This window comes from Phaseolus vulgaris, chromosome 11, assembly GCF_051622355.1.
Source record: "Phaseolus vulgaris cultivar YP4 chromosome 11, ASM5162235v1, whole genome shotgun sequence".
Lineage (NCBI taxonomy): Eukaryota > Viridiplantae > Streptophyta > Magnoliopsida > Fabales > Fabaceae > Phaseolus > Phaseolus vulgaris.
Genome location: NC_143508.1, coordinates 49,662,163 through 49,802,056, shown reverse-complemented (window position 1 = coordinate 49,802,056; position 139,894 = coordinate 49,662,163). Strand labels below are relative to the sequence as shown.

General features: G+C 31.2%; 15 protein-coding genes, 1 non-coding gene and 1 pseudogene across 18 annotated transcripts; 3 read left to right on the top strand and 14 right to left on the bottom strand.

The window, feature by feature from the left end:
• Nucleotides 1-2,907: 2,907 nt before the first annotated feature.
• On the top strand, nt 2,908-9,200 carry POP1 (ribonuclease Ps). Of its 3 annotated transcripts, none has more exons than XR_016517597.1 (12): nt 2,908-3,143; nt 3,602-3,689; nt 4,111-4,568; nt 4,770-4,866; nt 5,062-5,172; nt 5,249-5,533; nt 6,279-6,397; nt 6,480-6,939; nt 7,266-7,374; nt 7,464-8,047; nt 8,506-8,673; nt 8,790-9,200. XR_016517597.1 is itself a non-coding variant. In XM_068632078.2 (12 exons), exons 3-12 carry the CDS (start codon nt 4,120-4,122, stop codon nt 8,986-8,988), a joined length of 2,646 nt encoding a protein of 881 aa, XP_068488179.1. In that variant the 5' UTR covers nt 2,909-3,143; nt 3,602-3,689; nt 4,111-4,119; the 3' UTR covers nt 8,989-9,200. The 3 variants fall into 3 exon arrangements, 2 of the variants coding, with proteins under 2 accessions (XP_068488179.1, XP_090153683.1); XM_068632078.2 differs by having other exon boundaries at nt 2,909-3,143; nt 6,480-7,004; XM_090297557.1 differs by lacking the exons at nt 2,908-3,143; nt 3,602-3,689; nt 4,111-4,568; nt 4,770-4,866 and having other exon boundaries at nt 6,488-7,004.
• A 1,707-nt stretch (nt 9,201-10,907) lies between these two features.
• Nucleotides 10,908-20,355, bottom strand: LOC137823877 (UDP-glycosyltransferase 74F2). Its single transcript, XM_068629190.2, has 4 exons — nt 20,249-20,355; nt 19,334-20,049; nt 12,515-13,228; nt 10,908-11,726 (listed from the first exon to the last, which is right to left on the bottom strand). The coding sequence occupies exons 1-4, from the start codon at nt 20,343-20,345 to the stop codon at nt 11,010-11,012; spliced, it is 2,244 nt and encodes a 747-aa protein (XP_068485291.2). The 5' UTR covers nt 20,346-20,355; the 3' UTR covers nt 10,908-11,009.
• LOC137824250 (protein RBL) lies at nt 15,269-18,275 on the top strand. The gene is made up of 5 exons (XM_068629809.2): nt 15,269-15,379; nt 15,516-15,587; nt 16,299-17,332; nt 17,417-17,636; nt 18,006-18,275. The coding sequence occupies exons 1-5, from the start codon at nt 15,361-15,363 to the stop codon at nt 18,050-18,052; spliced, it is 1,392 nt and encodes a 463-aa protein (XP_068485910.1). The 5' UTR covers nt 15,269-15,360; the 3' UTR covers nt 18,053-18,275.
• Nucleotides 20,356-26,757: 6,402 nt separating the features above from the next.
• LOC137812520 (uncharacterized) lies at nt 26,758-31,319 on the bottom strand. The gene is made up of 2 exons (XM_068614960.2): nt 31,100-31,319; nt 26,758-28,493 (listed from the first exon to the last, which is right to left on the bottom strand). The coding sequence occupies exons 1-2, from the start codon at nt 31,227-31,229 to the stop codon at nt 26,872-26,874; spliced, it is 1,752 nt and encodes a 583-aa protein (XP_068471061.2). The 5' UTR covers nt 31,230-31,319; the 3' UTR covers nt 26,758-26,871.
• A 5,308-nt stretch (nt 31,320-36,627) lies between these two features.
• LOC137811651 (MLP-like protein 43) lies at nt 36,628-38,194 on the bottom strand. Its single transcript, XM_068613807.2, has 2 exons — nt 37,799-38,194; nt 36,628-37,084 (listed from the first exon to the last, which is right to left on the bottom strand). The coding sequence occupies exons 1-2, from the start codon at nt 37,983-37,985 to the stop codon at nt 36,795-36,797; spliced, it is 477 nt and encodes a 158-aa protein (XP_068469908.2). The 5' UTR covers nt 37,986-38,194; the 3' UTR covers nt 36,628-36,794.
• Nucleotides 38,195-47,870: 9,676 nt separating this feature from the next.
• Nucleotides 47,871-49,886, bottom strand: LOC150023337 (uncharacterized; annotated as a pseudogene).
• Nucleotides 49,887-49,998: 112 nt separating this feature from the next.
• LOC137825961 (uncharacterized) lies at nt 49,999-56,777 on the bottom strand. The gene is made up of 4 exons (XR_016517723.1): nt 56,680-56,777; nt 56,361-56,476; nt 55,241; nt 49,999-50,902 (listed from the first exon to the last, which is right to left on the bottom strand). It is a non-coding gene; the product is annotated as an uncharacterized LOC137825961 (transcript).
• Nucleotides 56,778-57,256: 479 nt separating this feature from the next.
• On the bottom strand, nt 57,257-58,724 carry LOC137825953 (MLP-like protein 43). Its single transcript, XM_068631774.2, has 2 exons — nt 58,405-58,724; nt 57,257-57,692 (listed from the first exon to the last, which is right to left on the bottom strand). The coding sequence occupies exons 1-2, from the start codon at nt 58,592-58,594 to the stop codon at nt 57,403-57,405; spliced, it is 480 nt and encodes a 159-aa protein (XP_068487875.2). The 5' UTR covers nt 58,595-58,724; the 3' UTR covers nt 57,257-57,402.
• Nucleotides 58,725-70,580: 11,856 nt separating this feature from the next.
• On the bottom strand, nt 70,581-71,410 carry LOC137831584 (MLP-like protein 43). The gene is made up of 2 exons (XM_068639322.2): nt 71,177-71,410; nt 70,581-71,031 (listed from the first exon to the last, which is right to left on the bottom strand). Exons 1-2 carry the CDS (start codon nt 71,367-71,369, stop codon nt 70,736-70,738), a joined length of 489 nt encoding a protein of 162 aa, XP_068495423.2. The 5' UTR covers nt 71,370-71,410; the 3' UTR covers nt 70,581-70,735.
• Nucleotides 71,411-72,481: 1,071 nt separating this feature from the next.
• Nucleotides 72,482-75,161, top strand: LOC137809424 (uncharacterized). Its single transcript, XM_068610539.2, has 2 exons — nt 72,482-73,329; nt 74,885-75,161. Exons 1-2 carry the CDS (start codon nt 72,482-72,484, stop codon nt 75,159-75,161), a joined length of 1,125 nt encoding a protein of 374 aa, XP_068466640.2.
• Nucleotides 75,162-83,611: 8,450 nt separating this feature from the next.
• LOC137831391 (MLP-like protein 43) lies at nt 83,612-84,301 on the bottom strand. The gene is made up of 2 exons (XM_068639059.2): nt 84,066-84,301; nt 83,612-83,932 (listed from the first exon to the last, which is right to left on the bottom strand). Exons 1-2 carry the CDS (start codon nt 84,250-84,252, stop codon nt 83,637-83,639), a joined length of 483 nt encoding a protein of 160 aa, XP_068495160.2. The 5' UTR covers nt 84,253-84,301; the 3' UTR covers nt 83,612-83,636.
• A 5,450-nt stretch (nt 84,302-89,751) lies between these two features.
• Nucleotides 89,752-90,691, bottom strand: LOC137819600 (MLP-like protein 43). Its single transcript, XM_068623497.2, has 2 exons — nt 90,356-90,691; nt 89,752-90,210 (listed from the first exon to the last, which is right to left on the bottom strand). Exons 1-2 carry the CDS (start codon nt 90,540-90,542, stop codon nt 89,915-89,917), a joined length of 483 nt encoding a protein of 160 aa, XP_068479598.2. The 5' UTR covers nt 90,543-90,691; the 3' UTR covers nt 89,752-89,914.
• A 6,785-nt stretch (nt 90,692-97,476) lies between these two features.
• On the bottom strand, nt 97,477-99,102 carry LOC137819591 (uncharacterized). The gene is made up of 6 exons (XM_090297813.1): nt 99,095-99,102; nt 98,866-98,992; nt 98,501-98,779; nt 98,319-98,420; nt 97,811-98,242; nt 97,477-97,722 (listed from the first exon to the last, which is right to left on the bottom strand). The coding sequence occupies exons 1-5, from the start codon at nt 99,100-99,102 to the stop codon at nt 97,826-97,828; spliced, it is 933 nt and encodes a 310-aa protein (XP_090153939.1). The 3' UTR covers nt 97,477-97,722; nt 97,811-97,825.
• Nucleotides 99,103-104,830: 5,728 nt separating this feature from the next.
• Nucleotides 104,831-106,460, bottom strand: LOC137819583 (MLP-like protein 43). The gene is made up of 2 exons (XM_068623480.2): nt 106,167-106,460; nt 104,831-105,255 (listed from the first exon to the last, which is right to left on the bottom strand). The coding sequence occupies exons 1-2, from the start codon at nt 106,351-106,353 to the stop codon at nt 104,960-104,962; spliced, it is 483 nt and encodes a 160-aa protein (XP_068479581.1). The 5' UTR covers nt 106,354-106,460; the 3' UTR covers nt 104,831-104,959.
• A 5,514-nt stretch (nt 106,461-111,974) lies between these two features.
• Nucleotides 111,975-113,490, bottom strand: LOC137811463 (MLP-like protein 31). Its single transcript, XM_068613235.2, has 2 exons — nt 113,232-113,490; nt 111,975-112,389 (listed from the first exon to the last, which is right to left on the bottom strand). The coding sequence occupies exons 1-2, from the start codon at nt 113,416-113,418 to the stop codon at nt 112,121-112,123; spliced, it is 456 nt and encodes a 151-aa protein (XP_068469336.2). The 5' UTR covers nt 113,419-113,490; the 3' UTR covers nt 111,975-112,120.
• A 6,845-nt stretch (nt 113,491-120,335) lies between these two features.
• On the bottom strand, nt 120,336-121,804 carry LOC137829102 (MLP-like protein 43). Its single transcript, XM_068635900.2, has 2 exons — nt 121,525-121,804; nt 120,336-120,849 (listed from the first exon to the last, which is right to left on the bottom strand). Exons 1-2 carry the CDS (start codon nt 121,709-121,711, stop codon nt 120,578-120,580), a joined length of 459 nt encoding a protein of 152 aa, XP_068492001.2. The 5' UTR covers nt 121,712-121,804; the 3' UTR covers nt 120,336-120,577.
• A 2,137-nt stretch (nt 121,805-123,941) lies between these two features.
• LOC137830807 (MLP-like protein 43) lies at nt 123,942-125,409 on the bottom strand. The gene is made up of 2 exons (XM_068638287.2): nt 125,176-125,409; nt 123,942-124,395 (listed from the first exon to the last, which is right to left on the bottom strand). Exons 1-2 carry the CDS (start codon nt 125,360-125,362, stop codon nt 124,124-124,126), a joined length of 459 nt encoding a protein of 152 aa, XP_068494388.2. The 5' UTR covers nt 125,363-125,409; the 3' UTR covers nt 123,942-124,123.
• Between the last annotated feature and the right edge of the window lie 14,485 nt (nt 125,410-139,894).

The window sequence follows — 139,894 nt, the reverse complement described above, 5'->3', positions numbered from 1 at the left end:
CGAAAAAATATTTACTCTTTAATTTTTATATTGGTTTGTTTCATAGTGTATATTATGTTGGGTTCTTAATCGACTGAGTAAGTTTCACTCTTTAAAGTACTACGCTAAGTTATAATATTATTAAAAAGCAACTATTTCTAGTTAAAAACTTGAGTATTATTTGAACACTTGTTCATTTTTTTGTTAAAAACTCATGTATTGTTTGGAACACAATTATTCCTAACTAAAAACTGAATATTGTTCAGACATTGGTCACTCTTGGCTAACCCAATGAATATTATCTAGATCGCAGCCACTTATAGCTAAAATAGAGTATTCTTTGGACGACAGACACTCTTAACTAAGACGTTGAGTATTTTTTTGGAACATAGACATTCATTGTTAAACAAATTGGTTTGTATAAGAATGTGATCACAAAGATCAAAATGGTTTGTTTACTATAAAGTGTTAGTGTCTTACCGCATATACAAATATATGAACTTTTTCTAGTTTGTTATATGAACACTGCAATGTTCATTATAAAGTTTTTAGGGTTACAAAAAGATTTTGACAGTGTTTTGGCACTTAACAATTGATCACTTCTTTATCTTCTTCAAAAGATAGCCTTATACGAAGCTTGAAATAAAGAGTCATAAATCTCTTTCTGATTGTTGAGAGTTTCTAAACTTGGATAACTTCATATTCTTCCTCTAGTGTACTCCATGAAGCATTCAATGTCAATATCCACTTCAAGCAACATCCTAAGTAACTGACAATACTTATTAGCACTAGGTCTTCTCTGGAGTTTTGGTTGCTTAAGTGACAAGTGAATGCTCGAGCTAGAGATACATGGTAAAAATTCTCTCTCTTTAGAGTTTCGTCGATCAAGTGAAAATATACTAATGTTGAAGTGATATTTGAATATTTGGTTGAGAAAGAAGTTAAGATAATTTTCCTTCCTTTAGAAAGATGGGGCTCAAGCAAGAATATCTCACTCAAGTGACCATTCTCGTTTATAAGATTCAAAGTTTACTTAATTTCTTTAATTTATAGGAAAGTATACGAAAACTATTATGTTTGGATATTGAAAATAATATGAATGAATGGAATTGGTTAAGAAATTACTTGATTGGATGACAAAAAGATATTTTCAACAAGATGTAGTTTGTAATGTTAAGTATAAAAATTCATTCATGCAAATGAGATATTGGCTTCATCGATAGTCTAAATCATATATATTAAGATATCAAATTGTGAGAAACTGAAAAAAGTTCCTACACTACATTTATAAGATTTTGAAACTGAAGGAAGTTCTTGCACTATATTTATAAGATTTTGTGCAAAGAACTACCCAACTTATGAGACTAAGACTTAAGATTAAAATTGGATTTTTAAATTTTTGTATTGAGTCTTGTATTTGTTTCTATAACTTTTATCATTACTTTTATGGACATTATTTTCTATTAGTTAATTTATGATCTATTGGAAGGACTTGATTAGTGGACAAACCTAGTAATCTAAGTCCATCTTATAAATAAGTTTATGTTGAATTTTGTAATAAGTTTAAAACTCATTTTCAACAAAATCTTATGCTCGTGAGAGAAAATTCTTTAGGTTATATAGTATAACATTTTGATTTTTTTTAATCTTTACATTGTTAATTTAAGGAGACAAATATTCCTCGACTTATCAATCATTTATAATTGTGGTTTCTTCTTCATTTTGTAATTTCATTTCATATTTTTTATTTTTTAATTTTCGGTGAAAATTGTCATAAATGATTCATTCTCTCTTATACTTTATTAGGCTATAAAAATTGTTCGGATGAATTAGGAGTTAGTCTTTGATAAGACATGCTTAATTATGCACATTTGTGAGTATTCCATGAAGTCTCAAATTATTTTGATGTCATAGAAGATGAAATTGAGAATTTATCGTAATAGTGAGTCATAAGTCAAGCGTAATTTATAGTGTTATTAGTTTGTTTGGATTGAGAATGATTAATGATGTAAAATGTGATTATTGATGCACAATTATATATAATATATTACCCATACTTCCTTCTTATCATTTTAGTAAATTTTTAACAAAATATTTTTTTATTAAATATATTAGATTATTAATGATATTTATATGAAGCAGTAGGACAAAATTAAAATAAAGGTTTCATTTAATAAGAAAATTTCCTTTGATATATATTTATCAAGATTATATTCAATAATGTATATTAAATATATAAATAACATTCCTCTTACTAATTATATATGATATACAGTTTGTTAATAACGAAAAGTTGAAAACTTTAAACAGAAAGTAATATTTTTTATTGAATGTATACCTTTTTAATAGTAATATTGTTTTATTATTAATTCTTGAAATTCTTCTGTATACTTATTAATATCGTCTCACCTAATAAAAAATAATTTATATATTTGTGTCCTGAAGACACTTTTTAATAATAAAATTATGATGAAACATTATTTTTCAACATGTCTAATATAATCTCGCATCATTATTTTTTTTTTTTAAAGTTTTTAATCATACATAATCTAAATTAAATCTTTTTAAAAAGATTACTTTGATTTGGATTTGATTTTTATTTTTATAAATTTAAACCAATCAAAATCAACGACAGTTAATTCGTTTTTATTTTCTCTCACATTCAATTTAAAATTTCCCAGTGGATACTCTAATAAGTTATCATTTAATTATACATTATCATATATAATAAATAATTATGATTTAAATATTTTTAGTTGCTTCAAATATGATTCCACATACTTTTAGGTCTTGTAAAAATATTTGTTAATTTTATATTTAAAATTTTTCTGATTATCATATTATAGATTTAAATCATTGTAAAAAATCTTAATTTTTATAGATTACCGTTTAATTTGTAATTTATCTTTATTCAAATTAAACTAAAAAAGCACACAAAAATAACATCTTCACTCTGAGTCTGATTTTCACTCTCCCGCGTAGCCAGTGCTGTCGCCAAACCCCGCCGCCGCCGCCGCCGCTTCGCTCCGCCACCTACGATTCCGCCGCTTTGCTCCGCTGCCTCTTTCTTGGCTTAACTGTGAAACAGAAACGACGCGCTCAGAAGAACTCTTCGAATCGGAAGCTTTTCTCTGCGGCAAAGTGGTCACAACTCACGTTTCAGGGTAAAATTTCTTTCACCTATCCCAACTCACTTTTCCACAACCATGACAATGGTGCTTGTCATATTTGGATAAACTTGTAAATACTTTTAGGAAAAAGAAATTCGAAGAAAAAGATGAAATATATCTCTCCAAAAACTAATATCAGCTTATAGATGAGTTAACTATTATCTTTTGAAAAGATAATGCGAAAAAAATTCCATGAATTGATTAATTTATGCAGTTTTAAATTTCCAGAAAGTTACATATTGACACTCCCTTCCCTTGTCATGATCGCCTTAATCGAGAAAAGTTGTATCAATTTAAAAAAAGTAGTGAAGGTTTATGATTTGTAGTTTCAGAAGTTTTAGAACTTTCTTTTTTATAGAAATTGTAAGAAAACTGTCGGGATATTTTTTAATTCTAGTAGTTTGGTTGAATAAAATGGTTAAATTATTGTGTTCCATGATTTATCTTTGCAGGTCCTTCTTTTGCGTACTGGTGACAAAGAATTTGTTCACCTGAGTTGCATAGCTCTACAAGCATCATCAGGTTCTACTTAGCTGGAAGGTATGCATTTGTCCCTTTTATTTTTATTATTGGTTGTGACAGGTGACTTGGTTATCTCTATTTATGGTTAGTTAGACAATGTGGGGAATCTGTGAATTGGGGATTGAGAAAATCCCTATGATATATACACATAAAAGAAAGGATACTATAAAATTTGCTAGTTTTGGTTTGCCTGTACTGTTTCCTATGGACAAATGAGAATATTAGTTATTAAACCAAGCTGATAGGAGTGTTTAAGTATATTTTGTTTACACTATTTCTACATGCCCTGTTTCTAGTTCCTTTTGGACTATGGCAGTGTTAGTTCAATTCTGATAGGAACCTTTAATTATGCTAAAGGTTTCTTTATTTATGCTTCACAGCATAATTTTGTGTCTATACAATGTAACATTGTAAACTAACGTTTTTTTAATTTGCTTAGTTCGTCACCATGGTTGCTGAAGGAACCAAAAGGCCTCAAATACTACCACCACCTCGTACAATCAACGTGCATAAATATGCTGAATCCCGTGCTGTTGAGCTCGAGAGTCTTCAATCTATCATAAAAAACAGAGTAAACAATGATTATACGGCTCGAAGGAACAAGAGGAGAAGAACAACTGCATTTGACAACCAAATTGCAAGGAAAGGGTGCAGAAGAAAGAGACAGAAACTGGGTATAGTTGGCAGCGCTCTTGCTAAATCAGGTGTGGATGAGGATCAATTAAAGAAGCTTCCTCGGCGTGTTCGTCGGAGATATGAACTTAAGAACAACCCAGAGAATGGCTTTTGCACTTCTGGGGATGGAACCAAGAGGCTGAGAACTCATGTTTGGCATGCAAAGCGGTTTGCTATGACCAAGATTTGGGGTTACCATCTTCCTTTGTGTCTCCAAGGAAGGTAGGTTTTTGGGTTAAAAGGAAACGTATGAAAGAGTCAACAGGGAACTTGAAGCTAATTAATTTCATGGTGTAGGGTTGTTTGAGACTTTGATTTTGTTGGGATTTGCTTGAATTTATTATGGAAACCTGATGCAACAAGCACGAATGTTTTATCATTTCCTTGGAAACGTTAACAAGAATTTTGTTTGTGGTTATGCAGAGGGAAAGGTTCAAGGGCACTCTTGAAAAGGCTCAAACAAGGGGTGCTTGTACATGATGCAAGCTATTGCACTGCTATCCAATTGGAGGGTCCGGAGGTAGTTTGTTTTAGTATTTTTGTTGGAAATTTCTTCCTTTTCTTTGTTATGCATCCGAGTCTAAGACTTTCTAATGCGTTGTTCTCTGATTGAAACATATTGAAATGCTTGCTCGAAACAATTATTGTTGGCTCTCAGCCCCAAAAAGTGATGGCTTAATTTTCTGTTTTATTTAAGGTTGACTATTGTATACAGGATTCATTAATGTCGGTATTAAGATTGGTACTAGAACCTTCTCCAGCAACAACACATCCTGAAAATCATGATGACTCTGTTCTCTCCGGTGCAACCTATGGAATTGCAATGGTTGGTAATCTATTTCTGACTCCAGTAACTGCCAGTTTGGTTTAGTTAAACTAAAAAAAATTTCGTTTCTTTACAGTTGCATCAAGTTGGAGGTCCCATTTCTCCTCCAATTGCTCCTGTGACCTATATATGGCAACCAACTTCCCAACAAAATATAAGTACACAGCTAGATGAACGAAATCATTATACTTCTTTTGGACAAAATGGTATCAGTAATGATTCAAACAAACATGATGTTGAATTATGTGAAAAATCAGACAAAATGGAGCATGGTTCTTCATATAGACACCTTTGGGTGTGGATACATGCTTCTGCCTTTGAAGAAGGATTTGATAATCTAAAAATTGCCTGTCGGAAAGAGGTTCACTTTCTTTCTCAGCTTACATGGTCCTTCCTGTTGTACTTTTTTCTTCGTAGTGTGTTATATAAAGCCAAAATCAGAGTCTGATATTTCATAAAGAAAGGATTGGGAAAACAGTTGTTTCAATGATTAAAGTACAAACAAGAGTATTTTCCTTCCAAACAAAGCTAATGTTCTTTTCTGAATTGCTAAAATGCTGAATGGGGGATCCTACTTCCCTTCTACTATTTAAACTAGCTCCCTACCTGCTGTTAATCAATTCTAACGAATTCTATAACTACACTATTTACTCTGCCATATTTTCCTTTATTTTTTCTGTCGGTCTTCACAAGTTTGTCTATCAATGTGTTATAAATAATCTGAATTTACACTGCTATTGTCCATTTGAAAGGCTTTCATGTCATGTCAGTGCTGCATTTCATTAACCCAGTGAATGGGCATGGTTGGGTCATGGAACATAATTTGCATTTACATCTCAGCTTGATAACGTGTCATTATTTCTTTAATGCTGTAACTTCATATGAAAAGGTTTTTGTTTAAAATCACAATCTTATTAATCATCCTAGGAAACTGTTTAAATGTAGAGATTGGAAAAAATGTTATGTTTCAGATTAAAATTCTATGAAGATGAATCACTAATTTGGTTGGTGTTGCTTGGTTAAGGTTTAATTTTCCTGATGAAGTTGAAAAATTAAAAATTGTAAACTGTATATAAACTCACTCGCAATATATTTATTTTATTCAGATGGAGAAGAGGGGCATATTAATTAATTGCTTTTCCCTTGAGGGTCAGCTTGCAAAATTAGAATTAATTGGATCAGGGACATTTCAACTTCTTCAAAAGATACTGCATCCAGTTGGAGGGTTCGTTGTTTAATTTAGGCAAAACATTTCCTTTTTTTAACATCAGTGATCAAAGATGGCTTATTTTTCTTCTTGGCTTTAGTATTTCAGAGAATCATTGGCAATTAAAGAAACACATGGCTATTGAAGAAGAGTGTATTTCTCAGAATAGAAATTCAACCATACTGAAAAATGGAGAACATTTTTCTTCTTGTGCTATATTACCTCTTAATGTTAAGGATCCTCGAGAATTGCCATGGAAGAGGAGTGTTGTTCCAGTGGAGCCCATTTCAACTAAGACTTCGAGTGATTCATCTGAAACAAAATGCAAAGAGCTTGCTGAACTGGGAGGAATTTTGGAAGAGAATAAAGACTTATCTCCATTATCATCGTCAAAACTTGAAGATAGCCAGTCTAATATTGATGATCTATGGTATGCTACCACCAGAGGGCTGAGGCCCCCAGTAGAAGACAGTGTCCTTTCCAAGGAGAAACACCATGAACGAATGGTTAATTTCTGCATTGATGATATAGATTCTGGAGAGGCCAATTCTTCAACCAAGGTGCAGTGCTCGAGATCTTGCCCTATTCTTCTTTTAAAAAATGATATGAAGGAATTGAGCATAGGGTAACTTCTTTAATCTATTTTTCCTTTTAATTTTTTGAATTTACTGATATCTAGTACTGTTACTGTTGAAAACAAACAATAGGTATTTGTGATCACCTGCTTAAGATTATAATACAAGAACAATAATATGACAAACATATTTCAATTTAAATTTTAATGCCCTGCTGAGATTGGACATGATTCCTTACAATGCATTGAATATTTATGTCAAAACCTTCCTTTATGTACTATACAATGAATGCTTCTGTGATTTGCTTATAGATGGTCCGTTATACTTCCCTTAAGTTGGGTCAAAGCTTTCTGGATTCCGCTCATCTCCAATGGGGCACATGCAATAGGTTTGCAAGAGAAGCACTGGATTACATGTGAAGTGAGTATTTGCATTGCATCCCCTACTGCATAAAAATGCAAATTTTCTGCCTTTTGTTGTAACTAATAAGTATTTTTCTCTTTATCCAGATGGGGCTACCACTTTTCCCTTCAGATTTCCCAGATTGTAAGGCATACTCTTGCCTAATGGAATATAAAGATGCTGCCTTTAATAAAAAGGAAGAACTTCGTCCTCCATCCATAAGGCATTTGAGAGTTCCCATCCAACCTCCATGGGGTATTGTTTGCATTACTTTTGAAAAAATGATTAGTGCAATGGAGACTCCTAATCTTTCAACCAGGGAAGATTTGACCAACACTAATTCATTACCAAACCCTTGTCCCGGTAGCTTTAAAATCTCAAACTCTGATTCTTGGGGTAATTCGTTTGATGGAGCTGTAGTTAGGACTGGTTCTATGCTGACCACTTTCCTCCATGAAACCAAAGTTGGTCAGTTGTTATTGTTTCCTTATGCAGCAGATGGAGAGGCTGGAATCTCCAAGTTTATTAATGGAGAACTAAAGCTTGATCCAAGGTATAAAAGCTCTGACATATATGACCATAAGCCATGTTTTGTAAGAGTTCATCTTCATCCATTCAAGGAAGGATGTTTTGAAGAGGGTGCAGTTATTTGTGCACCACATACTTCTGATATATTTTTATGGACTAAAAGGTAATTAATATTGAAATTATGAATTCCTATTTTATTATTCAGAATAATATTTTCTTTTGGTTGGATATGATCCATTATTCTAGTAAATTTTGCTGTTGATTTAGCCAAAACCTATGTTTTGTCATGGTCAAGGTAATAGAATATGATGTGCCAGTGTTATTTCAAAGGAGTTATTTTTCTTTTGCGACTTTCTCAATTAATTATAGGCTGTGATTCGGTAAAAAATAGCAACTAACAAAGCAACATTATTTTTATGGTTCATGCAATTCAGATGGAATCTTACAAATGGTTCTATACATTGTATAGTGTCTGTGGTTTTACCGACTCCTTCAAGTACAAGATAAAGATGAAATGATTCATTCTTCTCCTTGCTTGGAAAAGATATTAAAATTTAAACTTTAGTGCAGACTAATATAAATCTTTTAAATATAAGTATATATGTTGTGTATATTTTGCAGTTCAGAGAGAAGTGAAGAGGGACTTCAAATGTCTCAGTCTGCAATGCGATTATACTTCAAAGAGCATTCCTCTGGTAGATGGGAAATGCAGATACCAGATGATGCAATTTCTAGAAAATCTCATCGGTGGCCTATTGGCTTTGTCACAACAGCTTCTGTTCAAGGAAGGTTGTAAAATCTTATCCATTTTTTACTTTAATCATTTACTAGTGTGTGCAAAATATGTACAAGAACATTTAAGTGTCTCATTGTAGAGAATCTTACCGAGTGCAATGTCATTGCAGCAAGAGTCTTGTTGCTGAGGGCTTTTGTGAGGCTGTTTTACTATCTCATTTAAGAGAAGAGCAGTGGAAGGAGATGCCTATGAAACAGAGAAGGAGGGAAATATACGTACTTGTCAGGAATTTGAGATCTACAGCATATAGACTTGCTCTGGCCTCTATCGTTCTTGAGTATAAGGAAAATGACATTGGATTCTTGTAAAATGTTTTTATGCTGGACTGAACCGTGCTACTTACATTTCTAGAGCGACGAATAGGCAAAATTTTCCTTACCAGAAAAGAGGAAAGCGAAGAAGATTTCTTGAACTTTTATGTATCTTATGTATAATCTAGACATTTGAAATTCCTGTAAGTACTGCACTTTGGCCCTGCAACTTGTTCATTAATTTTAGTAAATGTTACTAATGTTATGTAGTTGTTTTGTTGCTGTGATTCTATATCGCATTTGACTTTTGAAAGGCTCATGAGTTAAGGGATCAATCAGAAGGAGGGCCTGTTTCATGCTCTTAAAACATTTAATCTGAACTCACAAGAGGAATTTCATTCTATATTCAAAATTGATTTATAAGAGGAGTTGACTTTCTTTATAGGGAGCATGTCATGATTTTGAAGAGGAAAAAACGTGTTAAACTAAAGTTAACTCAACTAAATTTATATTTAATACTTAATTAATTCCTAATTAATTGTGATTTCTTGAAAAAACATATAATAATTTCTATAATTAAAGAAAAATGTATCATTATACTTTCAAGAAGTACATATGACAGAGTTACTTGAAACATATAAAATAGTTACAATCATCATTGCATTTATGAAAGTAACTCTTCTTCATGTGATTTTCCAACAAACATAATTTCATCCAAACATGTCTTTTAGTGACCCTTGGATGGTAAAATATTTAATATCTAAGAATTTATGAAAATTGAGAGCCTTTTTATATTTTTTTTTCTTCTTTTAGTCCAGATTTTGTCCTCCTTATAATCTCCATTGAAAACTTTCTTAGAATCTTCTTTTTTATTGTTCTTTGTCATACTTCTTATATTTATTCCTTTTTACTTCTTTTCTCTATCTTTAACAAGCCATTCCTCATCTTATTTCTCTTATCTTGTTTTTTAGTGTATTATGGACTCCAATATATTTTATTGTCATTATTATAATTTATTGCCTCATACTTTTTTTTTTCCACCACTCTAATTGATGCCAAACACGAGTATCATATGCTTATTTCAGTGTAGAGTATCTTTTGTCTACCCAATCAAGTTGAAATCACTAATTAGACTCCACGTATAAGAGTCATGAAATTCTGTCTTATAAAGAGAAGATAATACTAATTTGATCCTAATTGAATGTGTTGAAGACCTAATTATTGGATTTGACGAGTCATTAATTATATATTAAGAGAGAATCAAAGAAAAATACAACAAACATGACATGTTACAAAGAGGACACTAAGTAAACTAAAATGTTGATAGAACAAACTTCACTTTGCAATTCAAAAATATAATCCATGTTACAAACAATTAGTCAATCAAAGAATGATCGATTGAGTTGACAAAGATTTTATACTATTCTCGCAAATAGAATTTTTTTTTATGAAAGATTCAAATGAGAAAATAATTGAATTTGAAAATGTTTGGTTATTGTTAAGAGATGAACCAAAATGATATTCAACATTTGTGAATAATTCTTCAAAATGATCTAAGATTTATTCTTTCAGATGCGTAGTCATCATCTTCAACCTTGAGACATCCACCAAAGTTATTGAATATGACACAATCATCAGTATCTTGCCCCATAAGACAAAAAACTAATAAAAGAAAAGTAAAACAAATACAAACACTAATCATCATATTGGTTATCTAACACAGAAAATAAATCTAAACACCAAATTGATGACCACAAGTAAAAATATATTCGAAATTTTGCCCCAAATTATTAATCTTGCATTTTTTTTTCTCTATTTTAATTTTAAAAACTATCAAGAATAATGCGTTTTATCTAGGATTTTTTTTTAAATTAAATAAAAAATTGTATAATTAAAATTTCTTTGGTAAAGATGTGTAAATGTTTTAAAAATTATTTTATGATGTTAGAGGATTGCTAATTCATTACCATGGGATATGACTCAAGAGAGAAGAAATTTTGGTTCAAACTAATAGTTCAACTAAATGATACACAAACAATTATCCAAAGAGTAGTTGCACCACATTCTTACTAGATTCATTATGAATGAACCAAGCTATCTATGAACTCTCTAATATTCATATGTGAACTTCCACCCTCATCAACTGACTTTGCTGCCAAATTCTTCCATTGTATGGCTTTTTTCTTGATCTCTTTTCCTATCTCAGTCTCCATAATTTCCTTTATAGCATGCTTCAAAGCTTCCCCTCTGAAAACCCCTTTGTCATCAGGTGAAACTCTTAGGCCTATTTTCCAAATATCTTCAATAAGCTTTGCATTTGTGGTTTGGTCTGTCCATTGTGGCATGGCAATCATTGGAACTCCTAAGCTCAAAGCTTCCAATGTGGAGTTCCATCCACAATGTGTCACAAAACATCCTACTGCCTCATGTTCCAACACTTTCAATTGAGAGCACCATGTTACCACTAAACCATTCTCTGAGTTTCTCTCAAACCCTTTTGGAATCTTTCCCATTTCAGTAGCCCTAACCACCCACAAGAAGTTGCAGCCACTCTCTTGCAATCCAAAAGCTACTTCCTCCATTTGCTCCTCACTTAGGGTTGAAAAGCTCCCAAATGAAACATAAACTATGGACCCCTTTGGCTTCTCATCCATCCATTTCACACATTCTTCACTCTTGAAGAGGCTGAAGCCATACTCATCATCATCTTTATCTCTTTTGTCCAGAAACATAGATGGTATAGTTGGCCCAATTGTCTTCAACTTTGGCCAGATCTTCATCAACCAATCTGCTACCTGCAGAATATTTTGCAGTCTTGTAGGTGAAGGTGTAATATCAAAAAAGTGCATCATTAACTGGTATATTGAAACTATTTTGATTCAGTTTGGGAAAAAAGAATCATTATAATGCAACTAGTTACACTACCATTTCAATGTTTGACTTGAATATGAATCTATATCCCTAGTCGAAATGCAATTTCTCACAAATATGTATAACTTTTTATGAATATTTTATGATATACTCGTGGGATGAAGAAATCTGATATCAGTGAACCATAGGATTTATTGGAAATAAGCAATTTGGAAACTTTAAACATTGGTTTGTAAATTGATTTCATTGCAACTTTCATTTGTTTAAAAAAGTTCCACTTTTTAAATCTATTTAAACAATTTAAGTCTGATCTCTCAATTTTTCCACTGATTTTATTCTTGGTAAACTTTTAATTTTTTTTTAGTAGTTTGTCATTTCTAAGCAATAACATGATGTGAAGTAAATTATATATGTTTGATGCTTTCAACGAAATTAATATTCTTCTCAACTATGAATAAATAATACTTGTGTGGATCTAGATGCCTATATTAAAATAATGCAGCATCAAACCATTGCAGCTAACTGCACACCATTACAGCATTAAACTATTTTTGGCCTGAGTTCATGTATTTTGTGATTTTCTTTGTGTACATAAACATGAAAAGGGTTGGAATATCATATATAATCTTTTCTATTACTGATAAAAAAAACACTATTTATATCTTATAAAAACAATGGTCTAGACTTTTTGTAATGAACACTGATAATTTACCTGTTTTTCCAGATCATAGAAAGTATTGCAAAGGACCCAATCAGCCTCTTCAATGTTGGAAAGCTGGTTTAGAACAAGCTCAAAAGATGCAGAATATGTACCATAGCTGTATATAAAAGATGGCAAATCAAAAGGTTGAAGAAGTGGCAACCCTGGCAAGGAAATAACATTGCTGTTTTCCAAGGGAACTTTCAAATTCCCCTTTTGAACATGGTGATAGACACAGTTAACAAAGAGAGGTTGTGTGAGAAAAACAGCACAAGTTAGGCCATGTTTCTTGGCAATATCAAGAGTCCAAGGTAGGAAGGAATCATAGACAAGACAGTGAATTGGGTTGTCACAAGTAATGAGTCTTTGAAGTAGTTCTGATAATGTTTGTGGCCCAACTTTCCAAAACCTGTCTAAGTAGGCCTTAATGCTCTCTGCTTCTGCAATCCCACCATCATCAAAACCATCAGAAAAGCCCTCAAGAGTGATGGAAGCAGGTAACTTGGGAATGGTCTTGCAGTAGAAATGGGTGGTGACTAGTGTTACTCTCACCCCATCATGCTGCAAATGCTTGGAGAACTGAAGCAAGGGGTTTATGTGTCCTTGGTGTGGATATGCCAACACCAAACACTGCATTCTCTTTGTCTTTGTCTTCTGTTCCTTCTCCATTTCTGCTTCTGAATGAAGCTTCTTGTTTATGATCCGTCTCCTTTGACTTGTGTTCATCTTTCATCAATAATGAGGCCAATAAATACTCAGTCTCATCTTTCAATAAAAATTATTGTATTTGTTTCACCAAACACTAGTAGAAAAAGGGGCAACAACGTCATAGATTTTATGCCTGACATAAATACACTTAATGTAAAAACAAGGGATCATATTTTTAATGCAAAAATAGGGGATCATATTTTGGAAGATAAGAAGATGCACATTACAATAAATTGTAAATTTACCTACCACTACCAATTATTATATGATACAAATCTTGTATCATATAATACACAGAACTTAAATTTTGATTATGATGAAACACAGGTTAGTTGAAATCTTGTTTAATAACTACTTTTAGTGCTAAGTTTGAGTCAATTCTGGGTACTTTTTGTGCTGTTTTTGGTTCTGTAGCTGTAGTATGATGCAGGTGTTGAAGCACTGCAGCAATAGTTAGGGAAGTGATACTTGTGTTGTGTGACTGCTCTAGCATTGCAGCTGCTTGTGTAGTTCATGCTGTAATCTTGATATGGTTTTGTGTTTGAAACCTTAGCCTATAGTGTAGAGTTGAGGTGCAATTCATTGAAGTATCTCCTTTTTTATTATTATTTTTTTTAAAAAATAGAATAAAATTAATATTGTATGAGGATTATTATATATAACTATAAACTTATAAAAAGATTTAAATTCGTAAATAAATTTAACATTATTTACAAATAATTAACAATAAATTATTTATTAATAATAATAACAACACTAATATTATTACTTAAATTAATAATAATAATAATATTTTATTAAAAATAATAAAATTATTATTATTATATTAAAAATATTAATATAAGAATATTACTACTATTAATATGGGTTGTTGGATTTAAGAGGTTGACCCACTTGTATAAATGATGACGGATTAACGGGTCATCAGATCTGATCCACTTTATCATCTCTACTTAATAATATAATTTTTTTTTATATAATATAAATACTTTATAATTAATACTTTTGAAAGTGTTTTAACTTTTTAAAAAAAGGAAAAAAATTAGATCTTCCTATTACTTCAACAAGAAAATTATAGAACAAATATCAGTTAATCCATGGTTAATATAAGAAAATTATTAAATAAAAAATAATTTTAAAAAATAAAATAATTAGTTATTATTTCATTAAATTAAAGATAATTTTATAAATTAAAAAAATATTAGTGTTTAAAGTAATTTTTATTATTAATAAATTTTTATAAAATACTTTTCAAATTAATATTTAACTATTAATTATTAAGTTTTAGTTAGTTATCATTTTACATTTTAAATTGATCCAATTGATTGTTATTGTTGTAACGAGAATTAAAAAAAATTCTTATTATTGCTTATAAAAAAAAATTCTTATTTTTCATATGACCCAACATATTTGCTTTATAGTCTAAACAAAAGTGCAAACATTAAAAAAGTTAACATCATGATTTATCAATATATATAACAATAAGTTGATTTCCTTTAAAATAAGAAATTAAAATTCAACCCAAGAAAATTGATGAGTTACATTATATAACCATCACAGTTACCAAAATTATAAAAATTATGAACAAAATATTAACTTAATTGCACTTTTTTATCCATCAAGTATCACCATCTTCGACTCCCATAATTTTAACTCAATTTAACCAATATAAATAAAAGCAGAATTAACTTTTAAGAATATTATAAATTTAAATATTTTAATTTATCTGTTCTTAAAATTTTGTATTATATCAATTATTTAAATTTTTTATTTTTTTATTTTTATATAAGTATTTGATGTTTATTTTTGCTGTCAATAAGATGACGTCAATCATTTTTAACTTCTCAGTTAACTAACTAATGACAGTTATGTCATCTTCTTCACAGCAAAATTTGACTAAAAAATATTTTAAATATTAAATATAACAAACAAACTTTTTAATATGACTTCAAATATTCAAAAAAATATGAAATAATTAAAATTCAATCAAACCATGTAAAAAATGATTTCAATCTTCAGAAGTCTTATATATTCAATCTATTTTGTTTCCTTTTTCAGTTCTTCGTTTACTTCTGCATAATCAAAGCATTCAATTTTCCAGTTCTTCATCTCTCTCTCTGTCTCTCTTCAGCTTCAGGTTTCTTGCAACAATGGCCGCATCTAGCTCTGGTTCGTTTTCTTCTTCCCAACACAGTTTCTTTTAAACCTTTGCTTAAAAAGGTGCATTTTTTATTTTTCATTTTATATTTTCTTTAGCCAACTCTTGAAATTACTAAAATTGTAATTGTTTTGTGCCACATTGAAGTTGTGGACGACTATTTGGACTATGGGCATGCCAAATGCATTGCCTTCAATCGTCGTGGTACACTTCTTGCTGGTAAATTTTCTTACTTACCCTTCTGTCTTTTTCATTTCTTTCAGGTTTGAGTTCTTTATTTCCAATTCTTGAGCATTAAAATTGCTTTCAAAAGCAAAAAAAAAGTAATTCTTGAAGGGTGTTTTAACGAATAATATTTTCTTCTTCTGTTTTTTAATTTTTTACTTTCCATTTTCTCATTCTGTTATCTTCTCTTTCAAGAAACTGTCACACTTTTGACTCAGTCCAATGCTTTTCAACCATGTAACAATTAAAAGATTGTATTTTCAGTTCTCACATTTTTCTTAAAACATCTTGTATGAGTCTAAAGTTTTTGTGAGGTTTGTTTTCTCAGAACTTATTTGAATATTAAAAGGTATGCTTACTGGAATTCTATTGAGAGTGTGTTATTATACGAGAACTGTAAAAATGATGTTTTTTGAGTGTGAATATATAAATCTTGATTCTCCATTTTTATTTTTGTAATGGTATCATGTAAAAGTGGAGTATGATTTAGTATCGGTAAAAAAGCTATTTACTGGGTATCTTTTGTGATTTATGCAGCAGCTATTTGTGTTGAAGCATAGCATAGCATGTGCCCATTATTTACTTGATTGAATGTGTGTTATATGAACATAATAGTAAATGTAAAGTAAAACTTGTATAAATCATTGTTGGTGGTATTGTATACATTATCATCTCTCTAACTCTTGCTTTGATAAATTGTTTCAGTTGGGTGCAAAGATGGAAGGTGCGTTATCTGGGATTTTGAAACCCGTTGCATTGTTAAAGAGCTAAAAGATGAAGAATGTTCATCTCCAATAAACAGTGTCTGTTGGTCGAGGTCTTGTAATCATCTTCTTGTGTCTTCTGCTGACCAGTCATTGACACTATGGGATGTGAAGAATGATAATAGGATAACAAGAATAGTTTTACAGAAAAACCCTCTACAAGCTCGTCTTCATCCACGTTCCTCTAAACCACCACTTTGCTTGGCATGCCCTCTCTCAGTTCCTCCCCTGATTGTTGACTTGAACACAGAAAAAACAACTTCGCTTCATATTTGTGTCTTACATAGCAGGTGTGACTGTAGTGATGCAACTACTTTCTGTTCACCAACTCCTGCGTGTTTTAACAAGTATGGAAACCTGGTTTATGTGGGAACCTCAAAGGGGAAAATTCTTTTAATTGACTATATAGAAAATGAGGTGCATGCCATGATTCTTATCCCTGGTGATTGTGAAGTGAAGAACATTGTGTTCAGCAGAAATGGACGGTACCTTCTAGCAAACTCAAGTGATCGAATAATCCGGATCTATGAAAATCTTCTACCTCTGAAAGATGAAGTTAAAGCACTTGATGCTCTGAAAGGGAACTTCAGTGGCCTAAAGGGTACTGATAAGTTGCAGGCTGTAGGATCAAATTGCTTGACTTTGATCCGGGAGATGCAAGATTTAACCATGATTTCTCACTGGAAATCACCCTGCTTCAGTGACAATGGGGAGTGGGTTGTTGCTGGTTCTGCTAGTAAAGGAGGACACAAGATTTACATATGGGATAAAGCTATACAGGTGAAAATCCTTGAAGGGCCTAAGGAAAGCATTGTTGATTTAGCATGGCATCCTGCACGTCCTATTGTTGTATCCGTTTGTTTGGCTGGCAAAATTCATGTCTGGGCCAAAGATGTCTCAGAGAACTGCAGTGTATTTGTTCCTTTTGTAGAGCGAGAAGATGAATTTGACTTGAAATCTCCTGAGACTGAGAAGGTAAGGTAGAGTGACATGATCATACTGGTCTTCTTTTTCTTTCTTGATCAACTTTTAGTTCGTCCTAAGTTCACATCATTTCAGGAGGTGAAAAGATCTAAAGGTGATGAAGTTGAAGAAGGTGAAATTGTGGAGAATGTGGAGAATGTGGAGAAAGGTCTTGATTTCAGTGACTCTGACATGTCTCAAGAAGAGTTATGTTTCCTGCCAGCAAGTCCCACCTATAATGTTCCTGAACTGACAGACAAGTTAATAAGAAGTTCTCCTGAGTCGGTGGACAGCAATAACTCAAGTCCATCTGGAGGTAATGTCAACCATTGAACCTGCTTTTGAGAATGAGGAAAATTAACTATTGAACAACCAATTTGTAACTCTTGCATTTGAGTTTTGATCTTCCTAATTTTGTGGATTCGAATTGGACCTCTCAACTGTTTTATATTTTGTTTTATTACAAAAGAAAACTGATTTTTTTTTTGGTTTTCAATGGTTTTTTGTTGGTAAATTGAGTTTCCTCTCAATTTTGCATTGAAAAAACTAGTTCGAGTTTGAATAAAGGAGATTTATTTTTGCAAACTTAGTTTACAGAATGAAGTTCATTCAAACTTAGTCTTCAAACTTGAATCCAAACATGTCTCTTTCAGTTAATATTACAATCTTCAAAATTTCTGTGCAGATACTTCGGGAGAAGGAACTAACAGAAGGAGGACTCCTTCACAGTAGATGAAGGAGTCACAATCTAGCAAACCATCAAAATCCGAAGAGTAAATCTTTGGTTGAATAAATGGACTATTGTAAATTCTTGTAAATTTTTCTTTGTCTTTTACTTTAGAAATGGAAAAAACAGAAGTGTAGATATGATAGATGACATGAAATGACAAAAGGGAGATAGAGAAAAATGAAAAGTTTCAATTAGGAGTATAAAGTGTGTACATGTCTCCTATTTCTTGTCTTTGCCTCACATTTTGCATTAATTTTGGAAAGTGAAGTTTGGTATGTCCTTTGCTATGTATGGTTTTTTGCTACCCTACCCAGAAAGAATTTTTCATCAGATAGAAAACATTTTTTATAAGAGAAGAAAATGGAAAAGAAAAAATTGGATAACCATTTTAGAAGTTAATTAATTTATGAATAATTATTATTTTTTTCACCAATTTATGATTTTAATTTTCAGAAAAGTTTAACTTTTTTTTCTTTTCTATAAGCATTTAAGAGAAATTTATCCAAATATAAAATGTAGGTTGAGTTGTTATTGTCAATTCATGCCTGCTTATCTTTTAAGTACGTTCACTCGAAATTACTCAGTGTGGTTGCAGACATCAGATACTTGAGTAACTAAGCAATTTAGTTTTTGAATTTTTATCTTTCTAACATGCTAGTTTATATACAAATTTAAAACAAGTTAATTGTAAGAGATCCTACTTTGATTATACAAACTCTACCTTATAAACAGTTTTTTAAAGACTAAAATGAAAAAAAATAGGAAACTAATTGAAATCTTTAAAAAAATCAGGCATTTATTTGAATTTTTCTGAGATTTAAAAGACTAATTAAGTATGCATCAGTTGATTGACCTCATTCTAGATTGATATCCAGTAGATGAATAAACATTTTCTAGATATAAGTTAATTTCAGGATCTTTTCCTTCTTTATTGCAAATTCTAAAATCCAAGAATTCATATTCAATAGTGAAACTAATAACTTAAAGTAATTTTTAAGCTAAAAAACTGTGAAGTAATCAAATGAGTTTACTTAACTTTAATCTTTTTTCTCAAGGCTTTAACTTTAATGATGTTTTTAAGACTAAAAAAATTGGCCTGGAACTATTGACCTGCCTCAATCTTATGATTATAAAACTTGTCATGCTTGTTTTACAATTAGTTTAGTAACTATGTATTATTATTAGTGCAGAAAAAATAGACAGATATGATCATAAAATGTGACTTTAAATATATGTTTATATGCCGAAATCATATGAAAAAGATGGATTCTTTATGTTGTAGCTAGAGAATGAAGCTTTTTGTAAGAAGCATAAACACCTAGTCCCAACACCAGAACCGTTGCACTAGTATACAGTAGCACATGCTCATCTTCATTGAACCCTTTCAGCAAACTTGTCACAGCTTGTGAAGCAGAAGCAGCCACCTCCTTTATCCCAATCCATTCTGATGATCCAATATCACCAAGTTTACCATTCATTTCCACTTTTTCTTTGCCCTTTCTCTCACCAATTTTACATCCAATAGTCTCATCCATGATACCTTCCTTTTTTCCTTTCTGGGGTGGTTTTCCTGATGCAGAAGCATTCTTCCTTTCTTTCCCATTAACCCTTTTCCTTTCACTACTTTCAAAATTTACTTCTCTTTGATTCTTGGCATTTTGTGAAATTCCTTCTTCACCCTTTTGAGGCACAGAATCACTTGTAGCTTTTGGTGAGGTTAAAGCCTCATTAGCTTGCATTTGACTCTCAATTATTGATTTTGGTTCCTCACAAGTTTCCATTTCACCATTCTCACTTGATATGGTTACCTTTGGCATTATGATACTGTAAATTTCTCCTTGGAACACACCTTTCAGCTTGTTCACATCACAATTCATAGGAACTGCATATACAATGTTGAAGCGGATTGATCTGTTATCTCCAAGTGATCGTCCACCAAAAACTCTAACTCTTCTATAATCATACTCAAATTGAGCACCTATATCATCTTCTGCATAACCTACACCAAAGCCAAGAAATTAATAAGCACATCATGGGAAAAATAATGATTTTAAAATAATTTATTTTTTACCAATAAACTTAATCAAGCACGCATGTATATATATTTGTAATATGATTGAAGGTTTGAAAGGGTATAAAAAAAAAGGAAAAACAAGAACATGGTTTTGGTGGATGATGAGGTAATTAGCCATACAAACCAGGAAGGTGAACAAGCAGGGAGTGTGATTCTGGGGTCTCCTTTGTTTCTAATTTTGGCTGGCAAATTCTCATTGTTATGTTTGATTGCATTTCCATCTATTTGATTGGAACTTCTTAATTATTATATATATATATATATATGTTTATATATAGATAACTGAGTAATCAAGATTTGATGAGAAATGCTTGCTGAAGAAACAATTCATTCCTTTTTGTTGCTCAATGTTTTGAGATGATGAATTAACTTTGAATTTCCCTCTAGCTCTTGGTATAACTTCTGGGATAAATAAAGTTCATATTCTTTGTTTGGCTGATGCACTTTAAAAGTCTAGCAATGTGTTGATATTTCAGAACGTATGAAACATCTCAACATAATTTTGAATGTTCAAATTACTAGTGTGGCATTCGTGTTGATGCATGGGTTATATAACACTAGTATAAAAAGTCATAATTATTCTCTTGTAATACACATATATACATATATATCTATATATATATTATGTACTAGCATTCATATATTTTCTATACATTAAAATATTGAACATTGTTAATAAATATTCACATAGTTACTTACAAAAAAAAAATTAATAAAAGAATATAAATATATTAAGATTTCCTTAAATCACATTTTCACCCACATTTAGGTTTAAACTCTTAATCTTTCCGTAAGCATTTCAACTTTTTTTTTTCTTTTATTATCCAAGAAATTTACATGTGGACCAAAAGATGGATCAAACTTAGACAATGAGATAACATAACCAAGTTATATAACATTGTAATTGCTTATATATTTTGGGGATCTGGACGAATCCATATATGTTCAACACTTTCAACAGTCCCAATCGATATACAACTATATTTGAATTGTGCTAGTAGAGGAGTCTCAACAGATGCATGATAAAGGTAAATTATTGTAAAATTCATAGCAAACTAGGCATGCATAAGTAGAATACATGGAAAAACAACCCGAAAAACATGCAATTCTCAAAAAAGCAAAGCTTAACTCAATAGAAGAAGAGAAGAATATGATGAATCTTGCAGAAAAAGAAGGAAATACGACAAACAAAAAGACCAAAAATGACCAATTTGCCCAACACATTGAAAGGGGATAAGTAGATTGACTTTAGAGAATAAGTATTGAAAAACTTCTAAAACACTAAGTGTTAAAGGCATACCCTGCGAATTGAGGCCAGAGAAGGATCAGGATTTACATAGTTTAGAAGGCTAATCGAATTCAAAATGGCTGAGTGAAAATAGTTTCATGCTAAAAAAAGCTCAAATTCGCTTGGAAAGGACTTGGAGCTAATCTGAACAAAAGAAGAGAGGTTCAAATTCACTTAGGCTTGACTTGGAGTGAAACCCAAGCCTAAGAACTTTTCATGATTAAGAAAGAATTATGCCGGGGTTGACTTGTATCTATTAATAGCGCAATTAGGCCATTTATCGATGTTTCTAGTAGGACCTCTGCCAAGCTTCTAAACAAGCCCTTTGCGATCATACTTTTAGATCAAATGCCTACATTTTATAAAATTTCATAAAATTGTCGTTGAGTCAAATTATACACAATGAAGGAACAAAATAATAGTAATTGCACTTACATATGATTTAAACCAAGTCTGAAAAGTATTCAAAATTTGAGCATATAATGTTGTGGGATATAATTATAATAAGAATGTTGAGTACGTACCTCATGCTCATAGTCAATCATTAGACCAAATGAATGACATCATAATGATGCTTGTCATAATTACTTACAACTTCCAAAACTTACTTAAAGTAAGGGACGACTCCGAATAGTTTAACAGGACATATAAATGTGCAATGTTCTTATCTCTTTCATCTAATGTAGAAGTTGTGCATTTACCAAAGTCACAACCTGGATAATTGAAAATTTGATAATGAAACTTTAGGCAATGAACTTTGTCCTCCATCTTTGTTTCAAGGAACTCTTGTCCACCTTGATAGAATCTCATTTAGATAATAATTTGAAGCAAAAATTAACATTTTCTAGTAAATATGTTTGAAAAAAATTGAGCCTTCAACACATGATTTGTTTGTAACCTTTTGCTTAATTGTAAGAATAAACCCAACCACCAAAATAGGGTGTCAAATGTATATGAAGCTTATAACATTTTTAGGGTATGTTCATGACATATGAAAACATGGTTTAATATACATTCAAAAAGATACATCAATCTATATTGTAATAGTCCTCCCACCTATGCTTCATATGCTAAATGAATGATAAGATGTTCCATGGAGTAAAACAAACTAGGAGGAAATATTTGCTCAAGTTTACACAATATCATTGGGACATTGTCATCTCAACCACATAGATAAACTTCATTCAACATTCAGGAACAAATTTTCCTAAAGAACTGATTAAACTCAGTTAACACATTAGATATAAGTTTAGGCAACACTTTAAGCGCAATGGAAGTAGCCATTGCAAGAAAACATGACAGTCATGACACTCTTCATTCCAAATAAATTTCCTTCCCTCATGTCAAAACATCTACTTAAATTTGAAGCATTACCATTTGATAGCTTAAGTGACATGATCAACTAACAAATAACCAATCTTTGTTCTTTATTCAATGCATATTGCTCATTTGGCTTGACAACATTGTCATTCCTACTAGGTTTCAACTCCAAACCCTTGCTTTTGCAATATATTACCAGATCCTTTCTAAATTTCAATGTATTCTTTTCTTTCCTTTAGTGTCCATTACTGTGTATAAAATATTTAGAAACATATTTATTTTAATGTCCATGACATCCAAAATATATGATAGACGATGAATCATCCAATTGGACAACTAAAAATAACGATCAAATATCGTTATAATTCATTATTTTTAATGACACCCGCAATAACGACGGTTCAGGAACCATCGTTATATGTCTATTTTAACCGTCGTTATTGACTCTGCCATGTTGAATCAACAAAAAAGAAGAATGAGAAGCAATTAGAAGTGAAATGAAGGAGAGAGTAACCTTTTTTCGTTTTGCTTTCTGGCACGCACGGTGGAGTTGAGGAAAGGGGAAGTTTTCCAGAGCGGGCATTGGATGCGATGGCGACTAGGGCAACACATGGTGGAGGGCGCGGAACGTGGCGACAGCTAGGGCAACACGCGACATGGATGGTGCAGTACGCAGAGGAGTCTGGCGAGACGCGGCTGGTGAACTAGTTCGTGACGCGGTGGGAGCTGGTTCGTGGCGCCGCGGCGGCAGCTAGGGCAACACGCGACGTGGCTAGTGTGGCACGCGGAGGAGGTTGGCGGCACGCGACGTTGGTGAACTGGTTCGTGATGCAGTGACAACTGGTTCGTGGCGCCGGCTAGGGCAACACGCGACGTCACTTGTGCAGCACGCGGAGTTGGTGAGTTAGTTGGTGGCGCGGTGGCAACTGGTTCGTGGTGCGGGCGCGATGAGCGTAGCAAAGTGAAGATGGGAGTTGGTTGGTGGTGCTGGGTCGCAGCGCTGGGTTTACGGTGACGAACAGAATCCACGACACAATGAGTGAGGAGCACAGGCGCTATTGTAGTGGCAAAGAGTGAAGACGGAAAAAAAGTGAAGTGTGTAAGAGTGAAGTAGGAGTGAAAATGAAGTCTGTTGCCAAATGAGTGTGCGGAATTTTGAAACCCTAAAAAATGAGTGTGTGAAATTTTTAAAACCCTAAAAAGTAACGACGGTTCCTTTCCAGAACCGTCCTTATTTTTGCTGAACCTTAAAGTAACGACGGGTCCTCCCAAAACCGTTGTTATAAATGCTTCCGTTTGTTTTATAATTACAAGTTTGCCACCGTTTTTTTTAACGATGGTTTTAACTAAACCGTCTTTATATAGCGTCATTATAGTGATATTTTGTACTAGTGTTAACTTTTTAAAAACTCAAACTTATTGTATAAATTTTTATTATGATTATAAAAATAAGAAACAAATCATTTTGAACCAGTCATGAAAAAACATTTATTTACTCCAAAAAAATTCTGAAACATACTTGTGCACATAAATCTTTATTATCAATTTATATAATTCATAATTATATAATATATAGATTCATGTTCCCATGTCCTACATTTTATAAATTATACGTATCTCCGTATCCGTGTTGTATCAGTGAGTATCTGTGCTACATAGTTGAAAAATCATTATTTGGCCACTTTTAAATTGCCTTCATCACAAAATTTTGCTTTCTCCAAAACATCATACATTACTGCTCCATCTTCCCTTAACATTTTCAATTCATCTATGAGAGGACATAGATAAACATCAATTTTCTTCTTTGGATTTGATGGGCCAGGAATTATAACGATTATGAACACAAATTCCATTCTCATGCACATATGTGGTGAAAAAATACATGGAGTAAGGATAACAAATCAAGAAGAACAAGCCTTACATGTTATGTTAAACGGTGCAAAGCTATCCGGACACAACCCTAATCGAACATTACATGCCTTTTAAGCAAAACTAGGACACAAATTGTTACAGTTGTTTCCATGTTTCAGCATTAAATAGATGGGATATACAACCTTCCTCCCTTTCATGAGCGTGATGCCATTTCATGTTAGCAATTGATTGCATGGATGAATATAATCGTTGCAATTGAGGAACCAGTGGAAAGTACCACATAGTTTACATTGGAACCATTTTCTCCTTACCTTGTCTACTAACATGTATATATATCATTACACTCTAATACTCGACAACTTTGGAGCACTTCATTTTACATATAATACAACATGCATCCATTTGACAACACTCGAATCCCAATTCAGAAACTATTTTTTTGAATTCACAGAGATTGACAAAAAATTATTCCCACTATACATTGTATCTCCTTTGAATTACATCCACTCATTATAGCAACATTAAGATAAACTACTCTTCAAATATCATGCTGGCTTAAGTAAGTATTATTACACGTAAGCGAACATCATGCTTGCTTAAGCAAGTATTATTACACGGAAAAATTATAATCAAAAGATAAGTTTTTTGCTCTGTTCTCTCTCCTCCGAAGGGTTTTGGTGCGGCTAGGGTTTGTGTGTGTGGCCGTTCATTTTTCTGCTTGGTGGTGACGCATGGGTCATGGGTGCTGGTCAGTGGCGGCACGGCGATCTGCAGAGACGTTGGTGGTGGCGCGGCGACTCTCTACGTCAGCATACAAGGTGTATTCTTTCCTTAAATCTTTTTCTTTGTAATTTGTCACATTTTTCATGTAGCATGTTCTATTTTGTGGTAAAGTCAAGGCTTTTTATCAAAATTTGTGGTAAAGTCAAGATTTTTATCAAGGAACGTGTGCGGGTGCTGTTGGTGGGGGTGTCAAGACATTACATACAAAAAAAAGTTGCCCCCTTTTTCATGTAGCCAGATCTACATTGTGGTAAAGTCAAGAATTTTATCAAGGAACGTGTGCGGGTGCTGTTGGTAGGGGTGTCAAGACATTACATACAAAAAAAAGTTGCCCCTTTTTTATGTAGCCAGATCTACATTGTGGTAAAGTTAAGATTTTTATAAAGAAACGTGTGCGAGTGCTGCTGTAGGGTCAAGGGTGTCTCTTCTTGGAGTTTTGTGGAACTTCAAGAATGACAGGGCCTTTGTCGGTTTCTTGATACCTTGGGGTTGTTTGAAAGAGAATGGAGTGGTTCCAATTAAGAAGGCGGTTGTTACGCACGAACATAGGAAAACCTTTGCTTAGGCCTTGGGCAATACTTGACATCCCTTTGTCCCAACTACCTACACCTTGTATCAAAGGGGGACATGGTTGTTGTCTGGGTTGAAGAGGAAGATTACTTGGTTGGTCTAGAGGATTGCAAGACCCATCTACATGGTCAGATTATTTTATCTAAGGGGGATAAACCTCTCACACACCTTGATTTAACTAAAAATTTGCAACTTGTGTGGAAGACTATTGGACCATGGAAAGAAATCCCTCTTGAAAAGAATTTTTATAAATTTGAGTTTTCTTCTTTAAAGACATACGGTGGATTCTCGGGATGGGTTCATGGCAATTATTTCCTGATTTCTTGAGATTGTTTGCCTGAACAAAAGACTTTGTTCTTTGCATCTAATATGAAGAGTCCTAAAACCCAATCCTGGTTACAATCTACAATTTCCCCAATTAATATACCAAGCATACAATTAGTCTACACTATCAATTAGATCCCTAAAACCCACGCAAACACCAATAATTTCTTTTTCTTGCGTTCTCTGTGCTGGCAGAGACACAAAATATGTTTTTCTTACGTTCTCTGTGCAGGCATAAAAGGTTGTTCATTTTAATTATTTTTTTTTTATAAAATAAACACACTTCTCATGATTTTCACTAACTGGACCTGATTCAAACGATGAAATAGTGAAGTATTAATAAAATAGTGAGTTAAAATATGTCGTGTACAAGTATCCCACGTTTGAGATTATATATATAGTTTAAAATTCACAATAATATATAATCAAATTCGATTATATATATCACTTGGTTTCCGTTCATATAGAACATGAAATAAGTATCAAAGATGCATAAACTCTTTATTCCACCATGGTTTGAGTTACAGTTTATTGTTCATGTACAACTGTGAGAAAATATTCATTGAGTAGAACATATTTTAGGGTATCCCTCAAAAGGAAAACCTATACGATACGTAATATCCCAATGCAGCAATGACAAGAACAGCAGCACCAATATTTGCTGCTAATTTTTTCTCTTCCTCATTAAGTGTCCCTTCTGAAAATTTTGTGAAAATGTGGGAGACAGAACCAACCCTTTCCATTGCATTCTCTTCACTCTTCAGTTCCTTTTTTAGAGAAGTTCTGTTGTTAGATTGCTTTTCCTTTTCCTTGGCTAACATTTTTTCTGTATTGGTTTCTTTCTCTCCAAAATCAGCCTGCTCCTTATCTTTCACAGACTTTCTTGACTTAGAAGGTTCCTCTTTAACTTCCTTTGTGATCCTCTCCTTCTCTTCATCTTCATCACTTGTTTCCTTTTCATCTTCATCACTTGTTTCTTCTGAATCTTCATCACTTGTTTCCTCTGTCTTCTCTTCCTCCAATTGCTCTTTAACTGTTGGCTTTCTGGTAACATTTGTTATATCAGGTTTTGGCTTGTCTTCCTCTTGACCCTTTGGAGGTTGCTCTTCTGTTTTGATGTTTGGTGCCATTGTTGATGTTGCTTTAGGTTCAAATTCCTCTTGACCCTTTTGAGCCTTTTCATCTGTTTTATCCTTGTTTAGCATTGTTGGTGTTGGTTTTGGTTCAAAATCCTCCTGATCCTTCCGGGACTTTTCAGCAGTTTTTACTTTGGGTAGCATTACTGGTGCCGGTCTTGGTTCTAAATCCTCTTGACCCTTCCGGTACTTTTCAGCCGTTCTGACTTTAGTTAGCGTTGTTCTTGGTTCAAAATCCTCTTGACCCTTCTGGTATTTTTCAGCCGTTCTGACTTTAGTTAGCGTTGTTCTTGGTTCAAAATCCTCTTGACCCTTCTGGTACTTTTCAGGCGTTCTGACTTTAGTTAGCGTTGTTCTTGGTTCAAAATCCTCTTGACCCTTTTGAGGCTTTTCATCTCTTTCCATTTTGGTTGGCACTGGTGTTGGTTTTGACTCAATCTCTTGACCCTTTTGAATCTTTTCATCTCTTTGCATTGTGGTTGTCCTTGTTGGTGTTGGTTTTGACTCAATCTCTTCTTGACCCTTTTGAATCTTTTCATCTCCATGCAACGAGGCTGCCCTTGTTGGTGTTGGTTTTGCCTCCAACTCCTTCCCACCCATTTGATTCTCACCAGAAAGACCAACTCTTTCTACAGCTTCTTCTTGACCCTTTCGACCCTTAATTGGTTCTGAAGGGGTCTCAGATGGTGTGCCTTCAAGAGTAGTTGTAGGTTGTGGTGAAACACTTTTCTTGCCTTGAATCGGTTCTTCAACTTTAGTAGTAGTTGTGGATGGTGGTGTGGTGGTAGCATCTTGGAGTTTTTCATCAAGCTTTGGTTCAGCTGCTACACCTTTCTCTTGGGATGTTTGCACTTGTTGTTTAGGAGGATCTTGTGAAGTGGCCTTCTTTGGCATGGTAAGGGTGAGAACTGGGGTTTCGAACTTGGCCTGAAGTGCCTCTGGTTCACAATAATCAGGAATCGGATACGATTGGTCAAATCTGTACCATCTGGTGCCTTGAATTTGTCTTTCTCCTGTAGCCTTCACTGTTCTTGAAGAGGCCACATAGGTTACCTTAACACTGTCCCTCTGAAAACCTGCAAAATTAGGTGAAGAAGAAGATGATTAATTTGACACATGCAAATGTTACCTAAACAAAAAAGAAAAAGCCAGAAACAGATTTTAACTCAACTTGTGTTTTTATTTGAGTGTGTTTGGAAAAGTTATTAGGTGGTGGAGGACTAAAACATGTTTATGGTTTCTATTAAAATTTGCAATAAAGGGAAATGCTGAATTTGTTCATCAAATACATGACATTGTTGAAATAATGAAAAATCTAATTTAGTTAGTAAATAAGTACACAAATTCAAATTGATATCGAATATTGCATATAATTTAGTATAAAATAGTTTCTAGTTTAGGGTTAAGTTGGTATTTAAAGATATATTTCAATAACAAAATGGTTTCACAAAATTTAATCATGCAGTTGCAGAACATTTTATATACTTAGTTACTCAAATGTTTATATTTTTAAAAAGAATAAATTGATTGCATTTTTAATGACCAACTTAATCATTATATATATTACTTTAATAGAGAAAAATAAAAACACTGAGATTAGCAAGGATAAAGTGGTTCATTCTATTATTTAATAGTTTCTGTCGTGTTTGAGTTAGAATTTGGTAAAATTGATTTTAATGAACACGATTTTCAAAATATACATTATTCATATTAGTTGAAACTTTGTTTTATAACTAATGTTGTAAATTTAAAATAAACATGAGCATAGCCATTGGATAACTTTGAATGTAAGGAATTTGGTTTCTCAGAAGTGATAAAACAAAGACAAAAAAAAAACATGATAAAAACTTGGCAATTATGGTATGAATTAGGATTTCGGTAATGCATTTGATGTTATATTATTTTTAACATATGTAACTTCCTAAATAATGTTAAAGAGTAAAATCAGTGTGTATCATAAAAATTCTATAAAATTCATCACCTAAACATTCATGTACTAAAAATATATATTAATATTTTTGTGGGACATATACTTGAAAAATGTAGGAATAGCTCTACGTGAATTGAATTAATTCTGTAGTAGTTCAAAATTATTAAAACAATCTTTCGTCAAAAATTAACAATTTACAATTTAAGATGAACACAATAAAAGGATGCAAAAATGTTAAAATTTGAATTAAAATTAAATGAAAAGAATTTAATGATAAAATATAAAAAAAAACACTACTACAAAATTAGACTTCTACTACAGTTTAATAAGTGAACGATCATTCTGTACGGATCGATTCTTTGTTTGTTGAATTTAGTGTGAGAATTTTGAAAACATAAGTGAGTAATTCTTTGTACACTAATATTAATATATATATATATATATATATATATATATATATATATATATCAGACATCCAAGCAGTGAAAAATATATAAAAATTATTTAGTGGTGTGATCTATAGTTTATTATATAATATTTAATACAAAAAATTAAGCAAAGAATTTTTTAATCAGTATTTGTATTTTTAAAAAGTGTATTAATGTTTTTTCCCATATATTTAAGTTGCCTATTATTAATTACTTGAGAGGTGTGGCATGGTACCTAAAATTCAAGCTTTTTAGTGAAAATTGACTAATTAAGGAAGCACGTATTACATAATCATAAGTTTTACATTTAATTTACAGTAAGTTCCTAAACTTTTCAATGGATAATTAATAATGATTTACATAATTTCTTCTTATATTGTTATTGTCATCCGTTAATTTTTTCTTTCATCTAACACTTGTTGGATTTTAAATTAGAATCTTCAATTTATTTATTAAAAAGGAGTGTACTTGTTACATATATAACACTCTTTAATAAATTATAAACTCTTTTTAATTTATGTAAGCTAATTGTTTATTGAGCAATCTTGCACATCATATGAATGTCGACTAAACTAGTTGGTATGTATCTTTTCTTGAAAAAATAAAAGAAAAAAAATAAGTTAATTTTTGTTTTTCATCTACACTGTGTGAATAAGTTGGTTTGGTAGTTTAGTAATGGTTTGTCCAAACAAAATTCTTTAGATGATTTTTTTTTGAAGAAAAAACTAAGAAATTTTTTGAAATGATAACCTCCTCTATAAATTAAAATTAATTTATCCAAAAAAAATAAAATTAGAGGAATTATATGAAAGAGTTTGTATAACTCATCTAAAATATTAATTATATTATTTTTTCTATTTTAGAAGTGTTTTTGAAAAAAAATATATTTAATTATATCCTAAGTTGGATTCTTCTACTGTTTATACTGTTATTAAGGATCAATGATAATAAGTGCAATAATTTTTTGTCATGCCCTACTAAATTCTCTTTCTTCAACAAGTAACTATTAGTTTCACCCTTTATACTTATTATATTAATTACATTTTCTAAATCTTTCCATTGCTGAATTTTGTTGCCTCCAGATTATATATTGATTCAAAACTTGCACATGTCTGCTTTTACTTTATTTATTTTTTTCAATTCTGCATATTTTTTTTTTATATATTGGATTAATACATAAATGTTAAAATTTAATGGGATTTCAATTCAGCATATTGGTTTTATTTCGAATTCATACATGAAATGCAAATGCACAATAAACAATATATATTTGTTGATTTATAATGGAATGAAAAGGCATGAACTAAGAGTAAGATTTGCAAACCAGGAAGATAAACACGAAGAAGATAAGCTTCTGGAAGATCTTTGATCTCTGATCGTGGCTGAAAAGTTTCAAAGACGCGACGAATAGAAAGATTTGGACGAAAAGTTGGTGTTCTCTGCCTGAAAGCCATGGCTCAAGAATCTGTGTTATAGGAAAAGAGAGAGAGTAGTGTTTTTACTCACTAAATTGTGGCTAAATGCTTTGAATTGAAGTTGTTTTGTTTCAGTTTTTGATGTTTTCTAGGTTTATATAACAAGGAAGTGGAGAGTATTAAAGTTGACAAGTTTTCTTGTGAGAGAGACAATTCTTTGTTTGTTGTAGGCTTTGGTTTTTTAATGTTAATTGGTTTTGTGTTTGCTGAACTTGAATTATATTCAAGGAATAACTTCTTAAAGTAATTGTTCTTTGTCTTGTCCTCACACTTATTATATACTAGCCATGCAATATTATTCATGGATACTTACAATTTATATAATAAGAAAATTTATTAAAAAATTGTAAAGATTTGATCCCTATATAGTGCTAAGTAATCATATCTTGTGGATTTGACCCGTTATTGTAGCTGTGTAGAAATATAAAATACTTAACTTATTGATAAAAATATAGGTTGATATTTGTATATATTTTGAGCATATATAATAACTTATATATATATAAATAAATAAATAAAAAAATGAAAGAAAGATCATATAAAAATTCAGTTACATTTCTCATGTTTCCCGTATATATTATTAATATTTTAATTTTAGGACTTCATATTTATTAAATTGATGATTTAATCTACTTATTTTGTGTGCCTATTATACCAAAAATTCAACATGCATCTTCATTAGATTCTAATGATATGCTTTAAGACGAAAGTGTGGAACATAATTTGATATGAGTAGCATATTTTATTAGACGTAAGTTTTTTTTTATCAATTATAAAGAATAATATAAATAGAAATAACAAGGGAACATTTTTACAATTTTTTTTTAAAAGGTAAAAGATGTGATCTCATACATTCCAACATATGTTTCTCAATAAAATAATGAGAATCACCTAACTCACCAAAAGTTTGCAAACAAACTAGCCAGGCAAAAGATCCCTAACAATATTGTGGAACAAGAGCTTTGATGTCTCCAAATCTATATGGATTGCTTGAAGACTTGTTGTTGCTTGTGTGTGTGAGTTCTGGGTAGTTTGAATTTGTAATCCACTCATAAAATTGATCCAAAGTTGTTTGATTTTAATTCCTTTGAAAAAGATGTGTTTTCAAAGAGAAGTGGAAAAACAACTAGTTATTTTATCGTTTCAATCGGTTGTTTTACACTTAAGAGTTTTTTTAAAGGATTTGAAATTGTTTGACTTTGGTTGACTTTGCTATCAAAACAATTCAAGCAATTGATTTTTGAAAATCCTTAACAAAACTATGTTAAGTTAAATTAATCTGTTTTAAATGATTTTAACTGATTTTGGATATTTCATTAATGCCTTTTAACAACTATTTGGAGTATAAATAAGTGGTTTTACACTCCTAGTTGTTAAGATTTCAAATTAACACTTTCAAATTAGTTTTTTAAGATTGCTTCAAGCTTTGGATACTTTCTAAGAGTGGAATAGAATTGTGATGTAATCAAGATTGTTTTGATCTTTGATCATTATCAAGTGTATTCCATTCTCTTTCATTTGATTTGTATTTCTGTAAAGAACTGTGATTCACAAAGTCAAAGGCTGTTCTGATCTGTGGTGTGTTGTATTGCTAAAGGAGGTATGTGTTCTTGAGGGGTTCAAGATCACTTCTTTGGTGTGTGTGTGATTGTAATCTATGGTTGATTACATAGTGGAATACCTAATGGTTTCTGGGGACTGGATGTAGCTCTTAGTGTAAGAGTGAACCAATATAAATCTATTTGTGTGATTCTCTCTTCCCCTAATCTCAATTATATATGTTTTAAGTTGTTTTTATAATAAATTGTTGATAAAAACAACCGGTTGAATCACAAAAACAACCGGTTGATTTTTTGGAAATAAACTAAAACAGTTTTGTAACTTGAGCATTTTTATTCCTTTGGCTTTGATTCTTCATTGGCTTTCTCCATACCTTGTTTTAGGCCCCCTCTTGTTTTAGGCCTACAATTCTAACAAATATGTGATTACAAACATGTGTAAAACAAACCATCCTTCCAATCGAAAGCAAAAATAGCAGCCCATAGAACTAATGGAACTACCACCTTTTCCATCTCTATCTCAATGAAAACCCTGCATGTTTAATCCAAAAGAGTGTTCAAAAGTGATCGTGATGTAGTTGTCTAGAAAGGATGACTAAAGTATCTCAAGATCTAGAATGCTTTAATCATCCTTTCTAAACAAGTTCCTCAAACATAAGTATTGTTAATTGTTTAATAAATGAAGACAAATCGATCAAACTTACTTAAAATTTTGTTTAAACGAATAGGTATAAGTGTCTTGCTTCCTCAGACACGCGCTTAAAATTTTATCTAACCGAAGAAACATAAGTACATTGTTTTCACGGATAAGCAGATGACAAGTAAAAATTTGACTAATAAGCTTTCGTTTGATTAGATAATAAGTACACTTTAGATAAGCTTGAAACTATATTTGAACAGTATTCATCATACCTAGTCCTCTAGAGCACTCTCATGAATGCACTTTTGTTCTTTTATTAAACTAATTCACTTAATTTTTTTTCAAAAAGGCCTCTTTTATAAAATATGTCATATTATCTTTAATATATATATATATATATATATATATATATATATATATATGAAAAAATCATTAATACACTTAATATATATGAAAAAACATTAATATATGGAAAAAAAATTAATACACTCAATACATTAATACACTAAACTACTTTAGATTTTAGATTCTAAAAATTGGTAGTTAACATTTTGGTAGCTAATTAGATACCAATTAGCTAATCAAATACCAATTTAGAAACTAGTTTATAAATTTTTATTAATAATAGAAAATACTTAAAATACCAATAGTTTTTTTTGTTTATAAAACAATATCTAATTTAGTCAATCATTTTTTATCTATAAAATTAGTTTATATTTAATGATTTTTTTTTGTAGTGAAATCACTATATAGATGACACACATGTGCATTTTTTATTTATTTAACATACAAGTGATAAGTGTCTAATTTGAGTATTATTTCATATTAAAATATAGACACTTATGAGTATTAATGCTAATTTACATATAAAATAATCCATAATTTATGAATTTATACCTTTTAAAAAATTTATGATCTTTATTTAAATAAGAGCATTTTATTTCCAAATTTGGTGTTAATTTCAGGTTTATAGGAAAGAATGGAAATGATTGGACTAGAGAGGAACGATATAAGCTAAAAAGAGAAGGTAGTTTCTTCCTGCACCCCTACATTTTTCTTCCTGCACTCCACAAAGTTGCGCAAAGACAAAACTGTCCCTATATAAACTGTACATTTATTATTTTTGTATTCCGGATTATGAAATTCGGTAAATTTTCGGATTGACACTTCTGGTAAATTTTTGGATTGGCGCATCCGGTAATCTCCCGAATTGATGCTTCTGGTAGTACATGAATGATAGTGTTAATCCAAAATAAAAAAAATGCAAAACATTCATAATTGAAAAAACCATTCCGGATCCGTCAATTCGTAATTCAAATTATGCATTCCAGATTCAGAAATCCATAATTGAAAAAAATCATTCTGGATCCACCAATCCGTAGTAGAAATTAGACTTCCGGATTCAGCAATCTGGAAATCAATAATTTATGCAAACTTTGCTTCTGGAACACCCCCTCATCCGGAACGCAACATGATTCACTTCCAGATTGATGAATCCGTAGCACACTCCCAGGTCCCGAAATTGTGGGGGTCAATTTCGGAATTTACAAAATTGTGGGGGTGCAGAAAGAAAAATGTAGGGGTGCAGGAAGAAAATGCCAAAAGAGAAAGTTGGAAGGTCCCATAACGCAAAAAAGCGCCAAAAAGCCCAACTCAGCAACAAGGAATCTTGCTCAAAGCGAGCTCATTCTCGCTTGAGCGAGAATGCTCCAGTGGCGTTTTCAAAAATCGACACCTTCCTCGCTTGAGCGAGCTACATCTCGCTTGAGCGAGAATGCGTCAAATACATTTGGGTCAATTTATGTTTTAATCAACAAGCCCATTAGCGCGACACAAGAAGTTACCTAACCCTAGCAAATTAGGTTAAATAGGGGGCTTAAGACTCAACCCTAATGTGCCAGATTGAGAGGAAAACACCACTGAGTGACTTGTAACCAATTGGGCGAATAAAAGATGCTAGAAGATGTGTGGCTAAACATTTGGGATTGAGAGTAATCTGTTCGAACTCTTATGTATTGAGGTGATATTTAAATATGATATAATATTTTGTTCTTGATTGATTATTGGTATTGTTGTTTTGTTTCTAACTCTTGATCTAGAATCTTAAATCTGACTCGAAAATATTTTTAGGGTTCTGACCTAAACAATAATATTTAACATATTTGAGTATTAGGAATAGACTTGAAATGTTAATTGCTATTAACGTTTGAGCTTTATTTTAATTTGTTTTTATAAATATGCGAGGAATCGATATTTAAGAAACATTCTTAATAATTTTATATGCGGGGAATTGATATAAATGAATTCAGACATCAATTTCAATCATAGAACATAATGTTAACATGCTAATTAAAATATATGAGAGTGAGAAAGATAAAACCTAATCCCTATTTTTCCAATTTGAAGCAACCAATTCTTTGTCTGTTTTCTTATTAATCATCGTCAACACAACACTTTCAACACACTTGTTATGGTTCTGTTTTATATTTAGTGAATATTATACTTGTTAATTCAACTACTTTATGTGGAATTGATATTTAGCTACCAAAGTTTTAACTACAAAATTTAGAATATAAATAAATTAATAATTAAAACATTGCTAGTTAATTAGATATTTATTTAGAAATTATTTACCAATAACAGAAACTACCACTACAAGAAAATCATGAAATAGAAACCAATTTTTAGAGACCAAAATAATTAGTTAAAATAGGAACTAAAATAGAGACCATTTTAGAAACTAAAAAAAAAAAATTGGTTTCTAAATTAGTTTCTATTATTGTTAAATAGTTTCTAAATTGGTATCTAATTAGCAACTAAGGTTTTAACTACCAATTATTTAGTTTCTAACTTTGGTAGCAAAAACCTTTGTTGCTAATTGGATACCAATTTAGAAACTATTTAACAATAATAGAAAATAATATAAACTAATTTAGAAACCAAATTTCTTTTTAATTTCTAAAATGGTCTCTAATTTAGTTACTATTGCAACTAATTATTTTGGTTTCTACAAATTGGTAAATTGGTTTCTATTTCATGGTTTTCTTGTAGTGTACTCTATATATCAATAATTATTTTAGTCTATAAAATAATATCTAATTTAATATATATATATATATTTAGAATTAGTATGAGTTTATTGATTTTAATGTAGTGACACACCGATAAAATACTATGATGACAGAAACACACCAAAGACATCCTTGTATTCTAAAAAAACTTATTTAACATATCACCCACTTGCATCTTGAATTATTGAAATCTATAAAGGAACTAAAAAAGCTTATTCTCCACATCAAACTTCACAATTATTACACACATGAGCACATCATTGGCCACACATTCTTATTTGTTGGCATTTTCTTGAGTCTCGAGAAGATGAGCATCAACATCTCTGATGACATGGTCAAAGAATTCCAAGTAGCCATATGGAGCATGAACTTCCTCACTCACCCTCTCATATTCAACACTCCATTTAACTGCAGCACTGCCACCATCCTTCTCAATGGCTTCAAAGATTAGGTTAAACACCTTATATTTATCATCGATATCTCCACCATAGAGCTTGAACACAATTCTCTTGTTCTGCTCATCAACGGATTCAATAGTTTCATGGCATGTTACTGTCTTACCGTCTGTTGTTTCACAAGTAACCAATCATTATCATCTACTCATATACAAAATCGCATAGAAACGAACAACTCTCTCGAGAAACTTGTTATTAACTTCATACCATAACAAATACTATAAAACATGTCTCCAAAGATGGAAAACTACCTGCCTCTCAAAAAAAATAACAAACCTCCACTAAAAAACCAAATAAAGTTTGACCGATCTAAATAAATCACTTATTTTTAATCGAATACATGCAAATCATGAGATCAAGACACCAATCAAAAAAGAAGAAACAAACTGAATGAACTTTTAGAGGTTACTCAAACCACACAGAAACGAGCAACATCTTCCAAAGACTTGTCATTAACTTCCCACTATAACAAATACTAGAAAACAAACCTCCAAGATCGAAAATCACATGCCTCTCAAAACAAATAAGGAAAACAAACCCCCATTCAAAAATCAAACAAATTTTAACCGATCTAAATAAATTACTTATATTTAATTGGTTACATGTAAATAAGGAGATCAAAACACCAATCAGAAAATAAAAAACAAACTGAAAGAACTTTAGAAGCTATCCAAGACCAGACCTTTAATTGAACTATGAAAACAATTTCAGAATGATCTATTACTTCATCTCTAAAAAAAAATACGTAACTGATCACTAATTTACTTATTTCACTTATTTTGATTTGCCTGAAACATGTAAACATAATTAAAAAGTTAATTACCGATGATATAAGTCCAGTGTTTGACCGAATCATTGGCGTGCCAATCGTCACCTTCATGGAGTTTGGCTGCATGAACTTTATGAGTCACGTTTTGAATATGGTGCAGTTGGTTTGTGTAGGTGTGGAACCATTTCTCCGGAGCTCCTTGAACTGGAATTTCAGTGCTGATTTTTCCAGAAAGTGACATTTTCAAGAATTATAGAAACAAAGAAGAAGAAGAAGGAAAGGAATGGGATAATGTGGAGATGGATGAGAAAAACGCATTAAATAGAGAAACATCTTACCAATATCTTCAACAGCCAACTACTAAAGTAATTATGAGATTTTAGGGCTTTTCCTCAAATAAAATCAAATTTTGTTTTGTTTGAAAAGAACAACGTGGGTTGGAAGATGCTTACCTGAAATAGAAAAGAAAGCAAATAATAATATTATTTTTATATTTAAAAATGTTAAAGTTGATTGAGACTACACATAAGTATGATATTATTTTTCATTTATTAAATTCGTGGATTGGGACAATGCATGGATGCTAACTTTTCTTCTTCTTTTTTTCAAAGGATATCATTTAATTTTTTGTCGATCATAAATAAAAAAATTATTAAAGTGATTATAGGTGTTAAAAGTGAATTCAAGGAGTATTATTTGTTTTGATTAATATTTATATAATTAAAAAGAACATCTAATATTAAAATTATTAAAAAGAAAAATTTGAATTTTTTTTAATAAGTGAAAAAAGAGATAAAAATTAGAGTGTAAAGAAAGTAATAGATAAAGGGAGTACTAAAAAAATAAAAACGAGCAAGGAAAGAATGTATTACAAAATTTGTAATATCATAAAAATTAAATAAATATGTTTTTATAAACATAAAATTTAAATAAATAATTATGACTTATTTTATGTGAATTAAAAATTTTGCAAATTGAAAAATAAGAATTGAATTAAAGTTGTAATGATCGAAAACAAATATAGGAAAAGAATGACCGAAAATAAAACTTTGTTTTTCTAATGTTGGATAAATATGAAGGCTTTAATTAAATTAAAATTAAATAGTGAAACTATAATGTTGGAGATCCCACATCCACTAGAGATTAGGACATTTCATTGTATATAAGTGGGTGCAAACCTCAACTCTATGAGCCGGTTTTATGGGGTTGAGTTAGGCTTAAAATCCACTTTGTAATATGATATCAGAGCCATTTCGAGCATATCCTAGCGAGTGTTTGTGTTGGGCCTATCGTGTCACCCGCTATCGGACCGTTATTGGATCACCCATAATATGTTATCTCACGCACGAGCCGATTTTATGGGGTTGAGTTAGACTTAAAGTCCACTTCATAATATATAAATTAACATTTTAATATTTTGTATTGTTATATTTTTTTTAAAAAATAGCTTAATTTTATTGATTTTTTTTATATTATAATGAATTATTTCACAATTTTTTTTTATATAATAATGATTGCAGTGGTTGGTGAGATATAGAGGCATAAGAATAAATTCATCTTTAAAGGTGGAGTGATAGATCATTCTGAAAATTTTTCTTTGGTTCAACTAAAAGTTTTGTCTTGGATTACATCTAAAGCTGTACACGTCTGTTTTTCTTAGTCAGATTTGTTGAACCAAGTGGTGTTCAACCTTTGAAGAATCCAAATCCTTTGAAGGATGTTGAAGTCTCTGCTTTGCTTGATGTTGTTGTGCTGGTTTAAGCTTTGTTCTGGGGTAGTTTATATGTTGTAATCCACCTTGTGATTAAATCTAAAGCATTAGCATTCTCAATCTTTGTGAAAACAAAATGATTTCAAACTAAGTAAAAACAACCGATTGTTTTGTCGAAACAACCGATTGTTTATACTTAGGTGTTTTGAGAAAAAGATTGAAAACTGTTTTGAATGGTTGAACTGTTAAGTACCAAAACAACCGATTGATTCAAGGAGAGAACCGATTGTTTGTTTTGGGACCATAACAGAAAAACTGTTTTCTCTTTGACTGAGCTTTAAATGTTTTAACTGCTTACGCTCTAGTCATTAAATGCTTTGACCAATCTTTTAATGCAATTTAAGAGTTTGTTAAGATTTGATAACAAACTACATCTTTGAATATATTCAAAAAAACAGATTTGACAATTAAGAATCTTTGACAAAGCTTTTCTAAGATTTTTTTAAAGTGTTGAGATTGCTAAGAGTTTGTGATTGATCAAAGTGCTGGAATAGGATTCTGCTTGTATTGATTTCAGATTATCTTCTGTAACAAGTGTAATCATTGTACTCTGTTGAACAATTCATTTTCTGTGTTTGCTGAGATTGGTTGTGTGTTCTTGAGGTGTTCAAGATCACCAATCTTAGTGTTGGCCAAGGAAAGTGTGTTTCTTGAGGTGTTCAAGGTCATTCTCTTGGTTGTTGTGTAAGTGATCAAGTGGTAATTGCTTAGTGGATATCCTTAGGGTTTCTGAGAAGACTGGATGTAGCTTTGGTTTGGAGTGAACCAGTATAAACAACTGTGTACAATCTCTCTATCTCTAACTCTTTAAATTCAGTTTATTTGTTGTTTGCTGGTATAAACAATCGATTGTTTGTACAAAACAACCAATTGTTTTTCTGGTACTATAGCTTTTGCTTGCTGTTTTAGCTAACTGAATTGCTGAATCAATTGGTTCCTGAGATAAATTTATTCTAGTTTTGAAAAGCTTGCGAAAACCCTCTTTAAACAATTCACCCCCCTCTAGTTTAAAGCCATCTTTTCTAACAATTGGTATCAGAGCTTGGTTCTTGAAAGTTATTCAAGTTGATCCTAAAAATCTTTTTAAATGGCTGATAGACTACCTTTTGAGGAAGGTTATTCAAGGTGCTTGGTCAAAGGATCTGTGTTGAAAGCTGATTATGTTCAGAGAGGAGTTACAACAGTCATAAAGAAGGATATTCCAAAATCTTGGAAATTCAAGAGCCTTAATGACTAGTCAAAGATCACATGTGAAGACCATGTGATTCTCAGCTTTTTCTGACATTTTATGTGCAAAGCAGAGTCAAGTCCTCTCTCTCTGAAAATCAGGTACCCTTTAATGAAATTAAATTCATATTGATTCTCTTACTGCTATAAAATCCAGTGCAAAATTCTTCCACAAGAACAACCAATTGCAACATCTCTTGCAATATCTCTTGCAACATCTCTTGCAAAAAAAATCTGTGAAGAGTGTTCTCCTGTTTTCGTCTCTGCTGTCATGGAATCAACTCCTCCCACCTCAAAGAGAGTCAAAACCAGGGCTGTAAGTACTGGAGGAAGGCTAGAAGGCTGGTTTTCTGGAGACAATGATCTCATTGAGAAGTATAGGTATGAAACAAGTATCAAGAAGATAAACAACCCCAAGGTTGTATGTTTTGATTGGCTGAAAAGTCAAAAGCTTGATAATGTGAGAAGGATGCTCAAGGATCAATCTCTCAGAAAGTTCTTGGAGATGAAGGGAAACATTTATCCAGATTTGGTGAGGGTGTTCTACACAAACTTGAAGTTTGAGGGAAACAATCTAGTTTCTCATGTGAAAGGTGTAGAAATGGAGATAACTCATGAAGTATGGACTGCTGTTGCTGGACTTAAGTTCTCTGGTCTAAGAGTCAACAAGGGAAACCTTGGTGTGGTGGAGGATTTTAACAAAATCCAATTCTACAAAAGTTGCTTGAAGAATAATCATGCTCAAGTTAGTACATGCTCGGTTGGAGATTTGAAACTTGATGAGAGATTGCTTGCTCTCATTATAACTTGGATTCTAATTCCAAGGGGGAGTAATCATTCTGTGCTAATTGAAGAAGATCTGGTTTATATCTTCTGCATCACCAAGAAAATCAAGATCAATTGGATTCATATAATCAAAGAACACATGCAAAAAGCCATGAGGTTAGGTGATTATAATTATCCATATGCTGTTTTGATATCTAAATTTCTACTCTATTTTGAAGTTAATCTTGAAGATGAAACTTCTGAGCTGGTCAAGTTAACAATGGATCACTAAGCAAGATGGGTTTTACAAAAGTAGGTGGAAAATGGATAAGCAAGGATGGTGATCATGGTGCCTCATCTAGTGGTGCTGCTAATCTTGAACAAGATGAACCTGCTGATATGGATGTTCAAAATGAAGATCAACCTGAAGATTATCAAGATGCTGGTGCTAGAGATCAGGAAGATGGAATGCAAACCATGTCGTCTTTTGAAAGACTCATGATGAATAAGCTTGATAGCTTTGCTGAAAATCAAAGGAGCCTCCATGATCTCTGTGTTAGTAATTTCCAAAGGATTGACACCAGGTTTGACAACATGGATGGTAGGTTTATGACTCTGGATGAACAGATTGAAGCTGTTCAGAATCAAATCTTTGATCTTCAGTTTGCTGATGAAGAAGAATGAAGGAAAAACAACCGATTGTTTCGATAACCAATCGATTGTTTTTGGCTGATATTTTCTGGTTTTTTTAAAATTCCTTCCTTTTGCTGTTGCTGTTTTAATTCTGATGTAATGAAAACAATATCTTGTTTTATCTCTTATCTTTGTCTATTTGTGAAGACAAATAAGGGGAGATATATGCTGTGTTTTAAGTTTCTGTTTTCAGTTGATAAAACAGTTTGGGTTATGTAATATGTTTCTGATATTAGGTGTTTTGAACTTTAAGTGTTTATCTGTATGCTAACAAAATATCAGAAGTTCAATGTTTTGCTCAAAGTTCTATTGCAGGAACTGCTTCATATTTAATCAGGTACAACACAAGCATTAGGGATTTGTCTTCATCAAATAGGGGGAGATTGTTGAACCAAGTGGTGTTCAACCTTTGAAGAATCCAAATCCTTTGAAGGATGTTGAAGTCTCTGCTTTGCTTGATGTTGCTGTGCTGATTTAAGCTTTGTTCTGGGGTAGTTTATATGTTGTAATCCACCCTGTGATTAAATCTAAAGCATTAGCATTCTCAATCTTTGTGAAAACAAAAATGATTTCAAACTAAGTAAAAACAACCGATTGTTTTGTCGAAACAACCGATTGTTTATACTTAGGTATTTTGAGAAAAAGATTGAAAACTGTTTTGAATGGTTGAACTGTTAAGTACCAAAACAACCGATTGATTCGAGGAAACAACCGATTGTTTGTTTTGGGACCATAACAGAAAAATTGTTTTCTCTTTGACTGAGCTTTAAATGTTTTAACTGCTTACGCTCTAGTCATTAAATGCTTTGACCAATCTTTTAATACAATTTAAGAGTTTGTTAAGATTTGTAACAAACTACATCTTTGAATATATTTAGAAAAACAGATTTGACAATTAAGAATCTTTGACAAAGTTTTTCCAAGAGTTTTTCAAAGTGCTGAGATTGCTAAGAGTTTGTGATTGATCAAAGTGTTGGAATATGATTCTGCTTGTATTGATTTCAGATTATCTTTTGTAACAAGTGTAATCCTTGTACTCTGTTGAACAATTCGTTTTCTGTGTTTGCTGAGATTGGTTGTGTGTTCTTGAGGTGTTCAAGATCATCAATCTTAGTGTTGGCCAAGGAAAGTGTGTTTCTTGAGGTGTTCAAGGTCATTCTCTTGGTTGTTGTGTAAGTGATCAAGTGGTGATTGCTTAGTGGATATCCTCAGGGTTTCTGAGAAGACTGGATGTAGCTCTGGTTTGGGGTGAACCAGTATAAACAAATGTGTACAATCTCTCTATCTCTAACTATTTAAATTCAGTTTATTTGTTGTTTGCTGGTATAAACAACTGATTGTTTGTACGAAACAACCAATTGTTTTTCTGGTACTATAGCTTTTGCTTGCTGTTTTGGCTAACTGAATTGCTGAATCAATTGGTTCCTGAGATAAATTCATTATAGTTTTGAAAAGCTTGAGAAGACCCTCTTTAAACAATTAACCCCCCTCTAGTTTAAAGCCATCTTTTCTAACAAGATTGGTGTCTAGACCTGTTGACGTGTTTGTTTATGATTAAAAACTCTTGACTTTATAAACTTTTAGTTTGAGTAGCACGTTTGTGTGATATTATTATGTTTATCTGTTTAATAGCTTAAATTTGGTTGAGTAGAGTGACTGATTCTTTTCGATTTGATTATAATATGGTTGAACTATTCTTGAAATCTTGAAATCACTACAAGAAAATCATGAAATAGAAACCAATTTGTAAAAACCAAAATAATTAGTTGCAATAGTAACTAAATTAGAGACCATTTTAGAAACTAAAAAGAAATTTGGTTTCTAAATTAGTTTCTATTATTGTTAAATAGTTTCTAAATTGGTATCTAATTAGCAACCAAGTTTTTGCTACCAAATTTAAAAACTAAATAATTGGTAGTTAAAACCTTACTTGTTAATTATATACCAATTTAAAAACTATTTAACAATAATAGAAAATAATAAAAACTAATTTAGAAACCAATTTTTGTTTAGTTTATAAAATGATCTCTATTTTAGTTTCTACTGTAACTAATTATTTTGTTCTCTAAAAATTGGTTTCTATTTTATGATTGAATGATTTATATTTATTTATTTTTTCTATTAAAAAAAACTAATGCCATATTCTATTATTTTATTATTTACTTTTATCTAAGAAAACGTGTTAGGATGTAAAGGTTATTGATTGATGAGAAACATCCAAAAATCATAAATTTCTTTCATTTTAAAAGTCTTTGAAATTATTGTTTAATCTGTAACTCATTTCATTGAATCTGTAATCCCTACGTCAGTTTGCTAAATCTAATATTCTTTACGCAAATTTCAAATACCTTGCACGAATCCAGGATCTGAAGAAAAATGAAGTGTTTTTTGAAACTTGGAGAAAATATGAAAGCAGAAAGTTATCACGCTTATAGAGAAAGTTATTGAAGATTCTAATGAGAGTTTGAAAAGAGGGTTGAAAACACAGATAAAGGTGTCTCTTGTGGTGGGGTAATACTGAATGAGACTACCACTCATTATTAACTCTAACCACTGCAATGCACTCTATCATTATAAATTGATAATAAGATTATTTATATATAACAAAAATAAATCTAGTTTATATATTTAAAATTCAAAAGTAAAAAAAATATAATTCATTTAAATAATTTATTTTTTCTTGATTATTATTATTATAAAAAGCACTTTAAATTAACAACTTTAAAAAATATATATTATTAAAAAAAGTAATAAAAATTAAATAAAAATATATTTCTCATTATATAAAGAAGTTGTTTATTTTTTTATAATTATAATAGAAACTTATATAGTAGTTTGATTTTTTAGAAAATCATTTTATTGGACTTTTTAGAATTGTGTTAGAATTTTTAAAAATTCAAAAATGATATTTTATAATTAAATATTTTACCGAAACATGTCAGTGTCAATATTTGGTACGTCTTAAATACCTAAACATATAATTTAAGAAACGTGTTTTGGTTTGATATACAACAAATGAATTTATATTATTAAAAGAATTATTATTGTTAACATATTTATTCTATTGTTAAATCACAAACTGTTGACTTTGATTAAACTAATTTAACAATTCACCACAGAATTTTAAAGAAATCCATTACAGATATGTTTATAATTTCACTAACATACAATTTTCTCATATTAAGGCACCTAATCCATAATTTAATTTTCCTTAAACAGTACCATATAAGAGCACTCACATTCTCCATACTTTCATTGAAGATATATATAAATTTATCACAATAAATAAAATCCTACAAAACTATTACTATCACTATAAAAAAAAATTATTAAATAACAATCAAATTTAAAGATAAAAAATATTTAATCACTTTATTAAATAAATTAAATACTATTTAATAGATTAAAAAATTATAACTTAAAGTGATTTATTTATTAATAAAATTTATAAAATAATTTTTAATTTAATATCTAATTTTGTTACCAAATTTTAGTTATTAATATTTTTAATTTTAAATTAATCTTTAAAAAATTAATAAAAATTAATTTAAAATATAAAATAGTTAGTAAGTAAAATTTTGATAACTAATAATTAAATACTAAATTAAAAATTATTTTATAATTTTTTATTAATAAAAAATAATTCTTTAAATATCAATAATTTTTAATTTATAAAATAATCTTTAGTTTGATTAGTATAATAATTAATTATTTTAGTTTCTAAAATTAATTTTTATTTAATAATTTTTTTTATATTTTATGAAAAAAATATCAATGACTTCGACACAATTAAATAATTTATAAGAACAGTTAACATAAGAGTCATATATATATATATATATATATATATATATATATATATATATATATATATATATATATATATCAAGTGGAATCATCACTGATTACCACATGGTTAAATAATTTATAAGAACAGTTAACATGAGGGTCATATCCAAGATTTATCAATTTATCACAATAAATGAAACAATATAAAACCATAACTATCAAGGGCCATATAATTAATACTCTTTCTGATTTTATTTATATGAGCCTAAAATTAGAAGTGATACTTGTTTAATTTTATAAAATTCAATCTATAACATCTCTGGCATTAATTATTTTTAGTATAAATATCATTAACTAAAGAGGTTGTATATAACATACAATTAAAAGATAAAAAATCGTATAAATGGCAATGATAAGATTTAGAAAGAAATATAAATTTAGAATTAATTTTAATTATCTATCAAATTGACAATTTAATTTTTTTTTAAGGAATAATATGATTCAATATATTGTAATTAAGAAAATATTTATAAGAGTATTGGTGGTTATGTGAAGATCACGAACTTAAATCCTAAATTAAATATATAAAAAAAAAATCAAAGTTATCCTTTTATTCAACACCTTAATTAGCACAATACCCACATCAAACTAAAAATGCTTATTCTCCATATCAAAATTCAGAGTTTGTAGTACATACATAAACATTATAAATATTTGGCAAGGCGTTTTCTTGCAACACTTCCATTTATATTTTTAAAAAAATGTCTAGTATATTCTGAATTATAAATTATTTTCCAGATTCTGAACTTTTATTTATATTTATATTTTTTCTAAAAAAGTATAATTAACTCTTAATATATTATGATTTATAGATTATTTTCTTGATTTAAAAATATCATATGAACTCTATAATTCATAATATAAATATATTTTGAATTGTAAAATTCGAAAGATATTACCAAATTTAGAAAATACCTTTATGAATAGTAAATTTTGTTATATAACACTAATTTTCAAATTATAGAATTTAAAAAGTATTTTTGAAGTAAAAAAAGATGTTTTTTTAAATTATGTAATTTATAATAAAAATTATATTAGGATAGATTTTGAAAGATATTTTTTAATTTAAAAAATATTTTTCTAATTTTATAATTAAAAATATAAAATATATTTTAAATTATAAAATATATTTTAAATTATAAAATAATTTAAAATATATTTTTTACTTCCAAATTTTATAATTTAAAATATAATGTTTTATTTTGAACTTTATTATTGGAAGGATAATTTTAATTTTTTTTATCAACAAAAAATGAAATTAAATTAATAGAGATATTTGAGAAAGTTTAACATGACGCTTTTAAGGAAGTGGATCTGGCGTTTGTGCAATGCTGAAAATGGGTTGTGGAAAGATGTGATGGTTTCCAAGTATGGTGGTTGGAGAAATGTAAGGGCTGAAAGGAGAGTAGGTTGGATTCTTTATGGTGAAAGGATTTGAAGGCGATAACTTTGAGGGGTGCAAAGGAAATTTTGTGGACAATGTTATCTAGTGTTGGTGTTGAGGAAATAAAACAAAGCAAGATATTTGTGAACAGAGAATGTAAATTTTATTTCACTTCTACTTTTCAAATAAGAATACAATCTCTCTAAATAGTTTTACAATAGACTTCTCAAATTCTACATTCTCTCTCATAAAACCTATACTATAATTTACATTTAAATCATAGTATAAACGACATTCAAAACTAGAATTAAAGATAATAATTATTGGCTATTCAAATGCTAAAATAAAACTAATGCGGCTGACGGCTTTGAGTTTAATGCTAACAAATTCCCCCTTAAACTCAAACCTTTCATATTATTCATTCAGATTGTTATCGCTCACACTTCCAATTTCATATTTTTCTTTACCCCAACTGCCTCCAATATTATATTTTTCCAGTAGTCACCATACTGTCCTTGATTAGAAGCAACTTCAATTTTCTTCATTGCACCAATCCGTGCAGAATTTTGAATTGAATTACTTTTAATTTTCCAAACAAAATCTTCTCCACTTTCACCCTTTGATTTAAAAGGATTTAAGAAAGACTTTTGACTTCAATGAGCTTTAAAGATAATGATTATACCATATTTCCCTTTCAGATGATGTCTCAACACCATTCCATTTATGGTCTTCTCTTAAATTAAAACCATTATTTTCAAGTAAAACACATGAACCAAAAGGGGCTTTTAATTTGAATTGTAATTCATTCACCTTTTCTTTTTGTGCCAAAAACAACAAATGGAGTTCTTCAACTTGATTGACTCTACTTTCCTTGTCTTTGTCCATATCAACATATTTTTCTTCCAATTTTGTAAACCTTATTTCCAGCTTATCAAATTTTGCTTCAACACTCTCCAATAATTGTCCCATACTGAGAATATTACTCTTCAAGTCAGGTACATAGATTTCTGTGACACTTTCTTTGGACTTAAAGGCCATGTGCTCCTCCTCCATTGGATTGAGAGCAAAACTTTTTTCCTTCATTTCAACTTTAAACAAATCTCTGCCATCAACATCTTTGATTAAACAATGTTTATTTTCAAACATCACTTTATAGCCTTTTTTCCAACAATTGATCAACACTTAAAATATTTTGATCAATCTCTGGCACAAAAAGAACATCTGTAATGATTTTTATACCTTTATAGCTTGTGATAGCTATTGTGCCTTTTCCTTTTATTGCAAGGTGTTCACCATTTTCAATCCTCACCTTTTTAATATCAGTAGTTCTCAATTCCTTGAAGAGTTCCTTGTCATGTGTCATGTGGTTAGTGCAACCACTGTCAATTAGCCAAAATGTACTTGAAATATTGCTGTAAAGACCAGTTGCAACGAAAAGTACATCCTCCTCCTCATTTGCAATTTGAGCATCTACATCTTGTTGCTCACTTTGGTTTCTACAAAGGATTGCTTCATGCCCAAGTTGATTGCACTTATTGCACTTAGCATCAGGTCTTCTCCAACACTTAAACGGTGGATGACCTAACTTGTTGCAATGCTTACAAGGAGGATAATTTCTACCTTTGTTTCTCCAGCCACCTTCATGTTTGACTAGTAAGGCTCCTTCTACTGCTCCATCTTGTCTCATGGCTCTCCTTTGTTCTTGTGCTTGTAAAGCATTTAAGAGTTCTGCAAGAGAAATCTTTGATAGGTCCTTTGTGTTCTCCAGGGTTGTTATGGTGGCTTCAAACCTCTCTGGAACTGTTACAAACAACTTTTCCACAATTCTTGAATCCTTTAACACAGATCCAAGCAACCTCACTTTGTTGGCAATGCTTAGAAGTTTGTCCGAGTACTCTTTTACGGATTTTGACTCCTTCATTTTCTGCAATTCAAACTCTCTGATTAGATTCAAGGCTTGCATTCCACGAATCCTCTCATCACCTTCATATTCTGCCTTGAGGTAATCCTAGATTTCTTTTGCTGACTTCAATGACATTATCCTTGTGAATACCATAGGAGATACAGCTGCAAATAGACATGATTTTTCCTTTGATCTCTTCAGCTTTTTTTCCTTCTGTGATTTTATTTGTGCCACCGTAGGGTTTTCTGGAAGGGACTGAATTTCATAGTCCTCTTCTACAGCTTCCCATAAATCCAATGCTTCTAGGTAGGTCTCCATACGAACAACCCACATTTGATAATTGTCTCAATCAAAAACAGGTGGTGCCATTGCTGAAAAATTTGATCCTCCTTCCATTGGTGCACTCTACTAACCTCACAGATCCCTCAAGAAAATAGCTCTGATACCAATTGTTGGTGTTGAGGGAATAAAACAAAGCAAGATATTTGTGAACAGAGAATATAAATTTTATTTCACTGCTACTTTTCAAATAAGAATACAATCTCTCTAAATAGTCTTACAATAGACTTCTCAAATTCTACCTTCTCTCTCATAAAACCTATACTATAACTTACATTTAAATCATAGTATAAATGACATTCAAAACTAGAATTAAAGATAATAATTATTGGCTATTCAAATGCTAAAATAAAACTAATGACGGCTGACGACTTTGAGTTTAATGCTAACATCTAGGAGGTTGGGAATGGGAGGGAGATTAGTCTGTGGGAGGATGTTTGGGTAGGGAATGAAATACTTAAAGATAAGTTTCTGAGACTTTTTTCAATATGTTATCACAAGGAAGCCAAGCTAAGGCAAGGAGGGGAGTGGGATGACAATCACGAGTGGACTTGGAAGATACGATGGAGGAGAAGTTTGTTTGAATGGGAAAAGGAATAGGAGCCGAAGTTGATAATGTTGATGTAGCTAGAGAATGAAGCTTTTTGTAAGAAGCATAAACACCTAGTCCCAACACCAGAACCGTTGCACTAGTATACAGTAGCACATGCTCATCTCCATTGAACCCTTTTAGCAAACTTGTCACTGTTTGTGAAGCAGAAGCAGCCACCTCCTTTATCCCAATCCTTTTTTATGATCCAATATCACCGAGTTTACCATTCATTTCCACTTTTTCTTTGCCCTTTCTGTCACCAATTTTACATCCAATAGTCTCATCCATGACACCTTCCTTTTTTCCTTTCTGAGGTGATTTTCCTGATGTAGAAGCATTCTTCCTTTCTTTCCCATTAACCATTTTCCTTTCACTACTTTCAAAATTTACTTCTCTTTGATTCTTGGCATTTTGTGAAATTCCTTCTTCACCCTTTTGAGGCACATAATCACTTGTAGCTTTTGGTGAGGTTAAAGCCTCATTAGCTTGTATTTGACTCTCAATTATTGATTTTGGTTCCTCACAAGTTTCCATTTCACCATTCTCACTTGATATGGTTACCTTTGGCATTATGATACTGTAAATTTCTCCTTGGAACATACCTTTCAGCTTGTTCACATCACAATTCATAGGAACTGTATATACAATATATTTTTTTTTGATCGGCAAAAAAAGAATGAATAAAAAAGAGATATTTCAGGGATATCTCAACCCGTATACAGAAACCTACCTTACACACACAAATCAGCTGCTCCTATATAGAGGAGAAGTTCCTAGGAAATATAACAGACCTCATACAAACCATTGGCTCAAGACACCAATCGGAGAAAGAAAAACAAGCGCCTCGCGCTTTACACATTACCCATGACCACGCCTTTACCTGCGACATTGCAAAAATTTCAATATGGTCTACCCTGCCACTTCTAAACACCTCCCTATTCCTATGATTCCACAGTTCCCCTACCACAGCTATCTACACATCCCCCCAAACCTGATTCACGCTTTCCGTGACCCCACTCATCCGGAAACTTAAAATGTGGTTCTTCGGGTCCCTTTGACTTAGAGGTCATCCCCACCCACTCATGGCACTTTTCCCACACAAGCCAAGCCACCCTACATGTACAGAACAAGTGAGACGTAGTTTCCTCCTCCTCCTCCCCGCACAGGCTGCAAATATTGGTGATTAGCCCTACCCCCTTCCTTGCCAGGTTGGCTTTGGTTGTTATTTTGTCTTCCAATACCCTCCACGCCAAGAGATGAGCAGGAGGTTGCGCCTTTAGCCTCCAAAAACCCAGATATACCTCTCTCTCCTCCCCCTGATATACGTCCCTGAGTATGCTGTATGCTGATTTAACCGTGAACCTCTCTGTCCTTCTATCATTCCATTCCCACCTATCCTCCTTGTCTGCCCTCCCCATCTGATCTCTCAGAATATGCATCAGCTGACGCTCCAGACTCAATTCCCATTCAAACAAGTTTCTTCTCATTCGATCTTCCATACCCACCCTAAGCTTTCCGACCACTCCCTAACCTGCCATAGCAAAGAATCCTTGTTCGTACATGTGGAATGAAGCCTCGGGAATAACTCTTTTAAGGCTACACTGCCTGCCCAACTATCTTCCCAGAACCTGATCTCCCTCCCATTCCCAACCTCTCACAAGACCGTTGCGAACCTCTGTAACAAGAGGTTATTGCACCCTATCCCTCCAACACTGCTCTTCTGGAAATTAACCTTCAACCCGGACGCTAACTCAAAACATATAAGAATGGCCTTGATGACAAACACACTGTGAGCACTCGCTTTACATAGAAAAAGCGTGTCATCTGCAAACTGAAGCATATTAACCTTGGTGAGCCTACCTCCGATCTCCACGTTTTCTAATAAATCCTTATCGACCGCCATCCTTACCAGTCCGGCTAGACCTTCTGCCACAATGAGAAACAGAAAAGGTGCCAGCGGGTCTCCTTGTCTCACCCCCTTCCTGGGCTTAAACTCTTGAGTCGGACTCCCATTCACAAGCACAGACACTGATGAGGACTCAAGGCACTCTCTAATCCAGCCGACCCATCTTCCACAGAAGCCTAATGTCTCCAGCATATAGAACAAGAACCTCCAATCAATTGAGTCGTATGCCTTCTCATAGTCAACCTTAAAGAAAATACAACTGCTTTTTCTCCTCTTGATATCCTCCAACACTTCATTTGCTACTAAGACACTATCCACAATCCCCCTACCTTCCAAGAACACCGACTGCCTCACATCGATGACCTTGTGCAAAACTTTCTTCAACCTGCTTGACAGAATCTTTGCCACAATTTTGTACATGCACCCGACCAGAGATATCGGCCTGAACTCGTTCAAGCATGAGGAATTTTCAACTTTAGGGATTAACGATATAAAAGAGGCATTCGTCCCCCTTGGCCATCTCCCTTCTTCCTCAAAATTATGCACTGCCCTAATGATGTCTGCCTTCATCTCCTCCCAACATAACTTGATAAAGCCAAAATTGAATCCGTCAGGTCCCGGGATTTTATCACTGCCACAGCTCCACACCGCCTCCTTTACCTCCTCATCAGAAATCCTTCCTACCAACCAGGTATTGTCTTCTTCAGTGATCCTTTTAAAAATTGCATTATCTAGCTTGACGCTCAAACGATCATCGCTAGAGAACCTCTCTTTGAAATACATTCTGACCTTGTCCTTTACCACACCCTGATTTTCATACCTCACACCATTGTCTCTCACCCCGTTGAACCCATTCCTTGTCTTCTCCATTTTATGGTCGAGTGAAAGTACTTTGTGTTCAAATCCCCCCTGCTTCAGCCATTTGATGAGAGCCTTCTGCTGATAAATGGCCTCCTGATTAAGATTATTACTTCTTAGCTCTGCTAACAACCACTTCCTCTCTTCCCTACCCACCTCATCCAACTCACTCTCGTCATCTTTTGCATCCAACTCATGTATCCTTTTTTGGATCTCATCCCCCTGCTGAAAGACATTGCCAAAAACCTCCTTATTCCACTCTTTTAAGTCAGCCTTCAACAATTTCAACTTTTCTTTGAACACAAATAAGCCTCCACCTTGGATTTCATAACTAAGCCATATGTTACGAACAAACTCCCTGAACCTGCTATCTTTGTGCCAAACATCTAAACAGCGAAACGGTTTCGGCCCCCAGTCCACGGTGACCATATCTAATACCAGCGCACAATGATCCGACACCGCCCTGTCTAACACCTGGTATTTGTTGTCCGGCCACCTATCCAACCACTCCCTCGACACTAAGAACCGGTTGATTCTGCTCTTTATCAATCCGTTGGGTTTGTACCATGTAAACTTTCTACCCAACATTGGTAAGTCTACAAATTCAGAGCTTTCAATAAACTCATTAAACCTTCTCATCTCGTTACTGTGATCGATGTCGCAGCCCACATTCCTCCTCTCGCCTGGGCACCTGATGGAATTAAAATCCCCTACCACGCACCACACCTTCGTATTAATCATCGATCTCTTCTCCCGAACCTCCCCCCATATAGCCTTTTTCTCTAACACTGAACCGGTGTTGTAGATGTTGACCACCACTGTCTGTATCGGGTCTTCTAACCTCCATTCCCCTTCGATGATGCTATAGTTACTCCCATTAAATACAATACTAAGATGAAAGCAACTTTTCCTCCACATCGTAATTACTCCTCCAGCATTATTCACATTCCCGTTCACAACCCACTCAATCTCATTTGAACCCCACATATCGAAAATCTCATGCGACTCCAAATCCTTACATTTAATCTCCTGTAGACACACCATACCCGCCTGTTCTTTATGGATCAACTCCCTCAGATACTTCCTTTTGTGAGGACCCCCCACTCCCCTTAAGTTCATACTAATTACCTTCATCATCAGATACATTGTTCTCCACTCTGCTTACACTTTCCTTCCTGGCTCCTGCCTTATCCTGAATCTCCATAGCTTGAATACGGCCTACCACCACTTCTTCCTCACTCGAGAAGGTGAAACCCAATTCCTTTCCGATGGTCCAGATTCTCACCGCTTCCGAGTACTCATTGTTGATCCAATACAGCCTGTTGCAATTCCTAACAGCACCATCTGACAAGTTACTAAGGCTCTGAGAAACGACCCTAGTATCCTGCCGACTGGACACAGCATCCGCTTGAAAATTGTCCTCCAACGTGCCTCTCCTTCCGCCTACCGAACTGAGACGCACTCTCCCTTCGTTAATGGTGTCAGATTTGCGAACCTCGCTCACCTTCACCATCTTCGTTTCGTCATCAACCTTCTTTGCCATCGTCGCCGCATCTCCACTCCTTGTGCATGTTGCAATCGCCTTCGCTCTAGCCTTGGTGCGGATGTGATACGCCTGAATGGGTGGGCTAATCTGAGATGGCTCGCTTAGTCATTTAGGGTGCCTCATCTCCGGCGTATACGACCCCCTGCCGTCGTCTTCCTCTGTGATCGTCACTTCGCCAACGACATCTTCCCCACTTGCCTCTACCCTGGACAAAGACTTGTTAATACCATCCCTAGGGTTGTCGTCACTCTTCTCGTCGTATGCATCGCTAGCCCAGGCCTCCATCGCGCCATCAACCCCAGACTTTGCGTTCCTTGCTATCGGCACCCGTCCTGTCTGCTCAACTTCCATTTGTTTCGAGCCCAAACCCACAAAGATGCTAAACTCACTCCCTTCGTGTAGTTGGGCCTTAACTGGCCCATTAACAATTAGGTCAAACGCGTTTTCACTCCTACTAGCCGTTAACAACCCCTTAGATGTCCCATCCTCCTTCTGCACTGGCGCATGCTTAGAATAAACTCTCAGCCCTAGACTCGAAGACCTTACTAGGGCTACCTGTACTGGCGCCACCCCCTTCCCCCACCGTGTCCTCCGCCGGGAATTTCACTGAGCATTCTTCGTCGCCTTTCCTCCCCTCATATTGCTGAACATCAGCGTCGGAACCCTCCGATTCAAGCAACTCCTCGCCAAACTTCTCCTCCGACCCCTCGTCTGAATCGCCTCCTCTTGCCTGTCCCCCACTGCCATGCGAGCAACACCCACATGTGTTGAACGAAGGGATTTCTTCTTCCAAAACAATCTGGCAGAGAATGTCGTTGATCTTCATATCCATCGCCATGCGAATGGCTCGTCCCACCGGTGCCCTTACTCTTAGCCTTGCAAACTCCAAATCTTCGAATTCCGACGTAGCTTCGTCTACCTCCACCAGGGATCCTACATGAGCAACAACACGTTCAAAGCATCCTCTGTTCCACATGCTAAGAGGTAGTCCTCTGCATCTAACCCACACCACCTTTTCATCCACTGCAAAACTCTCCTCCCACGGAACAATCGACTCGAAAAGAGCTCCCATCATCTCCTTGTTATCTTTGAGCGTCTTCTAGATTATCCCGTCCGATTCCCCTGACAAGAGCACATACTGGCCTCCTAGATATCTCACTCGGATGAAGTCGACACCTTCCATGATGAAACTCTCCTTTACCACCTGCACCATCCCTGCATCAGACAGTTTTCCAACAAAACTGTTCCTCACCCATTCAACATCCTCCTTCTCCACATTGATATGAGCCATGTTCAGTTACGTGTGCCCTTTTGCCTTCACGTTCCCCACCAGCCCCGCCTGAAGGAATGGTTGCGACGGTCCATGGTCACTGCCTGTGCATAAGTGCGGGTGTTGTTGAACCCAGCCGGTGGATGAGTGTGAGTCCGGTGAGATACCGTTCGTTCCTGCCTCTGTTGTGGTGCTTTTTCAAACCGTTCAGGTCTTCGTTCCGCTCTTTAGTTGTCCATGTTACCTTCCTATACTTTGATTTATTAACTCTCAGCTTCCAAGTCCCAATCCAAATGACATTCAACCTTCTTTCCAGCTCATCTTCCTCTACCACCTCATGGAACCTCACAAATCCAAACCTTTGTCTCTTGATGTTTAACCTTCTTGAGATAAAGATATCTTTTATCCTCCCCATCTCTGAAAAATCTTCCACATGTCCCTCTCATCATGGTCATGAGGAAAGTTGGAGAAGAAGAAGCTTACCTCCATGCTAAGTAGGATAGGATCATCTACTGTGTATACAATGTTGAAGCGGATTGATCTGTTATCTCCAAGTGATCGCCCATCAAAAACTCTAACTCTTCTATAATCATACTCAAATTGAGCACCTATATCATCTTCTGCATAACCTGCACCAAAGCCAAGAAATCAAGAAGCACCTCAAGGGAAAGAAAAATAATGATTTTAAAATAATTTATTTTTTACCAATAAACTTTATCAAGCACGCATGTATATATATTTGTAATATGATTGAAGGTTTGAAAGGGAATAAAAGAAAAGGAAAAACAAGAACATGGTTTTGGTGGATGATGAGGTAATTAGCCATACAAACCAGGAAGGTGAACAAGCAGGGAGTGTGATTCTGGGGTCTCCTTTGTTTCTAATTTTGGCTGGCAAATTCTCATTGTTATGTTTGATTGCATTTCCATCTATTTGATTGGAACTTCTTGATTATTATATATATATATAGATATATATAGATAGGAAAATATTTAAAAGATTTCTAGTTATCTCATTAATCATACACAATAATAAAATCATTAAATAAAAACTAATCTAAGAGATAAAAACAATTAATAGTTATATTGACTAAATTAACTATTATTTTAAAATTAAAAAAATTATTAGTATCTAAAACAATTTTTATTATTCATAAATAATTTTTAAATTGATATCTAATTATCTATCATAGTTTTAACTACAAACTTTAGAATATAAATAAATTAATAATTAAAATACTGATAATTAAATATTAATTTAGAAATTATTTATGAAACTACTCTAAATATCTTATAAAATAATATATAATTTAATGAATATCTAACTATTATTTTTTTCTAAAATTATTTTAAATTTATTGATTTTAATGTAGTGATACACCGACAAAATTGTATGATGACAAAAACACATCACAAAGATATCCTTGTATTCTAAAACTTATTTAACATATCACCCACTTGCATCTTGAATTATTGAAATCAATAAACAAAGTAAAAAAAGCTTATTTTCCACATCAAACTTCACAGTTATTACACACATCATTGGCCAAACATTCTTATTTGTTGGCATTTTCTTGAGCCTCGGCAAGATGAGCATCAACATCTCTGATGCAATGGTCACAGAATTCCAAGTAGCCATATGGAGCATGAACATCCTCACTCACCTTCTCATATTCCACACTCCATTTAACTGCAGCACTGCCACCATCCTTCTCAATGGCTTCAAAGATTAGGTTAAACACCTTATATTTATCATCGATATCTTCACCATAGAGCTTGAACACAATTCTTCTGTTCTGCTCATCAACGGATTCAATAGTTTCATGGCATTTTACTGTCTTACCGTCTGTTGTTTCACAAGTAACCAGTCATTAATCAGTAATAAAAATTAAATAAATAAGAATCACTTTACGAGTGATCCAACTCATATACAAAATCGTATAGAAACGAGCAACATCCTTGATAGACTTGTCATTAACTTCTTATTATAACAAATACTAGAAAACAGGTCTCTAAAGATAAAAAAACACCTGCCTCTCAAAACAAATAAGGAAAACAAACCTCCACTAAAAAATCAAACAAAGTTTGACCGATCTAAATAAATCACTTATATTTAATCGAATACATGTAAACCATGGGATCAAGACAACCGTCAGAAAAGAAAAAACAAATTGAAGGAACTTTATAGGTTACTCAAACCACATAGAAACGAGCAACATCCTCGAAAGACTTGTCATTAACTTCCTACTATAACAAATACTAGAAAACAGACTTCCAAAGACCGAAAACCACCTGCATAAGAAAAACAAACCTCCACTAAAAAACCAAACAAAGTTTGATCGATCTGAATAAATCACTTATATTTAACCGAATACATGCAAACTATGACAACAAACTGAAGGAATTTTAGAAATTACTCAAGACCAAACCTTTTACTGAACATGAAGAAGATTTCATAATCATCTATCACTTCATCTTTAAAGAATATGTAATTGATCATTAATGTACTACTTTCACTTATTTTGATTTGATGTAAACATAATTAAAAACTTAATTACCGACGATAATAGTCCAGTGTTTGACCGAATCATTGGCGTGCCAATCGTCACCTTCATGGAGTTTGGCTGCATGAATTTTATGAGTTACGTGTTGAATATGGTGCAGTTGGTTTGTGTAGGTGTGGAACCATTTTTCCGCAGCTCCATGAACTGGAATTTCAGTGCTGATTTTTCCAGCAAGTGATGACATTATCAAGAATTATAGAAACAAAAAAGAAGAAGGAAAGGAATGGGATAATGTGGAGATGCATGAGAAAAGCATGTTAAATAGAGAAACATCTTACCAATATCTTCAACAGCCAACTACCTAAAGTAATTATGAGATTTTAGGGCTTTTCCTCAAATAAAATAAAACAATGTATTCTTTCGATCGTAGATCGAATCAAATTTTGTTTTGTTTGAAAAGAACAACGTGGGTTGGAGAGATACTTTACCTGAAATAAAAAAGAAAGAAAATAATAATATTATTTTTATATTTAAAAATGTTAATGTTGATTGAGACGACACATAAGTGTGATATTATTTTTCATTAAATTTTATTTCTTAAATGCATGGATTAGGACAATACATGGATGTTAACTTTTCCTTTTTTTTTTCAAAGGATATCATTTAACTTTTTTTGTTGATCATAAATAAAAAAATTATTAAACTGATTATAGGTGTTAAAAGTGAATTCAAGGAGTATTATTTGTTTTGATTAATATTTATATAATTAATATTCAGAGGGACTTCTTTTGAGGTTGGGATTTTGATGGTAGAAAGATTGCTTGGGTTTCTTGGGGAAAAGTGTGTGAATCTTGTGATGTTAAAGGACTAAGTATTTTTTATATTAAGGTCTTTAACACGACCCTGCTGGAAAAATGGATTTGGCGGTTGGGTTCGACTAAGGGTGGTTTATGGAAGGAGATTCTAGAGTGTAAGTATGGAGGTTGGAGATCTCTGAAACAACTGTGAGTCTCTCTGGTGGAGGGACTTGAACGAGATTTGGAAGTTGGAAGAGTGGGGTAGTAGTTTTGAAGACTGCTTTAAGTGGGAAGTTGGTAACGAGAATGATATTTCTTTCTGGGAAGACAAGTGAGTGAGTATGTTACTTTGAAGAGTAAATTTTTTAGGCTTTACTCCGTTAATGTTGATAAAAATATTTCGTTGAATCTTTGTGGGGATTGGATTAACAGTGTTTGGGTGTGGAATTTAATTTGGAGAAGGGTCATCTTTGAGTGGGAGAAGCTTCAGGTGTGTCAACTTCTAGAGGTAGTGCAAGGTTCGAGCTCAATTTTGACTTTTGACAACAGATGGACTTGGCAAGTTGGTGAGTCTCTTGCGTTTTCGATTAATTCAACTTATGGTATTTTAAGGGAAGAGATTGAAGAGGAAAGCTCGCGTATGTTCAAATTTTTTTAGAGGATTAAGGCTTTACCCTTGACCCACGTTACAACTTAGAGGGAGCTAGAAAACAAGATCGTTTCTAAAGTTAATTTGGCTAGACGCGGAGTCGTGGTTGATAGTATTCTTTTTTTTTTGTGGGATAAAAGAGGAGTCTACTAACCACTTGTTTTTTGGGTGTCGATCTTCTTGGCTTGTTTGGAATCTTTGCTTAGCGTGGTTAGGGTTGGAGTCGGTTGCTCCCCAAGATTCTTACTCACATCTCCTACATTTTAATATTTGTATTGCATTTGAATTTGTTAGTTTAGTTTTGGGAAGTGTGTGGATTGCAGTGGTAAGGGAGATTTGGTGCTATAGAAATAAGGTCATTTTCAAAGGCGGTGTGGTGGATTACTCCGAAATTTTCTCTTTGGTTCAACTGAAGACTTGGTCTTGGGTCACTTCTAAAGTTCCCAATGCTTGCTTCTCGTTTTCAGATTGGTGTTAAGACCCCCAAGTTATATATGTTTATATTTGATTTAGTTTTTCGTTTAGTTATTGGTTGGTGGGTTGTTGTTTTTGGGGTGGTTTTTGTTTCATTGTTTAGGTGTTCTTTGGTTGTTTCTTTGTGTTGTTGGTTAAGGGATTAGTTTCTGGTTTTAAGCTCTGGTGCTTCCCTTTTGTTTGATGTTTGCTTTGGATTTTCTAGTTTAGGTGGCTTCTCCACGTGTTTTGTGATTAGTTGTTAGGTGTTCGTTTCTTTATGAGTTTGAGTTTTTAGGATGTGACATTTGTTTCTTGTGATTTATATAAGAGTTGGATCACCCCTAAAATGATTTCTATTTTTTTTTTCTGCTGATAAAAAAAAATACCAAAATCAATTAGCAAAATTCAAATGCATTTCCAACCATTTTACTAACAATTAATCTCATATTCAAACTCATAATCTAGTTATAACTTGAGATGATTTTTCTTAGTTGGATATTTACTTCCAATCCAAATAATATCTACAAAAGAATAGGATTGTCCGAAACTCCTAAAGAACCTAATAAAATAAGAGTTTTGAACTGCCATATCAATAAAATTATTAAATGTTTACAAAACAGATCAAAAGAATAAAAGTATAGAAATTATAATAAAAATAAATTATTCAAAATTGAGTTCAAATTACATGGGGATTAGTTGTCAAATCTAAGCGTCGACTAAGCATGAGACACAAATCGAGCATCATTTGTATACATCATTTCTATTGCTTTGTTAAGAATATTTATACTTTATTTTTATATTTGTAGATGTGTTGAAGTACTCCTAATCCTTCCTTATTAAATATATTGTTTATTACGGAAAAAAATATTAGGAATAGTAAAAAATCCTATTGTTTATATGTATATAAGAAATATTCTATACTTGATATAGACATTTTGTTGAGTTCACAGTATAATAAGTAGTAAATATTTGAGATTATTAAAAAAATTATTAAATAAAAATTAATTAATTTATTATTATTGTATATTTTAAATTAGTTTCTATTTGTATTTTAGAAATTAATTTAAAATTTAAGACATTAATAGCTGAAATAATTTTATTAATAATAGAAACTACTAGATATTAATATTTTTTAATTTTTAAAATATTTTGAATAATATAATGATTAATTATTTTAATCATTATTTAACAATTTTTTTAGTGGATGTTAAATTTATATTAAATAGCTTGATACTCCAAAATAAATACCTTTTATATTTTAATTATTACCAAAATAAATACCTTTTATATTTTAATTATTATTATGATTTGGGTTAGAAGGGCAGTGGCATGCTCCATACTTTTTATTCACTTTATCATATAATAAATGAAACAATACAAAATCGTTGGTGCACAATTATAAAACCTATAAGAATAATTAATATTGGGACCATCTGAAACTTTCTTTTAACTTTTCCTCTTTGTATTTTTATATATTTTCCCTTCTTCCCACGTCAAAGAGATCCTATCAAGTCATATATAAAGTGATTTGGAGTGTATTTTGATCTTACAATATAAGAAAATCATGAAATATAAACCAATTTGTAGAAATCAAAATAATTAATTGCAATAGTAACTAAATTAGAGACCATTTTAAAAACTAAAAAAAATTTGGTTTCTAAATTAGTTTCTATTATTTTTTATTATTGTTAAATAGTTTTTAAATTGGTATCTAATTAGCAACCAAAATTTTTGTTACCAAATTTAGAAACTAAATAATTGGTAATTAAAACCTTAGTTGCTAATTAGATATCAATTTAGAAACTATTTAACAATAATAGAAAATAATAGAAACTAATTTAGAAACCAATTTTTTTTTTAGTTTTTAAAATGGTCTCTATTTTAGTTTCGATTGTAACTAATTATTTTGATTTGTAAAAATTGGTTTCTATTTCATGATTTTCTTGTAGTGTTAAGTCTTAAAGTACCATAGTTTAATTATGGATTTGAGATATTATCATATTTCAAACTTATATCCCGTAATAATTTTGTTTATAAAACATGTTTCACAAGGTTTAAAAACACAAATGTATATAAATTATTTTGGTCTCCACTCTTAAATTATATAAAATTATTACACATACCAAAACAAACACTAATTAAGTATTAAGAGGTATAATTAAGTATTAAGTATATTAATGTTTTTCAAGGAAATGTCTAGATTGTTGTGGTTGGTGAGATCTCAAGGCATAAGAATAAATTCATCTTTAAAAATGGAGTGATAGATCATTCTGAAATTTTTTCATTGGTCCAACTAAAAGTCTTGTCTTGGATTACATCTAAAGCTGCATTAGTCGAATTGGTGTCTAGACCGGTTGACGTGTTTGTTTATAATTAAAAACTCTTGACTTTACAAACTTTTAATTTGAGTAGGACGCTTGTATGATATTATTATGTTTCTCTGTTTAGTAGCTTAAATTTAATTGAGTGGAGTAACCGATTCTTTCCGATTTGATTGTAATATGGTTGAACTATCATTTTTTTTATCAGCAAAAAATAAAATGAAATTAAGAGAGACACTTCAGGGGTGTCCCAACCCTTGTACTATCATTAAAATGATTCATATTTATTTATTTTTTCTATAAGAAAAACTAATGCCATATTCTATTATTTTATTATGACAAACATCCAAAAATCATAAATTTCTTTCATTTTAAAATTATTTGAAATTATTTGCTGAACTCCTCAACTCATTTCACTGAACGTGTAATCCTACGTCAAATAAAAAACTTTCACATTAAGTATCACTATTATATTTGACATCTCAGCTAAACTGTCACTTTCTACGTCAGTTTGCTAAATATAATATTCTTTATTGTTTCAAATTCTTTATGCAAATTTCAAATACATTGCACGAATCCAAGATCTGAAGGAAAATGAAGTGTTTTTTTAAACTTGGAGAAAATATGAAACCAGAAAGTTATCACGCTTATAGAGAAAAGCATTTGGAGTTATTGAAGATTCTAATGAGAGTTTGAAAAGAGGGTTGAAAACACACATAAAGGTGTCTCTTGTGGTGGGGTAATACTGAATGAGACTACCACTCATTATTAACTCTAACCATTGCAATGCACTCTATCATTATAAATTGATAATAAGATTATTTATATATAACAAAAATAAATCTAGTTTATATATTTAAAATTCAAAAGTAAAAAAAATATAATTCATTTAAATAATTTATTTTTTCTTGATTATTATTATTATTATTATAAAAAGCACTTTAAATTAACAACTTTAAAAAAATATATTATTAAAAAAAGTAATAAAAAATTAAATAAAAATATATTTCTGATTATATAAAGAAGTTGTTTATTTTTTTATAATTATAATAGAAACTTATATAGTAAGTTTGATTTTTTAGAAAATTATTTTATTGGACTTTTTAGAATTGTGTTAGAAATTTTAAAAATTCAAAAGATATTTTATAACTAAATATTTTACCGAAACATGTCAGTGTCAATATTTGGTACGTCTTAAATACCTAATCATATAATTTAAGAAACGTGTTTTGGTTTGATATACCACAAATGAATTTATATTATTAAAAGAATTATTATTGTTAACATATTTATTCTATTGTTAAATCACAAACTGTTGACTTTGATTAAACTAATTTAACAATTCACCACAGAATTTTAAAGAAATCCATTACAGATATGTTTTATAATTTCACTAACATACAATTTTCTCTCGTTTAAACAATTCATATTAAGGCACCTAATCCATAATTTAATTTTCGTTAAACAGTACCACATAAGAGCACTCACATTCTCTTTGAAGATATAATTTAAAATATAATGTTTTATTTCGAACTTTATTATTGGAAGGATAATTTTAATTTTTTTTATCAATAAAGAATGAAATTAAATTAATAGGGATACTTGAGAAAGTTTAATATGACGCTTTTAAAGAAATGAATCTGGTGCTTGGACAATGCTGAAAATGGGTTGTGGAAAGATGTGATGGTTTCCAAGTATGGTGGTTGGAGAAATCTAAGGGCTCAGAGGAGTAGTAGGTTGGATTCTTTATGGTGAAAGGATTTGAAGGTGGTATGGAGGTTTGGGGGGTGGAAAGGAAATTTTGTGGACAATGTTATTTGGGAGGTTGGGAATGGGAGGGAGATTATTCTGTGGGAGGATATTTGGGTAGGGAATGAAGCACTTAAAGATAAATTTCTGAGACTTTTTTCAATATGTTTTCACAAGGAAGCCAAGCTAAGGCAATGAGGGGAGTGGGATGACAATCGTGAGTGGACTTGGAAGATAGGACTTGTTTGAATGAGAAAAGGAACATGAGCAAGAGCTAATAATGTTGATGGAGAGGAAGACTATTAATGAAGAAAAAAGGGATATATGGGTTTGGAAAGGGAGTGATAGTGCAGGGTTTATAGTCCAATATGCATACAAAGTTTTAAAAGGTGAAGTTCAGGGGGAAGATGGTGATATCTATGGGGGTTCTGGAGGATCAAAGCACAACCATAAGCTATTGTTACAGTTTGGAGGGTGTTGGAGGATAAAAAAATTGTGTCTAAAGTTAATTTGGTAAAGAGAGAGATAACGGTGGAGAGTGGTATCTGTAGCATGTGCGGGTAGCTTGGTTGGTTTGGTACAAGTGCTATATGAGTGGGTGAGATTGGCTTCGACGATTCATCAGGACCTAAAAATGCACTTTTCACAGTTTAAGTTAATGGGGGAAAGTGAAGATGTCAATTAGATCTGGTACTCTGTGTGGATAATAGTCATAAGTGAATTATGGAAACAAAGAAACAAGAAGGTCTTTAGGAAGGGGCACATAGATTATAGTGAGATCTTTACGATGATGCAATTGCAGGTTTGGTCATGAGTTACCTCGAAGATACGTTTAACTTGTTTTTCTTACTCTGATTGGTGTCTCGAATCTTTGGAATGCATGAAATCGATTAAAAAGAAAGGTTAAAGGGTTAAGGTTGGGAAGAGTAGGTTTACTTAACGTTGTATCTTAGGGTGTGAGGAAGGCGTTTATAAGTTGAAGGACGCCTCTATTTTTATATAAGAATTGAGATATCCCTAAAATATCTCTTGTGAATAAAAACATATATGCAGTAACTTTATTATTTTTTCCTCAAATAGTTGCCTAGGGCACTGTCATTCTCCATACTTTTTATTGAATATATATATATAAAGTTTATCATAAGAAAATTATTGGAATCCGTCTTTGTCAATTTCTTTTTATGTCACAAATATAATTTTATGATTAAGATATTAAAATATTTGATGTTAACTTATCGTCAATATTACTTCATGATAAAAATTTGTTTATTATGTAAACAAAATACTGATAAAACTTATCCCAATAATTTCTTTATTACAAATATTAAAAAACTTAAAATTTAAACTAAAAATAAAAGTAAAATTTTACATTATATATAATATGAAAAACATATTAAATTCTAAAATAAAATAACACCAACCATTACTATCACTATAAAGAGGAGAACAAGGATAAGTAATCTATAAGAATAGTTAAAATCAGGGCCATATAACCTAAAAATACAAGTGAAATGAAAATTTCAAAGACAAATAAAAGTAGGACTTCAGACAAAATAAAAGTTCCGAAATAATATATTTTCAGACTCAACAGATTTTGTATCAGAACTAGTCTTGTTCGTATACTCAATTCATCTAACAAATTTAGAATCGTTTAGAAAATTTACCATGTTTTACAATTTTATCATCTAGAATGTTTAGAATAAATGAAAGATTGAATTATGAAATTGTTTGAATATGTATACATATGATTTATTTTCAATGATTGGTTTATTATTTTTGAACTTACCTGTTATCATTCATCTATGTAGTAATTAACGTGTTTTGATTATTGTTTGAAATCTTACATCGACTAGGGATTAAGAGATTTTATAGGATATAAGTGAGTGCAAATCTCATCTGATGAGCCAGTTTTATAGGATTGAGTTAGGCTTAAAGTCCACTCCGTAATATGGTATCAAGACCATTTTGAGTCTATCATAACGAGTGTTTGTTGGACTTATCTGACCACTCGCTATCGAATCGTTATCACGGACCACCCATAATATATTATCCCACAATGAATACAAATTTACAAAAATAATATTAACTAAGCTTATATTAAACAACATAAATTATTGAAATATAATTTAAGTTTAGCTGAAATAAAGTAGACTATAGTAAATGTACTATCGGATGGTCGACAGACTGAGTAGACGACAAAGCCGACTAGACGACAAGATGTAAAGCTAAACGCATAATTAGGTATAAACAAACCAGCTTAGGTGATAAGCACGGTTAAGGCACAATTGAGCCTCTATTTGGACCCTAAAGCAGGCCCACAGCAGCCATAATCCATCTAGAGCAATATAAATAGCAGAAGAGGCACAACACCCAAGGTAACTATTCACTCTCCACTTTTTTGGTACTTAGCTCTCGGTCTGACTTGATCGTCGGAGTGTCTTCGCAGGTACTCCCCCATCGTGTCCAGATCAAAGGAGACCCAACTAAAGGAAGACTAACCGAAAAACCGAAAAGATCACCACAAAAAGAACTGTTCTACAGGATTTAGGCAGGAACAGTAAATAATAAATGCCACTTTCTAACTACCTGAACAAAATAAATGTTAAAAAACAACTTAATCGACCCATATGTTAAAATAATAAATATTTTATTAATATAAGAGTCCCAAAAAAGTCTCACTCTCTTTTCTTTAAATGTTTTAGATTTATCTGAACCTATCATATTGACAAAATATTATTTCATAACTTACATAATTTTCCTTTCTCCATTCTCTTTCTCAATTTATATAAAAAATAAAAGAGAAGAATATTATCAGTTGCCTAATTTCAAAAGAACCAAACCACGAAAGCTACCTTTAATCAAATTCCTTGCTATCTAAAATTAAATAAAACTATCTTAATCTGTGGCAAAGAAAGAGGAAAAGAATGTATATTTTTTTACACTTTCGTAAGAAAAGCATATCATATCACAAATAGATACATAAATTTATAAAACCACTAGATTTTGAAGTTACAATTCACTTTTTAATCATCCACTTTTCAATTTAAAATTTAAAATATGTGATTTCAATTATAAAATAGACGATAAATTTAACTTTGTTCTACCTACAGTGAAATTTAGGCCAATGTCGATAGATGAACACAATATTCACTTTTATCAGTGAAGATTACAAGGAGCAGTTAATCAAATTTCAAACCCTTATGCCACACAAGCAAATTATTATTTATATTTATGTTGTTTTTATTTTTTTTTATAAAAATATTTTGATGTTAGACATCATAGATATCATTGTCAACTTAATAAGTGGTCTATTTTTATTCCTATATTATGTAACTAGTAATTCTCACTTTCTTTCTTTTAGTGAATGGTACCTAATTAACTATTAAGACCAGTTACTTTATATTTTATATTTAAATTGGTAGATAATATTTAATTTAATTAATATAGTAATTAATTATTATTTTATAAATTTTTTTATTTAATTATTTTTTTATAATATATATATCACTACAAGAAAATTATGAAACAGAAACTAATTTTAGAGACAAAAAATAACTAGTTGTTATAGTGACTAAATTAGAGACTATTTTAAAAACTTTTTTTTTTCTAAATTATTTTTTATTATTGTTAAATAATTTTTAAATTTGGTAGCAAAAATATTGGTCGCTAATCAGATACCAATTTAGAAACTATTTAATAATAATAAAAACCAATTTAGAAATCATTTTTTTTAATCTCTAAAATGGTCTCTAATTTAGTCAATATAACAACTAATATTTTTTGATTTCTAAGATTAGTTTCTATTTCATAATTTTCTTGTTTTATTTAGTATTAGTTCACTCAATCGAAATTTTAAAATTAAATATATTTTTAAATTTAATAATGTAATTAAGTTTATTAGGTATATGAACCAAGAAAATGTTTGTCTTTCTTGGGAAATACTTAATTCTAATGTGACCTTTGAAAGGCAACTTACAATAATTTCATTAACTTTGGATGCAACTAAGTATTATGACACCTTATTGATAATATTTTAGTTAAGATAGTTCACTGGTGTGGTGTTGTTCACGTCTACCTTGATATTGTTAGACAATGAAATGATGTAATTAACAAAATTATGAAATAAAAGTTAATTTTAAAAACAAAAAATAATTAGTTGTTATAATGATTAAATTAGAAACCATTTTAGAAAAAAAAAATTGGTTTCTAAATTAGATAGTTTCTAAATTGGTATCTAATTAGTTATTAAGGTTTTAACTACCAATTATTTAGATTTTAAATTTGGTAGCAAAAACTTTGGTGACTAATTAGATACCAATTTAGAAACCATTTAACAATAATAGAAACTAATTTAGAGCCCAATTTTTTTTTTTGTCTCTATAATGATTTCTAATTTAGTCACTGTAACAACTAATTAATTTTTTTTCTAAAATTGGTTTCTATTTCATAGTTTTCTTCTAGTGTTTTATATAGAATATGATATATAATCATATATATATATATTATATTATATGCGGTTATACATTATATATGAAATATATAAAACTAAATTAGCTCACAGTTACATATGAATTATTGTTGACTATTATGATTGTATATAGTATGAGAAAAAATGAAGTTAGAAGTGCTAACAATAGGGTTACAATTAATAATAATAAAAAAAAAACAAGAGGACTATCAAGTAGCAGAGATATTTATTTACATATTATTATGTAAATATTATTTTTGTAGAATTAATGTCTTGTTGTAGAATATTTTTTTTATACAAATAATATGGATGTTTTATATTAGTTATTTTCATTAATATATAAATGACAATTATAAGATTAATGAAGAAATAGAAATTTATAATTAGTTAATCATCAGTCAAATTAACAACTTTTAAAATTATAAGGAATGATATGTGGTAAAGTAAAGTCCAAACAAACCCTTGTTAATTTTGATTAAATCTTTTTATAGCAAATTATGAAATACGAAAGTGTTTCGTTTGATAGATGTAAGTTTTTCTAAACAATAAATCTCGTAAAATGCAAATGTTTCGTCTGACAGATGCAACAACATATTAAATGCTTATCATTCTTATATGATAAGCGCACATTATCAAGCTAACGTTGTATAATTCAAAATATATTTTTTTTCTTATTTTATTGTGTTGCAAAAAAAAAATAAAAAAATCTCACATCTATTAAGAAGATCCCATAAAACGCATGTCTACACCAACGATCACTTGAATGACACGGTAAAATTTCTTCACACCAACAACAACACGCCTCTTCGTCAACTTTAATGCTATTTGTCTTGTATGGTCTTATGCTTTACTCCAATTTGTATAAAAATTTTCTCACCTAAGCTTCATAAGAGCTATCAAGATGTTTCTTGAAAATGAGATAAATATTTAAGGTGCATTAAAAACATTTAATACATCTTTACTTTTACACATGGACAAACACAAGTTGTAGAAGAAGACCTTCTTTGAAGCTTCTCAACGGGAAAAAGGAATTTGCAACATCAACTTTCTTCAAGCCTTTAAATTTCAAAATGAAGAAAGGTTATCTACGACAATGATGACTACGCGATATTCGTTGTATTCAAAAACCTTTTTTCTCTACGCCCTAAAGCTTGTAAAAAATATTGTTTTTGTTTATCTGCAACCTAAAATAGTGAACCTTATCTTATATTAAGATATAACACCTCTTTTAGTTAGTATAACAATAATTTTTTTTATCTCACTCTTTTGTAATAAAAAGTGTTTTACCCAGAAGTCGTTGTTATCCAAATAATAGTCGTGTTTTAATCATGAGTGACTTTGTTCTAAACAACTCAAGTGAGAGGTGATTGTTATTAAAACAATACTCAAGTTAAGCTAAGAACGACGACAATCTAAACAATACTTGAAGGTCATAAATGACTATGTTTTCAAATAATACTCGAGTTATTTTAGTCAACATTGATTGAGGTTAAAAATTAGTTATTGTATCTTCGAAACACTAGTATGTTTAATGAAACTTGATCGAAATGTTAAGAATTAGACATATAGATTGATTTTTCACATAAATCAATATAAAAGTATTAAGTTTCTGTTCTCTAATCTCATCCATATTGAATGTTATGGAATTTGTTGTAACTAAAAAAAAAGAGAAATTTCATAAAAAGTTCACAAAAAGTTTTGACAGATGATCTGTGAAAGAAAAGTCTGTGCTAACTAGTCGTCTTACTATGCTTAGTTATAAACAGACAAAATTGAATGACAGAAAGAAAGAGATCAAACATATCCTTTTATTCAACACACCATTAAAGTATCACCTACATGCATCTTAAATTATTATACAAAGTAAAGATATTATTCTCCACATCAAATGCAGAGTTAGTGCAGTACATAATAGATGAGCATTATCTTAGGCCTCACTCATGTTTCAGTTCTTATTTGCAGACACTTTTTCAGCCTCGAGAAGATGAGCATCAACATCTCTAGTGACATGATCATATAACTCCAAGTAGCCATATGGAGCATGAACATCCTCACTCACCTTCTCATATTCAATACTCCATTTAATTGCAGCACTGCCACCATCCTTCTCAATGGCTTCAAAGATTATGTTAAACACCTTATATTTATCATCTATAGCTTCACCAAAGAGCTTGAATGCAATTGTTTTTTTCTCTTCATCAACGGATTCAATAGTTTCAAGACATGTTACTGTCTTACCATCTGTTGTTTCACAAAAATAAGAAGAAAACAAGTATATGGATACTTCAAATTCAATTAACGAGCGAATATGAACAAAGTGATGGAATTTCTCTGATTTTGATTTTTGTGAAATATATAAACAGGAATAAACTATAAAGATACTTACCTAAGGTATAAGTCCAATGTTTGACTGAATCATTGACATGCCAATCATCACCTTCATGGAGTTTGGCTCCATGAATTTTACCAGCAACGTGTTGGATATGGTGGAGTTTCTTTGTCATGATGTGGAACCATTTCTCTGCAGTTGCATGCACCGGAAGTTCAGTGCTAATTTTTCCAGAAAGTGAAATTATCATGAGTTCAAGAAACAAATAACAGAGAAAAGGAATGGGATAATGTAGAGAGGGATGAGAAATACCTCTTAAATAGAAAAAAAATCCAGCTCCCAACTAATTGAATTAATTGTGAGCATTTAGTGTTTTCATGAAATAAAAGCAAAAATTTAATTGAATGGGTAAAATATATAATCGATTTCTTATATTTTTTTTATAGCACCGCTTAATCTTGTATAAGGTGATATCTATCCTATCATGTTGTTTATCTCTTTTATTTTTTTAATAAATAAATAAAATAAATTTGGAATATTTTAACAGTATTCCAATCCTTATAAAATATCTTCTAGGCCATATTTCATTTTTTTTTACTTATTTATGTCATGAATGTAGCACATGAATGTAACACAGACATTGATACGACACGAATACTGATACCGATACGACATGGATACGAAAATACATATAATCTCTAAAATGTAAGACACGGGGACACAGATCTATATATATTATATTATTAAAGGATACGGATACCAGAGATACAAAAAGATCCTAATATTAATTGGGAGTTTTTTCTGATTATCAGTTGTTTCTCTTTATAGAAGGGAATCACCTTTATTTTATGTTTGTGTGTTATGTGTTATGATTCTAGTATTTTATATTGATTATTTCCTTCTTTAGTAAAACCCTAGAATGAGTGTACTACTTGTATATATTCAGACCATTTGTTTTGATTTGAATAATAAGAAAGAAGAGATATTCATTCTCATATTCTTTGTCTTCAGTTTACTCTTTTGTTCATCTCTGTTCCTTTTTTATCATCTCTGTTCTGTTTTGTAATATGGTATCAGAGCCATTTTCGAGCCTATCCTAGCGAGTGTTTGTGTTGGGCCTATCGTGCCACCCGCTATCGGACCACCCATAATATATATTCCCACGCATGAGTTGATAGTCTCGGCATGAGGGGGTGTGTTGGAGATCCCACATCGACTAGAGATTAGAGCCTTTCATTGTATATAAGTGGGTGCAAACCTCAACCCTATGAGCCGGTTTTATGGGGTTGAGTTAGGCTTAAAGTCCACTTTGTAATATGGTATCAGAGCTCATCATCAGAGCTCTGCTTGCTACATTTATTCATGGGTGAAGTTGATGATCCCTCACAAGATCTTAGTTCACCTTACCATGTTAGTTCATCAGATAATCCTCCCTTTCTTATTGTCCCTATTATTCTTGAGGGACCAAATTATCATCATTGGTCTCGTTCGTTTCAAATTAGCCTAATTTCAAAGAACAAAATAGGTTTCATTGATGGAACTATAGAAGCTCCCAATCGTACCAAATCATTGTTTCCAACATGGCAGAGAGCCAATATGTTGGTTGTTTCGTGGATTCTCAAGGCTGTTTCTCAATCCATCGCGCAGAGCATCATCTGTATGGACAATGCCTTTGACATATGGAATGATTTAAAGGAAAGGTTCTCACAAGGAGACATGATTTGTATTTCTGATATCCAGGAGATGATTTCTTCTTTTAAACAAGGTGAGTTGACTGTTACAAACTATTTCACTCAGTTAAAAATTCTTTGGGATGAACTTGATCTTTTTCGCCCGCTATCCGCTTCTTCATGTGCCTCTAAATGCAATACTCTTGTGAATGTTTCTAAATATAAAATACAAGACCAAATTATCAAATTTCTAAGGGGGCTAAATGATAATTATTCGACTGTGAGAACTCAAATTTTATTGATGGACCCTTTGCCATCCTTGAATAAAGTTTGCTCTCTTGTTACACAACAAGAGAGGCAAATATTTGGTGATCAATCCAAGGCAATGATTGCTAATAGCAAAGGAGGTTATAAAAACAATGCTACAACCTATGGCAGAGGTGCTGGATACGGAAGAGGAAGCAATGGAAGAGGATATACTTCCAAAATTTGTAGTCATTGTGGAAGGACATGGCATACCATTGATACATGCTATAAAAGGCATGACTTTCCACCTCATTTCAAGTTAAAAAATCAGAATCATGATCAGAGTCATACTAATGCAGTTTTTCAGAATACAAATTTCAATAATAATGAGCAGAATCATGAAGGTTCAAAGTCAGAAGTGGAGTCTCAACAAATTGGTTTTACTCCTGAGCAGTATCAAACATTGTTAGGTTTTTTACAACAGACTAAATCCAGTGGGAATGCTTATAATCAAGTCTCTATTATTCCCTCCAATCCCTCCAATCAAACAGGTAATAATTTTATTTCTTCTTTTAGTTCTTGGATTATTGATAGTGGTGCTACTGATCTCATTTGTTCATCTTTAACTTATTTCACTTCATATCATCAAATTGATCCTATTTATGTCAAATTACCAAATGGAAATCAAGTCATTGCCAATTATTCTAGAAGTGTTTTTCTCAATCAAAATCATGTCATAGACAATGTTTTGTACATTCCTTGCTTCAATTTTAATCTTCTTTCCGTAGCAAAATTGATTGATAAACTATCTTGTGTTCTTACCTTTGACTCTAACGGTTGTCACATTCATGACAAAATAACAATGAAGATGATTGGAATCGCTAAGACGCAAGATAGACTTTATATACTCAGGATCCCATCTTACTAGAAATTTCAAATTAAACCCCTTGAATGTACACACACCATCAATACTGTTAATGTCAGTGCTAGTGATCTAGAAACCCTTTGGCATTTTCGATTAGGTCATATTTCAAATAGATGTATTGATGTTATCAAGAATAAATTTCCTTTTGTTAAATATAACAAATCTTTTGTTTGTGATGTCTGTCATTTTGCAAAGCAAAGAAGACTTTCTTTTCCTATTAGTACATCTAAATCAAAAAAATGTTTTGATTTGATTCATGTAGATGTTTGGGGACCATACTCAATACCATCAATTCATGGTCATAAATATTTGCTGACCATAGTTGATGACTATTCGAGGTACACATGGATTTTTCTTTTGAAACAAAAATCTGAAGTTGTTAAGGTTTTGGAAGATTTTGTTATTTTTGTTCAAACACAGTTTGAGACAACAATAAAAATAATAAGAAGTGATAATGGAACTGAATTTTTCATGACTAATTTTTTTGTCAGTAAAGGAATAATACATCAAACATCATGTGTCAATACTCCACAACAAAAATAGTATAGTTGAAAGGAAACATGGTCATTTATTAGATGTAGCAAGAGCTCTTATGATACAATCTCATTTACCCAAAATTTATTCTGTGGTACATGCTGCGCATATTATAAACATGCTTCCCACACCTGTTTTAAATTATTCTTCTCCTCATGAAATGCTTTTCAAAACTGAGGCAAATTTTAATGGATTAAAGGTGTTTGGTTCTTTATGTTATGCTAGCACCTTGTCAACAAATAGAAGAAAATTTGATCCAAGAGCATCAAAATGTGTTTTTATTGGTTTTCAACGGGGGACAAAAGGATATATTTTGTTGAATATTCAATCAAGAGAAATTTTTGTGTCTAGGGATGTTGTCTTTTATGAACATGTTTTTCCATACCAAAGGGTTCAAGATACTAGCAATGAAACTAACAATCCCGACGTTAATGATCAAATTTTGTTTGCTGAAGATCAATTTGTCTTAAGTCAGCCATCACAAGCCATTCTTGCACCTTGTGATAATACACCTTGTGATAATGTTGAAAATAGCAGTAATAATAATTGTGAGTCACAAATTAAGGTTTCAGAAGAAGATTGTTCCCATATAGACCAAAACCTCAATGAAAATCATGATATAGAACAAAGTTCTGAATCAGATCCATCTGTCCGAATGAGCACATGAATAAAAAATCACCTGAGTATTTAAAGGATTATCATTGTAATCTTAATGTTTTTAGTACATCTTCAAGCGTTAAATATCCTTTGAATTCTGTTTTGTCTTATAGCAATTTATCACCTTCTTACAAATCTTTTGTTATGTCTATTTCTTCACATGTTGAGCCAAACACTTATTCTGAAGCTGTGAAACATGACTGTTGGAGAAAAGCTATACAATGTGAGATATCTTCTTTAGAGTCAAATCAAACTTGGGAGACTGCTCTTCTGCCTCAAAACAAAGCTGCCATAGGTCGCAAATGGGTATTCAAAATAAAATATAAGGCTGATGGAACAATTGAAGGTATAAAGCAAGGTTAGTGGCAAAGGGATATACACAAATAGAAGGCATTGACTACCTCAATACTTTCTCTCCAGTAGCAAAGATGACCACCATAAGGTTGCTTCTTTCTTTAGCTTCTATTTATAATTGGGAATTGAAACAATTAGACATAAACAATGCCTTTTTACATGGAGATTTGAAAGAAGATGTATACATGTTTGCTCCTCCTGGATTGACTTCTATTCCACTAGGAAAAGTTTGTAAACTAAAAAAGGCTTTATATGGCCTTAAACAAGCCAACAGAGAATGGTTTGCCAAACTGTCATCATTTTTGCTTTCTATGGGATATACTCAATCTATGAATGATCATTCCTTGTTCATTAATTCTTTTGAAGGATCTTTTACAGCATTATTGGTATATGTGGATAATATAATATTGGCAGGAAGTGATAAAGAAGAGATTGTTCGAATCAAACAAGCCTTGAATCAGACATTCAAGATTAAAGATCTTGGGAATTTAAGATACTTTCTTGGTCTAGAAGTAGCAAGAAGTAAGACAGGAATAATGGTAAATCAAAGGAAATATGCATTGGAATTATTAACCGATGCAGGTCTTTTAGCCTGCAAACCTGCACCCACTCCTATTGATAATCATGAGAAATTCTCTTCTACTGGAAGTATTCCTTTCACAGATATTCAAGCCTACAGAAGATTGATTGGAAGACTTATGTATCTCACTAATACCTGACCTGACATAACATTTTCTGTGCAACAACTTTCTCAGTTTCTTGCTAAGCCTACAATTGTTCACTATAATGCAGCAATTAGAATTCTCAGATATATCAAAGGGGCTCCAAGTCTTGGTCTATTTTTCTCTTCCACTACTTCTGTTCATCTCAAAGCCTTTTGTGATAGTGATTGGGGCACCTGTAGTGATTCAAGACAATCAGTGACTGGTTTTAGTGTGTATCTTGGGAATTCTCTCATATCTTGGAAATCATAGAAGCAATGAACAATATCAAAGAGTTCTTGTGAAGCTGAATACAGGGCAATGACCACTGTTACATGTGAAATTCAATGGCTAACTTATCTTCTTCAAGATTTCAAAGTTCCTTTTGAGCAACCATCTCTTTTATACTGTGACAATGACTCAGCAAGATACATTGCAACAAATCCAGTATTTCACGAGCGTACAAAACATATAGAAATAGATTGTTACGTGGTCAGAGAAAAATTAAAGAAGGGTCTCATCCATTTGCTTCCCATTTCCACCACAGAGCAACTGGCTGATATTTATACCAAAGCTTTAAGTCCTCAATCTTTTAAGAATATTTGTTCCAAGCTGGGTCTCATCAATATTTGCTCTCCAGCTTGTGGCAGGGTATTAAAGGATACAAATACCAGAGATACAAAAGGATCCTAATATTAATTAGGAGTCTTTTCTAATTATCAGTTGTTTCTCTTTATAGAAGGGAATCACCTTTATTTTATGTTTGTGTGTTATGATTCTAGTATTTAATATTGATTATTTCCTTCTTTAGTAAAACCCTAGAATGAGTGTACTACTTGTATATCATTTGTTTTGATTTGAATAATAAGAAAGAAGAGATATTCATTCTCATATCCTTTGTCTTCAGTTTACTCTTTTGTTCATCTCTGTTCCTTTTTGTTCATCTCTGTTCTATTTTGTAATATATATAAATTGACAGTAAAAATTTATATGCACTAAGTATGTTTCATTTTTTGTTTTTAGCAGAAAGATATTTTTCATTGCTGGTTCAAAAAGATTTGTTCCTTAGTTTTATAATTATAATAAAAATGTATACAATAAGTTTGACTTTTTAGAAAATTAATGTATTTCTCCTTTTTAAAATTGTGTTAGACCCGTAGTAGAATTGTCAAAATTCCAAAGTATATATATATATATATATTTATTATTATTATTATTATTTTTGAATTGAACATTTCACCGATACTTATCTTACGAGTGTCCTACGAGTGGTGTCCGATACATGTATCTGACACGGACACGCTATATAAGAGGAGTGTCCGAACTTCATAACATGAGCAAATAACAAAAATTGCATCAAAGCAGCATCTTTCCAACACCAAAACCTAACTACAACCAAATATTCCAAAAATAAAGTACCATAAAAATCATATTCATACATCAATTAATATGCCACACCCTCTCCTTATGTTGCCTTAAAAAAAGGTCTTAACACCCATTGTTAAACTATGGATATAGCAATATCCTTGAGTGCATCTCTTACCAATCCATATATATCCAAGAATGATATAAGCATAATCACAAATCTGAAATCCAACATAGTTGATTTTTTTGCCTTTTTAATGTGGAAATATGCTTAACCTAAGTGGTTGTTTCTACATTTTTTTTAGTATCTTATGCTTAATATAAATTATTAATTATGTTTCAATATGAAGTATTTTTTATAAAAAAAAATATATATATATAAATAATAGAGGTATTTCAAGGATTTATACAAGAGGTGTATACAAAACAAACTGGTAACGCCCTCTATCCATAAACAAAACTGCTATTCCAACCTCACCACTAACCTTTACATTTTTTGATGGACCTTATACAAGCCAAAGGTTCAAGAAACTAATCAGAGTAAGAGAAACATGCTAAGCGTACTTTCGATGTCACCCAAGATCAAACCTTCAACTGTGCCATCGAGAAAATCTCTGAGTGGTCTATGTGTCCGTTCTTGAAGATCTTTTTATTTCTATGCTTCCACGGTTCTCCTATAACTGTGATTTCACACACAACCAAATCCGATTAACGACTTCACTTTCCTCAATCAGTCTAAATTGTGATAAATAAATTCTCGACTCGTAATGTACTAATGATGTCAATTCCATCCACTCATAACACTTAAACCAGACAAGCCAGGACGTCCACATACAAAAGATAAGAAAAGTGGTTTACTAACTCTTCCCACTAATACTACAAACACTACTTTCCACTCTTATTCCCTTCTAATATGAAGTGATTCCTAGCATAATTGTTTCTTATAGCTTTTAATATGGAGAGTTCCAATAGCTCATTGGCAATACTTTTTAATATGGTGTAATGTGTAGAATGACATGTTCTTTAATTATGCCTTTTATGATCTATAACATAATTAATTGTTGATGATTTTTATTATAGTGTGGTTTTAATATAATTGGTTTTTTTTATCTTTTTTAATATGTTATAATGTATAACATGGCAACATGGCTAATTGTTTATGATTTATCGTATGGATGATTCCTTAAAACAATTAATTATTTTTATTTGTAAAAGTAACCGTTCAAAAGGTATTGACCAAATAACAATTAATGCATCATGCAACAATTTTTCTTCTGTCCAACTAAAAATTAAATTCTTTTCCATTCTAACTTTGATATATGCTATAAGATAATTGATATCACTTTAAAAAAATAATATTTTTTTATCAAAACTATCTATAACGTGTGGAAAAAACCGATTTTAAGATAAGAAATTAATGTTTGTATTTATCAAATGAGTTAAATATTAATATTTGTTGGAAAATGTATACAAGTTTTTCACAAGTTAATAAGTGTGATAAAATTACACTATTTTATTATATTATAATAATACTGTGATAAGGTTATTAATATATATATATATATATATATATATATATTTAAAGTTTTAAGAAGTATTCACATCTAAATGTATATTATAATGTATAGAAGTTAATAATAAATATAGTAATTAATTATTATTTCAAAAATTATTTTTTATTTAATTATTTTTTTGTAATATATATTTATTAATAAACTATATTTTTCTTTAGTGTTAGTTCACTCAATCGAAATTTTAAAATTAAATATATTTTTAAAATTAATAATGTAATTATGTTTATTAGGTATATGAACTATCTTGACCTAAAGAAAATGTTTGTTTTTTTGAACATATTTAATACTAATGTGTGTTTTGAAAGGCAACTTACAACAATTTCATTATACTTCGGATGTGACTAAGTATTATGACACCTTATTGATAATATTTTAGTTGTAGAAACTAATGGAAAGAAATAAGATAAGACAAAAGGTTATAGAAACTTATTGAAGGTAATTGCACAATATTGCAAAACTGTTATACTCGTCTTATACATTTTGATATTTACTTCAATAATATATATAATAAAATTACAATTAATGGAAGCTATAAAATAGGAATACTAACAGGCCGGTAAACTGACCATTAATGCAATAATAACAGTAAAATAGTTTATGGATAATAAAATATGAATTAATAACCAACATTCTCCCTTGATTCTGTTATGGAACAACCTTCATGCCCAACAAATCTCTTAACTTGATGAAAGCATATGCAATTAATCTTAATTGGAATATCTAGATTAAAACCAATTTGAGTCATGATATTGTTTTTCTCAATCGCCATCAATTCTTCATTCATAGTCTTTTGCCATTTGGGGTGTTGAATGACATCTGCAAGTCTGCAAGTCTCACGGGTTCTCTGAATCTGCAAGAAAAGCAAAGTGAACTGAATCTCCATTGTCATCAACTTCATCATCAAGATTTACTTTGCAATCTTGAAGGTGTACATGTTGTCGTTGTAGCCTTTTTGGTCGCTCCATCATAGTTGCAATTGGAGCTGCAACTTCAGGTTGAATTACAGCTTCAGGTTGAACTGTAGGTGCTTCAAGAGTAACTCCATCTTCCACATCATCGTTAAAAACGTAAATATATCATTTTTTCGAATCCATTTCAGCTGCTACATTCCATTGCCATTCCTCATCTTCGGCAAATGTAACATCACGACTAATAATAACATTTTTTGTCATTGGATTGTACAATTTGTATCCCCTATGCTTATATCCAATGAAAATGGTCTTCTCTGCCTTATCATCCAACTTCGATCTTGTTGCCTTAGGGACATGAGCATAAGTAATGGACCCAAATACCTTCAAGTGTTGTACATTGGGTGCCTCAATCGGAGTTGTGTTAGGAAAACTTCGAGTGGGTGATTTGTTTATCAAATATACTGCACATGTTACGGCCTCAGCCCAAAAATAATTTGGCATACCTTTCGCTTTAAGCATGCTCGTCATCATGTCCATGATTGTTCTATTCTTTCTCTCGACAACTCCATTGTGTTGAGGTGTGTAGGGACATGTTATGCTATGTTGCAACCCAAGTTCTTCACAATGCCTCTTGAACTCATTAGACTTGTACTCACCTCCTCCATTCTACGCACCATCTTAATTTGTCTGCCACTCTCTCTTTCCACAAATGCTTTAAATATTTTAAAGCAGTGGAATACCTCGTCTTTGCTTTTCAATAGATAAATCCAGGTTTTCCTTGAAAAATCATCAATAAAGGTTAAAAAATACTTATTACCTCCAACTGATGATTTGTTTGCCGAGCCACAAACATTTGTATGAACAAGCTCCAAAGGAAATTTTGCACGCCAAGGATCCTTAACAAATGGTATCCTGTAATTCTTTCCAAAAATGCAAGTCTCACACAATTGATTAGGGTGATGAATATGGGGTAAACCATTCACTAAATTTCGTTTGGTGAGATTTTTCAAACTCTGAAAATTTAAGTGCCTAAAGCGTAAATGCCATAACCATGATTCATTATTCACTATTGCATTCAAGCACTTGAAATCACCCATATGAATATCTACTGGAAACATGCGGTTTTTTAATAAAAAGGTTTTAAGAATCAAATTACCTTTTTTTTTATCAAAAATTGAGAATTTATTTTCAACTATGTGCATCACGTAACCCTTTTCGGCCAGCTGTCCCATACTCAACAGATTACTTTTCATATCAGGTACATAGAAAACATCATAGATGTACATGTGATCACCATTCTTCAATGTGATAAGAATTCGCCCCTTTCCAGTCACCGAAACGAACCTGCCATCATCGAATTTCACTTTTGTGCGAAATGAGTCATCCAAATCTGCAAACAACTCCTTCTGACAAACATATGATTTGTGCAACTTGTATCCAAATACCAAGTATGATTGTTTGGGGTTTCATTTGATATGGTTGTCATTAGTACTGCATGATCTTCTTCATCTTGTACGTGATTACTGTCTTCTTGAGCACAATTGGCAGCATGATATTTACCTTTTGATCTACACTCATTTGCATAATGGTCGTGTTTATGGCAGTTATAAGACTCCACAATTGATTTATTATAAATGCCTCCTCGTCCTCCACGACCACATTCTCCATGCCAAAAGTTATTTGAATTTGGAATGTGATTGGAACCAGTGTTGTTTTGCTCAGCGCCTCCATGATTCTGACCACTACGACCTTTGCTAGAATAACTACCACCATGTCCCCGTCCTCTGCCTCGTGAACTACCGTGTTTATGATAGGAGCTACCAATTGAGGTTTGTGCTTGTAAAACCTGTTCAATTGGTTTTTCAATATTATTGTCATTCATCCGCTGCTCATGCGCTCGTAGGGAATTAAACAATAACCTTACTATCATTTTTGAAATTTCATTGGCCTCTTCAATTGCGACAACAAAATGTTCAAATCTAGGAGTTAAAGATCTCAAAATTTTCTCCACCTTTGTTTGCTCTGAATATGTTTCACCATTGGTCTTCATCTGATTTGTCAAGGCAAGAACTTTATTTATATAGACATCAACAGTCTCTGTGGTTTCCATCTGCAGCAGATCATATTGGCGTCTTAGGGTTTGAAGACGCACCCTTTTGATCTTGTCATCACCTTTATAAGATACAAATGCTCTTTCAGATGAAACAACATATTAAATGCTTATAGTTGTTATATATGATAACGTTGTACAATTTGAAATATTTTTGTTTCTTATTTTTTTGTGCTGCAAAAAAAAATCATCTCACATCTATTAAAAAGATCCCATAAAACACATGTCTACACCAACGATCACTCGAAAGACACATTAAAATTGCTTCACACCAACAACAACACACCTCTATGTCAACTCTAATGTTATTTGTCTCGTACGGTCTTATGCTTTACTCCAATTTGTATAAAAGTTTTCTCACCTAAGCTTCATAAGAGCTATCCAGATGTTTCTTGAAAATGAAATAAATATTTAATGTTGCATTAAAAACATTTAATACATCTTTACTTTTACACATGGACAAACACAAATTGAAGAAGGAGACCTTCTCTGAAGCTTCTCAACGGGAAAAAGGATTTGCAACATCTACTTTCTTAAAGCCTTTAAATTTCAAGATGAAGAAAGGTTATCTACGATAATGATGACTAAGTGATATTTGTTGTCTTCAAAATCTATTTCTCTATGTGCCCTGAAGCTTGTAAAGAATATTGTTTTAGTTTATCTACAACCTAAAACAGTGAACCTTATCTTATATTAAGATATAACACCCCTTTTAGTTAGCCTAACAATAATTTTTTGATATCACTCTATGAGAAAATCATGAAATATAAACCAATTTTAGAAACAAAAAATAATTAGTTGCTATATAGTGACTAAATCAAAGACTAAAATAATTTTTTGTTTTTAAATTATTTTCTATTATTGTTAAATAGTTTCTAAATTGATATCTAATTAACAACCAGGGTTTTTGCTACTAAATTTAGAATCTAAATAATTGGTAGTTAAAACCTTGGTAGCTAATTAGATATCAATTTAGAAACTATTTAACAATAATAGAAACTAATTTAGAAACCAATTTCTTTTAGTTTCTAAAATGATTTATAATTTAATCATTATAGCAACTAATTATTTTTTGTTTCTAAAATTGGTTTCTATTCCATGATTTTCTTGTAGTGTTGGTAATGACAAGTGTTTTACCCAGAAGTCGTTCTTATCGAAATAATAGTCATGTTTCAAGCATGAGAGACTTTGTTCCAAACAATTCAAGTAAAGGGTGGTTGTTATTAACATAATACTCAAGTTAAGCAAAGTCTGTGCTAAGTAGTGGTCTTACTATGCTTAATTATATATATACAGACAAAATTGAATGACAGAAAGAGATCAAACATATCCTTTTATTCAACACACCATTAAAGTATCACCCTCACATGCATCTTAAATTATTATACAAAGTAAAGATATTATTCTCCACATCAAATGCAGAGTTAGTGCAGTACATAGATGAGCATTATCTTAGGCCTCACTCATGTTTCAGTTCTTATTTGCAGACACTTTTTCAGCCTCGAGAAGATGAGCATCAACATCTCTAGTGACATGATCATATAACTCCAAGTAGCCATATGGAGCATGAACTTCCTCACTCACCTTCTCATATTCAATACTCCATTTAACTGCAGCACTGCCACCATCCTTCTCAATGGCTTCAAAGATTATGTTAAACACCTTATATTTATCATCTATAGCTTCACCAAAGAGCTTGAATGCAATTCTTTTTTTCTCTTCATCAACGGATTCAATAGTTTCAAGACATGTTACTGTCTTACCATCTGTTGTTTCAAAAATAACCAATCATTAACAAAAATATTGTGCAATGTCAGCTCTGTTATATTAAGCATATCATCTCTGATTTTGATTTTTGTGAAATATATAAACACGAATAAACTATAAACATATACTTACCTAAGGTATAAGTCCAATGTTTGACTGAATCATTGACGTGCCAATCATCACCTTGATGGAGTTTGGCTCCATGAATTTTACCAGCAACGTGTTGGATATGGTGGAGTTTCTTTGTCATGATGTGGAACCATTTCTCTGCAGTTGCATGCACTGGAAGTTCTGTGCTAATTTTTCCAGAAAGTAACATTTTCAAGAATTCAAGAAACAAATAACAGAGGAAAGAAATGGGATAATGTGGAGAGGATCAGAAATGCCTCTTAAATAGAAAAAAATCCAGCTCCCAACTAATTGAATTAATTGTGAGCATTTAGTGTTTTCATGAAACAAAAGCAAAAATTTAATTAAATAGAAAAAAATCCAGCTCCCAACTAATTGAATTAATTGTGAGCATTTAGTGTTTTCATGAAACAAAAGCAAAAATTTAATTGAATGGATAAATATATGATTTTTTATACTTTTTTTTTATAGCACCGCTTGATCTTTTATAAGGTGATATCTATCCTATCATGATGCTTATTTTATTTTTTTTAATAAATAAAAAAAATAAATTTGAAACATTTCAAGAGTGCTCCAACCCTCATACACTATGTTTTAGGTCATATTTCATTTTTTTTACTTATTTATGTCTTGAGCACTATGTAGCACAGACATTGATACGACATGGACACTAACACCGATATTGATATGACATGAATACAAAAATACATATAATCTCTAAAATGTAAGACACGGGGACACGAATCCATATATTATATAAATTGACAGTAAAAATTTATATGCACTAAGTATGTTTCAATTTTTTTTGGAGCAGAAAAATGTTTTTCGTTGCTAGTTCAAAAGGATTTGTTCTTTAGTTTTATAATTATAATAAAAATGTATATAATAAGTTTGACTTTTTAAAAAATTAATGTATTTCTCCTTTTTAAAAGTGTGTTAGACTTGTGCTACAATTGTCAAAAATTAAAAAAAAAATATTTTGAATTGGACGACTTCACCGATATTTGTCTTCCGAGTGTCCTACGAGTGGTGTCCGATACATGCATCTGACACGAACACACTATTTAAGAGGAGTGTCCGAACTTCATAACATGAGCATATAACAAAAATTGCATCAAAGTAGCAACTTTCCAACACCAAAACCTAACTACAACCAAATATTCCAAAAATAAAGTGCCATAAAAATCATATTCATACATCACTTAATATGCCACACCCCCTCTCCTTATGTTGCCTTAAAAAAAGTTCTTTAACACCCATTGTTAAACTATGGATATAGCAATATCCTTGGGTGCACCTCTTCACCAATCCATATATTTCCAAGAATGATATAAGCATAAGGCCTAGAGGTGACTCTTTCTTGCACTAGTCCATAATCCATCACGAACCCTGCAAAATCTCCTAAGGCCATTGTTAATAATACCCGTCTCATGCTCATTCAACAGAAAGGTACTAATACTACATAAAAGCATAAAAGATCATATCCTTCCTCCAAAAAAAACTATCCATCATCATCCTTTCTTTCTAATAGATAATAAACATGTTTTTGGGTCTATGCACTAATGCTTATGTTTCTTTAATATCGTATGATAACATAATTGATTTTTTTGCGTTTTTTAATGTGGAAATATGCTTAACCTAAGTGGTTGTTTCTACATTTTATTTAGTATCTTATGCTTAATATAAATTATTAATTGTGTTTCCATATGAAGTTTCTTTTATCAAAAAATAAAAATAAAAAAATAATAGAGGTTTTCAGGGATTTATACAAGAGGTGTATACAAAACAAACCGGTAACGTCCTCTACCCATAAACAAAACTGCTATTCCTACCTCACCACTAACCTTTACATTTTTTGATGGACCTCATACAAGCCAAAGGTTCAAGACACCAATCAAAGTAAGAGAAACATGCTAAGCGTATTTTCGATGCCACCCAAGATCAAACCTTCAACTGTGCCATCGAGAAAATCTCTTAGTGGTTTATGTGACCGTTCTTGAAGATCTTTTTATTTCTATGCTTCCACGGTTCTCCTATAGCTGCGATTCCACACACAACCAAATCCAATTAACGGCTCCACTTTCCTCAATTAGTCTAAATTGTGATAAATAAATTCTCGACTCCTAATGCACTAACGATGTCAGTTCCACCCACTCATAACACTTAAACCAGACAAGTTAGGACGAGACAAACGACTCTGCACAGACAAAAGATAAGAAAAGTGGTTTCCTCACTCTTCCCACACATGCTACAAACACTACTTTCCACTCTTATTCCCTTCTAATATGAAGTGATTCCTAGCATAATTGTTTCTTACAGCTTTTAATATGGAGAGTTCCAATAGCTCATTGGCAATACTTTTTAATATGGTGTAATGTCTAGTATGACATGTTCTTTAATTATGCCTTTTAAGAAGATGTGATGTATAACATAATTAATTGTGGATGATTTTTATTAGTGTGGTGTTTATATAATTGGTTGTTTATCTTTTTTAATATGTTATAATGTCTAACATGGTAACATGGATAATTATTTATGATTTATCATATGGATGATTCCTTAACACAATTAATTATTTTTATTTGTAAAAGTAACCGTTCAAAAGGTATTGACCAAATAACAATTAATGCATCATGCAACAATTTTTCTTCTGTCCAACTAAAAATTAAATTCTTTTCCATTCTAACTTTGTTCAACTGATATATGCTATAAGATAATTGATATCACTTTAAACAAATAATATTTTTTTATCAAGACTATCTGTAACGTGTGGAAAAAACCGATTTTAAGATAAGAAATTAATGTTTGTATTTATCAAATGAGTTAAATATTAATATTTGTTGGCAAAAGTTCCATACAAGTTTTTCACAAGATAATAAGTGTGATAAAATTACACTATTTTATTATATTATATTATATTATATATATATATATATATTAATAAACTATATTTTTCTTTAGTGTTAGTTCACTCAATCGAAATTTTAAAATTAAATATATTTTTAAATTTAATAATGTAATTAAGTTTATTAGGTATATGAACATCTTGACCTAAGGAAAATGTTTGTCTTTCTTGGGAAATACTTAATTCTAATGTGACTTTTGAAAGGCAACTTACAATAATTTCATTATACTTTGGATGTGACTAAGTATTATGACACCTTATTGATAATATTTTAGTTAAGATAGTTCACTAGTGGTGTTGTTGAGGGCTACCTTGACAAATTTTGTAAAGAATAGGATGTATAATCATATATACGTATCTGCTTGTATATTATATATTATATGCAGTAGTTATTATTATTATTATTATTATTTGTATGAAGGTTGTATGGGTCAATTTAATTTAATTATTTGTTGCTGATAAAAAAAATAAATTTGTATGCGATTATATATTATATATGAAATATATAAAACTAAATTAGCTCACACTTACATATGAATTATGGTTTACTATTATGATTGTATGGGAAAAAAATGAAGTTAGAAGTGGTAACAATAGGGCTACAATTGATAAAAAAAACAAGAGGACTATCAACTAACATATTTATTTACATATTATTATGTAAATATTATTTTTGTTGAATTAATGTCTTCTTGTAGAATATATTTTTTTATACAAATAATATGAATGTTTTATATTAGTTTTTTTTATTAATATATAAATGACAATTATAAGATTAATAAAAAACTACAAATTTATAATTAGTTAATCATCAATCGAACTAATAATTTTTAAAATTTTAAGGAATGATGTGTGGTAAAGTAAAGTCCAAATATACCCTTGTTAATTTTGATTAAATCTTTTTACAACAAATTATGATATATGAAATTGTTTGGTTTTGATAGATGTAAGTTTTTTTAAACAATAGATATCATAAGATACAAATGTTTTGTACGATGCAACAACATATTAAATGCTTATAGTTGTTATATGATAACGTTGTACAATTTGAATTTTTTTTCTTATTTTATTGTGTTAAAAAAAAAATCATCTCACATCTATTAAGAAGATCCCATAAAACACATGTCTACACCAATGATTACTTGAAAGACACGTTAGAATTGCTTCACACCAACAACAACATGTCTCTATGTCAACTCTAATGTTATTTGTCTCGTACGGTCTTATGTTTTACTCCAATCTGTATAAAAGTTTTCTCATCTAAGTTTCAAAAGAGCTATCAAGATGTTTCTTGTAAATGAGATAAATATTTAATGTTGCATTAAAAACATTTAATACATCTTTACTTTTACACATGGACAAACACAAGTTGAAGAAGGAGACCTTCTTTGAAGCTTCTCAACGGTAAAAAGGATTTGCAACATCTACTTTCTTAAAGCCTTTAAATTTCAAGATGAAGAAAGGTTATCTGCGACAATGATGACTAAGTGATATTTGTTGTCTTCAAAATCCATTTCTCTATGTGCCCTGAAGCTTGTAAAGAATATTGTTTTTGTTTATCTACAATCTAAAATAGTGAACCTTATCTTATATTAAGATATAACACCTCTTTTAGTTAGCCTAACAATAATTTTTTGATATCACTCTTTTCACTACGAGAAAATAATAAAATAGAAACCAAATTTAGAAACAAAAAATAATTAGTTGCTATAGTGACTAAATCAGAGACTAAAATAATTTTTTTGTTTCTAAATTAGTTTCTATTATTGTTAAATAGTTTCTAGATTGATATCTATTTAACAACCAAGGTTTTTGCTACTAAATTTAGAAACCAATTTTTTTTTTACTTTCTAAAATGATTTCTAATTTAGTCACTATAGCAACTAATTATTTTTTGTTTCTAAAATTGGTTTCTATTCCATGATTTTCTTGTAGTGTTTGTAATGAAAAGTGTTTTACCCAGAAGTCGTTGTTATTGAAATAATAGTCATGTTTCAAAGATGAGTGACTTTGTTCGAAACTGTTACGAAGTGGACTTTAAGCCTAACTCAACCCCCATAAAACCGGCTCATAGGGTTGAGGTTTGCACCCACTTATATACTATGAAAGGCTCTAATCTCTAGTCGATGTGAGATCTCCAACACACCCCCTCACGCCGAGACTGCCAACTCGTGTGTGGGATAACATATTATGGGTGATCCGATAACAGCCAGATAGCGGGTGGCACGATAGGCCCAATACAAACACTCGTTCTAGATTTAACTAAAGAGGAAAAGAATCAATAATTAAATACTAGAATCATAACACACAAGATTAAATCCACTTCATAATAGAAACAATTCAAGTAAGGGCTGGTTGTTATTAAAACAATACTCCAGTTAAGCCAAGATCAACTGCAATCTAAACAATACTTTGAAGTCAGGAGTGACTACGTGTTTAAATAATACTCGAGTTATTTTAGTCAAGATTGGTTGAGGTAAAAAAATAATCATTGTATCTTCCAAAACATGAGTATGTTTAGTAAAACTTAATCAAAATGTTCAAGAATTGGACATAGAGACTGATTTTACAAATAAATCAATATAAAAATATTAAGCTTCTGTTCCCTAATCTCATCCATATTGAATGTTATATGGATGAATGTTATTAAATTTGTGGTAACTAAAAAAAGGATAAATTTCATAAACTTAGTTCACAAAAAGTTTTGACAGATGAGCTGCCAAAGAAAATTCTGTGCTAACTAGTCGTCTTACTATGCTTAATTATATACAGAACAAAATTGAATGACAGAAAGAGATCAAACATATCCTTTTATTCAACACACCATTAAAGTATCACCCTCACATGCATCTTAAATTATTATACAAAGTAAAGATATTATTCTCCACATCAAATGCAGAGTTATTGCAGTACATAGATGAGCATTATCTTAGGCCTCACTCATGTTTCAGTTCTTATTTGCAGACACTTTTTCAGCCTCGAGAAGATGAGCATCAACATCTCTAGTGACATGATCATATAACTCCAAGTAGCCATATGGAGCATGAACTTCCTCACTCACCTTCTCATATTCAATACTCCATTTAATTGCAGCACTGTCACCATCCTTCTCAATGGCTTCAAAGGTTATGTTAAACACCTTATATTTATCATCGATTGCTTCACCAAAGAGCTTGAATGCAATTCTTTTTTTCTCTTCATCAACGGATTCAATAGTTTCAAGACATGTTACTGTCTTACCATCTGTTGTTTCACAAAAATAAGAAGAAAACAAGTATATGGATACTTCAAATTCAATTAACGAGTGAATATGAATAAAGTCATTGAATTTCTCTGATTTTGATTTTTGTGAAATATTTAAATAGGAATAAACTATAAACGTACTTACCTAAGGTATAAGTCCAATGTTTGACTGAATCATTGACATGCCAATCATCACCTTCATGGAGTTTGGCTCCATGAACTTTATCAGCAACGTGTTGGATATGGTGGAGTTTATTTGTCATGATGTGGAACCATTTCTCTGCAGTTGCATGCACTGGAAGTTCAGTGCTAATTTTTCCAGAAAGTGACATTTTCAAGAATTCAAGAAACACATAACAGAGGAAAGAATGCAGAGAGGGATGAGAAATGCCTCTTAAATAGAAAAAAAAAATACCAATATTTCTAGCTGCCAACTAATCGAATTAATTGTGAGCATTTAGTGTTTTCATGAAATAAAAGCAAAAAATTAATTGAATGGGTAAAATATATAATCGATTTCTTATATTTTTTTTATAGCACCGCTTAATCTTGTAAAAGGTGATATCTATCCTATCATGTTGCTTATTTTTTTATTATTTTTAATAAATAAATAAAATAAATTTGAAACATTTCAACAGTGTTCTAACCCTTATATAATATTTTTTTTTATCAGCAATGAATAAATAAAATTAAAGGGATACTTCAGGGGTATCCCAACCCATATACAGTAACCTGAAGTGGACCTCCTATATCATCCACAAAAGAAACTCTCCTTTATGGTTGGAGCAGAACAACCTTAAAGTGGGAAAGCCAAACCCAAAAATATAACCAACAGGTTACCTTAAAGCAACATTCAACTTTACCGAAACACCCAGAACCGAGACCACCTACATTCACCTCGCCATACGACGAGTTACCCATGCACGTTGCATAACTTCGGCGACCACCGATTACACACATATGGAGGACACCGCTTCCTCGACCGACGATCATGTTGACCTTTGCATAACTTCAACGACCACTGACTACGCACGATCGTCGTTTCATCGACCGGCGATCATGTTGACCTTTGCATAACTTCGACGACCACCGACTACGCACACATGGAGATCGTCGTTTCATTGACTGGCGATCATGTTGACCTTGCATAACTTCGGCGACCACCGACTACACACATATGGAGAACGTCGCTTCTTCGATCGGCGATCATGTTGACCTATGGAGAACGCCCCTTATATAATATGTTCTAGGTCATATTTTATTATTTTACTTATATATGCCATAAGCACTATGTAGCACAAACACTGACACAAACACTGATACGACACTGACACTGATATCACACGGACACGGACATTAAATATGTTTCAGTTTTTTTAGTAGAAAGATGTTTTTCATTGATGGTTCAAAATGATTTGTTCCTTGGTTTTATAATTATAATATAAATTTATACAATAAGTTTGAGTTTTTAAAAAATTAATGTATTTATCATTTTTAAAATTGAGTTAGACCCATGCTAGAATTGTCAAAAATTCAACAAATATTTTTTGAATTGAACACTTTACCAATACGTATCCTACGAGTGTCGGTGTTTGATACGTGTGTCTGACATGTACACACATTGTCAAACTTCATAACATGAGCAAATAACAAAAATTGCATCCAATCTCCTTGGTGCCCTAAGGCCATTGTTAATAATCCCCGTCTCATGCTCATTCAACAGAAAGGTACTAGTACTAGATAAAAGCATAAAAGATCATATCCTTCCTCCTAAAAAACTACCCAAAATCATCCTTTCTTTCTAATAGATAATAAACATGTTTTTGGGTCTATGCACCAATGCTTATGTTTCTTTAATATCGTATGATAACATAATTGATTTTTTTCTTTTTTAATGTGGAAATATGCTTAAGCTAAGTGGTTGTTTCTACATTTTTTTATAGTATCTTATGCTTAACATAAATTATTAATTGTGTTTCAATATGAGGTTTTTTTATAAAAAAAAATAAAAAATAATAGAGGTTTTCAGGGATTTATAGAAGAGGTGTATACAAAGCAAACCGATAACATCCTTTAGCTATAAACAAAACTGCTATTCCTACCTCACTCCTAACCTTTATATTTTTTCTTTATATTTTTTTTATGGACCTCATACAAATCAAATGTTCAAGATACCAATTAGAGTAAAAGAAACATGTTAAGTGTACCTTTGATGTCACCCAAGACCAAACTTCAACTGCGTCATCGAAAAAATCTCTAAGTGGTCTATGTGCCCATTCTTGAACATCTTTTTATTTCTATGCTTCCACGGTTCTCCTATAACTGCGATCCACACACACAACCAAATCCGATTAATGGCTTCACTTTCCTCAATCAGTTTAAATTGTGATAAATGCATTATCGATTCCTAATGCACTAACGGTATCAGTTCCACCCACTCATAACACTTAAACCAGACGAGCCAGACAACTCTGCACGTATAAAAAAGATGAGACGTGGTTTCTTCATCCTTTCCACACATACTACAAACACTACTTTTTCACTCTTATCCTTTTAATATGAAGTGATCCTAGCATAACTGTTTCTTATAGTTTTAATATGGCGAGTTCCAATAGCTCATTGCAATACTTTTTATATGGTGTAATGTCTAGTATGACATGTTCTTTAATTATGCCTTTTAACAAGATGTGATGTATAACATAATTAATTGTTGATGATTTTTATTATAGGGTGGTGTTTAATATAGTTGATTGTTTATCTTTTTTAATATGTTATAATGTCTGACATGGCAACATGGCTAATTGTTTATGATTTATCATATGGATGATTCCTTAACACAATTAATTATTTTTATTTGTAAAAGTAACCGTTCAAAAGGTATTGACCAAATAACAATTAATGCATCATGCAACAATTTTTATTCTGTCCAACTAAAAATTAAATTCTTTTCCATTGTAACTTGGTTGAACTGATATATGCTATAAGATAATTCTCTTGATATATATGTGTAGTGGAGCCGCACAGAAATATAAATGTTTTTCACATCTAAATGTACATTATACTGTATAGAAGTTCATAATAAATTTATAAATATAGATATATATTAATTGGTGGTGAATAGTTAGATAAAATGGTACTAAAGAACATTTAAGTCACACTGCATCTTATTAAAACTTGTGTAAAGTTTTCTATTTTCGGTATGCTGATATTTATGATGGTTGTTCCCAAAAAAAGAGTCATATTCATTAAATTCTTATGAATATCATATAGAAATTTTAAGCAATTAATATGAATTTTTTAAGTTGTCATACACTTTTATTATATGGTAACTAAAATGTATTTGTCTTAAACGTTGGCATTCATACACTTTTATCATAAATTAAGAACTAGAAGTAATATTTTTAATCAAAGTGGAATTTAGTATTTTTGTTTACATTTTAGTGTAGATATAATACATTTTATGTGTTTATCTATAAAATTTATAAATATAGATATATATTAATTGGTGGTGAATAGTTAGATAAAATGGTACTAAAGAACATTTAAGTCACACTGCATCTTATTAAAACTTGTGTAAAGTTTTCTATTTTCGGTATGCTGATATTTATGATGGTTGTTCCCAAAAAAAGAGTCATATTCATTAAATTCTTATGAATATCATATAGAAATTTTAAGCAATTAATATGAATTTTTTAAGTTGTCATACACTTTTATTATATGGTAACTAAAATGTATTTTACTTAAACGTTGGCATTCATACACTTTTATCATAAATTAAGAACTAGAAGTAATATTTTTAATCAAAGTGGAATTTAGTATTTTTGTTTACATTTTAGTGTAGATATAATACATTTTATGTGTTTATCTATAAAATTCAACCTATAATAACTTTTTTTTTCAAAATAGCATTAATTTAAAAAAGTGGTATTAACAAAAATTAAGAAAAAACTAGAATAAAGGACAACAACGAGATTTGGAAAAAATATAAATTTATAATTAATTTTAATTATCAATTAAATTAACAATTTTAAAACTTTAAATCAATACTCAACCTAAAAATAAAAATGGTTATTGTACATCAAACTTCACAATTATTGTAGTACTTTCTTCATCCTTCACAAGATAAGAAACACCATCACTATCTTCAATGCTATGGTGGAAGCATTCAAGTTACTCCATTCAATTGCTTTCAAACCATCCTTTACCTCATATTTAATGCTCCATTTAATTGCTTGCAACCATCCTTTACCTCATATTCAATACTCCATTTAATTGCTTGCAACCATCCTTCTCAATGCCTTGAAATATTAGGTTAAAGATCTTTTTTTTTTTATCAAAAAAGAAAAAATAATAAATAGAAGCATATAGGACACTCCAATCCTATTATAAGAAAGAATTTTATACATCATTCAAAATTTGCTAGAAGAGCTCAAAAAATGGGTTTTCAACCCTAAAAACCCCAACACCTTTATAAGCCTATATGAACATGAATTCTAAGAAACCTAAACAATTCCATGACTTTTGCCTACACATGGCCAGAGATAGGGTTATAGAGCGAATTCCAACAGGTTGAAGGTGCAAGACTTCCATTCCTCAAAGAAACAACACTAAGACTCTAATAAGTCAGTCTTTTCATTGATTTAATTCCTTGCATCACATTTACAGACCTATGCACCATAGTTACAATGCAACTTTTCTTTCCCTGCATAACCTCACAAGAGGTTGCTTTGCAGACAACACATGTAGTAATTAAAGATTGTCCTGAGTTCCAACTGAATGACTAAAAGCAACAAGGTAATAGAAATCTGCACAACCCTTTGTTTGCTCTACAACACCCAACTTTTCCTACATAAAGTGCAGTAACCACTGATGCAAAAAAGTTTTAAAACAACGACTATTTTGATTGTAAAACAACAACTTTCTAGCCGTCCTTATAAACCATTATAAAGCATATAAGAAGGCACCTATTTACCATAACGTTCCTTATAAATCTTTGTGCAACATCTAAGATGGCGACTATAGTAAATAATCGCCCTTGTAGATGGTAATTTTTTTTAGTACATTCTGTTTAATGCTAATTTTCATCTAAATTGACTTGTTCAATTATAACCCAGCCAGAAAAATACATAAATCCAGATAATCAAATTATATATATATTGATAAAAATGTATTACAAACACTTATAACATATATCTTTACCTATATTCCTATCTATCTATCTAATTCCTGCACTATTGATTAATTATCCTAGAGTTATAAAAATTTAGGAAATATGTGGCCCAAGCATGTCTCACATATTCAATAACGGATGAAGGTATTGCTTTCTCATCTATAAAGACCTGCATTACAAAATAAGGTTCACATAAATTAGTGTTAAGATACATATATGTTAAACAATTATAAAAATAATTTACTTGCTCCCAATCACTTTTAAGGCCTAGTCTTACAATGATAACCATCCATTGCATAACGTAATAGCCACACTCATAGCTTCCTGATTGCCTTTTACACTATAATTCAATAGAAAGTAAAAGTTAATATTGATAAAAAATGAAAAGAGAAAGATAAAAATTACAAACCTTTAGTGTCATCCACTTCAGATTTTGATAATTTGAATTGGATCGACATTTTATGATGTTATATAAACGTCATGATTCGTTAAAACAAAAAACTGCGCTAGTAGATGCATAATTAGTAACATACGGAGTTAAGTTTATAATGTACCTACTTATCAATCATAATCTTCATATGTGTGGGTGACTTCTTGTGCAAGGAACAAAACCACACAACACTTTTATCAACCGTGGATAAGACAAGTAACATCCAATGACCCATATATCATTCATGAAAAGAGTTGTAAATATTTAAAACATGAAATAGTAATAATTGACGACTTATAATTAAACTTACTCATTAATATAAGGGCATAAATAAATTTGTTTTCCTTCTTTTTCCAAGGTGTTAGTGATGTATGATTGGTTTTCACATTTCTTTGTTCTAGTGAGATTAGTATATGAGGGATCTAAGAATCTGTAGACATCTTCATTCCCATCATTGATAGAAACTCCATGCAAATGCCTACAAGTTATTAGTTAAAGAATAATTAATAATAATTTAACATAAGGTAAATTGAAATATAAGTAAAGATACTTACATCATAAAAAATTGAAGTATATTTATATTGAGCTTCTCATCCCCGGCTGCAAATTCTAACAAATGTGACATGTATATGTACAATGGAATGTCAGTGTTTATTTCAAAAAATGTATTATCCAATGGAATGTCCATAGGGTTATGACCAATCTCTCTAGCAGTTGCAGCTAAGGAAGTTATATGATCGTCAATCGGAACCTCATGCTTCTTTTTTGGACTTGGTTTCCGACAAAGTTTCTACAAAATAAATAACATTTGCATTAAATTAGATTTAATATATAAATACAAAATAATATAATGAAATGAAATTATTACCGAAGGTTCTGGTATAATTCGAATGAGTTGTCTGGGTACGAATGTCTTAAATGCATTAGCCACAATAGTTACTGTTGGGTTTAATAGTGTCAAAGTTCAAGAGGGGAGTGAATTGACCTTTTAAAAGTTTCTACCTTATCTGAAGGTAGTGGAACACGAACATTAGCTACTCGTACTCTTTTCACCGTTACCTTCCCCACATCAGGAGAAAGAGGAACGTTATGTAAAGTGGTGGCCGCTTGATAGAATTTTCCAATGGCCACCACCTGAGGAAGCATGCCGCCCTCTACTCACTACAAGAAAAAAGCCATTTTGCGTGGGCCAAAAACGGACGCAAAAGCTAGAAAACGGACGCTTATGCGTCCGATTCGCGTCCGTTACACATCTCACGAAAAAAGCCTGGAAGCAAATGAAAATTAGCGTGGGCCAGAAAGTTGGACGCATCTTGCGTGGGCCAAGCCCACGCAAAACGGACGCAACATGCAGAAGATAGGTAGACACAAAATGGACGCATATGCGGCGACTTTTGCGTGGGCGATCCGACGCAGAATTTTTATTTCGCTTGTGCGTCGGTCTAGCCGACGAAAATGATAAAAATATATATTTAAAAAATATCAGAATTTGCGTGGGCTTGGCCACGCAAAAGCGGACGCATGTTTAAAAAAACTTGCGTGGGCTTGGCCCACGCAAAAGCGGACGCATGTTTAAAAAAAACTTGTGTGGGCCTATGGCCGACGCATGTGATGAAGAAAAAAAAAAACATTTTATTTTGCTTTCTAACCAGATTACCTGTAAAAATTAAATACCAACCAAACCAAATCACATTGAAACAAATTACTATCATTCACAATACATCTATAAACACCCAAATCCACAAACACATCCAAAGTATGAAATCAAAATCCAGAAACACATCCAAAGTAGAAAAGCAATAGAAATAGTTAAACAAAAGATATGAATACTTGAAAAAATATTACAACTAAAATTGTACATTACAAATTTAACTAGAAGTAGCAAAATGAATCTCATAGTGATGTGATAAACCTGTAAAAAAATATAAACAATATAAATAAATAAATCAAATAATTAAAATATTTAGTATATAATAAAAATATCAAATAGTTAAACTTACATTATAGGATGTACTTTAAGAAATAGGTTGATCATCCTGTTCTGGATCATACTCATGATGGAATTGTGTTGTGCTATTGGAAGTAGTTTTTTCTTGTTCCATAGAGATAAGTTTATCTTTTATAACCTTCAGCTCATCCTCCAGGTGTGCATACTTCTGACTCCACATACTAAGTTCAGCACGAAGCATTTGATTTTCAGTCACTTGTCCAGATTGTGAAGTGTCGGACGCAGAGGCTTGGGTGAGAGAAGAGACTCCTTGGCGGATGTTAGCAGCCAAGTCTGCCGTACCATATACCCGACCTCTACTCTTTCCTCCGGCAGCTTCCTTCCATGTTTGAAGCTTAGTTGCAGGATCAAGTTGGTGGACATCAGTGTTAGAGTCCTGAGAACTATTTGCTTGAAGGACCTTCAAGCGCTCATGATACTTTTCCTACACAGATCATTACAAAATGAAAATGTTAGAAAATTAAAATATAAATATAAAACAATTTAAAAGAATAACTTACATAAGTTTCTCGAGCACGAGAATCAACCCATTCACCTTTCTTATTTGTGTGGGTGGCCATAAATAGTTCATCAGGTTCTGGAGGACGGCCATATTGACGTTCCTAATAATGTTGTACAATTAAAAGCATTATAGGTTGCAAATGTAAAATGATTTTCATGTAAGGCATTGACAAGTACTTACCAAGGTAACTGCAATATCTGAATGTGATTTTCTACCTGTGGAGTGCAGTGCTCCACCATGAGCTGAACTCCTATTGGCTTTATTTTGAGTTGATTTATCTTTGAATTTTTGTGAATCCCAATAGTTTAGAAGTTCAACCCATGCTTGCTGACCTATCCAAATAGGGCGGACAACCTTTCTCCTAGCCTTAGTCAACATATCACAAAGTCTTTTTTTGATTTTAGACTCGTAGACCTTTTTAATTTGGCATTCATCATGGGGTGCCCAAGTGACTCTAGTCTGTTAAAAAGAAGAAAATAGTTACTTTGAGTCCACAAGAAAAACAAGAAAACAAGTGACTGTAGTTTGTCAAAAATTAAAATTACCTGAAAGTCAGTCCACCATTTTAGTTTGTCCTCCTCAGGCATGACATCATAATGATGATATGGACCTCTAAATTGAGATCGAATGCAATGTCCAATGGCCTCACTAGCAAAATGATTTGGTGTCCAACTACAAATACAAACAAATAAAATTACAAGCATAGTAATATAAAGATAAAATTAAATGTACATTTAGGATGACTTACCCTCTTCCAAGAAGTCGGATGATGACCCTACCATTAGGGTCACGCTTGACGCTTTACTCTCTGCAGCCTTTATTTAATTTACACACCCCACATCACTTTTTTCTAATTTTCTGGCCCAATATGCTGCCCAAAGTTTTTACTCTCTGCAGCCTTTATTTAATTTACACACCCCACATCACTTTTTTCTAATTTTCTGGCTCAATATGCTTCCCAAAGTTTTTACTCTCTGCAGCCTTTATTTAATTTACACACCCCACATCACTTTTTTCTAATTTTCTGGCCCAATATGCTGCCCAAAGTTTTTACTCTCTGCAGCCTTTATTTAATTTAGACACCCCACATCACTTTTTCTAATTTTATGGCCCAATAAGCTGCCCAAAGTTTTTACTCTCTGCAGCCCTTATTTAATTTACACACCCCACATCACTTTTTTCTAATTTTCTGGCCCAATATGCTTCCCAAAGTTTTTACTCTCTGCAGCCTTTATTTAATTTACACACCCCACATCACTTTTTTCTAATTTTCTGGCCCAATATGCTGCCCAAAGTTTTCACTCACTGCAGCCTTTATTTAATTTAGACACCCCAACATCACTTTTTCTAATTTTATGGCCCAATAAGCTGCCCAAAGTTTTTACTCTCTGCAGCCTTTATTTAATTTAGACACCCCACATCACTTTTTCTAATTTTATGGCCCAATAAGCTGCCCAAAGTTTTTACTCTCTGCAGCCTTTATTTAATTTAGACACCCCACATAACTTTTTCTAATTTTATGGCCCAATAAGCTTTCCAAAGTTTTTACTCTCTGCAGCCCTTATTCAATTTACACAACCCATATCACTTTTTTCTTATTTTCTGGCCCAATATGCTGCCCAAAGTTTTTACTCTCTGCAGCCCTTATTTAATTTAAACACCCTACATCACTTTCTAATTTTCTGGTCCCAATTTTTTTACTCTCTGCAGCCCTATTTCATTTTAAACTCATGTCACTAAATGAACTTTATTGTTTCAATCATCAATATTTTTTTTTTAACACTACAAAAATTAAAAACTTCATAATTATTAAGAATTCTACTGGAACTTAGCCTTACTATAGTTTTATCTACTGGAAGACCAATTTAATATTGAGAAGGACCCAATCACATGGCTGAAAATCAAATTTCTACTATTCTAATAATTCATTGTATAAGTAAAATGATTTTGATTAACAACTATTGAAGAAAAATAGTTTTCGAAACTCAATTTCACAAAACAGTTTGATTAAAATTATAAATAAAGTTCTCAACTTAGATGAAACATTCACTAATTTTGATAAGAAATGATTTCAAATAGGCGTATGCAAAAGTGTATGAATGATGAAGTTTTGTTGTAAAGAAACACAAAATAAAAGACCCTAAACAAGCAATGATGTATATGTACACAAATATCCATTTGTGAAGACAAAAACGAGATGGTATTTGTTTGCGAAGGCTCTTATAAACGCACGACATCATAATAATCTGTGACCCACGAGGCTCTTATAAACGCGCGACATCACAATAATCCAAACCACCAATAATCCAAACCACCAATAATCACACCAGAAACCAACAATAATCCAAACCAGCAACCACAACTCAATATCCAAATAAAAAATTATTAAAATGTTAACCTGAGGAGGAGGCAGAGGGGAAGCTCGCGCGGAGGGGCAGCTCGCGCGGAGGGGAAGCTCGCGCGGAAAGGCAGCTCGCGCGGAAGGGAAGCTCGCGCGGAGGGGAAGCTCGTCACGGTGGAAGCTTGTGCGGAGGAAGCTGGATGCGGAGGAGAAGCTTGAAGACGAAGATGAAGCTCGCGCGCGGAATGGGAAATTAGGTTTTCGAGATTTGGGGGTTTTGAAAAACTGGGAACCCCAAAAAAATTCTATATACCCCTAAATAAATTAAAACATTTTTTATATAAAAAATTTTAAATTTAATAAAAAAAATTAATTTCATTATATAACAAAAAATTTTATTAATTTATAAAAAACAATTTAATTTAATTTATACAATACAATACAAAAATTAATTAATTTTAATTTATACAATAAATATTTACTTTAATTTATATAAAATAATTTCATTTCATTTCTACAACATAAAATTAATTTAAATTGTAAAAAAATATTATTTAATTTATAAAAAATATTTAATTTAATTTGTACAATAAAAAATATTTAATTTAATTTGTACAATAAAAAATATTTAATTTAATTTATACAATAAAAAATGACTTTAACATCTACTACCACAAATATCAATGAATCCTATTATTGCAATTGCTCTTGAGACCCTCATCATCCCTTCTAACTTATAATCCAAAATCTAATAATCAACTATATTCCATGATTTTAAGTTACTTCTGTAACTATCACGAAATGACTCATATTTCTCAAATTGCTTATGATACTCTCTTTTAGCCTTTACAATGCACTTCTTAGTTCAACTCTTACCTTGACAATGGACTACGGTTATTAACTTCTTCCTGCTAGGGAGATGAGACCTAGACAACTATTGAAGTCTTCGTCTTCTTCCCTCGGTCGGGTAGATTGTTGGGTGCTTGACTAGGGTCTTTCTCATCTTCGTGCTTCTTTCCTCGGCTCTCGGTCTATGGCGAACACCGATGGGGGGTACCTGCGAAGGCACTCTAACGCTAAGTCAGTGAAGTGGGTGATCATTATTCTGGTAGGTGAACAGTAATAAATGACGTACCTTTCTTCTTCGAATGTGTGCTGTGTATATTATTTTAATGGGCTGACCTTATTGGGTATGATTAGTGGAGTGGATCTTGCTTAGGGTTGTATTACCTTATCCTTAATGACAGATTAACTTCACTGACCTTAGTTTCAGCGTTAACAGTAGTATGGGTCGGCCGACCGTGATGATTCCACTCGTCTCGGCCAACCTTCCATGGCACATAACTTATAATCCAAAATGTAATCATGAACTCTATTGCATGATTTTAAGTTCATTCTATATCACACCCAGTCGAAACTTACTTATTTATGTTACGTTTATTAAAAACTAAGTCTATTAAATTTACTATGTCAAAGACCTATTATTTAGTATATTGGGAAACTATATTAAAACACTTATAAGGAATATTGCATATGTATCATCTCGTTACTTACTACATTATTATGTGCTTCAGTTGGAAAACATTAATTTCTTTTCGAAATCATACTAAGTAACTATAACAATGACATTTATAGAGCATGTAGTCAACTTTGGAACACTTTGAATATTGTATCAATCTAACAATTAAGAATAAGTTACTTACTCACGCACTTAATCTTAATATGTTTGTATCATATACATTTTCGCTAATTCATTAAGATGATCTTATCATTCATTTATGAGAAACATTTTTAGATCAAATTTATTCTCTATTTTTAAATACATCCATTACCATTTGCATTAATTAATTACTTCATCTTGAATTTATGTATATTTTATATAATATTTACAAAATTTAAATACGCATTTTATTTTTATTTTTTTTACTATTATTTAATTAATTATTATTTTTCTATATGTTTTCAAATCTTTATAAACTTTTTAAGATAACTTCTTTTAAATAATTTTAAAATTAAACACTTCATCAATTTAATAAATGTAATTTAACTAATTTATATCATAATTTCAAAAATAAAATAGTTATAACAATATATAAATAAAATAATTTAAAATAAATAATTTTTGAAATAATAAAATATTTTATATAACATTTAAATAATTTAAATATATATTTTCTTTTACTCAATTAATTTAATAAATTTAATTTAACTAATTATATAAAAAAATGATAAATTAAATAATTTATTATAATATTAAAGAAATAATTTTAAAATAAATATAATTAAGAATTAAATATTAAAATATTTTTTATAAATTAAATAAATTTAAATTTAAAATCCTAAAAATACGTGGGCCATTGCGGACGCATATGCGTGGGCTTCGTGGCCGACGCATATGCGTCGATTCTTGCGTCGGCTTTTAGCCATTTTGGCCGACGATACTAGCGTCTGGAAGTGGCCCACGCAAAAATTTGGAAGCTAATTTTCCATTTTGCGTCCAATGTGATTTTTGCGTGGGTTTTACCCATTTTGGCCGACGATACTAGCGTCTGCAAGTGGCCCACACAAAAATTTGGAAGCTAATTTCCCATTTTGCGTCCAATGTGATTTTTGCGTGGGCTTTTACCCATTTTGGCCGACGAAAGTAGAGTCCGCTACTGGCCCACGCAAGATTTTGGAAGCTATTTCTTGTTTTTCTTATAGTGACTAGTAGCTCACATTGACTCATCTGGTCAATGATATCCTCCCTTGATGTTGTAGGAGCCGCACAACTCCCCTTTGGGCTCTTGGAAGTGGGACTAACCCTCGCCTCAGGCAGCTCAACATAAACTTGTTGCGATAGAAACTTCTGTCGCAACTCTAGCCACACTCATTCAGTCTCCTTTCTCATCTCCTCTATTAATTCTTGACTTATCTTACTTGTCAGTTCTGCTTTGGTTTCTGAGGCAGGGGAGGAGGATGAGTGTCGTGGTCCAGCTTCGAAATAATGTTTTAGTCCAACCCCTTTTTCAGTTGCACGAACACGACCATATTGCTCAGGTCGTCCAATTGCTTCAACCAAGATATCGCGACGACCTTTGGGTACAAAATTAAATCTAAGTAAAGTGTCACTAATCAAATGAGCAATCCTAAAATCAACTCACATCATATTTTCATTCTCATCATTGAAAGAAACTCCATGCAAATACCTACAAGTTATTAGTTAAAGCATAATTAATAATATTTTAACATAAAGTAAATTGAAATATAGGTAAAGATACTTACATCATAAAAAATTGAAGTATATTTATATTGAGTTTCTGATCCTCAGCTGCAAATTCTAACAAATCTGACATGTATATGTACAATGGAATATTAGTGTTTATTTCAAAAAAATGTATCATCCTATGGAATGTCCATAGAGTTATGACCAATTCTAGCAGTTGCAGCTAAGGAAGCTATAGGATCATTAATCAAAGTGATATCTGCGACAATGATGACTAAGTGATATTCATTGTATTCAAAAGTCATTTCTCTCTGTGCCCTAAAGCTTGTAAAAAAAATTGTTTTGTTTATCTGCAACCTAAAATAGTGAACCTTATCTTATATTAAGATATAACACATCTTTTAGTTAGCATAACAATAATTTTTTAATCTCACTCTTTTGTAATGAAAAGTGTTTTACCCAGAAGTCGTTGTTATCCAAATAATAGTCGTGTTTCAACCATGTGTAACTTTGTTCCAAGCAATTCAAGTCAGCGGTGGTTGTTACTAAAACAATACTAAGTTAAGCTAAGAGCGGCTGCAATCTAAACAATACTTGGAAGTCAAGAGCGACTACGTATACAAATAATACTTGAGTTGTTTTAGTCAAGATTGGTTAGAAAATACTCATTGTATCATAGAACATTAGTATGTTTAATGAAACTTGATTAAAATGTTAAAAAAAAATGGATATAGACTGATTTTACAGATAAATCAATATAAAAATTGGACATAGACTGATTTCTGTTCCCTAATCTCATCCATATTGAATGTTATTGAATCTGGGGTAACTAAAAAAAGGAGAAATTTCATAAATTAAGTTCACAAAAAGTTTTGACAGATTATCTGTGAAAGAAAAGTCTGTGCTAACTAGTCGTCTTACTATGCTTAATTATATATATACAGACAAAATTGAATGACAGAAAGAGATCAAACATATCTTTTTATTCAACAGACCATTAAATTATCACCCACTTGCATCTTAAATTATTATACAAAGTGAAGATATTATTATCCACATCAAATGCAGCATTATCTTAGGCCTCACTCATCTTTCAGTTCTTATTTGCTGTCACTTTTTCATCCTCGACAAGATGAGCATCAATATCTCTAACGACATGATCATATAACTCCAAGTAGCCATATGGAGCGTGAACTTCCTCACTCACCTTCTCATATTCAACACTCCATTTAACTGCAGCACTGCCACCATCCTTCTCAATGGCTTCAAAGGTTGAAGTAAACACTTTATATTTCTCATCGATGGCTTCACCAAAGAGCTTGAATGCAATTCTTTTGTTCTCTTCATCAACGGATTCAATAGTTTCAAAACATGTTACTGTCTTACCATCTGTTGTTTCACAAATAACCAATCATTAACAAAAGTATTTACAAGAATATGTAATTGGTGACTCGTTTACTCATTTCATGACTATTTTTAGTCTCTACACATGTATTTTTTTTCTTCCAATTTTGGTTATTTTTCTGTCTCTATCTTTCTCCTAGTTTCATTTAAACTCTATTTTGGGTAAAGTTTTTTTATAAATGATAAGAAGAAAGCAAAAAATAAAACAATATTTACATTTATCATTACTAGAAAATTATTAAATAAAATTTATTTTAAGAAAAAAATAATTAATTACTATAATAACTAAATTATATATTATTTTAAAAACTAAAAAAATTATTAATATCTAAATTAGTTATTGATAAATAATTTTCAAATTAATATTTAATTATCAATGTTTTAGTTATCAATAATGATTTTTTTTAGTGTATACATGAAATTGAGTTCTTAATATGGAAAACCACATATAATATAAGAAAATAAATTAGTTAATTAATTTCGACATATGTAAAAATAATTAATTTTTTTTTAAATACCTATTCTAACTATTTTATTAATAGGTTAAGGGTTTTATAAATTATTTTTTCCAGTCAATAACTAATAATTAATTAAAAAATAACATTTAGAGTGCTTCAATTTATATACAAAATCAAATTTAAGTTAAAAATTAACAAGTTGATAAGATTGTATATATTCAGTGGTTGGTTTTGGTCAATTCTTGTATAAGAGTTAGAACATTTTTAAAATATTTTTTGTTTTGTTTTATTTATTCTTTAGTAAAGAAAACAACAAGAGAACAAGTATATGAATACTTCAAACTCAATTAACGAGCGAATATGAATAAAGTGATGGAAGTTCTCTGAGTTTGATTTTTGTGAAATATATAAACAGGAATAAACTATAAACTTACTTACCTAAGGTATAAGTCCAGTGTTTGACTGAATCATTGATATGCCAATCATCACCTTCATGGAGTTTGGCTCCATGAACTTTATCAGCAACGTGTTGGATATGGTGGATTTTCTTTGACATGATGTGGAACCATTTGTCTGCAGTTGCATGAACTGGAAGTTCAGTGCTAATTTTTCCAGAAAGTGACATTATCAAGAGTTCAAGAAACGAATAAAAGAGGAAAGGAATGGAATAGAGAGAGATGAGAAATGCCTCTTAAATAGAAAAAAAAAATATTACCAAAATATCCAGCTCCCAATTAATTGTGAGCATTTCGTGTTTTCTTGAAATAAAAGCAAAAAGTTATTTGAATGAGTAAGATATATAATCGATTTCTTATATTTTTTTAGTATGTTATGCTTAATATAAATTATTAATTGTGTTTAAATATGAAAGTTTTTTTTATCAATAAAAATAAATAAATAATAGAGGTATTTCAGGGATTTATACCAGATGTGTATACAAAACAAACCGGTAACGTCCTCCATCCATAAACAAAACTACTATTCCTACCTCACCATTAACCTTTATATTTTTTTTATAGACTTCATACAAACCAAAGGTTCAAGACATCAATCAGAGTAAGAGAAACATGTTAAGCGTACCTTCAATGTCACCCAAGATCAAACCTTCAACTGCATCATCGAGAAAATCTCTGAGTGGTCTATGTGCCTGTCCTTGAAGATCTTTTTATTTCTATGCTTTTACGGTTCTCCTATGTGGTCTATGCTTCGATCACACACACAACCAAATCCGATTAACGGCTTCACTTTCCTCAATCAATCTAAATTGTGATAAATGCAATATCAACTCCTAATGCACTAACGATGTTAGTTCCACTCACTCATAGCACTTAGACTAGACGGGTCAGGACGAGCCAGGCAACTTTGCACGTCCAAAAGAGATGAGACGTGTGTGTAATGTTTAGGTAGTACAATGGAGTCGCACAAAAATATAAATATGTTTTTCTTTATTTTTTTAATTATTTTAAAATGTATGCATATTTAAAGTTTTAAGAAGTATTCCCATCTAAATGTATTTTATACTGTATAGAAGTTCATAATAAATTTATAAATATTAATATATATATATATATATATATTAATTGGTGGTACTAATTAGATAAAATGGTACTAAAGAACATTTAAGTCACACTGCATCTGATTAAAACTTGTCTAAAGTTTTCTATTTTCTGTATGCTGATATTTATAATGGTTGTTCCCAAAAAAGAAGTCACATTCATTAAATTCTTATGAATATCATATAGAAATTTTAAGCAATTAATATATGAATGTTTTAAGTTGTCATACACTTTTATTATATGGTAACTAAAGTGTATTTGTCTTAAACGTTGGCATTCATACACTTTTATCATAACTTAAAGAACTAGAAGTAATATTTTTAATCAAAGTGGAATTTAGTATTTTTGTTTACATTTTAGTGTAGATATAATACATTTTGTGTTTATCTATAAAATTCAATCTATAATATATTTTTTTTCAAAATAGCATTAATTTAAAAAAGTGGTATTAACAAAAATTAAGAAAAAAACAAGAAAAAAGGTCATAGACGTGATTTGAACAAAAATATAAATTTATAATTAATTTTAATTATCAATTAAATTAAAAAATTTAAAACGTTAAATCAATACTCAACCTAAAAATGGTTATTGTACATCAAACTTCACAATTATTGTAGTACAATAATGATAGCATATCCTTGACCACACATTCTTGTTTGTTTGTTAGCATTTCTTCATCCTTTACGAGACAAAAACACCATCACTATCTTCAATGCTATGGTCGAAGCATTAAAGATACTCCATTCAATTGCTTTCAAGTGGCAAGTGGCAATCTTTATGCCTTATACAAGATGCAACTATGCTGGAGTCACTAGGAAAATGCACGTGGTTTCTAAACCATTAATTTTGTATGCCTAACGGTGCATATGACCTTATGTGGCCATAATCCCTTTGTTTTTAATAGGCACCCAAGAATGAGACTTTGTAGGTGTTGTCTATGTTTTCTTTGTTTATATGTTTTCTTTGTTTACAGGTGGATTTTGGGATTATTGTGAATGTGTTGGAGTAGGTCTCATGGTTATTATATATGAGTCGGTTGTGTCCTTGGTTTGTGTATATGGGTTGGGATATCCTTGAAATACATTTTTTTATTATATTTTATTCTTTGCTGATAAAAAAAAAATTAATTTCTTGCAACCATCATTCTCAATGTCTTGAAATATTAGGTTAAAGATCTTAATTTTTTTTATCTAAAATAAAAAAAAATGAATAAATAGAAACATTTAGGATGCTTCAATACTATTACAAGAAAGAATTTTATACACCATTCAAAATTTGCTAGAAGAGTTCAAAAAATGGGTTTCCAATGCTAAAAAACCCCAACACCTTTGTAAGCATACATGAACCTAAATTCTAAGAAACCTAAACAATTCCATGACTTCTGCCTATACATGACTAGAGATAGGGTTATAGAGAAAATTCTAACAGGTTGAAGGAGCAAGACTTCCCTTCCTTAAAGAAACAACAATTAGACTCTAATAAGACAGTCTTTTCATTGGTTTAATTCCTTGCATCATATTTATAGGACCTATGCACCATAGTTACAATGTAACTTATCTTTCCTTACATAACCTCACAACAGGTTGATTTGCAGCCAACACAAGTAGTAATTAAAGATTGTCTTGAGTTCCAACTCAATGACCAAAAGCAACAAGGTGGAAGTTTGCACAACCCTTTGTTTGCTTTACAACACCCAACTTTTCCTACGTAAAGTGCAATAACCGCTGGCGCAAAAAAACTTAAAAATAGCAGCTATTTTGACTGTAAAATGATGACTTTCTAGCGGCCCTTATAAACCATTTCGAAGCATATAAGAGGGCACCCATATTTACCATAGCGGCCCTTATAAATCGTTGCACAACATCTAAGAGGACGACTATGGTAAATAACCGCCCTTATAGATTTAGGAAATATGTGGCCCAAGCATGTCTCACATATTCATTGGTGGCCGAAGGCATTGCTTTCTCATCTATAAAGACCTGCATTACAAATTAAGATTCACATAAATTAGTGTTAAGATACATATATGTTAAAGAATTATAAAAGTAATTTATCATCATGTTACCTGCTCCCAATCACTCTTAAGGCCCAGTCTTACAATGGTAATCATCTATTGCATAACGTAATAGCCACACTCATAGCTTCCTGGTTATCATTTACACTATAATTCAATAGAAAATAAAAGTTAATATTGATAAAAAATGAAAAGAGAAAGATAAAAATTACAAACCTTTAGTGTCATCCACTTCAGATTTTGATAATTTGAATTGGATCGACCTTTTAGGATGTTATATAAATGCCATGAACTGGTTAATACAAAAAACTGTGTTAGTAGATGCTTAATTACTAACATACAGAGTTAAGTTTATAGTGTACTTATCAATCATAATCTTTAGATGTGTGGGTGACTTCTTGTGCAGGGAAAAAAACCTCACAAAACTCTTATCAACCATGGATAAGACAAGTAACGGCCAACGACCCCTATATCATCCATGAAAAGAGCTAGTAAATATTTAAAACATGAAATAGTAATAATTGACGACTGATCCACACAATCTAACCTCTCTTACCAGATGCACAACTAGATGAACCATGATGTAAAAAAAAAGATGGAAGAAAAAATATCTCTAATTCACACAAGATAATAATAATTTCATCTTCAAGTTCATCTAATTTTAAATGGATCAATGACTTTACAACAAATGAAAGAGAAGAAAGAGCACAAACGAGCATTTAGACCATCCTTTGTCTTCCCGTTAATATTAAGAAGTGTACCAATTAAGATATCACACACATTCTTCTAAACATGCATTACATTTATACAATGTCTGACTTCTAACCTCGACGAGTACGGAAGATCAAAGAAGATTGATTTTTTCTTCCATATGTTTGTCATAGATGACTTCTTTTTTTACTTACCAAAGGTGTGGTCTATGTTATTTACCTTTTCGTAAACTTCAACACCAATTAATAGAGTTGGTGGACTACTAGTCTCTTGATGTCCATTAAAGGCTTTTTTCAACCTTCGGTAAGGATGATGACTTCTAAGAAACTTCTGATGCCGAAGATATACCGTCTTTCTTCCATGTTTCAATTGATGAGAAGTGGTGTCTTTTTTGCATATTGGACATGTTTTATGACCCTTAACACTATATCCTGATAAGTTACCATATTCCGGAAATTCGTTGATGGTGCAAAATAACATGTCATTCATCTTGAAAGTTTCATTAACAATTTTTTCTAATACTTCAACACCTTGATCCCACATTAACTTCAAATCTTCAATTAGGGGACTTATATAAACATCCATGTCATTTCCTGGCCTTTTTGGATTGGATATCATCATAGACAACATCATGTATTTTTGCTTCATGCACAATCCATAAGGTAAGTTGTAAATAATTAGTAAAACAGACCATGAACTATGATTTGTATTGATATTACCAAACAAATTAATTTTGTCTCTTGCTAAACCAAGTCGAATACTATTATCAAAATTGTTATTAATAATATTAATAATCTATAACAATATATAAAAAAAGGAATTTTTTTTACACATCTTGTTTTCCACTGTTATCCTTTATAATACTAAAATATAACAAATTTATCTATAATAATATATAAATGAGATTTTTTTATAATATATAAAGGTGAATTTCTTTTTTTTACGCATTTCATTTTTCAGTTTTGTTACAAGATTATAAGATTTTGAGATCCTAAATTAGTTCTTCCTCCACTATTTTTTTTCTTTGAATACACTACAAAATAAATAAATCTAGTTCTAACAATTAAAAGTTAACATTAATTAGTTAACAACGTCTTATATATAATAAACTTTGCACTCATAAACACTAATTAGCTGTTGGTTTTTCAAGATCGATCTCTAGAACCAATTGTGCGAACACTTATAACATCTCAAGTGCCTTTATTAATTGATTCAATGAAAATCTTCATTTCACTTCTACAAAACTAATACTTCACCCCAAAAAATAGAGGTAGTCATTTCAATGAAATATTTTCACAAAAGAAAATTTCCCATCATCCATTTTAACTAAAATTTCAGAAAACTCAAATAACTTTCAAATGCAAAAAAAAATTGGCTTCATGATAAACACTCGATTTATAGCCAAAATCACGCGTTTGAATTGTAACAGAACAATATAAGAAAAAATTCATTTTAGCTGCCAACAAAAAAAGAGGCCACAAAAAAGAAGTTACTAGTAAGGATGAAGTCTAATCAAATTGAACACAAAAATAATAATTGATAGTTAAAACTTTGGTAGCTAATTAGATATCAATTTAGAAACTATTTAACAATAATAAAAACTAATTTAGAAGTCAATTTTTGTTTAGTTTTAAAAATAATCTCTAATTTAGTCAATATAGCAACTAATTATTTTTTTGTTTTTTAACATTAGTTTTTATTTCATGATTTTCTATAGTAACTAATTTTTTATTTTTTTTAACATTAATTTTTATTTCATGATTTTTTTTATAGTGTTGGAAGTGGATGCATAATTAAATTCCTAAACACCTAATTAATGCGTTTCTACATGTTGGTGAAGATTTGACAATCCAAACCTAATTAAAAGAATCTAGAGACAATAATAAGTATTTAGATATCATTATTTTTTTTTAAAAAATTACACATTTAAAATGCAGATATTATTTTAAAAAGCATAAACATTCATTTAAAAAGCACTAACATGTGCCATATCAAAATTTATTGAATTCAGACAAAAGAGCTACATGATAATTAAGAACACTTCTCCTCCAACATCAGAACAATTATTTTAAGGCCATCATTTATTCTATTACTTTTCTTCTTAATTGGAGCTATGCCTTAAGAAGATGAGCATCGATATCTGTAGTGCATTTGTGGAGGTACTCGATGTAGCCATATGGAGGATCAACATCTTCACGAAGCCTCTCATATTCAACAATCCATTTGATGACAGCACCACCATTTTCCTTATCAGATGCTTCAAATATCAGATTCAGGAGCTTGTATTGCTGATCCAGGTCTCCACCGAAGAGCTTGAAGATGATTGTTTTCTTTGCTTCATCATATTCCACACTCTCCTGACATGTTTTAACCTTACCATCTGTTCTTTCAGAATCATTGTATGAGAATTATAATAAGAAACCAATTCATCTATATATATAACATTTTTTTGAATTGTAACTTAGATAATCTTGTATAGTTTTTTCTTCCAAGAAATAAATGTGCACATTTCGACTTCATTCTATGTCTTAAAAGAAGTGATACAAACTCACTTTACTCTAAAAGTATTTTATGCACATAGGATGCAAGATACAAATCACATCTTATCTGTCAATTTTAAACTCATATTTTAAAATAATATTAAAGTGTATTTTAATAATAATTATTAATTTTTTTATTATTTATTATCAATTCATTATTTCATCATCCATTAATATTTTCAATTCTTTCTTGATAAAGATAAATTTGAGATTCTATGTTATCTAATACACGGATGAGGTGTGACTGATGCGTCTGAAGTGTGTACTCTGATGGAAGCAAATGTTTGGTCTTGGATTTCTGTAAAATCTCGTTTTGCTTCGGTTCCCTTTTCCAGTTGGTGTTTGGAACCTTTGGTATGTATTTTAGGTTTTTAGTATGGATAGTGCTTTTGCTAGTTGGTTTGGTGGTTTTTGTTAGATGTTGGTTACTGTATTTCTTGTATAAGGGTTGATCCACCCTGAAGTGGTTCGCATTTATTTATTTATTATTGTTGATAAAAAAAAATCTAATACGTGGATAAATATTACCCTTTTCATTTAATTTTCTAAAATTAAGTCTAAATTCATCTTCTATGAATAAATATAAGAAGTAAAGATTCGAGGGAATTAGAGAGAGAGTATAAAAGTATATTGAAATTCAGGGAGAAAATAATGTGCATAGAGTTATTAGAAGCTTAATTACCTATGACATAAGTCCAGTGCTTGATGGACTCATTATGATGCCAGTCTTCACCATGGTGCAGCTTGGTTCCATGAATCCTCTCAGCAATGTTTTGAACCTGATGGAGTTGCGTTGCGAAGAGGTTGAACCACTTTGCAGCAGTTGCATGAACCCCAATTTCAGTGCTGATTTTGCCAGAAAGAGTCATGGTGATGAAGAAAGAAGCAAGTAATAATAATGCAAAGAGCAAGGTTGAGGGATGGTGAAGAATATGATAATGCCACCATTTATATAGTAACATAACTCACCTAACTCTTCAAAAATAATTGAATTTTAAGGTGGAGACATTCACATTCACTTTGTTAATAAATGTAAAAAATCTTAAATAATAGACCTAATGTATGCTACAAAGTATAATATGGGTGCATTAGAAGTTCTTTTGAAAATAGTAATACAACCCAAAAGTGCTTTTGCATTGAAACTTTGATAATGAGAATACAATTGCCATCTGTAATACAAAATATGTTTATAGGTTAGATTAAGAAATGCATTTTATTTTCTGTGGTTATTCTAATGTGTGGACAATGAGAAGTGTTGTAGTGTTGTGTATTTTTATATCACTTCACGTAGAATCGTCTAAAGATGAAGTAAAGAAAATTAGAAGAAACTTGACTCTAAGAAACATATTCTGGTAAAACAAAATTTGTCAAGTAAAGGAAATTAGAACCAAACTCAGCTAAACAACCTTTCATGTACAATTAGAATGTCTAAAATTACTAGAAACTGGATACCAAGAAAATAGCAAAAGACATTTGAACTTATTCCACAAAAGTTAATACCAAAATTACATGGAAAATACGAAAAATGGGTCTTCAATATTATTTTGCCCAAAAACCGATTAAATTACAATCATCACAAGAATTTAGGTTGGGCCTTCCATGTTGTGTAAGTTGGGCTCCAATGATCACCCCATTAGCTCTAGTAAAGTAGAAACTTTTGTGCTGTCTTTTGCTATCCGTCCCGTATTAGCCTGTTTTGCATTGGATCGTAAAATGTAAGTTGGGTTGGTTCACTTCATTTAAGTAATGAAGGCTCAATTTATTGACTCGTCTTGCATAAGGGATGACATGTGAGCCTGATGTTCAACCTGCTAAGGGATATCCTTATCTTGCTACTTGTGGAGGTATTTTTCGTGGGAGTATGGGGGGTTTATTGGTTCTTTCTCTGTGTTTCTTGAAGTTCAGACTACTTTGGTTGCTGAGTTTTATGGAGTTATATATGCTATAAAGGAAACTCAAAAGATGGGGCTTACTAATGTATGGCTTGAATGTGATTGTGCCTTGGTTTGTACTGCATTTATTGTTAGTACCAATGTTCCCTGGATGCTAATGTGTGTGCTGATAAGTTTACTAATTTAGGATTTATTCATAAAGAATCATTTCATTGGTATAATAAGCTTCCATCTAGTTTGTTGTTAAAATTATTTATGAATATGTATTGTCTATCTATGTATCATTTTTGTTAATATATGAGTTTTGGTCTAATCCCCCATACTTTTTTATATTTTCTTTCTTTTTTCTTTTTTTAATAATACTTTTTTTATATGATGGCAGATAATTACCTTATGAGTTTACCATATTCAATCCTTCAATAAACATATTAATGATAATAATTAATAATATTAATAATGGTTAATGATATGAATAATATATTTATTATTATTAGTATTATTGATATTATTATTTATAATAAAATAATACTAATACTAATATTAATATTATTATTATTGTTAATATTAATAATGTTAATAATAATACTAAAAATATTAATAAAATAATAATAATATTAATATTGTTAATTTTGTAAATAGTAATGTTAATAAAATTTTTAATAATATTACTAATAATACTAATAATAATTAATAATATTAATAATAATTACTAATATTAAAAATAATATTATTATTTCTGTTACTGAATTAGCTTGAAATTAGGATCACTTTTCAGTTGTTAAATTGGTATGTTTTATTTGGCGTGACCAAACTCTTAACAATAAATAATTTGGTAGCTATTTAACAACGAAATAAAAAAATTAGATTTTTTGCTGCCATATAATTTTGATAACTAATTTAATCACAAAATTTTTCTTAATTTTAATTTATTAAAAATAATTTAACAAGTAAGGTACGTGGTATTATATAGTTAGGTAAAAAAATTTAAGCATAAGCACCTTTGACATTTAATGAAAATCATTTATCGATATCCATTTAATTATCATCTGTGGATGAGTTAAAATATTATTGTTATAATTAAGTTTGATTGACCCATTTTAATTAATGTTTGAATGATCTCGGTTATAATATTGATATGAAATATTTAATTATTAATTTAAAATAATTGATTATTTATAAAAAATAAATAAAAATTCAAAATAATTAATTATTATATATTTAATCGATGATATTAAAAATTAAATATATAAATATATAATCAATTATATTTTAAAAAAATTATCAATTATTTTGCCTGATACATCAAAGATTTCTCTTCAATCACTCTAGCTCTTTTACCACAAGCCACTAACAAATTATACATTTATTTAATTATGAACTCTTTGAAAAAGTAGTAATTATGAATGCCATTAATAAATTGACTTGTGCCCCTACATTATCCTTTTCTGGAACTTCTTATAAAAGAGAATACTTCTATTTAAAGAAAAATATTTAGACAATATTTGTACTAGTAATTTTGATATAAATATAAATAAATAAAATACTTATGTAGCAGCTTTTTCTGTGAAATAAGTTTTTATTTTATTCAAACTTAAAACAAATAACGTTTGTGGTTTCTTTTATTTTAAATTAACATTTATTAGAGTTATGCAACCTAAAAACCTATAAAATATATAGATACTAACATAAATATTGAAAAAGATATGAAAATACGAATTTAAAAAATATACATTTATATATTATATAATTATAAATTATATAAATTGATAATAAAGATTTATATATAGAAGTATGCTTTAGTTTTTTTTAAGATATTTTTTATGATTAGTTCAAAAGAATTGTTCTTTATTTTTATAATTATAATAAATTTAAGTTTTTAAAAGATTAAAGTATTTTTTATTTTTAAAATTGTATTAGAGTATCAAAATCTTCAAATCTTCATAAATCTAACCATTTTTTTTTAATTTAGAGATTTCATCAATACTAATGTGTCTCAACATCATAATATGTAATTCTATTATAATCAAAGAGAGTAAAATTTATGCAAAATATATAACAACCGACTTAATTATAAATGGAAACAAGTACAAACATTCATTTATACGAATCACATGGATCACTACACACTTCAAAGCAGAGATACTCTTTGAAGTTCATTATTTCTTGCAACATTGACCTACATAATAATAACAATACTTCTCCTCCAACATCACAAAACTCCATTATTTCTTCTTGGATTTATGCCTTCAGAAGATGAGCATCAATATCTCTGGTGCATTTGTGGAAGTACTCGACGTAGCCATATGGAGGATCCACTTCTTCACCAACCCTCTCATATTCAAAGGTCCATTTTACACATTTATTATTATTGGTATTATTATTAATAATAAAAAAATACTAATAATAATATTAATATCAATAATAATGCTAAAAATATTAATAAAATAATAATAATATTAATGTTGTTAATAGTAATATTAATAACAATTTTAATAATATTACTAATAGTACTAATAATATTAATAATAATAAATAATGTTAATAATAATTACTAATATTAAAAATAATATTATTATTTCTGTTACTGAATTAGCTTGAAATTAGGATCACTTTTCAGATGTTAAATTGGTATCTTTTATTTGGCGTGACCGAACTCTTAACAACAAATAATTTGGTAGCTATTTAACAATGAAATACAAATTTATCACTAACTACTTTGCAACTTGATTTTTTTTCTCCCATATAATTTTGATAACTAATTTAATCACATATATTAACGTTTTTAGTAGGGGTGCCAAAGTGGGGCGGACCGTGCAAGCCGGTCCGTGGTAAAAAACATGGGGTGGGCTGACGTTTTCAACCCGCATTAGCCTGCCCCGCATAACCCGCGGCCCGCGCGGACAAGCAGCGGAGTGGGGCTGACTGGTTTGCTAGCCCGCAAAACAAAAATAAAAATAAAAAATAAAAAATAAAAAAATTAATTGATTTGAGAGCAATGGTCTAGTGGAGGAGTGACAACTTTGAGTGAAAGAAAATTAGGTTTTAACTCAAAACACAACATAGTTATACTGTTCCAAAAAAACGCACACAACACACGACACAATCTCTTTTGCAGTGTCGCCGCTCGCTATGCTTGCTTCTCCGCATGGCTTCGCCTGCAACTGCTGCGCGCTACTGTTTCACACCGCGCTACTGCCTCCACTCCTCCTCGTTCCAAAAAAAAGTGGTTGGCCCGCAAGCCTGCAGGCCAACCCGCATGCAGGACGGATCATGAAAACCAGCCTGCATTTTGCGGGCCTAAGCGGGGCAAACCGGCCCGCTATGCCACCCCTAGTTTTTAAGTTGTTTAGCTACCAATAAACGTTTTTGCTTAAATACATTTTTTATTTATGTAACTACAAATTTGGAAATTTTTTGTTTTCTTAATATGGTGATTTTTTAGCAATTCAAGCTATTTGTACCAAATTGGAATTTATTTGGTTCCCTCTCTTTTATTCAAGATTTTTTTTTTATAAATGGATTTCTTCTTATTTTCCTCATGTTTTATTTATACTATAATATGTTACAAATGAGTTAAAACGTCTATTAAAAGTGATAATACGAGTTAATTTGTCTCATATTGACCCATGAAATATGGGTTGAGTTGGGTCGTCTTGCTTAAGAATGTAGATTAATTCTATTAGTGTGTCCTATATATAGGATGTACTACAAGTCAACCCGCATAAGAAAATTAAAATCTTATTAAAAATATAAAAAAATATCAATACACTTGTAATATATATATATATATATATATATATATATATATAACTCGTTATCTTGTTTGCAAATTGCATTATGGTAGTGTTGGCGTAACAATATTCAATTTTACATTCTCCTAATATTTCTACCACACTACAAAATAAAAATTTGTTTAAGGTGAAAGAAATGGCAAGAGTCGAGAGAGCACGTGGAGTGATTGAGGACATGACATTGATGAGAACCAAAAGTTGGAGTAGAAAATTTTGTATTTTTTTATTAAGGTGTTTCTTCCTGCACCCATCAAATTTCCTACTGCACCCCAACTAATTTCCATAACATAAAAGTAAATTTTGAAATATGAAATTCATAAGTGAAAAAAAAAATACTCCAAAATAACCTTTTTGTGACAGATATTTTACCTTTCAGAATTCAATTTTTAGAATTGATAGGGTGTAGGAAGAAATTTAATGGAATGCAGAAAGAAACACCTTTTTTATTATTATGCAGGCTAGCGAACTGATGTGCCTTGTTCTGTATCTGACCCGCTCGAATTACAAATCATGCGAAACAGACTTAAGTGGGTCAACGAATCAAAATAGTAAGTCTGTCCTATATTTTTCATAACAAACTTGGGTCGACTTGCATGATCCACCTCAAATTATCTCTCCTAGTATGAACTATATTGATATGTAAGTAACTTTAATTGTATGCTCTATTAGATAAATTTCTTACACCTTCCTCTACCCATGTGCATATCATATCTACAGATTTTATCAATATTTATATATATTGTGAATAATTTTAACCATAATTTTTATTTAGTGTGAAATTTTTGAAGAAATTAGTTTGAAGGCCAAATTTTTTAAATATATCTATATATGTGTGTGAAAGGCTTTTCTTAATTAATATTTAGTAAAAATAATTTAAGAAGAAAGGTACGTGGTATTATATAGTTTGTTTAGAAAAATTTAAGTATTTATGTGATAACGGCCACCTACAATCATAAGTACCTTTGACATTTGATGAAAATCATTTATCGATATCCATTTAATTATCATAAGTTTGATTGACCCATTTTAATTAATGTTTGAATGATCTCCGTTATAATATTGATATGAAATATTTAATTATTAATTTAAAATAATTGATTATTTATTTATAAAAAAAATTCAAAATAATTAATTATTATATATCTAATCCATTATATTAAAAATTATATATATATATATAATCAATTATATTAAAAAAGTTATCAATTATTTTACCTGATACATCAAAGATTTCTCTTCAATCACTCTTGCTCTTTTATCCTCAAGCTACCAATGAAAAAAAAAACAAATTATACTTTTATTTAATTATAAAAAATATGTGATGATGATTCCAATCTCAAATCTTTTGAAAAAGTAGTAACTATGAATTCCATTAATAAATGGACTTGTCCCCCTACATTATCGGTTTTTTGGAACTTCATATAAAAGAGAATACTTCTAAAACACTTCTAAAACACACAAGTAAAGAAAAATATTTAGAGAAATAAGTTTTTATTTTATTCAAACTTAAAACAAATAACGTTTGTGAATTATTTTATTTTAAATATATATATTATTTAAAATGTAGGTTAGGAAAACATGTATTTACATATTATATAATTATATGTAAATTAATAATTATCCAATTATATGTAATTATTTTATGTAATATTGTACGATATTGTACCCAATTATATGCAATTAATTTAATAATGATAGAATATCATGATTAATATCCTACCTAATTAGATGGTAATTTGGAGAGAGAAACCCCTATATATTTACTATACATGAAGTGATGTAATACATAAGAGAATAAGAAACATCTCTTCTTCTTCCCATTTTTTATCATTTTCTTATATGGTATCTGAGCAATTTCGAGTTGGTAGTTTCAGCGTGAGGAGTGTGTTGGAGATCCCACATCGACTAGAGATTAAGACATTTCATCGTATATAAGTGGGTGCAACCCTCACCCTATGAACTGGTTTTATGGGGTTGAGTTAGGTTTAAAGTCCACTTCTTAACACGATAAATAAATTATATAAATTGATAATAAATATTTATGTTTCGATATGTATGTTTTGATGTTTCGATTTTTAAAATCGTATTAGAAATGTACTAGAATTATCATAAATCTAACATTTTTTTTATTTATATATTTCACACTTAGAAGTGTCAATATCCAATACAAACACACAATTACACAAACATTTATTTATATGCATCACATGGAACACTACACATTTCAAAGAACAGATACTTTTTGAAGTTTCATTATTTCTTGCAACATTGACCTACATAATAACAACACTTCTCCTCCAACATCACAAAACTCCATTATTTCTTCTTTTATTTTCTTCTTGGAGTTATTCCTTAAGAAGATGAGCATCAATATCTCTGGTGCATTTGTGGAAGTACTCGACATAGCCATATGGAGGATCCACTTCTTCACCAACCCTCTCATATTCAAAGGTCCATTTTACAATAGCACCACCATTTTCCTTATCAATTGATTGAAATATGAGCTTAAACACCTTAAAACTGTGCTCTATGTCTTCTCCGAAGAGCTTGTAGTGGATTGTTTTCTTCTCTTCTTCAACAGATTCAATTTTCTCATGAGCCTTTACAACCTTACCATCTGTTCTTTCACAACCAATCAAAAGTTATATGAGTAAAACCAACAGAATTTATAACTTTAAATAGATTTTACTCGCTATATTGAGTTAATTATATCGCGAGTTAATTATATACTAATTTAAAGACTAAAAATTATTAATGTATAATGTGGTTTCTATTATTAATAAAATATTATAAAATAGTTTCAAAATTAATATCTAAATTAGTTACCAAAATTTTAGTTAGTAATATTTTAGATTTTAAATTAGTCTCTAAAAAACCAAATTTATAAAGTAGTTTCTATCTGGTTTTAGCTACTGACTACTTATGTTTTAAATTAATCTCTATTAGTAGTTTAGAGACTAATTCAGAATCTAAAATATTAGTAGCTAAAACTTTGGTAACTAATTTAGATACCAATTTAGAAACTATTTTATTAACAATAAAAATCACATTTTAGATACTAATAATCTTTTAGTCTTGAAAAATATCTAATTTAGTCAATATAGTAACTAATTATTTTTTGTTTTTAAATTTAATTGTTATTTAATGATTTTTTTTTTGTAGTATTAGATAAACATGATGGTGAAATGTTTTGTTGAACTTTTTTCAATAATCTATTTTTTTTTAAAGAAAAAAGATATTTAATCTTACAAAAGATGAATATCTCCCCTATAAGTTTTGTTTGCATACTTACCTATGACATAAGTCCAGTGTTTGATAGTCTCATGGTGATGCCAGTCTTCACCCTCATGCAACCTTGTTTCATGAACATGATCAGTTAGGTGTTGAACATCATGGAGTTGAGTTAATTGGAAGTTGAACCACTTTGCAGCAGTTGCATGAACTCCAATTTCAGTGCTGATTTTGCCAGAAAGAGTCATGGTGATGAAGAAAGAAGCAAGTGATAATAATGCAAAGAGCAAGGTTGAGGGATGGTGAAGAATGATAATGCCACCATTTATATAGTAACACAATTCACCTAACTCTTCAAAAATAGTTGAATTGGGACCTCTTTCTCTTAACTTGGAAAAGGATGTGATGTTTTAATTTGAAAACTTGTTATTTATATTAGTTTGAAAGAGAAAAAAGAATTAATCAATGATATAGTTGGTGACTCATCATCATTATATATGTTTTCTAAATGGATATATTATTTTTATAGTTTTTATTAGTATTTACGTTTATTTATACTATTAAAAAAATTATTAAATAGAAATTAATTTTAGGAACTAAAAATAATTAGTTGTTATATTGACTAAATTAGATACTGGTTTAGGGATTTAAATTAATTTTTATTATTAATAAATAGTTTATAAATTGGAGGAGAAAATTTTGTATTTTTTTATTAGAGTGTTTCTTCCTGCACCCATCAAATTTTCTACTGCACCCAACTAATTTCCATAACATAAAAGTAAATTTTGAAATTTGAAATTCATAAGTGAAAAAATATACTCCAAAATAACTTTATTGTGACAGATATTTTACCATTCAGAAATCAATTTCTAGAATTGACAGGGTGTAGGAAGAAATTTGATGGAATGCAGAAAGAAACACCTTTTTCTTATTATTATGCAGGCTAGCCAACTGATATGTCCTGATCTATATCTGACCCGCTCGAATTACAAATAATGCGAAACAGACTTAAGCGGGTCAATGAACCAAAATAGTGAGTTTGTCCTATGTTTTTCATAACAAACTTGGATCGACCTGCATGATCCACCTCAAATTATCTCTCCCAGTGTGAACTATATTTTAATGTAAGTAACTTTAATTATATGCTCTATTAAATAAATTTGTCTTACACCTTCCTCTACCAATGTGCATATCATATTTATAGATTTTATCAATATTTATATATATTGTGAATAATTTTTATTTACTGTGAAATTTTTTAAGCAATTAGTTTGAAGGCCAAAATTTTTAAATATATCTATATATGTGTGTGAAAGTCTTTTATTAATTAATATTTAGTAAAAATAATTTAAGAAGAAAGGTACGTGGTATTATATAGTTAGGTAGAAATATTTGAGTAATTATGTGAGAACGGACACCTACAATCATAAGTACCTTTGACATTTCATGAAAATCATTTATTGATATCCATTTAATTATCATAATTTTGATGGACCCATTTTAATTAATGTTTGAATGATCTCCGTTATAATATTGATATGAAATATTTAATTACTAATTTAAAACAATTGATTATTTATTTATAAAATAAATAAATAAAAATTCAAAATAATTAATTATTATATATCTAATCGATTATATTAAAAAATTTATATATATATATATAATCAATTATATTAAAAAAAATTATCAATTATTTTGCCTGATACATCAAAGATTTCTCGTCAATCACTCTTGCTCTTTTATCCACAAGCCACCAATGAAAAAAAACAAATTATAATTTTATTTAATTATAAAAAAATATGTGATGATGATTTCAGTTTCAACTCTTTGAGAAAGTAGTAACTATGAATGCCATTAATAAATTGACTTGTCTCCTACATTATCCTTTTTTGGAACTTCATATAAAAGAGAATACTTCTAAAACACACCAAGTAAAGAAAAATATTTAGAGAATATTTTTATACTAGTAATTTTGATATAAATATAAATAATTAAAATACTTATGTAACAGCTTTTTCTGTGAAATAAGTTTTTATTTTATTCAAACTTAAAACAAATAACGTTTGTGAATTCTTTTATTTTAAATTAACAGTTATTACAGTCATCAACCTATATAATATAAATACGGACATATGTAAAAAATATATATAATATTTAAAATGTAGGTTACGAAAACACGGATTCAGATATTATATAACTATGAATTTTATAAATTGATAATAAAGATTTATGTTCATAAATATATTTTAATTTTTTTAATAAAAAGATGATTTTTATTATTGGTTAAAAAAATTATTTTTATTTTTATAATTATAATAAAATTTATACAATAAATTTGTGTTTTTAAAAAATTAATGTATTTCTCCTTTTTAAAATCGTGTTAGAATTATACTAAAATTATCACAAATCTAATATTTGATTATTATATATTTTACTAATACGTATGTTATAAATGTCAATATCCAATAATACGTGTAAACACATCAATACACAAACATTCATTTATATGCATCACATGGAACACTACACACTTCAAAGCACATATACTCTTTTGAAGTTCATTATTTCTTGCAACATTGACCTACATAATAATAACAATACTTCTCCTCCAACATCACAAAACTCCATTATTTCTTCTTTTTTTCTTCTTCTTGGATTTATACCTTCAGAAGATTACCATCAATATCTCTGGTGCATTTGTGGAAGTACTCAATGTAGCCATATGGAGGATCCACTTTTTCACCAAGCCTCTCATATTCAATGGTCCATTTCACAATAGCACCACCATTTTCCTTATCAATTGCTTGAAATATGAGCTTAAACACCTTAAAACTGTGCTCTATGTCTTCACCGAAGAGCTTGTAGTTGATTGTTTTCTTCTCTTCTTCAACAGATTCAATTTTCTCATGAGCTTTTACAACCTTACCATCTGTTCTTTCACAACCAATCAAAAGTTATATGAGTGAAACCAACAGAATTTATAACTTTAAATAGATTTTATTCTACAAGAAAAACATTAAATAGTAATCAAATTTAGAGAAAAAAAACAATTTAATCACTATATTGACTAAATTAGATATTAATTTAGAGACTAAAAAATTATTAGTATCTAATGTGATTTCTATTATTAATAAAATATTATAAAATGGTTTCCAAATTGGTATCTAAATTAACTACCAAAGTTTTAACTACTAATATTTTAGATTTTAAATTAGTCTCTAAAAAACTAAATTTATAAAGTAGTTTCTAAATTGATATCTAACTATTAATTACTAGGGTTTTAGCTACTACCTATGTTCTAAATTAGTCTCTATACTAGTCTTTTAGAGACTAATTTAGAATATAAAATATTAATAGCTAAAACTTTGGTAATTAATTTAGATACTAATTTAAAAACCATTTTATAATATTTTATTAATAATCGAAATCACATTTTAGATACTAATAATTTTTTAGTCTTTAAATTAGTATTTAATTTAATCAATATAGTAACTAATTATTTTTTTTTTAAATTTAATTATTATTTAATGATTTTCTTGTAGTATTAGACAAACATGACAATGAAAACATGACAATGAAGTATGTTTGGTGAACATTTCGAAATATTTTGTTGAACATTTTTCAATAATCTATTTTTGAAAGAAAAAATATATTTAATCTTACAAAAGATGAATATCTTCCCTATAAGTTTTGTTTACATACTAATTACCTATGACATAAGTCCAGTGTTTGACAGTCTCATGGTGATGCCAGTCTTCACCCTCATGCAGCCTTGTTCCATGAACATGATCAGTTAGGTGTTGAACATCATGGAGTTGAGTTAAGAAGAGGTTGAACCACTTTTCAGCAGTTGCATGAACCCCAATTTCAGTGCTGATTTTGCCAGAAAGAGTCATGATGATGAAGAAAGAAGCAAGTAAAAGTAATCCAAAGAGCAAGGATGAGAGATGGTAAAGAATGACAATGCCACCATTTATATAGTAACATAATTCACCTAACTCTTCAAAAATAATTGAATTGGGACCTCTTTCTTTTAACTTGGGAAAAGGATGACAATTTTTTAATTTGAAAACTTGTTATTTATATTAGTTTGAAAGAGAGAAAAAAAATCAATGATAAAGTTGGTGACTCATTATATATGTTTTTTTTAATGGATATATATTTTTATATAGATTTTATTAGTATTTAAGTTTATTTACACTATTAAAAAATTATTAAATAAAAATTAATTTTAGAAACTAAAAATAATTAATTGTTATATTGACTAAATTACATAATATTTTAGAGACTAAAAATATTATTGGTTTCTAAATTAGTTTCTATTATTAATAAATAGTTTATAAATTGATATCAAATTAGTTATCACGATTTTTGCTACCAAATTTAAGATCTAAATAATTGATAGTTAAAATATTGATCACTAATTAAATACCAATTATAAATTAATTTAAAATTAATAATATTTTTACTTTCTAAAATTAGTTTTTATTTAATAATTTTCTTGTAGCCTTGTATAGTTGTATTGAATGTGTTATTTTTCAAAATTGTAAAATTTTGGGTAATGTAGATTTATATACTCTGTTTTTTTTTGATGGGATACATCTAGTAGCTATTTTGTATAAGAATTAACGTATGTCTTAAATACTTTTCATTATTCAATTTTTATTTGTTATAAAAAATGTAATTTTATTTATAATTTTTATTTTTATTTGTATGTTTTGTGTTTATTATTGATCTACCATTTTAAATTTTTAATATGAAATTAATTACTTTATTTTCTTAAAAAAAAAGCATAAAAACATGGTTAAAGTACTTTAATACTAAGGGAGTGTTGCATAATATCAAGCTATAATGAGTTTGATCCATTTGGAGTTGAAGTTGTTCCAGAAAGATCTTCTTGGAGTAATGGCCACCGACAAAAAAGTAGGTTTAGATAAAGATTTTTATGAATACCATTCAATATAACAATAAATGAAGTTCAAATTATTCAACTTTTATTAAATTAAATTGGTTGAAATTTTATAAAATTGTGTATTAAATTAAATTAGTTCGAATAAGATGTTTTTCCTTCGTAATTTTTTTTCTAAAATAAAATAATTTAATATGTATGTTAACTTTATTTAATTCAATTATTTAATTGGACTTGAAAAAAAAATGATAATGTTTTTAAGAAAAGTAAAAAGGAATAAAACTAAGTTGTTAGATAGTGAAAAAAAAAATAGTACAAATGAATTGTATTTGATATTTAAAAGAATCCTATATCATTTATGTGTATAAAAATAGGGTTACACCTTTTTTCTTGTTATTTTATGTTTGTTCAATTTCTTATCATTTATATGTTTAATAAAAAAACCAAGATTATTATATTTTTATTTAAGAATATAAATATCTTTTTTTCTTATATTATTTTATTTTAAAAATTGATAGCTAAAATTTTGATAATTAATTAGATATAAATTGAAAAATTATTTATTAATAATATAAATTAATTTAAATACCAATAATTTTTTAAGTTTATAAAATAATATCTAATTTAATTAATATAATGATAGTGTTAACTTGGATAATATATAACTATGATACTAATAATTGTAATAAAAAAATGACTTATTTAATAGCTTTTTCTGTGAAAATAAGTTTTTATTTTTATTAAAACTTAAAACAAATAATTATTGTGAATTATTTTATTTAAATTACCATATATCATAATTATGCAAGTCTTATCATCAAAACAAACTAAAATTCATGCAAAATTATTTATTATCAATAACAAAAAAAATATACTTAATAGCAAAATACTATGGTGCTCCAAGTGTATACAAAGTAAAAGTATATAACCAAAAGAGAAAAACAAAAAATAGGAAACTAAAGGACTACATTGTAAATCAAACTATGACAAAACCATCACTCCAAAACTAACCTGGCACAAGACAAACTATACCTCTAGCCAAAAAAAAAAATATATACATATTTGGGCTACTTACATATATGGCAACATAAAAAAAAACCCTAGCTCTTGATGTTTAGTAAAACTTATGATAACATTTACAAAAAGTAAAAGTGCATTGTGATATGTGAAATTTTGGTTCTATTCATGGATATGTATTGCCTCTTTTAAACTTTCTTTTTTTCATTGGTGGAGAATTTTTTAATGTACTTTGTCCTCTTGTCTTGAAAAGGTTTCACCAAATTTTGTATTTATTTTAATAAATATGTATGGACAAGTTCTATTATATTGTTTTAATATGTTTTTATTGCAACTAATCACTTCTATTATTTTCATTTTATCAATTCAAATCACTCGTTTTGTTTGATACAATCACAATTAATACTATTACAATAAACATTGGAAAATCTCATTCAATAATAAGGGAAAATACATATTACTTTCATGTTAGATATCACTATGCAACTTAAGATCTCAGCTAGACTAACACCTCAAGTAACAACAATCATTTGCCATCACATGAAAAAAAAAGTATTATTAAAAAAGAATACAAAAATACGGAGGACTAGACCAAAACCCATATGTTAACAAAAACGATACATAGGTAGACTATACATATTCACAAAGAATTCTAACATCAGACAAGATGGAAGCATATTATACCAATGAAAAGTTTCTCTATGAATAAATCTTAAATTAGCATACTTATTAGCACACGCATTCCCTTCACGAAAAATATGAGTAACCCTAAACCTAATTTTCCCACAGTAATTAAGACAAATATTTCATCGATTACGAAGCATCAAAGAAACATTTGTCCTAACAGTAAACGCAACACAAATCAAAGCAGAATCACATTCCATCCAGATATTAGTAAGCCCCATCTTTTCAGCATCCTCCATAGCATGTATAACCCCATAAAACTCAGCAACCAGAGTAGTCTGAACTTCAAGAAACGCAGAAAAAGCTCTAAAAAATTCCCCTATACTCCAACGAAAAATACCTCCACAAGTAGCAAGACCAGGATATCCCCTATCAGGCCCATCAGTGTTAATTTTAACTTAGCCTCGTGAAGGAAACTCCCTTCTAACATGAAAAGGACGTAGAACTTTACTAGTACGAGTGTTAATACCAAAAAACTTGAGCACATTGAAATCAAACATATCATTCTTCATTGAAGCTTAGACGAATTACCCACTAGACAACTTAAATCTTTAATAACCAAAATAGCCCTTGAAACCTCAATCCTATTCTGAAAACGAGCATAATTCCTCATACGCCATATCATCCAAATAGAAAAAGTTATTGTTAGAATAGATGACTTTAAACTAGAGGGGGGGGGGGGGGGTGAATTGTTTAAAGAAGATTTTCGTAAACTTTTAAAACAAGAATGAAATTATCTCAAGAAACAATTGATCCAGAAAAAACAATCGGTTGTTTCGCAGACCTAGGCTATCCTCTACCAAAACTTGTGATATTTTGCTCTACTTTCTATCATTTTTATTTTGCGTTCGTATTTTGCTAAAAATTTTCATGTGAGTACTTTCATATGTTGTTTGCACCCAGGTAAGGAGGCACGTCCATAAACGAAACACAAAAAGAAGATACGGGGAAGAAAAGGCAGGACGTGTTTTTTTCGGAAAACCAGTTTTATTCACTCTCGGACTGGGACTTAGTGCGCCTTACTCCTTGGGTGTAATGGTCTGAAATTTTTACCAGACGTTCGTCACTGTGTCTATTGAATTTTGACTGAGATTTGAGCCCCAGATTCGTCCCACAAGATTGGTAATAAATTTTTTATTAATCACTGCCAGGGCTCAAAGGAAGGTTCGTTTGTGTGTGAAACTGTTTGATTTTTTCCGTGGGTGAATATCATCCGTTTGACCTGAAATACGTCGCGTTTTGTCCCAAATTCATTGGAGATTCTTACGTGGAATTTCAGGAAAAAACTATTTCGGGAGAATTTTTCAGAAATTTTCGTGCAAACCAAGGCTATCCTCTAACAAAACTTTTGAAATTTCAGCCCTACTTTCTACGATTTTTAATCTGCGTCCGTATTTTGCTGAAAAAATTCACGCGAGTACTTTCATATGTTGTTTGCACCCAGGTAAGGAGGCACGTCCATCAATGAATCACAAAAAGAAGATACAGGGAAGAAAAGGCAGGACGTGTTGTTTTTAGAAAACTAATTTTGTTCACTCTCGGTGTGGGACTTAGTGCGCCTTACTCCTTGGGTGTTCTGGTCTGAAATTTTTACCAGAAGTTCGTCACTGTGTGTATGGAGTTTTGGCTGAGATTTGAGCCCCAGATTCGTCCCACAAGATTGGCAATAAATTTTTTATTAATCACTGCAATGTCTGAAAGGTAGGTTCGTTTGTGTGTGAAACTGTTTGATTTTCTTCGTGGGTGAATACCCAACCGTTTCACCTGAACTTTTTCGTGTTTTATCCCAAATTCAGTGGAGATTCTTACGTGGAATTTCATAAAAAAAACTATTTCGGGAGAATTTTTCAGAAATTTTCGTGCTAACCAAGACTATCCTCTACCAAAACTTATGAAATTTTACCCTACTTTCTACAATTTTTGTTCTGCGTCTGTATTTTGCTGAATAAATTCACGCGAGTACTTTCATATGTTCTTTGCACGCAGGTAAGGAGGCACGTCCATAAAAGAATCACAAAAAGAAGATACGGGGAAGAAAAGGCAGGACGTGTTGTTTTTAGAAAAGTAGTTTTGTTCACTCTCGGTGTGGGACTTAGTGCGCCTTACTCCTTGGGTGTTCTGGTATGAAATTTTTACCAGATGTTCGTCACTGTGTCTATTGAGTTTTGGCAGAGATTTGAGCCCCAGATTCGTCCCACAAGATTGACAATAAATTTTTAATTGATCACTGCCAGGGATGAAATGTAGGTTCGTTTGTGTGTGAAACTGTTTGATTTTTTTTGTGGGTGAATACTCATCCGTTTGACCTAAAATTTGTCGTGTTTTGTCTCAAATTCAGTGGAGATTCTTGCGTGGCATTTCAAGAAAAAACTATTTCAGCAGAATTTTTCAGAAATTTTCGTGCAAACCAAGGCTATCTTCTACCAAAACTTGTGAAATTTCACCCTACTTTCTGCACTTTTTTTTCTGCGTCCGTATTTTGCTTAAAAAATTCACGCGAGTACATTCATATGTTGTTTGCACCCAAGTAAGGAGGTACGTCGATAAAATAAATTCAAAAAGAAGATACGGGACAGAAAAGGCAGAACGTTGTGTTTTCGGAAAACCAGTTTTGTTAACTCTCGGTCTAGGACTTACTGCGCCTTACTCCTTGGGTGTTTTGATCTGAAATTTTTACCAGACGTTCCTCACTGTGTCTATTGAGTTTTGCCTGATATTTGAGCCCCAGATTCTTCCCACAATATTGGCAATAAATTTTTTATTAATCACTGTCAGGGCTGGAATGAAAGGTTCGTTTGTGTGTGAAACTGTTTGATTTTTTTCGTGGGTGAATACTCATCCGTTTCACCTGAATTTGTCATGTTTTGTCCAAAATTCAGTGGAGATTCTTACGTAAAATTTAAGGAAAAAACTATTTCAAGAGAATTTTTCTGAAATTTTCGTGCAAACCAAAACTTGTGAAATTTCGCTATACTTTCTCCAATATTTATTCTGCGTCCGTATTTTGCTGAAAAAATTCATGCGAGTACTTTCATATGTTGTTTGCACCCAGGTAAGGACACACGTCCATAAACGAATTTCAAAAGGAAGATACGGGGAACAAAATGCAGAACGTGTTGTTTTGGAAAACCAGTTTTGTTCACTCTCAGCGTGGAACTTACTGTGCCTTAATCCTTGGGTGTTTTGCTCTGAAATTTTTAGCAGACGTTCGTTACTGTGTCTATTGAGTTTTGGCTAAGATTTGAGCCCCAGATTCGTCCAACAAGATTGGAGATAAATTTTTAATTGATCACTGCCATGGCTGAAAGGAAGGTTCGTTTGTGTGTAAAATTGTTTGATTTTTTCATCAGTGAATACTCATCCGGTTGACCTGAAATTTGTCGCGTTTTGTCCCAAATTGAATAGAGATTCTTACGTGGAATCTTAGGAAAAAACTATTTCGGGAGAATTTTTCAGAAATTTTCATGGAAACCCAGACTATCCTCTACCAAAACTTGTGAAATTTTGTCCTACATTCTGCAATTTTTATTCCACGTCCGTATTTGCTTAAAAAATTCACGCGACTACTTTCATATGTTGTTTGCACCCAGGAAAGGAGGCACGTCCATAAATGAATCACAAAAAGAAGATACGGGGAAGAAAAGGCAGCACATGTTGTTTTCAGAAAAGAGGTTTTGTTCACTCTCGGTCTGGTACTTACTGCGCCTTACTCCTTGGGTGTTGTGGTCTGAAATTTTTACCAGACGTTTTTTACTGTGTCTATTGAGTTTTGTCTGAGATTTGGCCCCAAATTTGTCCCAGGAGATTGGAAATAAATTTTTTATTGATCACTACCAGTAATGAAAGGAAGATTCGTTTGTGTGTGAAACTGTTTGATTTATTTCGTGGGTGAATAATCCTTCGTTTGACCTTAAATTTATCGCGTTTTGTCCCAAATTCAGAGGACATTATTTCATGGAATTTTATGAAAAAAACTATTTCGGGAGAATTTTTTAGAAATTTTCGTGCAAACCAAAGCTATCATCTACCAAAACTTGTGAAATTTCGCCCTACTTTCTACAATTTTTATTCTGCATCTGTATTTTGCTGAAAAAATTCACGTGAGTACTTTCATATGTTGTTTGTACGCAGGTAAGGAGGCACGTCCATAAACGAATCACAAAAAGAAGATACGGGGAAGAAAAGGCAGGACATGTTGTTTTCAGAAAACCAGTTTTGTTCACTCTCATTCTGGGACTTACTGCGCCTTACTCCTTGGGTATTCTGGTCTGAAATTTTTATCAGACGTTTGTCACTGTTTCTATTGAGTTTTGGCTGAGATTTGAGCCCCAGATTTGTCACACAAGATTGACAATAAATTTTTATTAATCACTGCCAGAGCTGAAAGGAAGGCTCGTTTATGTGTGAAACTGTTTCATTTTTTTCGTGGGTGAATACTCATTCGTTTGACCTGTTTGTCGCGTTTTGTCCCAAATTCAGTGGAGATTCTTACGTGGAATTTAAGGAAAAAACTATTTCCGGAGAATTTTTCAGAAATTTTCGTGCAAACCAAGGCCTCTACAAAAACTTGTGAAATTTCGCCCTACTTTATGTACTTTTTATTTTGCGTCTGTATTTTGCTGAAAAAATTCACGCGAGTACTTTCATATGTTGTTTGCACCCAGATAAGGAGCCACGTCCATAAAGGAATCACAAAAGGAAGATACGGGGAAGAAAAGGCAGGACATGTTGTTTTCAGAAAACCAGTTTTCTTCACTCTCGGTCTGACACTTACAGCGCCTTACTCGTTGGGTGTTCTGGTCTGAAATTTTTACCACACGTTCGTCAATGTGTTTGAGTTTTGGCTGAGATTTTAGCCCAAGATTCGTCCCACAAGATTGACAATAAAGTTTTTATTAATCACTGCCAGGGCTGAAAGGAACATTTGTTTGTGTGTGAAACTGTTTGATTTTTTTTTTGGGTGAATACTCATCCGTTTGACCTGAAATTTGTTGCGTTTTGTCCCTAATTCAGTGGAGATTCTTACGTGGAATTTCAGGAAAAATTTATTTCGGGAGAATTTTTAAGAAATTTTCGTGCAAACCAAGGCTATCCTCTACCAAAACTTGTGAAATTTCGCCCTACTTTCTCCAATATTTATTCTTCGTCCGTATTTTTCTGAAAAAATTTACGCAAGTTCTTTCATATATTGTTTGCACCCAGGTAAGGACGCACGTCCATAAATGAATTTCAAAAGGAAGATACGTGGAACAAAATGCAGAACGTGTTGTTTTTTGAAATCCAGTTTTGTTCACTCTCAGCCTGGAACTTACTGCGCCTTACTCCTTGGGTGTTCTGGTATGAAATTTTTACCAGACGTTCGTAACTGTGTCTATTGAGTTTTGGCTAAGATTTGAGCCCCAAATTTGTAAGGATCTAGAAAATAACCTTAGAGTAGAAGTGATATATTTTAAATGATACCTGTATATTTTATTATTAAAATGAAAATGACATATAAATAGAAAATTCAGTTATTCAGGTTTCATTTTAAAATAACCACCATCTCTCTAAAAGTTTCCCTTTCTCTCTCTTCTCTCTAAGATTCTGACCTCCTCGTTCATCTGTTTGACGATCAGAGTACGCCATTAGACTCCTGGCAGCAAAGACTACAAGACTGCCCGATCAAAATCTCTGATAGAGTAAGTTTATTTTCGTACCCTTTTCCTTTCCTCTCCTTCTCTCTATGATTCTGACATCCTCAGTTATCAGTTTGACGATCGGAGTCTGCCATTGAACTCCTGCCAATGAACCCTACAAGATTGCCCGATCAAAATCCTAAATAGAGTAAGTTCATTTTTGGCCCTTTTCTTTGAGTCAAATTTTGAACTTGATAGGTTGTCTACATGAGTTTTACATGTGACTCTTTTAGCTTTAGGGTTAATCTCTGTTAACTCAAGGTCCTAGTTATATAGTTAGATTTTGATTAGGACTCTGTGGTGCAGGTTAATTACCTTTAAGCTTTTGGGTAGGTTTGGAGCTCTTGGTGAGCATCAACTAAAGTTCAGGTAAGGGAAGCTAGTCTTATTATTTTCAATAAAACCCTAGGTTAGAAGATTCTGGATATGGAGGTGACGTGGTCACCAATTCCAATTATTTTTGCTTGCAGGATTGTCTCTCTTGAAGAGTAAAGTAATATATTGATTTTGAATCTTTTATATTGATTTTAAGGTGAATAATTTGTTGAAACTGTTTGTGATTGAGAATTGAAAGTGTTTGAATGATAATATAAATGAGTTGAGCTATTCTTTTTGAATATTTTGGTTGAATTACTTAAGTGAGATGTTTGATGAGAAGTGGTTGTGTGATTTCAGATGATGGTTGATTTAAAGAGCATATATTTGGAATTAATTATGTGTTTTAAGTAAAGTTTGAGATATATTTGGATTGTTTAGAAAGTTTATATATGAAGTGATTGAGTGGTGTATTGATATGTTAAATGATGTATTTAATGAGGTTAAAGTGTGATCAAGACGTAGTATTTTTAGGAAAGGAAATACCATCTTGAGATTGTTATTAGGGTGTATTGATTTGTGAGTGTCCTGTGAATGAGACGATCCTGACTCTACTGATATAATGAAATCAAATAGATGAAGTTATTCAGTTGGTGAAAGTCGAAGGAGGTCCATTTGGCTGATTCTGAGGTTTGAAAGAACTGGTCAGAGCATATCAAATGGATTTACCCTGTCATATGAAGATGGTGAGATGTTGAGATAATTATGTGCATGGCTGTGTGGGTTTCACAGCAGTAGTATGACAGGTGCAGGTCTCTGGATGCTAATTTCAATACACGAGTCTTCCGGAAGTAGAGTCAAGTGTCTATGTGTTGTGAGTCAGTAAAAGTCTGACATATGAAAAATGAATTTTATGAATGTAATAGACACTTGATGGTTTGAGAAATCATATGAGAATTGATGAATTATGCTTATTAATTTGAAATTTAAATTATATCAAAAAAAAATTATATAGATAGCTTACCCTGTTATTTGTTTGTGTTTGTTTCTCTAACTGTGATGATCGTGTATTTACACGGGAGCAGATGAGATTGCAGGTAATAGAGCTCCTCAATGAGCAGCAGAAGGATTAGATAGATTTAAATTAAATGCTTTGTTTTGTTTTGTTTTTAAACTTTTTGGATGTATATATTAAATCCTTATGAAGAGGGATATGTTTTGAGATACAAAAATGAGAAAACAATATATGTTTATATGTTAATTAGATGTTGTACGCATATTATTTTTATTTATTTATTTATTTTTTAAAAAGTAAAAGTTAGGGATGTTACAAAATTCGTCCCACAAGATTGGCAATAAATTTTTAATTGATCACTGCCAGGACTGAAAGGATGGTTCGTTTGTGTGTGAAATTGTTTGGTTTTTTCATGGAAGAACACTCATCCGGTTGACCTGAAATTTGTTGGGTTTTGTCCCAAATTCAGTGGAGATTCTTACGTGGAATTTTAGGAAAAAACTAGTTCGGGAGAATTTTTCAGAATTTTTCATGGAAACCCAGACTATCCTCTACCAAAACTTGTGAAATTTTGCCCTAAATTCTGCAATTTTTATTCTGCGTCCATATTTTGCTGAAAAAATTAACGCTAATACTTTCATATGTTGTTTGCACCCAGGTGGGGAGGCACTTCCATAAACAAATCACAAAAAGAAGATACGGGGAAGAAAAGGTAGGACGTGTTGTTTTCGAAAAACCAGTTTTGTTCACTCTCGATCTGGACTTACTGTGCCTTATTCCTTGGGTGGTCCGATCTGAAATTTTTACCAGACGTTTGTCACTGTGTCTATTAAGTTTTGGATGAGATTTGGGCCTCAGATTTGTTCCACAAGATTGACAATAAATTTTTAATTGATCACTGCCAGGGCTGAAAGGAAGGGCTGTTTGTGTGAAATTGTTTGATTTTTTTTTGTGGGTGAATACCCATCCGTTTGACCTGAAATTTGTCCCGTTTTGTCCGAATTTCAGTGGAAATTCTTACGTGGAATTTCAGGAAATTTCAGGAGAATTTTTCAGAAATTTTCGTGTAAACCAACCAAGGCTATCCTTTACCAAAACTTTTGAAATTTCGCCCTACTCTCTACAATTTTTTTTCTGCGTACGTATTTTGCTGATAAAATTCACGCGAGTAATTTCATATGTTGTTTGCACCCAGGTAAGGATGCACGTCCATAAACGAATCATAAAAAGACGATACGGGGAAGAAAAGGCACGACGTGTTGTTTTTGGAAAACTAGTTTTTTTCACTCTCGGTCTGGGATTTACTACGCCTTACTCCTTGGGTGTTCTGGTCTGAAATTTTTATAAGACGTTCGTCATTGTGTCTATTGAGTTTTGGCTGAGATTTGAGCCCGAGATTCGTCTCACAAGATTGACAATAAATTTTTTATTAATCACTGCCAGAGCTAAAAAGAAGGTTCGTTTGTGTGTGAAACTGTTTGATTTTTTTCGTGGGTGAATGCTCATCCGTTTGACCTGAAATTTGTTGCGTTTTGTCCCAAATTCATTGGAGATTCTTACGTGGAATTTCAGGAAAAAACTATTTCGGGAGAATTTTTCAGAAATTTTCGTGCAAACCAAGGCGAGACTACCAAAACTTGTGATATTTTGACCTACTTTCTACAATATTTATTCTGCGTTCGTGTTTTGCTGAAAAAATTCACGCGAGTACTTTCATATGTTGTTTGCAACCAGGTAAGGAGGCACGTTCATAAACGAATCACAAAAAGAAGATACGGGGAAGAAAAGGAAGGACGTGTTATTTTCGGAAAACCAGCTTTGTTCACTCTCGGTCTGGGACTTACTGCGCCTTAGTCCTTGTGTATTCTGGTCTAAAATTTTTACCAGACGTTCGTCCCTGTGTCTATTGAGTTTTTGTTGAGATTTGAGCCTCAGATTCGTCGCACGAGATTGGCAATAAATTTTTTATTGATCACTACCAGGGCTGAAAGGAAGGTTCGTTTGAGTGTGAACTGTTTGATTTTTTTTGTCGGTGAATCCTCATCCGTTTGACCTGAAATTTGTCGTGTTTTTTCCCAAACTCAGTGGAGATTCTTATGTGGAATTTCAGGAAAAAACTATTTTGGAAGAATTTTTCAAAAGTTTTCGTATAAACCAAGGCTATCCTATAGCAAAACTTGTGAAATTTCGCCCTACTTTCTTCAATTTTTATTCTGCGTCCGTATATTGCTGAAAAAATTCACGCGATAATTTCATATGTTGTTTGCACCCAGGTAAGGAGGCACGTCCATAAACGAATCATAAAAAAAAGATACAGGGAAGAAAAGGCAGGACGTGTTGTTTTCGAAAAACCAGTTTTCTTCACTCTCGGTCTGGGACTTACTCCGCCTTACTCCTTGGGTGTTCTTGTCTTAAATTTTTACCAAACGTTCGTCACAGTGTCTATTGAGTTTTGGATGAGATTTGAACCCAAGATTGGCAATAAATTTTTTATTGATCACTGCCAGGGCTGAAAGGAAGGTTTGTTTGTTTGTGAAACTGTTTGATTTTTTTTCGTGGGTGAATACTCATCTGTTTGACTTGAAATTTGTCGTGTTTTGTCCCAAATTCAGTGGAGATTCTTACGTGGAGTTTATGGAAAAAACTATTTCGGGAGAATTTTTCAGAAATTTTAGTGCAAACTAAGGCTATCATCCTCTACCAAAACTTGTGATATTTTGCTCTACTTTCTACAATTTTTATTCTGCCTTCGTATTTTGCTAAAATATTTCACGCGAGTACTTTCATATGTTGTTTTCACCCAGGTAAGGAGACATGTCCATAAACGAAACACAAAAAGAAGATACGGGGAAGAAAAGACAGGACGTGTTGTTTTCGGAAAACCAGTTTTGTTCACTCTCGTTCTAGGATGAAATTTTTACCACACGTTCGTCATAGTGTCTATTGAGTTTTGGCTGAGATTTGAGCCCCATATTCATCCCATATGATTCACAATAATTTTTTTTTTTAATCATAGTCAGGGCTGAAAAGAAGGTTCGTTTGTGTGTGAAACTATTTGATTTTTTTTGTGGGTGAATACTCCTCCGTTTGACCTGAAATTTGTCGCGTTTTGTCCCAAATTCAGTGGAGATTCTTACGTGGAATTTTAGGGAAAAACTATTTTGGGAGAATTTTTCAGAAATTTTCGTGCAAACCAAGGATATCCTTTACCAAAACTTGTGAAATTTTGTCCTACTTTCTACAATTTTTATTCTGCGTCCATATTTTGCTGGAAAAAATTCATGCGAGTACTTTCACATGTTCTTTGCACCCAGGTAAGGAGGCACGTCCTTAAACGAATCACAAAAAGTAAATACGGGAAGAAAAGGCAAGACATGTTGTTTTCGGAAAACCAAGTTTGTTCACTCTTGATCTAGGACTTACTGCGCTTTACTCCTTGGGTGTTCTGGTCTGAAATTTTTACCAGACATTCGTCCCTGTGTCTATTGAGTTTTGGCTGATATTTGAGCCCCAGATTCGTCCCACGAGATTGGCAATAAATTTTTTATTGATCACTGCCAAGGCTGAAAGGAAGGTTCGTTTGTGTGTGAAACTGTTTCATTTTTTTCGTGAGTGAATACTCATATGTTTGACCTAAAATTTGTGCGTTTTGTTCCCAATTTAGTGGAGATTCTTACCTGGAATTTCAGGAAAAAAATGTTGAACCAAGTGGTGTTCAAGCTTTGAAGAATCCAAATCCTTTGAAGGATGTTGAAGCCTCTGTTGTGCTTGATGTTGTTGTGCTGGTTTAAGCTTTGTTCTGGGGTAGTTTATATGTTGTTATCCACCCTGTGATTAAATCTAAAGCATTAGCATTCTCATTCTTTGTGAAAACAAAATGATTTCAAACTAAGTAAAAACAACCGATTGTTTTGTCGAAACAACCGATTGTTTGTACTTAGGTGTTTTGAGAAAAAGTTTGAAAACTGTTTTGAATGGTTGAACTGTTAAGTACCAAAACAACCGATTGATTCGAGGAAACAACCGATTGTTTGTTTTGGGACCATAACAGAAAAACTGTTTTCTTTGACTGAGCTTTAAATGATTTAACTGCTTACGCTCCAGTCATTAAATGCTTTGACCAATCTTTTAATGCAATGTAAGAGTTTGTTAAGATTTGATAACAAACTTCATCTTTGAATATATTCAGAAAAACAGATTTAAGAAAAAAGAATCTTTGACGAAGTTTTTCTAAGAAAGTTTTTCAAAGTGCTGAGATTGCTAAGTGTTTGTGATTGATCAAAGTGCTGGAATAGGATTCTGCTTGTATTGATTTCAGATTATCTTCTGTAACAAGTGTAATCCTTGTACTCTATTGAAAAATTTCATTTATGTGTTTGTTGAGATTGGTTGTGTGTTCTTGAGGTGTTCAAGATCAGCAATCTTAGTGTTGGCCAAGGAGAGTGTGTTTCTTGAGGTGTTCAAGGTCATTCTCTTGGTTGTTGTGTAAGTGATCAAGTAGTGATTGCTTAGTGGATATCCTCAGGGTTTCTGAGAAGACTGGATGTAGCTCTGGTTTGGAGTGAACCAGTATAAACAACTGTATACAATCTCTCTATCTCTAACTCTTTAAATTCAGTTTATTTGTTGTTTGCTGGTATAAACAACCGATTGTTTCTACGAAACAACCGATTGTTTTTCTGGTACTATAGCTTTTGCTTGTTGTTTTGGCTAACTGAATTGCTGAATCAATTGGTTCCTGAGATAAATTCATTCTAGTTTTGAAAAGTTTGCGAAAACCCTCTGTAAACAATTCACCCCCCCTCTAGTTTAA

What these genes read in the sequence shown, in the direction of transcription:
- LOC137811463 (XM_068613235.2), bottom strand. Translation starts at nt 113,418, where the DNA reads ATGACTCTTTCTGGCAAAATCAGCACTGAAATTGGGGTTCATGCAACT. An exon ending in GCACTGGACTTATGTCATAG is followed by an intron (nt 112,390 to 113,231) that starts GTAATTAAGCTT and finishes CTGAAAGAACAG; the next exon opens with ATGGTAAGGTTAAAACATGT.
- LOC137830807 (XM_068638287.2), bottom strand. Translation starts at nt 125,362, where the DNA reads ATGACTCTTTCTGGCAAAATCAGCACTGAAATTGGGGTTCATGCAACT. An exon ending in ACACTGGACTTATGTCATAG is followed by an intron (nt 124,396 to 125,175) that starts GTAATTAGTATG and finishes GTGAAAGAACAG; the next exon opens with ATGGTAAGGTTGTAAAAGCT.
- LOC137819583 (XM_068623480.2), bottom strand. Translation starts at nt 106,353, where the DNA reads ATGTCACTTTCTGGAAAAATTAGCACTGAACTTCCAGTTCATGCAACT. An exon ending in ACACTGGACTTATACCTTAG is followed by an intron (nt 105,256 to 106,166) that starts GTAAGTAAGTTT and finishes GTGAAACAACAG; the next exon opens with ATGGTAAGACAGTAACATGT.
- POP1 (XM_068632078.2), top strand. Translation starts at nt 4,120, where the DNA reads ATGGTTGCTGAAGGAACCAAAAGGCCTCAAATACTACCACCACCTCGT. An exon ending in AAATTGCCTGTCGGAAAGAG is followed by an intron (nt 5,534 to 6,278) that starts GTTCACTTTCTT and finishes TATTTTATTCAG; the next exon opens with ATGGAGAAGAGGGGCATATT. An exon ending in ACAGCTTCTGTTCAAGGAAG is followed by an intron (nt 8,674 to 8,789) that starts GTTGTAAAATCT and finishes ATGTCATTGCAG; the next exon opens with CAAGAGTCTTGTTGCTGAGG.
- LOC137812520 (XM_068614960.2), bottom strand. Translation starts at nt 31,229, where the DNA reads ATGGCTTTCAGGCAGAGAACACCAACTTTTCGTCCAAATCTTTCTATT. An exon ending in TCTTCGTGTTTATCTTCCTG is followed by an intron (nt 28,494 to 31,099) that starts GTTTGCAAATCT and finishes CTAATTTTGCAG; the next exon opens with GTTTTCAGAGGGACAGTGTT.
- LOC137819600 (XM_068623497.2), bottom strand. Translation starts at nt 90,542, where the DNA reads ATGTCACTTTCTGGAAAAATTAGCACTGAACTTCCAGTGCATGCAACT. An exon ending in ACATTGGACTTATACCTTAG is followed by an intron (nt 90,211 to 90,355) that starts GTAAGTACGTTT and finishes GTGAAACAACAG; the next exon opens with ATGGTAAGACAGTAACATGT.
- LOC137829102 (XM_068635900.2), bottom strand. Translation starts at nt 121,711, where the DNA reads ATGACTCTTTCTGGCAAAATCAGCACTGAAATTGGAGTTCATGCAACT. An exon ending in ACACTGGACTTATGTCATAG is followed by an intron (nt 120,850 to 121,524) that starts GTAAGTATGCAA and finishes GTGAAAGAACAG; the next exon opens with ATGGTAAGGTTGTAAAGGCT.
- LOC137819591 (XM_090297813.1), bottom strand. An exon ending in AATGGTGGACTGACTTTCAG is followed by an intron (nt 98,780 to 98,865) that starts GTAATTTTAATT and finishes TCTTTTTAACAG; the next exon opens with ACTAGAGTCACTTGGGCACC. An exon ending in CTCGTGCTCGAGAAACTTAT is followed by an intron (nt 98,243 to 98,318) that starts GTAAGTTATTCT and finishes TGATCTGTGTAG; the next exon opens with GAAAAGTATCATGAGCGCTT.
- LOC137823877 (XM_068629190.2), bottom strand. Translation starts at nt 20,345, where the DNA reads ATGGAAATGCAATCAAACATAACAATGAGAATTTGCCAGCCAAAATTA. An exon ending in ACAAAAAGCTTCATTCTCTA is followed by an intron (nt 13,229 to 19,333) that starts GCTACAACATAA and finishes TATTGATGAAAG; the next exon opens with ATGAACACAAGTCAAAGGAG. An exon ending in TCTATGATCTGGAAAAACAG is followed by an intron (nt 11,727 to 12,514) that starts GTAAATTATCAG and finishes AATATTCTGCAG; the next exon opens with GTAGCAGATTGGTTGATGAA.
- LOC137831584 (XM_068639322.2), bottom strand. Translation starts at nt 71,369, where the DNA reads ATGATAATTTCACTTTCTGGAAAAATTAGCACTGAACTTCCGGTGCAT. An exon ending in ACATTGGACTTATACCTTAG is followed by an intron (nt 71,032 to 71,176) that starts GTAAGTATCTTT and finishes GTGAAACAACAG; the next exon opens with ATGGTAAGACAGTAACATGT.
- LOC137811651 (XM_068613807.2), bottom strand. Translation starts at nt 37,985, where the DNA reads ATGTCACTTTCTGGAAAAATCAGCACTGAAATTCCAGTTCAAGGAGCT. An exon ending in ACACTGGACTTATATCATCG is followed by an intron (nt 37,085 to 37,798) that starts GTAATTAACTTT and finishes GTGAAACAACAG; the next exon opens with ACGGTAAGACAGTAACATGC.
- LOC137809424 (XM_068610539.2), top strand. Translation starts at nt 72,482, where the DNA reads ATGGGTGAAGTTGATGATCCCTCACAAGATCTTAGTTCACCTTACCAT. An exon ending in ATTGATACATGCTATAAAAG is followed by an intron (nt 73,330 to 74,884) that starts GCATGACTTTCC and finishes TCCATACCAAAG; the next exon opens with GGTTCAAGATACTAGCAATG.
- LOC137831391 (XM_068639059.2), bottom strand. Translation starts at nt 84,252, where the DNA reads ATGTTACTTTCTGGAAAAATTAGCACAGAACTTCCAGTGCATGCAACT. An exon ending in ACATTGGACTTATACCTTAG is followed by an intron (nt 83,933 to 84,065) that starts GTAAGTATATGT and finishes TTGAAACAACAG; the next exon opens with ATGGTAAGACAGTAACATGT.
- LOC137824250 (XM_068629809.2), top strand. An exon ending in TCGTGGTACACTTCTTGCTG is followed by an intron (nt 15,588 to 16,298) that starts GTAAATTTTCTT and finishes AAATTGTTTCAG; the next exon opens with TTGGGTGCAAAGATGGAAGG. An exon ending in TAACTCAAGTCCATCTGGAG is followed by an intron (nt 17,637 to 18,005) that starts GTAATGTCAACC and finishes ATTTCTGTGCAG; the next exon opens with ATACTTCGGGAGAAGGAACT.
- LOC137825953 (XM_068631774.2), bottom strand. Translation starts at nt 58,594, where the DNA reads ATGTCATCACTTGCTGGAAAAATCAGCACTGAAATTCCAGTTCATGGA. An exon ending in ACACTGGACTATTATCGTCG is followed by an intron (nt 57,693 to 58,404) that starts GTAATTAAGTTT and finishes GTGAAACAACAG; the next exon opens with ACGGTAAGACAGTAAAATGC.